A 144,179-nucleotide genomic window follows, 5' to 3' on the forward strand; every position below is an offset into this window, starting at 1 on the left:
GATTATCTGGAACACTTCAAGAAACTGAAACTTATTATTTTACTTAGTGTTTGTAATTACAGGATATCTATCATTATTGTCAACTACATGATAATTTAGCAATTTTTATTGGTCACATGATAGGCTATGTTTGAATTTCATATCTTATCATGACAGGAAATTTACTCATGTTCTTCAAAATATAACTTTGGTTTAGAGATTATTTTGATCATGTGATTCCCCACAGTGTATTTTGTGTACGTCAAATTGGCATACTCCCTAAAATGAAACCAAATGGCCAGTCCGGGTATTATTGCAGGTCGGCCTTCTGTAGCCCAATCAATGTTTCGAACCCGCAGTGGCAAGGGACAACGGGGTCAAAGTCGGCGACCTGAACCACCCGGCCAAGGAGTCCGCGTAGTGCGTATGTGATGTTTACATTCATCTGTAGATCAATATATAAGGCTACGACAAATGAAATAGCACCACTCGAAGTAAAACTTTCGGTCCCTTCGAATTCGAGATGCTCAGCTGAGTTCAACTAGATCTATTATTTTCGTAAAGGATTATTATTCAAAGCCCCCGCCTTTCAATACCTCACTCGTCATCCAGTATGTACAGCCATTGTTCGTATAAAATCAAGTGCACATCACGTTAATCTGTCGCGTTGACTCATACCAAGGGGTGCAATATCGGGGTAACTTGATAAAACTCCAAGCAACGATAAACTCCCTTGGCAGACTGTCGTTTATTTTTAGATATATTCTTGGAAAGCCCAGGGCTTATTTTCTAAACTTCGGCCTTGGCATACTTATTTTGTGGAATAATGGAGTTTAAGTGTGAAAATGTAAGGTCTTCTTTCATACTAATTATTTTATTTTTTGCCTACAATATGAAATTATTTTAATCGAGATGAGAACCTGTGCTCTGCGTAACTTCAGCTTCTAGAAGACGAATTAGATTAAACTAGATTTAGCAACCACCACCAATTTTTTTGTTTGTTTTGATCACAGGATGAAAATTATGTTTGTATATGAATGACAAATGAATTGTGTTTTTGCAGATGAAATTTACAGATGAAGTTTTTTAGGGTGTTATTTAAAGTTATGTCCTAGATTTTGACACATTTTGTGCAAAATTGTCCTGTATGTATGTACATATGCTTTAAATTCTTTAATATGACTTTTTTATCTATTAAAAAGGAAGATTTCCGTAATTTCTTTAGGGAGATTACGCAGTCATTCAATGGGGGGGGGGGGGGGGGGGGGGGGGGGGTGATGAAAAGAAATTTTGAGAGGCGGGAAGGGGGGCGGGGGGCAGTATATGCTTTTGAATCCCCCACCCTTAACTTTTGACCCCAAAAGACTGATTTATTTTTGTCAGAAATGACAGTAGGTAAAGGGGAAAAAGCCATTTTGAGAGAACATTAACATTTAGATGTACTGATAAGGATTTTGATGTATCAATAAGGGGAAGAATATTTTATTTGTTTGTTCTTGCTTTTGCTTTTTAAGGGAAAATAGGGATAGGTTAAGCTGGTCGGTTCCCCATTGCCCCCCACCCGTCCCTCCGCACCCTCCCAACATTGAGATCGTTCCTACGCCAATGACTAAGAGGTCCACCCGTGTGTTTGCTAAAGCGGACTATTTCGTAGTTGCTCTTGTTTATATTATTAACATCATCGTGTTATACTTATGTCAGACACTATACATGAATAATTCTACTGAAAATAATTTTAATATGGTGTTAAAGTTAACATGTAAAAACTGGTACATATTTACAATGTGCTGGGGATGAGTTTTTGTAACTGTTATACGTCCGTTTTCTGTCCACAGTTTACTTGTAACGACTTGTCCTCTGAAGCTATTGGTCGTGTTTGCATTTAGGAGTCTAAGTTTGTGCTAAAGCCTCAAAGAACTTCTCCTACTAAACCGCTAGTCATGCAATTTCAAAATGGTTTTATATATGTTCCTTATGTAACTATTTACCAGATTGTTCAAATTATTCTGATTTATCTAAAATATTGCGACAAGATAAGATAAAGAAATAAGTTCTTCGAATTTTGATGACATCATTAAATTGTATATAAAGACCCTAAGAGATCTGTAAATCGAAAATAGTCCATTTACACTGTGTCATCTATGTATTTCAGAAATAGATATGTCAGCATTGATTTCCAGCACAGAAGTGAACGATGCAATTAATGCGAAGCCAGCTGAAGTTGGTGCCAACGACGCACCAGAAGACGAAAGTCCAGAACCCGAAACTACAGCTTCGCCAGGACCTGCAACTCCTGAAGCTAACAGTGATTCATTACCTAATGATTATGTTGTCGTGGATGAAGTGCCTGATGTAGAGTCCGAGGAGATACAGAATTTGCAAAGACAAACATCGGGTTTTGCAGGTTATTTGGAATATATACCCAGTATGCCTACCATACAGTTGTCTAGCTACCTACCGGGATGGCTATATCCTGCTACTGAAACTGACAGTGGTACAAGTGCAAACACAGAGTTAAATGAGAGCAACAAGAATTTTGAGATATGGCTAAATGAAACAATAAGAGGCGATTATACTGGATCTATTGAAGGTAAAAATGAATTCAGATATTTTGATCCTGTTACACTACATACTTTTCCATGACAAGAAGTGCAGGTTCGCGTGTATATATGATAAAATATTTTTATGATAAGATATAACGCTACCATTATATCTCTCAAGCAATCAATTTAGCATGGACATACAATATCTAATTTAAACAATTGTCATATAACTATCGGCATGTAAATAGAGTGGGACAAAGTTAGTAAATCGAAACCGAACATGTTCAACAGTTGTGGTGACAAATACTTCACGCACGTACACATGCTTTTGTAAATTTTAAAATGGATTAAACATTTAAGCTTCTCCAGTGGCACTGAGCAGTTTAGTTATGCTGAACATTAGACTGACAAAAGTACATGACTCTTTTTGTGTTTTGAACCTAGAGTTTCCTTATCTTATTGCTACCCGAGTGCAATATATCACAAGGATATTTAGTTTATCACTACCAAAGATTTACAAAGAAAATTTTGTTCTTTGCATGATTCCAACTGAAAAGTCTTAACATTTTGTTTCTGTGAAGATAAATCATAACTCGTCACATGACTATCGAAGTACACTGTTAAACAAATTAGATAAATGTACAGCTTCTAAATATTTTCAAATATTTTTAAATTAAAAATAAAAACAAACAACACACTTTTCGTGTCAGTTATCTGTCGATTGGCTCAAGAGTATATGCAAAAATCAATATATAAAAAATCGGATAAAAAGTGTACGGTACAGTACATGTTCGAAGAGTAATTTGACATTTATGTTTACTTCCTATTGGTTCATTTTTCAGCAGTCATTTTAAATATGGAAAGTGACTATTTGTGTTAAAATCCCAACCTTAGATATTTTGATTTATCTTAATTTAACGTCTTAATTGTTTTTGGATCTGTCAGAATAAACTTGGTTAGTCCCTCACATATTGCTTGTTAAATGGTACGCATGATTGTATATTACGTGTTGTTTTTTACAGAAGAACAACGGTTCAGGGCCTGTTTGATTACAGCTATTTCCGAACACTTCATTAGGATGCAACACATCGATGATGGATTTCTTACAGAAAACTGTTCTGTCACTAACGAGGAAATGTGTTATGCACGTGCCAGTAAATCACAGTGCGCGAGGAGACTTCTTTTAATGTTGTTACACAGAGACACCAGGACAATACTGTTCTTTTTGTTCGAGTTGTCCAGTCTCGCTAAGGACACTGTGGAGAATATAGTACGCTCCCTCCACCAACATTTGGAATCAAGCTTCGCGAAACAAGCTCAATGCCTTCGTTGTATTCTTCAAGAAAGAGTAAGTATATGCCTGATCTCAGATCACCTTCCAAGGTGTGACAGTGGATTGTTGACATTTGTCAACACTGTGAGCGAGAAAGACCAACCTGCTATACCCAGTGTATCCGGGAGACTTTGGAATATTTTGTTCGACACAGTAACTAATGAAGTTCTGTATTGGAAAGTTATTAGAATGATCAAAGAAGCTATCGAGTCGTGCGGTTATCAAACAGATATTGTTAGAATGTTAAACGGAGATATTGATACGGGCAGAAATAGCTTTATTTGTAGATGTGATGATATGCGAAGAGGTCAGAATGGCGATATACATGAATCACAAGAGAAACGGGAACCATTATCAATGTCTCGTGGAGCAGAAGGAAATAGCAATCCAGTTGATGAATCAGATATTGCTGAAGCAGAGAATAATCAAATAGTTGCGAATACTAAAGTTGAAACAGACCCCGGCCACCAATCAGCCAGCGGGTTTAGATATGAAAATACTAATACTCGAGTGGTTGTATATCCACAAAACAACGGTGCCTCCGGATATGCTGAAGATATGAAGGGGCCGAAAGGAAATGTAGATAAAGGTAAAACTCCGATGCAACATCCTGCTAGTAAAAGAAAACAAGATCAGAGCAGAAGCAATGGGGATGAAATTTTGAAAAGGAAACCCCCTAATGGTTCAGATCAGAAATCGACAAGAAAACGAAAAGAAGAGTCGAGTGAAAATGAAACTAAGGAGAAAAGAAGACGGGGCGATGGTGGAGAAAACAGCGGGACTTCTAGGACCGTAAACTGCGACTTACAAATGGAGATGTTGAAGATAGTTGGACAAGAAAATCAGCCTGACAGTGGGTTATCTTTGCCAAGTACATCCAGTAACGGTGACAGTGGAGTGTACGAACAATCAACAATGTATTCAGAAGGCGAATGCGATGATGAAACCGTGCCAAAACAAATTGCAGTTGATCTCAGTTTATCTGCTTTCCATACTAGTAATGACCAAGACACTGAAGGACAAGCTGTAGAAGATACGTCCGGTAATGAATATGCAAGTGATATTTCAGCTCCAATGCATCAAGAGTCAGTTTCAAACCTGTGCAATATGGAGGACAGGTTCGAGGAGATGTCAGATGCGTCTCATGAACAAGATAACTAAGTCGAACCAAACACTACAGAAGAAATGTTAACGCTGACTACACCATGTAACGAGAAAAATAGAAGAGAAAAGAGATGATATGTTGTTTCATGAGGTTTACATTTCACTAAGTAATAATCTCTATTATCACCTTTAGCAGAGATAAAAAAAATCTGATTTTACCAGCCTTGTTCAATAGTTAAAAGTGGATTTGTGTTCAAACTCGTTCATTTTATACCTTGAACATTCGCTTCCATTTGTGTCACTGTAGAGACAAGGCCAGTTAATGCAGGGAAAACTATTTTTGATTGTCATTTGTGAATGGACCATGTTTTATTTTATACGACATATGTGTTTAATATAAATCGTTTCTGATAATACTCACGCTAATCATTTGTTAGAAGAAGTATACCCGGTATTATTTATTTGATTTATCGTTTTGATAGGATGTAATTAAATTTTTGTACATGTCGATGTTTGATCTCATTTTGTTAAAATCTTATATTGAATACATTTTGTATGTGTAATTAATTTATGTTTCTTTAAATGTGAAAATTAATTTGTACTTATGATGACTGTTAAGCAATAGGGCCGGCAGCAAAGTGTCATTGTTATTATTATCATACATTCTATTTCTGCACATGATAGTCTTTCTTTACATCATTTTAAATTTTCTTTGTATGTAAATTACTAATTGTATGCCTGATATAATTATATTTACTTTGAACAGATTACTAAGTCATATCAGATTATACTGATGTTTACACAGCAAATTTGTTTTAAACGAAGTTCACCTATTTGTGAACTTTAAATTTAGCGGTTTAGGTTATACAAATCCGATTAAAGTTATTTTTAACTTGGTCAGTCTGTTTATAACTCAGTCTTAAATCTATTCAACTAGAGGTTAAATATATACCTTTTCCTAAAATAATCAATCGTTTCAATGAATTAGATATATTACTTATATTATTTAAAATCTTGAATTATTTTGTAACAAGTTGCACCACATCTGCTTTTAATCATGTCGCATTTTTGCAGAGGGTTGATGCAAATAATACTAGTTTCAAAAATTTGCATGAACCATGCTAGAGTAGCCAGAGTAGCCAGGGTTAGGGTTAGGGTTGGTTTCTGGCTAGTCTGGCTGTTTGGTTGCTCTGGCTAAACTCCCACACATGTGTAAACTCTTGTCAGTCAAGTATATTGATCAGCTGGTAGCGGAGTTGGTCCCTGGGGTTATCGGTTCTCAATCATTGATTAAAGTGAGGAAATTAAAACAAGATATCATTATATCACTTGTTAGGTTTATACTTGATATACTGTTGAAAAAGGCATTTTCATCCAAGTACAAGCCAACAAAATATAGTCTGCGACTGAAACCTTCTGTTTAAATAGACCTAGGTATGTTCACCACGGAAATACTGCGGCGAATTACACTTCTTTTCTGTCGCCTATCTGTCATTTTGAGTCTAAAACAGAATGGTGGTTATTGTATCCTCTATTGAAAATTAATACACATCTTTATAAACCTGAAAGGAGCTGACTGGTTTCTCGTTGGAACGGGTTGTGGTTACAAGTGTAACTCCTGTCTGTTTATTTTCTATGGCTAAATGTGGCTTATCATCGTTTTTGAACATAATATAGAAACATGTTATTCTTTTTATTAGCCCACCTGAACCGGAGGATCAGGATGTTCTAACAGTATATAGGTGGATGGGCCGGCGTCCATCGTCAACAATGTTCTGAAACTACGGGCCAGACTTACTCCAAACGTAGCCTGTACCATCCTGAAAATGTCCTTTCTCAATTTCAATTAAATGGTTTTGCCTGACCTTTTCTAGGGCTGCTAGAGCAAAAGAAAGACAAATATTTATACGACTTCTTCTCATGAACCGCATGACAGAACGTCATCAAGCTAGGCCTGTCCTCTTCAAAATTTATTCAAATATGGGCACTCGGTCCATTTTAGGGGCCGCTAGAGCTAAAATCAGAAATATCTTTAAACGACTTCTTCTAATACTTTACTTCTCAAAGACGCATCACAACATAGTCACCTATTCCCCCGCTCACAATCACATAAACTTGAAGAAAATCATTCTCACAGTTGGAAAAAAAATCATATTATAACGCACTGCAGCTGCGGGCACCGTGAATCCAAATAATACTTGCTGTGTATAATACTATTGTAAAATCAGTTCAAGAATAAATGAATTCACTGCACTCTCACAGTTGAACAATCAGTACAAAACTCATATAATACCGTGCTGCGGCACCGAGAATCCAAAAATAACTTTCTGTGTATCGTAAAATTAATTCAAGGACAACAGGAGGCTTTTTTCAGTCGAGTCTTGTTGTTTAGGTCAGGTGAATGGGCATAAATGTATGTGAATTATACTGGATCTATACAAACAAAACCAAATTAAAAAATGATTAAAAAAAAAAGTAAAGTAAAAAAAATAAAAAAATAAAAAAATAAAACGAAACAGAGGGTCTGAAAGTGGTGGTTAGAACTGGTTTGAGATCAAACCGCAAACTGTTTAACATCCACATCGATAATTGCAATACATGATTAATATTATATTTTTAATCGGCGAGTCATTTGCAGGGGGCTTAAACTTAGTCAAGGCCAATACTGATTTTTTTTCGTGTGTCTGTACCCCCACAATTCTCGTTTTCATATCATGGGAATATTTGTAAAACAATATTGGATTTCTAATTTTCGAAGTGATGATTACATTTTTAGTAGGATTCAGATTTGTTGTTTGTTTTTACTCTAAAACACTCAAAATTCGCTCTCCATTGACCCCGAGAAACAAAAATTTTCCAGTGGAGGCCCCCTAACCCCCACCAGCAGGGAAAACCCCCTCACGCACCTACCCCATCTTGACCCCTCCACCCCCACCCCCACCCCCCGGAAAAAAATTCTTGATTCGCCCCTGCTGATGATACATTTATATAATACATAAAATTTCAGTATAGTACAATATTTGATGTAAAATCAAGACCAGATCAAACATTATTTCAACATTAAACAAATTGCTAAAAGTTGTTTAATATTATGTCACTGAAATTTGTAACTAGATAGTCTACTTGTATCTCTCTAAGAATACGCTTATAGCTACGGGCGGCGGTTACCGCCAAAATTAGTAAATATACAATCCATTCATAAACAAGTCAGTCAGTGCAGTGCATTTCAATGCCGTCTAGTCTAAAACTCCATCCCGTCCAATATATTTGCATTCAACGCATTGTATTTTGAAACCATTTAATACAAAACTTCATTCCATCCATTTAAACATGGAACGATGCATTGAAAACCTTGTTGCGATGCACCGTAATATGAAATCATGCAACAAAACATAATACCATGCAGCTCAATGTGAAGTCGTTTAACACAACGTGAGTACGTGCAGTTTAGGCATACAGACACTAAATAGAAAAATGGCGCGAAAAAAAATGGTAGTCGCATAATGGCGGATACAAATAGTCCTCAGTTTTTTCGCTGTGTAGAGCTATTTTCCTTATTTTCTTTGCAAATTTTTTTGGTAAAATCACATGACAGATCTATGCTTGACATGAAGATAGCATTTTGATCATGAAATAACACCATGACAAAATTTTTCATGGAAACTTAGATCATACACCACCAGTATAATTTGGGGTCTCATTTTTTAGCTGATTTTGCAGTTTGTGTGTTTGACTGAAATTATTTTTCTTGCATCAAACATGACCCCCACTTTTCTTTTGATTTTTAGTTAGCACTGACAATATTCTTCAAGAAAATGTAAGTTACAGAAATTTAAAATGGGTCCTGATGTGTGCTGCGGTCATTGGAAATAGGTCAATTTTATATAGAATAAAGAACAACAACTATTTAGTGTGTTATAACCTATAAGATGACATTGGTAAAAAATGAAATCTGGCCAGATAATGGTGGAAATGGGCTAGTTTGATTAGAATTTGATAGAAAATGACAAATTAATGGCAATTTTGTTGAAAATGAGGATAAAACCCAAAAATATCACATTTTCACTGTTTTGGGTGTATTTTTTTCATAAACTGCATATTTATAGGCTACTGATTGCTATTTTCTGTCCATCAGAGGTAAAAGTGAAGATATATAACAGTTTAAATGTGTAATTTGCATGCAGATCTGAGTAGAAGATGTCAAAACAGGGCAAAACAAGGCTGAATTTAAGGTAACTGCTTCAACATTATGTCGCGACAGCTATTTTTGACAAAATCTGACGCTTTGTCTTATGGTACTGAAAATGCCATAAAAACCTGGAAACTGTTGATATCAAGCTGAAACCTTGGATTTCTTCATGCATTTGGGTTTCTTGTACATTTCAAATGAAATTGGCACACTGTCAGAGAAAAAAGTTTTTCTTATAGGCATACAGACACTAAATAGAAAAATGGCGCGAAAAAAAATGGTAGTCGCATAATGGCGGATACAAATAGTCCTCAGTTTTTTCGCTGTGTAGAGCTATTTTCCTTATTTTCTTTGCAATTTTTTTGGTAAAATCACATGACAGATCTATGCTTGACATGAAGATAGCATTTTGATCATGAAATAACACCATGACAAAATTTTTCATGGAAACTTAGATCATACACCACCAGTATAATTTGGGGTCTCATTTTTTAGCTGATTTTGCAGTTTGTGTGTTTGACTGAAATTATTTTTCTTGCATCAAACATGACCCCCACTTTTCTTTTGATTTTTAGTTAGCACTGACAATATTCTTCAAGAAAATGTAAGTTACAGAAATTTAAAATGGGTCCTGATGTGTGCTGCGGTCATTGGAAATAGGTCAATTTTATATAGAATAAAGAACAACAACTATTTAGTGTGTTATAACCTTTAAGATGAAATGATTCATTACAACTTGACGCTGTCTAATGTATATTGACACCGCTTTGTGTAATTAAGAGCGGTGTATAAAAACTTGATGCCATGCAGTCCTATGTGAAGACGTTTAACGCATCATGAGTTCGTGCAGTGTAAAGTGAAACGATTCATTAAAGTTTGGCGCCGTCTAATGCATACTGAAACCATGTTGTGTGATTTGGAGCGGCGTATCAAAATTTGATGCCATGCAGCCAAGTGTGAAATCGTTTAACGAAACACCAGTACGTGCATTGTAAAAGGTTAATAGGACTATCAGTTCATAGGTTTGACCTTTCATAAATACTGACTCTGGAACACTTATACATTACGTGCCTTCTGCTGCCTTAACGTATGTTAGGGTTTCACCTGGCAGCTAGGTATAACTTTTATTTACACTGTCTTGTGACTTTGGAACATGGGGCTAAGAGTGAGGTTAGGTGCACCATAAACCGGTTTAAACTCCCCAGTGGTGGTTTTGCCACTGACCGTTCCAAGGCGGTGCCCCACTGTGTTTCTGTATTTGTTTGTTTTGTCCTTGTGTGTTTATTTTGTTTGTATGTGTGGTGTGTGAGTGTTGTTCGTGTGTGCCTTTGGGGAGGCTGTGTTTTTGGAATGTGGCTTTCCCTGTTGGATATTCTTCCTTGTTTTCACATAAAAATATATTGAAATTTATCCTAAAATCGACCTTGTGGTAAAAATCTAACATTTAATTTTAAACATTTCCTGCGATTTATCTGAATATTTAAAGGGACCTTATTTCGTGAAACATCTTTCTTCTCAGTTAAAGCTTTGTCAGAAGTATGCTTCGTGAAACAGAATCAGTAAAAGAAAAAAATGACAAAATTGAGTTAATTTTTTTAATCCTATGAAATTTAGGCTTACATGTTTATGCTTTTAGACAGTATATCAAACTTACATGTACTTCATAATTTTTGTTTGTTTGTTGTTTTTTTTCGGGGTGGGGGAGGGGGGAGTTGTTTGGTTGTTTTTGGTTTAACGCCGTTTTTCAGCAGTATTTCAGTTATGTAACGACAGGCAGTTAACCTAACCAGCGTTCTTGGATTCTGTACCAGTACACACCTGTTCTCAGCAGGTAACTGCCAACTTCCCTACATGTATCCATGTGAGACCCAATGTCTTTTATCAAACCGTAACGGAGAACATAGCCAAGCCCGGGCATCGGACTCGCGACCCCAAGATCCGTACATCTGCGCTCACCCTAACTGAGGATATCGAGCAGGTTAGAGGTGGAGAGAGGGAGGGGAGTTGCGGCGGAAAATCTTAAGCCGTTTTTAAACTGTTCTTCATTTAAGTTGGACAGTTAGTTTCCTTGATTTCATACTAGTATTAACTTTATATCCACAAGTATCTGCTACGTCCGCTCGGATCCCCTAACAGGTCGTATGAAATCCAGGAAAATGACTTTCCAGCTTAAATGAAATATTGTTTAAAAACGAAGAAAGACCATGTCCAACAAAAACAACAACAACAACAAAAAAGCTTTACATAAGAAGAAAGATGTTTCACGAAAGTAAGGTCCCTTTTAATTTTTAATATTCAGATAAATCGCAGAAACTGTTTAAAATTAAATGTTAGAATAGTACCACAAAGTTGGTTTTAGGACAAATTTCAAGATGTTTTTCTTTTTATGTAAACCTGATCGATAATTTATATTTATAACATGTCAAACTCATGTTTCGTTAAACGGTTTCACATTTTGCTGCATGGCATCAGATTTTGATACGCCGCTCCTAATCACACAACATGGTTTCAGTATGCATTAGACGGCGCCAAACTTTAATGAATCGTTTCACTTTACACTGCACGAACTCGTGATGCGTTAAACGTCTTCACATTGGACTGCATGGCATCAAGCTTTTATACACCGCTCTTAATTACACAAAGCGGTGTCAATATGCATTAGACAGCGTCAAGTTGTAATGAATCATTTCATCTTACACTGCACGTACTCACGTTGTGTTAAACGGCTTCACTTTGAGCTGCATGGTATCATGGATGGAGTTTTAGACTAGACGGCATTGAAATGCACTGCACTGACTGACCTGTTTATGAATGGATTGTATATTTACTAATTTTGGCGGTAACCGCCGCCCATATATAGCCTATCTATTTTAGGAAGACCTACATTTAAACCAGATGACTAAAAATAGAAATAATTTAATTTTCGACAAAAATCTCATCTTTTTTAAGAAGTGCTTACAGTACGTATAAATTTGCATCTTTTTTTAATGCAACGACAGCGAAGTTTAATTTTGCAATAAATGCTGCAACAAATACTATTAATACTCGTCATATTAATTAAAAAAAAACAAAAACAACAACAACAAAAAAAAACAAACAAAAAAACAAACGCCTTGACCTAATTATGTATGGGAAACCAGAAATAAGTAACAAGGAAGCCCTGGTTACAAAGAAAACAATTAGGTGAAAAGATGGATAATTTGGGAGAGGTATCTATTCTTTTAGTGATAATTTAATGTAAAATTTATTGTTAACATTACAGAAATTGAATCCAAGATACATTTAGACAAGATACCACTATAATATTATATCACGTAGCTCTACTCTGCTGCCATGTTGACTACCCACCGTGATTTGACCTTTATTTCTCTTATTTGAAATTCTTTACATATATAGTCACCAAGTAACCCAAAACATTTCATTTAAATGCTTTTTTAAAATATCCAGAATTTGCCGATGATATAACCCTTACCCTGCTAATTTTCTATAATGAACGTGTCCATCTTTCAATTTGGACAGTACCATTAACTGTTAAAGGGGTGTTTACTGCAGCAAAGAAGTTTGCAACATTTGAACCATTTTTCCCCCAATTAATTGAAGGAGAACATGGGTACTGTTAAGAGGAATCTTTTTAATACCATTGAGAGAGGAAGTGTAAGGACGCTACATGTCATGGTAAAAATGAATGGTAAAAAATTACCGTGTTTGTAGACACAGACAGCAAGTAATTCCAACTGAGAATATCAGCAAACATTCAAATAGAACAGACTTGTTCCAAGATCAAGGTACCCTTAAACCATTTCCACATTGTAACGATGTGCATACGGTAACCACACACACGAGGAAATGGCCAATGGCAGACTTACCATTAGCAAGTTTAAACCGGTTTATGGTGCGTACCTTACCTCCCTCTTAACCCCAACCCTGTTTGTAAAGCCAGGTTGTATCAAATGCTTTAATTAAAACAATTGAAATAAACTTGCATGCAAGTAAGTATTGCTACTAAAAAGAGATATAGAAGATATATTTGTTTGTTTCAGTGTAAGTTTGAAATATCTATCACGAGTGAATGCCAGATGCAATATTTTCACGAGTGGCATAGCCACTGGTGAAAATGTGAGATATGGTGTCCATGAGTGAGATATTTTGATATTACATGTAAGACAAACACATTTTCTCATGGTGAGGTATTGTGATCACGCTGTGTCCGTCTGTCCGTCAAGTCGTCCGTCCGTCGTCAACAATTGTGTTTAAACGACATCTCCTCTAAAACCACTGAATGGATTTTTAAGAAACTTGGCCACGATGTTCCTTGTGAGGTCCTTTGCCAAAGTTATTCAAACGGTTCCGCTTGGTTGCGCATAGAGGCTGCCAGAGCTAAAAATGGAAAGAAAACAACTTCGAACGACATCTCCATCTAAACCAATGGTCCTATTTTTGTTAATTTCACACAAATAGTCTTTATGTCACCCTCTACCAAGATTGTTCAAATTATTCTGATTTGTAAAAAAAATTGGCCGCCAGGAGGCGTGGTCACTTTTCCCTACATGTATATAGTGGAAACTTTAAAAATCTTCTTGTGTGAAACTGCCAGCCCGGTTTTAAAATAATTTAACAAAATGGTCCACGTCTCTCTCTCTCTCTCTCTCTCTCTCTCTCTCTCTATATATATATATATAGTCGAAATAAAAAATCTTCTTGTGTGAAACTGCTGGCCCGATTTTAAAATAATTTTGCACAAATGGTCCATGTGTGACCCTTACCAAGATTGTTGAAATTATACTGATTCGTCAAAAACATGGCTGCACGGGGGCGTGGTCACTTTTCCCTATATGTATATAGTAGAAAATTTAAAAATCTTCTTATGTGAAACTGCTGTCCCGATTTTAAAATAATTTTGCACAAATGGTCCTTGTGTGGCCCTTTCCCAAGATTGTTTAAATTATTTCGATTTGTCAAAAAACATGGCTGCCAGGGGGCGTGGTCACTTTTTCCTTTATGTATATAGTAGAAACGTCTTGTATAAAACTATTAGCTCAATTTTAAAATAATTTTATACAAATGGTCCTTGTGTGACCTTCTACAAATACTATTCAATTTTTTTATTCGTATATATACACTTATCGGAACTGACTGTTTAATGAACCTGGCCTATATTTTATTGACATATAATTATATCCATAAAATCTAGCCTGTGAATTAATTTAAATTGCAGCGTCCGCTCAGTCCGTGGAATTTATAGATGGCTAGTTTGCACATTTTTCAATTTCATATTTAAATATATGTACATTGAGGAAAGACAGAAAATGCAATGTGCTTTTCTATTATTGCTTTTTAGCTCACATGAACCAAAGGCTCATGGTGAGCTTTTGTGACCGCTCAATGCCTGTCGTCTGTCGTGTGTCGTGCGTACGTCGTGCGTCCGTCAACATTTTCTTAAAAAATCGTCTTCTTGAAAACCACTTGTTAAAATTACACCAAACTTCACAGGAATGATCCATGGGTGGTTACCTTTCAAAATTGTTCATGTAATTCCATGCAGAACTCTGGTTGCCATGGCAACCGAAAGGAAAAACTTTAAAAATCTTCTTGTCCCAAACCGCAAGGCACAGAGCCTTGTTATTTGACATGTGGCATCATCTAATGGTCCTCTATGAAGATTGTCCAAATTGTACCCCTGGGATGAAAAGAGACCCCGCCCCGGGGGTCCCAAGTTTTACATAGACTTCTATTGGAAAATAAACCTTTAAAAATCTTCTTTTCTGAATCTGCAAGGCGTAGTGTCTTGATATTTGGCCTGTAACATCATCTAATGGTCCTCTATGGAAATTGTTCCAATTATGCCCCTGGGATGAAAAAAGGCCCCTCCCTGGGGTAACTTGTTATATGAGTTATATAGAAATAAAAAATACTTCAAAAATTAGCAGATCATATTTCCTAGACTGTTTAATTATAATTACCTGATGACCCCAAGTGATTAGGTGTCACTTGACTGTGACCTTGACCTGCTGAACTACTTTCTTGTTTTTTTAAGATACAGCCTTAAAATTTGGACGACGTTTACAGTTTTGCATACCGATCTTAAAACTGTCTAAAAATCAGTGACCATGATTCATCATGACTCTCTCGCCTTAATTTGGACCCTCAAGCTTATAATTCATGAATACGAATGAATATACACGTATATAAAACATCACATAGCTCGAGACGTTGCGCTTATAAAATCTTTAAGATGATGTTTTGTTTGTAAAGAACTCAACCACGGACAAAAATATCAGTTGATTTGACTGAGTCTGTCCACAAAAAGTAATGACAAATGTTCCAACCCTTACGCCCCACTTTCATTCCTTTGCACCTCTGCTATACATACTATTAGTAAGTATACATGCTCTATGATTACAGAGAACCAGAAAATATAAGAACACAAAGTTCAAGTACGAGGAGAAAATTTACGGCTGCCACAAGTCATGGCACATACGGTCTTCTGTTTTGATAGTTTATAAAATCTGAAGAAGATCAAATGAAAGCATGGAACGCGACTAAGTAAAAATATGACAGACTTAGTACCTTCATAGAGCCTGTTCATGAGAGGTTTCGAAATGTGCAAACTTTCTAATGCGACCGACTGAATCGACTCTGTGATACATATATGAGCCGTGCCACGGGATAACCAACATAGTGGGTTTGCGACCAGCATGGATCCAGACCAGCCTGCGCATCCGCGCAGTCTGGTCAGGATCCATGCTGTTCGCTAACAGTTTCTCCAATTCCAATAGGCTTTAAAAGCGAACAGCATGGAGCCTGACCAGACTGCGCGGATGCGCAGGCTGGTCTGGCTCCATGCTGGTCGCAAACCCACTATGTTGGTTTTCTCATGGCACGGCTCATATATCTTGAATGGACTCTATGCTCCCTAAAAGACAAGATCAGTAACAATACTACATGAGTTCAAATTATTTTCTGAAATTTCTTAAATATTTTCAATCCGGGTGAACATGATTTAACAATACCTCATCCATATAATACCAAACACTGTTAAAACAATACTATTGATATTATGTTGCAGTGGCTCAACATGATGAAAAATTAAACCAGTTATAAAAATATGCTAACGCATTTTATATACGTTGTAATAATTTGTGCATTTTTCAGTTTAATTGCGAAAAGGATCGGGAGGGAGAATCCGTTTCAGCATTGAACGAAAACGACGCAGATACAGTGGAAAGCTTTGAAATGGTTTCTGTCAATTGTGTTCCTGGCTCAGAATCAGAGGAATTAATCCAGATGACTAATTCGTCTTCTGGTGTTGGTGCAGTTGTGGAATACATGCAACAGTTATCCGGAGAGTGCATAGAGAGACTATGCGAGGCGCCAAAGACAATTAACTTGCCTAACATTGGTGTATTAAGTTACTTCGGATCATTTCTGCCTGGCCAATTATTCCGCCCCTATGATGAAAACGTAGCAAATATTGAGCTGTTTGAAAATGAACTAGAAGACGAGGTCAATAAAAGCTTAAACGCCATAACATCACCAGAGAGTAAGTATTGATGTACATGTTATAATCGTGTTCATATAAATACATAAATAAATTGACAACAACGGAATGACATCAATGATTGTTATTCAACTTTACAATATTACACACTGTATAAGATCAATTGCGCACATCATATGAAACAAGTAGAGCTAATACAAAGTATAACTGAGTCAATATGAGAAAAACAGAGCCAATACGAGGAAGCAGGGCCAATACGGAATTCAAGCATTCTGATTGGTTCAAAGGAGAGGGCCAATACGGAGAAGTCACTTCCGTTAGATTTTTAAATGACGCCGTTTTGTTTTACTTAAAACTTATACATTATAATAGTTCACATTTTTGACAAAATATTATCTAACATGTTCATGTTATAACAACATGTTCATGTTATAACTAAGTAATGTTGAACGAACGTACGATGTTGATACTTACGTTATTGTAAAGCTGAATAATAAAATTATCATTAATCAAGCGATTTCATTTTAGCCTAGTTGTTTGTCCTCGGGCAGTTGTATTGGCCCTCGACCTACGGAACTGTGCCAATACGACAACCCTTGGACAAATAGGCTAATATGAAATCGCTTGATTAATAACATCATATTCTTTGTAACTTAAAATTTGGACATTGAGCATAGAACTGGTATTTATTTAATTTTACATGTATAATTTTCTACTGGACATAACCTCAAAATATTCTACTGTATTTTATGTAGTTGAGAGAAGACACAGGGACTGCTTAGTTAAAGCCATTGGAGACAATTGTAAAGAAGTAATCTACGAAAACATATCCGGGGATGTGGAAATAAATCTTCTGAAAAGAAGAGGTTGCATCAATAAGGAAGACAGTCAGTATCTGCAGGGTAAATCTGTAGAGCCTACGCAGTGCATGAGAGCGCTCTTTTCGATGATGTTGGATCGCGACCTTAAAACACTTATCACCTTCGTATGCATTTTTAAGTTTCGGAATGTCCAATTGTTTGGCAGAATTATTCATACGTTCTACCACCACATGCACACGGGATATAGTAGACCACCGCAGTGTTTACGCTGTTTGCTAACTGACAGGGTAAATATACGGTTAGTTGCAGATTATCTGGACATCAGCACATGGCGAAAATTTTATCAAAAAATAAGCGAGGCAAAACTTTCAGAATCGGGAGGGTTGTGGAAAGAATTTTTTGAAGATGTAAATTCCAGATGTTTGTACACGCAAGTAATGTCTTCCCTACTGAGGGCGATTGGAGACTGTGGATTTCATTCTGACATTTTATTGATGATAAAAAGCGACGTTCAATTAAAAAGGGGTAGTTTTGATTGCGGATGCTTTGACAAAGACTACTTAAGCTATTCAGGACAGTGTGAGCTGACACCTTGCTCAAATCAGATGTCAGGTTGTCCACATGCTGGGCCAGATTCCCTCGAGGATATGAATAGCAATCTGATACCAACTGTTGAAAATTACCCTGGCGCGTCTGGTAATACCGGGTCCATAACAAAATGTTTTTCGGAAAGATCTACGGAACGAACAAATTTGCTCATTTCTCGTGACGAAAAAGTAAATACAGAGAATGCACAGGGTCAATCTGTAACACTGAAAAGGAAAAACTCACAGATGGAAGATGCAAAAGTTGGTGAATGTTCAAAAAAGAAAGCAGTTGAGCATCCAGAAGAAAATTCAGAAACGTCAACTGAAAACACAGGAACAAAAATAATTTGTGGAACCAGACATCCCGAAATTAATATTGAAACGTGTAATCAAAACGTTGAAAGAAAACAGTGCGGCCAAAGCGCAAAAAAAAGACAGTTTAGATAACCTGAAAATGGACAAATTAAAGGTTGGAGTACCCGGATATGACAGTGAACATGACAGTGGATTTTCCCCAGACCCATCATTACGTAGTTTTGTGGCAGTAAGTGACAGTGACAGTGGTGTCTATGACCAAAACACAGGGGATAAACATGAAACCATTCCAAAACAGGTTGTCCATGATCCAGTTGCATCATCATCACAAGATGGAAATTCAGAACAAAGCCAGGATAAACAAGAACTGGACGATTCAGGGAGACAATTAGAATGTATTGATGCAGAACATCCAGAAGGCAGCGAGTTACATGTGAACCAAGAAGCGCTAATAGATGCATTGGATGAGCCTTCTGTAAATGGAGATATCGATATATCAGTATCGGATTTAGAAAAGAGACATAATGGCCAAATACAGTCTGATCCCGCAGACGAACCTTTTATTAATATTATGGTCAAAACAAAGAAGTAGCAATGAATGACAAAACAAAAGTCTGTTTCTGGAGGAGTATATCATACATGAATGTGTATATATTTGACTTATTATTATGTTAGTATCTTAGATTATTTTGGAAATGAATTTACACAGCCAGTACTCTTTACTGAGAACAAGTATTTTAAATTGTATAGTTACGAACAGAAATTACATTTTTATACTACAATGAAATAACTGAAATTTGCCTGACGTGCGGATGCTGACTACTAAAATAGTTTAGTCTCGAAGGAAGTGTCAGCCTTCAATTTGGTCTTCAGAGGTAAACAGAGATGATATCGATTTTATTTGTGCAATGATTATTGATGGCCATTGAAAACATTTCTTTTTCCAAATACTTATTACATATTGATAAATGTCAGTGTTAAAATATGTATCTACACTGAGTCATTTTCCTTAGGATATTCTTTATTTTGATTTCCTACCGTTTGTCTGTAGTTATTTTATTAAGATTTGGACCAACTCAGTTTCGCAGAAATTAGCAATTAGCAGTTCTGTGAATAAGTAATCCAATTTTCCATTTCTGATTTGTATATACTTTGTGTTTTGAGCATGATATATATTTATATTGACACTGAATTTATTTAGTAAATTGTGACAGAGCGTTGTTTATAACAAAAAAAAAAAAAAAAAAAAAAAAAAAAGAAAAGAACAAAGAAGCAAACGGGATCCCACTCTAGAACAAATTATTTCCATTAAACCGAAGTGGCTACACAATTCACATACACCAAACAGCTTTAGAATGTATCGATGCATAGGGTCGCTTTTAAAGTTTGTCGAACGAATCTGCTGTACGCAGTATAGACAATTTGTACATCAGATTCCGGAAGAAAAAGTGCAGAAAGTCTGAAAAAGCCTAAAATTTCCATGAATGTTGATTTTTACAGAGTACATGGTGATTATAACATAATCTAGTATAGTGACTAAATGGATTTCAGATGAAAAAGTACTTGATATATGTTCTTATCATATAGTAATATATGTTCTTATCATATAGAAATATATGTACTTATTATATAGAAATAGTAGTCTGAAAATGTATGAAGATGCAAATAGTGCAATAAGTTATCACTGTGAATATGATTTTTTGACTGAAAAGTTATTCTGTGTCATTTTGTATCTCGTAATCTTTTGTTGGCTTTGCTCTGCCTAATGTGAAACTGAGTTTTGATTTTTAAAAACGAAACGTATTGGGTTTAGGTCATTTGGCGACATTGCCAGCTTTTGATGATGGAGGAAGACACCATGTGCCCCTCCGGGCATACTTTTATCACAGGCGGGAACCTTGGTAGAACTTACGATTTTCTGTAAGCCAGCAGAATGACAAATGAAGAATTCTACAACCAAGGCTAGGTTTCAAAACCATATAAATAGGAGGTATGTGATTCGAAGCCAGTGTCATTAACCACTCGGCCTCGGAGGCCTCTTGTTTTTAAATGGATGCATTTTATCTTCTGTAATCCCCGTGTATTTTGTAGCAGCAATGAATTGTTCTTTACAAAAATAGCTGATGATGATAATATAAAAATGTTTTAAATGAACTCTCATTACTTACATTACATGAATAGCATGCATGATATTTTGCCTTTCATTATTTAATGATTACAATGAAGCATCTCTAAAACTGCTAAAGCAAGTAAGAGTATTTTAGTATCATTTTTATTGTCAATAGTTTGGTCTGCAGAAATGTTAACATTTTTTCACAATGTTCTAGTAAGAGGTCCTCGATCTGTCGTATTAGTCCCCGGACTTGACAGGGTTAGTGCCAGGATCTCTTTACAGGACTGGCATATCTTTTTTAAACATTAGCTCATATTATTTGTTTAGTTATCTATTGATTTCTCATAAATTTTCCATTGTGTTAACACTTACCAATTTATACAAGAATAACATGAATATACGTGAAGGAAAGCACTGTTTTTGCATTGTACATTTAGGTTAAGGACTGACGGCTTGACATGAAATGTTGAATTTTTTTGTGCAGTCATTTCATCAATATTGTTTTGTTGATGTTGATTTATCATGAATGTTTATTAAGGTCTGACATTTGGCATTTTTTACAGCTAAATGTTTTATAAAGTTATCATTTTAGCGTCATTAAATATGCTAGAAAGTTTGTATTTTTACACCGTCATGATTTGTACTGAACGCCGCAGCTGTTTCTTGTCGGGACATTTCATATTATCATGTCAAAGAGCTTGTCAAAACAGTGTCTATTGTGTTTAAACGCTACGGTGCGGTGTTAACTCAGTGTGAAAACCGTGTCAAGTATTATATCAGCTAGCCAGGTTATCCTGTCAATGTGTGGTGATAACTTGTCAAAACAGTGTCTTTAGTAATTAAAAGTATGTTAAAAAGCTATATTATCATGTGAAAGTGTACTGTAAAGATGCCCAATAGTGTCTCATTAGTTAATCAGCCATTGTATCATGTGAAAGTGTGATCTTGTCTGCAGAGTGTAATTATGTAAAAAAAGCTATTTTATCTTGTCAAAGTATTGTATGATCTTGTCTATAGAGTGTGATATTGTTCTAAAAACCTAAGTTATCTTGTCAAATGGTGTTAAGTTGTCAAAACAGGATTTTGTTATGTCAAAATGCTATGTTATCATGTCAAAGTACGATGTTAACTTGTCCAAATAGTGTCTTATTTTGTCAAGTAGGCATGTTATCATGTCAACGTGTTGTGTTAACTTGTCAAGACAGTGTCTTATTACGTTAAAGGTTGTGTTTTTATGTCAAAGTACCGTATGATCTCGTCTTCCGAGCGTGCAATTATGTTACAAAGCTACGTTATCTTGTCAATGTGTGGTGTTAGCTTGTGAAAACCCTTACCTTTTATCTTTAGTATGTTAATATGTCAAAATGTGATCCAAATAGTGTCTTATTATGTTAACTAGGCATGCTATAATGTCAAAGTGTGATGTTTTCTTGTCAAAACAGCGTGTTATTATGTAAAAAAGCTGTATTGTCTTGTTAAAGTATCATTTGATCTTGTCTAGTCTTTTAACACAATGACACGCTCTGTAGACAAGGTCACAAGGTACTTTGGCATAATAACATAGCTTTTGGACACTATTTGGACACGTTAACATCACACTTTGACTTGGTAGCATAGCTTTCTAACATTATAAAACACTGTTTTTACAAGTTAACACCAAACATGATAACATGAACACGAAATTATCAAAATATATTTTTTTACTATCTGATCCCATTTTTAAAAAGTTATAAATTTTAAAAAATACACATAAAAGTTTTTTATCTTTATGAAACAAGTGAATACCATTTATAAGGAAACAAGTCTGACAAATTTAGAATATGTTTAAATATCAAACACACATTAATGCTCTTATGGTCAGAAAAACTGAGATAGCTTCTTAAATTACTTGATCGAAATTCATTTGCTTTATTACTTGAAATTAAACTTACATAATACAAAGAAGTATAAGTTTATTTTTATAGATCTTTGCATAATACAAGACAGGCAAAGTTTAAATGAAATATTCATCTGTGTGTTTTAATTATTTTTACCTGGTCGATTTCACATTTTATTGTTAATTTGTATACATATCACAATTAAATGAGTCTATTTTTTCGCGTTTTCTTGTCAGATTAAGCATCAAGCTGATATTGAATTAAGAGTAAGCAGTGTTCCGGTTCTAGTCTTCAAATGATATTTCAAATAAAAGTACTTTAGGTAGTGAACCCGTAACGACAATCGGCAATTTCCGTTCATTTACGTATTCCTTGTATATCAGTTCGGAATTCTCCGATTGTTATGAAAAATAATTTCATGTTAAGGAAAACTGAGTCGAAATCGCATTCGGAAGATATGCTATCACGCGGAAATTGCCAGTTGCCATTACGGGTCCTCTATCTTAAGGCGACTGATCCACAAATAAGCAAGTTCTATATAACACTAAAATATATCAAATATTGATGCCTGGAAGCTTATATAATTTTGGTTTAACCTGAAAGTGTACTGTCTACTGAAAAAAGAAAATAATATATTATATGACAAAAATATGCTATAGAATTTTTTATGTTTTTACTTTATAGTCTTCAATGATACTTCGGTAGAAATCCGGTTATTACAGTGTAAGATTTGTCATTTCGCAGTCAAAAACATGACTGTAATCATTTTTGCATATTACTTATGGTCATCTTATTAACTAACTTTTGTTCAGCAGACATAACTCTTAAATGATACAAAAAGAAAACATTGGGTCACCAGGCATCGAAATGTTACCTATTTGTGGATCGGACACCTTAACTGGTACTGTACAAGGCATTGACAACATACGCATGTATATTTATAACCTATAGTCTGAGAACGGCATCAGAAACACACAGTATGAGTATTGCATGGTAAGAATGTCAATGTTCCTTATTTAAAGTATTTTGTAGCATGTTTGTAAGACTTGTCATTTTATATTTTGTTTCTATTAAAATACAACTACGGCTAAAACAGCTAGTATGTAGGAATATCTTTCATAATACTCTTAGTATACGTGCGTATTTTTCCCAGACATGTAGACAAAAGTGTTGCTAAGAATATACACTAATATCAACAAAGTCGATTAGTGCAAAGATATCATTTCATTTATTTTACCACTTCTAACCATTTAAAAAAGTGACACAAGTACAGATGTATATACGAGTAAATATGATTCATAAAAAAATATAAAATAGAATTTAGTTATTTTGTTTTTGGCATGATTTTCCTGCGTTATAACGAAACTCGCCTGTTTGTTAATTTTAGATATCTATGAAAGTTCTTGAGGCTTTTTATATCCCCGGGTACATAGCGATTGAACTGTCCGTCCATTTGTCCGTTGGCCCGTCCTTCCGTACGAACCAGATTGCCTGTAGCCCGCATTTACCGATTTAGTTCATACTCACACTCGACTAATCTTGTCACAAGACTTAAAAACTGACCTATATATAAATGATCTTGACCCTCATATGACCTTCAACTTTAATTAACAGCATATATTTCCTACAACCCTCATAAATAACCCAAGTTTGTTCATACTCACACTCAACAAATCTTATGGCAAGAGCTACAAACTGAACTATATAAAGATGACCTTGACCTCCATTCGCTTGTACGAACCAGATTGCTTACAGGCTACAGATATATATGACTTTGACCTTCATATAATCTTCAACTTAATACATCCAGGGGCATGATTTTGTGTTTTAAAACGCAGCTCCTTGTTAAAATGGGGTTGCTTTATGTTTGGTGTAACGTCTCACCAACACAGTTATAGGTCATATGGCGACTTAGCAGATGTAATCGTGGAGGAAGACCATGCATTATTTCATCACGAGTGGACACCTGGGTAGAACCACCGACTGGATGGCTTCCTCACATGTAGAATTCAATGTCCATAGTAAGGCTCGAACCCACATCGATGAGCGGCAAGTGATTTGAAGTCAGCGACCATAAGCAATTGGCCACGGCGGCCCCAAAATTGGGTTGATATCGTCGCAAAGAACATGAAACGATATAAGAGCATTACTAAATTTTAATGAAAACTTTAAACAATATTAACAACATATTCGTCTAAATGTATGAAAAAATTCTCTAAGTCTCTTAATAGCTATTGTTAAAACTACAGAGGGTGGGGATGAAGTTTCGACATGTACATTGTCTTACAATGAACTGTACAATGTACATGTGCATTTACAGGGAGCACGTAAGAGACACTACAGTATCCTTTCATTGACATATGGTAGCCTCTGCTTTTATGCATCGTAACTACAACATAAAAGCCGTATTGATGGACAAGGCTCGGGCATCAACTGGGTGCTATTAAAACGTTTATTTGAAAGATTGGCAAGCTAATAACGTGTTTTATTGCATAGTTATAACAGCAAAACGCTGACCTGATGTTATATGAACACAAATTCAGTATCAAGGCTTTAATTTTCTCTTCGATGTCAGCAATGGGTTGGATAAAGGGATTCTTTAACTTATTTACCATTGGATTAGGTAAGTTATCTTTATACATACATTTTTAAAATTCTTAAAGCTTAGAATCTATATCTTAAATTTATATAACATAAACTCCTTGTAGATTGTTTTTAAAAAACAGCTGGATTTTAAGCACTCAATATCATGTTAACACTTGGATGTTTTAGTCCTACGAACCTCCCTCTACTAGCGCCCGAATGTCACATACAAAAATTACACCTGTAAAAAGTATTTAACAGGCATTTATAGTTTGATATTATTGTCTCTTTTAGGAGTGCTTTCACCCATGTTCTGTCAGATAGACTTCGAGAGCAGCCAGTTCCATCTGGTCAGACCGGAAGCTCGGTCCCGGGTAAAGCACGGCGACAATCTAACATACATGTTTAGTATCGCTCTCAATTTATCTTCACCGGCTGATTTCATGTCCATCTTTGTTAACGGATTCAACCTTCAGGTAAAGGATTTTGAACCCTGAAGAAGGCTGATGTAGCCGAAACGTTGGTTAAAAATAAAGTGACTTGTTTTTAAAAAGTTTTTGTAGTTTTGACTACTTTTAATACTTGTATACTAAATAACAAATACAATTTTGTGCTATGATCCAGTTCTTAATACATTCTTTTTTTAAAAAAATTATTTTAGATGCTAATTCAGTAACAATTGCATTTTGATCTCTGGTTAAATGAGGACTGTCGGCTTCAATTTAGATGAAATAACGTTTTACTCTGATTCTTTGTCAACATTGACTGTATTTTAAATTTTGAATTCTTACAAAATTATATAATTTAATTTAGTTTATTTTTAAAGCAACATTGTATATTTATTAACTTATGCGTTATTCATTTGCACGCCTGTTATCTAATGACATTACCTTCTCGAGGTCTGTGTATTACCTTCTCGAGGTCTGTGTATTACCTTCTCGAGGCCTGTGTATTACCTTCTCGAGGTCTGTGTATTACCCTCTCGAGGCCTGTGTATTACCTTCTCGAGGTCTGTGTATTGCCTTCTCGAGGTCTGTGTATTACCTTCTCGAGGTCTGTGTATTGCCTTCTCGAGGTCTGTGTAAAAGAGTGTGAATGGTACTTCCAGATACAGTGGCAATGGGAAATAAGTTTAGGCTTCTTTTTATTATTATTTCAATTATAAGCTTTTAATTGAATACTGGGGAATGCTGTTTTGCGTTTAAAGACATTGACCTCCAGATCGTCCGAAAAAAAGCCAAAATCTGGAGGTCAGTGCCTTTAAATGCTTGAATTTTCCTGAAGAATTCAAGTGTAAATGAAAAATATGGATCGCTACGAACATTTCACCATCCAGTGTCTGTTGTATTTTTGTCTTGTTATTATATGATATTTCACGTTTCTTAGGACAAGACACTAAATGAATTGTTGAAATATACTCAATGACGGTTTCTATCTTTGCCAAGTTTTGAAAAATTGAATGAAGTTTGGACATACTGTTTAATCATCAGTTCAGTTTGAGGATACATAAAAACGATAACAATTTATATGCATTTATTGAGGCGTGATAAATGCAATAAGGTAACTCAAAAATAAAAAATTGCAGATCTTTATATGGCAAGAAGCTTTATTGCAAGAAGTGTCATATGCAGGATTAAACAATTTTATGAGCAATACTACACTCTTTCAGGGATGATAGATAATGCTCTTATCCGGACATCAAATTATATCAAATAATATTATGCAAATGTGCATTAGTTGTATTGAGATTTTGCACGACATTTAACGGCGCAACTATTAATCCGGAAAAAGAAATGAGTGAATATTCCTCGATGTAAAGCTTATAATCATTTTGATGCATTTTGATTTTTACTTATAAAATGATATACATTTTGCTAGTTTGGCTAAGTAAATTTGAAAATTACCAATGTTAACTTACTTCCGGATGCCACATCATACATTTGTGTGATGTCGCTAGTGGTGTCACAAACCTGATATGAAATTTACACGTTTTATTGAAGATATTGACGTATATCCACTTTTAGCTAAACGGAATTTAAATCATTAGATGATAATTTGAAATTCATCAATTCGATAGGTTCAAAGTGTACCGCTGTCATTTGGGATTAACTTGATTTAAGGGTAACTTTATTGTTTCCGATACGGCTAAATTAGTTACTGTTGTTATTTTTTGTTAAAATAAAATAATCATTAAACATTGTGTATTCGAGTATGTTAAAGTTTGGTAGAGATAACAAACTATGTCCATAGCCCACTGATGACCCGCCTCCCCCTTCTTGTCATCGTATATGGTTTCATGACTGTATGCGAAATATTCTAATGCTATATGCAGTAAAAACTTTTAAGCACTTCATGTGTATTTTTCATTAAGTCAAGGACCATAACTCTGGTTTGGCAGAGTGAAATCGCAAAAAAAAAAGAAAAATAAAAAAAAATCAGATGCACACCTTCATATGCTGTATAGCAATCTGCTTTTTTATTCCTAAAGGTCAAATACTTTTTGAGATACAGGAGATTAAAGATATATGCAACACAAACTTGTAAGCACTTAATGTGTATTTTCAAGTCAAGAACGATAACTCTGGTCTGAGATAAATCCTAATTGAAAACAACAGGTGCACAACTTCACATACTAAATGACAATCCTGTGGTGTTTGATGATTGATTCAATCCTGTGAGGTTTGATGACTGATTCAAATACTTTTTTTAGATATGCACGGCACAAAATCAGACGGACGGACGATTATAAATTTTTGGCCTTGTCAAGGGCCATAACTCTGGTATGACTGTGTGAAGTCCCAATAAAAATACCAGGTGCGCAATTACACATGCTAAATGACAAACCTGTGAGGTTTGATAACTCGGGTCGAATACTCTTCGAGATATGCACGACATAATTTCGAACGGACGGACAGACGTACGCACAAGGGCAAATGTAAGTGTCCCTCAAAAGAAGAAACAATTGGTTGAGGGGCACAAAAACAAGATGTGGAGTTGGCAAAGCCGTTGAGTATGTACTCGTTTGTTGCAGTTAATGACATTTAAAGCTGATATAGGGAAATTGTTCGAGAGAAATCTGTCACAGCTAAGGAGACATGTTAATTTATTATCAATTATAATCGAGTGAAAATGTGAATAATTTTGGTGCTATAGATCACTGAAGAAAAAACAAACATGTAAGTTTACGTTGTAAAATCCTCTACTAACCTGTCACGTCCCCCTAGTGATCGACATGATCTCCTTCAGAAAATTTGCCCAAAGTGGCATGAAACGATTAACTTCAACTTTTTGTTATTAAATACCATACATGAACAGCCAACGAGAATGTATCAACTTCAAAAAGGGTGAAATATCTTGTGAATGTTGTCATCCTATTTGATTGTAAAAAGCGTTATAGTTTACGATTTGGTCAAGAAAGTAGTGCGATCAGTCTGAAGTTATTTTGTTGTTGTTATTCTACAAACAGACTTATATAGAATTTATCCCTAACGCTTAACTCAGTAGGGAGAACGCTGACACACTCCGGAATGATTTTAACCGTTCTGCTAGTCCGGAAGTTCCGGTCGCACCCGTTTACATGGCTGTCCTCGAGGAGGAAGTGTTAATGATGAATGGGCAAATTTAATAACTTTTGTAATATTTTAAATGAGGTTTTCGACAACTCGGATCTGCTTGAGACAAACTTCACATGGCAAACTAAGGATGGACGCACAATAGAAAAGGACGGCGCTAGTGTGGTAGCGGAAGTTATCAAGGTACAAGTAGTCACAGAATAGAATACTTTTAAAATAGCGAAGTGTCTGCTATACAAATTATGTCGATAATGCAGTTGATTTAGCATTCTGGCATATTTTGGTAATCTAAGGTTATAAGTTCGTAAGTAAGACTCGTTACATTCCGGAAAGTAATACTTAAAACTCGCTTTTGCATGTCCTTGTATAGGTAGTGTGTTCTAGAAATGGCGCTTAAAATAAAATCAGTATTGAAGATTTCACTTGAGACCTTTTATGGTTACAAGTGGGACAGAAAAAAGCGACCAATCGGTAACGAATAGATCGAACGTTCTTTTACAGGAGTCAGAGCTGCACCCAGTGTCAGAAATAGACCTGCAGATTCCCTTAATTGCCGGTGAATTAGAGCTACGAAGAGTAACTGGGAAACTGGACCTTCACGTTACAGGTAAATTTTAAATTACGCACACGTGTACATTTTCGCAATTTACGAATATGTTTCATTCAGCTTTTTAGCGACTTTGGTACTTTCTTTGTTTTATAATTTAAACACATCATACAATGAGAAATTACCCTTTATTTCAGATTCAGCCTCGCTTGGTAGTATGCTACGCCCAATGATGTACATTTCATTGTTCTTGGAAGATCGTGCCTTCTACCAAAGTAACATATTCGGAGACTATGTTTTCATGGAATTACCGGATGTAAAAGTCTCGGTGCCGGAACCACGTGCTTTAGATATGAAAGAAAAGGCTTCCATCATGTTGGACGTGTTTCTACCAACAACTCCACTGAAACCTTCTTTGCTAAATGTTTACATGCCAAAGAATTTGTCACACCCTTATGATGCAGACAGCTTATGCTGTAAGTATATTATAAACATGGGTAGATTTTGCTCCTTAATTATATTAAAAGACAAAAGTCAGTGTGGAATATCTAATAATAAGATTTGTTCGGCGTGATTCTAACATACTAGTATCGCACGCAGTTTTATTATGAATTAGATACGGTTTTTTAAAATGTGCTTTAATTTGTGATTCAATGTTTGTATCAGTACAAATCCCAAATGCTTGTAATAAGAGATACTTTGAAGTGATTGAAACAGCATTGATATATTGAAACCAGGACATGCGATCCAGATGCCCTCGTTATAAAAGACCATTATTATACTGTTCATATTTCTTTCGTTGTTGTAACTACTTGTTTCATCTATTTCATAGTCGAGGAGCCATACCTTACGGTTACAGATTTTCAGTTTATCGGATACTCGGGCTTATCTATTGGTTCTTCTGGACTCAACAGCGAGACTAACCCTGTATATCTATCAACCTCTCGAAGTTCAGAAATTGATTTAACAGCTTATGCTGTTCCGGGTTTTGATAATAACGTCACGATTTTGAATTTATCAGCAGAATTGGACTTCCTACTGAAAGTGGAAAGTTCAGACTTTATTGGTTCACATGAAAACATGGAAATGAAGGTGGCACATATCCTCGAGTTTGGAGATCATTTCTTCATCATTAGAAACAGCACTCTGGTTGTAAACAGATCCTTGAACGTTGAACGTACACCTAAACTTAATTTTACTCTCGACCTAATTGAGACAGTAACTGAAAACAAGCAGTAAGTTTAGGTCAAATTTTATGAAATTTTATGACTGAAAAGTTAATACAAAAAAAAAAGGAACACAAAAGTGCAAATTAAGTAAAATATAAAACTTCACATCTACCGCCAATTACAAACATCAAATACATAATGTTAGTATTTAGTTAATCCTCCTAACACATATATCATTAAGAGAAGTTTCTATTTACTTGCATAACAATCTAGGAAAACAGTTTGGTGAAATATTGATATAAAAATAAAATACAATCTGTATAATTCTAAGGCTTAAATATTGCTCCAAACAACCTCAAAATGCAACTGTAACCTAAATTATTGTTATCTTTACAGAACCACAGCAGAGTTTCAGTTAAGGATTTGGCATACACAAAACGCATCCTGGTCCTCGGCTTACAATGTTTCAGTATTATTGTATCTACCTCCCTTCCTTCATGGCCTCGACATGCAGAGAACCAGGGACGTCATCAAGGCAAACACTGATGTAGAAAATATCGTAAATGAAAACTGCATAAAATTTACGGTATTTCTTAATAATTGCTTACAACAAGTTAAGTTTGTAACTGGTAGTTTGAATTTGCCCTGCTCAGACAAAGTACACTAAAATGCGTTATAAACACTAAAATTATATTAAAAAAATAGTCCTGTCGAAATGATTAAAAATTAAGGAGTTAAGTAACAAGGAGAATAAAGCATACAGATAAAGTTAATTCCCTTTCTGCCTATAACCGCCTCGGTAGCCTAGTGGTAGAGCGTCCGCTTCGAGTGCGGGAGATCGTGGGTTCGATCCATGGCCGCGTCATACCAAAGACGTAAAAATTGGTACTAGTAGCTTCCTCGCTTGGCGCTCAGCATTAAGAGGGTAGTGCTAGGACTGGTCAGCCGGGTGTCAGCATAATGTGTCTACGGCGTGATATTCCAGTGAGGCAGCACTATAAAGTTGGGCATAGTGCTCACTGCTACAAGTAGACACTGTCGTTTATATGACTGAAAAATTGTTGAAAAAGACGCTAAACCGAACACACACACTTTCTGCCTATATCCTGAAGTTATATTGTTTTAGTATAACTGTTTGCCACATTGAAACATAACATACGTAGTACTTAGTATCACTGTTTTTACAGATGCAAAGGGTTTCCTTTGTACACAACGTACGTCTTCAGTTCGGACTGATTTTAGACACCGCCCACAAACAATATGAGCAGAATAAGGAGTTCCTGGTTATTGCTGAAGCAATGTACACTGGCTGGAGAGCCCCAGATTATATTAGAGATATGGAAGGTTTTTCTTTCACTCTCAATGTAACAAAAGGTATGGGCTTAAAATGTGGATAATGAAAGGCTCGTTTTTTATGAAAATACTATATATAGAAAATAATATCACATTGTTTCATTAAAATTTGCAGTAAAGCAATTTAATTGAAGTGATGCAGTTAAGAAATATAGAAGTTTTAAGTCAAATTCTAGTACTGTTTTACTGCAATCAAACGAATTTAACCTTTACCCTGCTAAATTTCTATAATGGACTGGTCCATCATTCAGTTTCGGCAATACCATTTAATATTCGAAAGGGTGTTTACTGAAAATTTACTGGCTGAATAGCAAACAGTGCAGACCATGATCAGACTGCACGGATCTTGATCTGCACTGGTCGCAAAGGCAGGATCACATGCCGCCAACAGACTAAAGGTTAAACTTCATTTCAAACCTACGAGTATGCATACTAGCATGCGTATATATATAACAATTTATTCTAAACAGAACATGAAATTACACCAGTCTGCGAATGCATCGAAGGCAAGTTTGCACAATGTAAATGCAGCATAGTGACTAGCTGTGAAGAAAGGATTGACAATGTATCTTGTGTGGACTGTAATTACCCGTGGCACTGTATGAGAACTCTGAGCGGTACACCAAGATTTATTCATTTTATGTTCAGAAAAGCAAATATAATATCTATATGCTATTCATATAAAGAGATCTGGTTTTGAAAGTATCTGATTATAATGTTGTTTTTTTTTTATTCCTCACATCAAGAAATAAAAAGACGAAAAAAAAAACACATTTGAATTGCTACGAAACTAATTCGATCTCATTCTTTGTTTGAAAGCCAGTATAAACATTACAAGTTTGGCGTTGGTGTTTTAAAATCCTACCAAAGAATTTATTTTACACCTAAGAACACCAAACCTGCTTTTTAAATGACACAATATTTTATTCAGGTTATGGAAAGAAATCCGTGTTGAAAGACGACAATGGCCTTTCATATGTTTGTGCTGCGACAAAGCGATACAGGTACAAAACTGATTATTTTTCACTTTTTCTCAGTAATCGTTAGTGACATATAATTGAGCCGCACCATGAGAAAACCAACATAGTGCATTTACGACCAGCATGGATCCAGACCAGCCTGTGCATCCGCGCAGTTTGGTCAGGATCCATGCTGTTCGCTAACGGTTTCTCTAATGCAATAGGTTTTGAAAGCGAACAGCATGGATTCTGACCAGACTGTGCGGATGCGCAGGCTGGTCTGGATCCATGCTGGTCGCAAAGGCATTATGATGGTTTTCTAATGGCGCGGCTCATATGTGTATAATGTTATGTATGTACAATCGTCTGTCATAACACACGCGCTAGTGCCATTATAACATTTTTTTTATTTACTATAGGAGGTCCTTGGATACAGTGACATGTACAAAGCAGTATGCCAATGGTATCATAAAAAGTAAGGCGAAAAGTACTCGTATTTTTTCCAGATTTTTACATTTTGAGAAGTAATTTCCGTGCAACGTATCTCTTTCATTTAAAGTTTTCTATATTTATCTTGAATGGGTTATATTTTGAATGTTTCTTTGAAAATAATGGAATCAACAGTTATCTGATATCATAAGTATTTGTCCTTTTCAATTTCTTGACTGTTTGTTTTGGTTCTTTATTTGAAAAGATGTAAGAAAAAACCCACATTATTCCTGTGAATGTGTGACTGCATGTGTTTGCTTTTATCTAGGGCTCCCGCCCGTAGTGGGTACGATTTTAGGGAGAGAAAAAGACAGTGGTTACCTGTACGGAATTTCACAAAATGGACTTGCTTACATCATTAGTATGGATGGTGGAATCACGTGGTACAGCATTCACCCGAAATTTTATGGGCGCGCACAACATTCTCCCATGTTTGAAAAGGCCATTCTAAAGTAAAAGTTAGAAATTTCTTCATTCTGGGAGAAAAATACACTTTGTATTACAAACCTGATTATGTGGAAAGTATGGGAGTAATATCGGTTTAACTCGAAAGCCCAGTTGATTGACTGTCCCGTTTTCACACTTTTCCACTGTATTTGCAAAAAGCGATAATATATGAGCCGTACCATGGGAAAACCAACATAGTGGTTTTGCGACCAGCAGGGATCCAGACCAGCCTGATCCATGCTGTTCGATTTTTCAAGGCCTATTCCAATTAGAGAAACCGTTAGCGAACAGCATGGATTCTGACGCGAAGGCGCAGGCTGGTCTGGATCCATGCTGGTCGCAAAGCCACTATGTTGGTTTTCCCATGGCACGGCTCATATATTAAATAAATAGATGACATTCCTCGGTCTCGTTAACCTCTGCATACGATAATTGATACTCGTTTTCAGACGTACAATAAAGCAGAAGCACGGTTAAATGGTCAAGACTGCAAAAGTAGTATTTTATTGCACATCTGGATCAGAACACAAAAAAGTTAAAGTTTTGGCATTATAGTTTTGCCATGATTTTATTTCTATCAAGAGGTTACATTCTATATTTGACAAATAAATAAATTCCAGTTACGTTTGTATGTGTAAAAATAACAAAGAGGTAGATGTGAGAACAACATGTTGATAGTCTCGCTTCTGCTGGAATTCTGGAAATTACTCCACGTTCATACAACACTACATGCACCTGACCATAGTGTTATGACAAGTCAGTCAGCCAAACAGTTGTAAAATGTATAACATTGTTTTGCGAGTATGTCTTATTGACGCAATGGTATCCCTACAAAATGTTTTGTGATCCATATTTGATACTCTATGTGCTGACTTGTCCGATGCGGCCGCCTTATATTCTATATGAACTACTATTCCTACTCAACTGATTATGTTTTTAAATAGATTTAGATTTAATATTTATACATGAACTAGAAAAGTCCTGATTTAATAGTTAATTATTATTTTTCTCTTTTGATTTAGGCCTACAAGAAAGAAAGTCCATTACTGGTCTTAGACTCTTGTATTTTAAATTTATTTAACTTTCTTTGTTTTATTTCTCTTCTGTGGATTCGCTTTATCGGCCGTTTCCTGGGCACGGCATAGAGATATAAATGCGTCTAAAATGTTTATGCTAGGTATTATAATCCACAGAATATTTAAAAAGAAGAAATAAAACCAGAAATGTAGTGGATGCCACATTTCACTATGTTTAAACCCTTCGAGAATCTCCGTTGAGAAGTACAAGGTGTCCCCGTACAACTGGCATATAGATACGGCCAACTGCAGAACAAATCGGTATCTGGCACCTTGCTGGAACATAAATGCAGCGGCTGTTAGGAAACACAATGGTCCGTCGACGAAGGCCGTGATGGACTCCATAGCAACCATACATACGTCGCCCCTGCAACAATATTTGTATTTAAAATAGAAGTTAATAATCAATCTTTTGATCAATAGGAAACATGTATGCAAACACTTATCACTCACTTAACTGGAATTCTCAGTCTTTAAAGGATGTCATTTTATAAGTCTCCTCTATACACATTTTCCACATAAATATGAGCCGCGCCATGAGATGCTGTTCGCTAACGGTTTCTCTAGTTGCAATAGGCTTTGAAAGCGAATAGCATGGATCCTGACCTGACAGCGCGGATGCGCAGGCTTGTTTGGATCCATGCTGTTCGCAAACACACTATGTTGGTTTTCTCATGGTGCGGCTCATATATACTACAGTTTCTTAAAATAAATTCATATTTTAACTGAAAAATAAAACTACTTGTTTAAAGTCGTGAACTCAAATTAGTTAATACGATTATTAAATATCCAATATCTTGTTTCTGTAGAAGTACTTGATACTGAAAATGTTAAATGTAAACAGAAGGTGAACTACATTTATACTAACGAAATATATCTGCTATCTCCTTTACCATACTCTTTCCCTGAAACAGAGAAAAAATTCTGATTGTATATACCATTCTATATAAAGAGACAGAATTGCACAGGACATATCCTGTGACTCAAACCAACAACCGGAAGCGTATACATTTGCAAGTTACACTCCGGGATATATACTCATTTTATTCACTGGAACCGGAAACATCAATATTAGCGCATAGATTTCATTTCGGGTGCGTGACGTCATTTAAATGTGTGTCGTTGCGTTTTTATACGTCAGTTCTGTCAATTTTATTCAGGCTCTTTCATGATTTTATGTGATATTGATCTGTGCAGATACGTATATAATAAAATCGTTTTCAGCGGAATTACGCACAAAACTAGGGGATAACACTCTACGTAAAGATAAAAAAAACACCTGTAAATATAACACCCTCGCGCCAGTAAATGGTCAAAATGACGAAAATCACGTAAGTTATTCTATCCATCATCCTAACCCTTGGTTTCAAAAAACTGCAAAGTCGAGACAATACTTGATACTGGTGAAATGACTATTTCTTTTTCTTTTTTTAAAATATTAATCATCTATAAGCAGAATGAATGTTTATAGATCCCTTATAATGTAATCTGATCTGATAATAACAAATCAAAATTTTTCTTTCTTTTTTGTGTGTGTGATAAACACGCACGTTTCACGTTTTTCTTCCTTTTTTTATTTGTGGTGGTGGGGGGGGGGGGGGGGGGTTAACGCCATTTTTCAACAGTATTTGAGTCATGTAACGGCGGGCAATGTTCCTAGATTCTGTACCAGTTCAAACCTGTTCTCTGTAAGTAACTGCCAACTTCCCCACACGAATGATTTCAGACACAATGTCTTTTATCAAATCGTCACGAAGAACATACGCCTCGCCCGTAGATCGAACTCATGACCCTGCAATCCGTAGATCTGCGCTCCCTTAATGAAAGTTTCTCTTAAAATTATGATAGAAAGCATGTATAGGCTATCAGCAATCTGTTTAGGTACAATTATCAGACGTTTATCCTGTTCAAGTTTCAGATTTCAAGTCGTTTTTCACCAACTGGTTCTGTTTGACTTGTACATTATCATTATTTGTAAAAAAAAGAGTTATACACAATTCTTCTACAAACCAATCCAAATAATGTTTAAAAAGTAAACAAAAATCAGCATACAAGATTTGTGGATCTAGTTGGGTTTGAATCAAAGACCTGAAAACCTGTACAATTACTAACCCGAAATCTTAACTACTCAGTCACGGAGACTGATAATATACAATATATAGACTAATAATATTCATATACTATCAATAACAAATGAGCAGGAGGTTCTCTGTTATGGGTGGAAGTATGTGTACATGTACATTTTTCAATACTGTACAAATGTTTATTTTGTTATAAACTGATGTACATTGTCTCAGTATTTATCTAATATAGTTCATCTAGCTGTGCTATTTCTTCATCTCATGAAACACTTAAACTGATTATTAAGGATGAGATGCAATTTAAAGATGATAAATGGTCCTGGGTTCGAATTAAACCGATTGCGGTACCGTTTTCTACATATACGTAAACTCTGCATAAAAGCCGGTGTAATGAAGTATTTTGACTCCCATAGAATAACGACCCCCCGGTCATTATTCTATAGAAAATATTGACTCCCCTTATAAAAAACTGACTCCCTTTGAAAACTCTATAGAATAACGACCCCCGGTCATTATTCTATAGAAAAACTGACCCCTCCAAATAAAATACTGACTCCCTAAAGATGACTCCCTTCGAAACTCATAGAATAACGACCCCGGTTATTATTCAATAGAAAAAGTGACTCCTTCCATGTAAAATACTCACTGCCGAAATTACTACATTCGAACTCTCATACAATATCGATTCCCGGACATAATTCTATTTAAGAAAGTTACTCTTTCCGTGTAAAACACCGGCTCCTAAAAAGTCTTTCGACGATAATATCTATTAAAAAGTGATCCCCACAAAACCTAACGGACAATTTTACTAGATCTACAACTCTAATACCCTCCATTGCCAAAAGTTAACATTTTGATTATACTACTACTACTGGTGCCGCTACTTCTATTGCTATTACTACATGTTCTTCTTCTTCTTCTACTACTACTACTACTTCTACTACTACTACTACTACTACAACTGCTACTACTGATACTACTATACCTGCTTCCACTAATACGTCTTGTACATCTACCTCTTCTTCTCCTGCTGCTGTTGTTGCTGTCACTTATTCCTCTGCTGCTGCTGCTGCTGCTGCTGCTGCCACTGCCACTACCACTGCCACTACTACTACTACTACTACTACTACTACTACTATTACTACTTTCCCGTACTTTACTGCCACTGCTAAGTATTGCAACTTCTATTAATACTTCGTTCTATGTTAGCAGTTTCTTGTGCAGTTTTCTTCTGAAGAATTACTTCAAACCGAAGTTTGCAGGGATTATTGACACTGGTGTGTTTTGTGAACGTATGGTGAATTGTTATTTTCCTGAAAAAAATGTATACACCAAGATACAGCGTCTAGAAATAGAATCCCTTTTCAAACGGAAGGAAGGAAGGACGGACGGACGGACGGACGGACAAGGGCAAATCTATATGCCCCCCTCCCCCGAGTGGGGGCATAAAATGCAGCAATTAGGCCTTAGATACATGAGTTATCACTAAATTTGACCAAATGACCGGGGTCGTTTTTTTATGGGAGTCAATATTCTTTGTGAGGTTCAGTTTACTTCACGTGGGGGAGTCATAGTACTGTGATCTGGTGGTCATAATACTATGACCGGGGGGTCACTTTTTCTATAGAATAATGACCGGGGGGTCATTATTCTATGGGGGTCGAAATACTTCATTACACCGGCATAAATGTAGAAGTTGATTGGTTTGCAAATTGAGAAATCATATCGCATAGACTGTCCTACATGGTGAATGACTTTCCTATAGCTTTTTGTCGTCGTTTCCTTTAATAAGTACCACATATATAGTTATATTCAGTTACATGTCATTAGTGTAAATGTGATACTAAATATTTGCAACATATCATTTTTAACGTCGACGTTCGCAAGTACCAAATTTACTCTAATATATATTCTGTTGTTAACAACTTACACATTTGAGCTAAGAATGTCTGCTCCCCAGCGAGTGTTGCATGGTAGACGCCAAAGTAGCCTTCCAAAATAGTATGTATAAATCCGCATGAAACAAACCAGCAGATTTTTATCCTAACACCGGTTGATTTTCGTTTTGTCGATAACCACAAAATGACGATTAAGACAGCAACTAATCCAAAGAATAATCCCAGGAGTTCACTTATGGTGTTAATATTAGGTTTATAATGTGGAAGATAGGTGTCCCGCGGGAAATACGGGTGTTTAACAGCGTCCGTACTCATTATTTTCTGATATTAACCCGTCCGTTATAACACGATTATATACCGTGTACTACTTTTCAACCTAGCAACATGTATGTATACAGAGTATGATATTGTCCGCTTCGATAAGCGCCAACCAATAATGTTAACTATTCCCAGTGTTTGACTTGATATACTCGAAATTGCTTAATGAATTATAAAGTTTAATTTTTTTTTTTTATTGTATAACAATTTAAACGTTATTTTCTTATAAAATTGTATCGTATTGTATATGTATCAAAGTGAACTTATTCAAAGTGACCGTATATTAATAGCCTTATTAAGCTTACTATATAGACCATAGAATTCAAAAAAGCTATATATGAATTCTTTTTAGAAATAATAATATTCCAGCTGATAACAAATAAGTACAAATGCATATGAATGTACATGTATATGATTTTTTTCCATGTATATGAATATAAATATATTATATACATGTACCTGATAACATAACACGTGTTTTTGTTTGACCAAAGGTTATTAGTGCAAATTTTATCATCTGATACCTTTTGAGTAGAGCTATAGACTCATTTTAAATTGTTTAATGAAACTTATATGAACTTTTTAAGCGCAGTCCAGGAGGGCGTCTCCAAGAAACTAAGGAGCTTTAGCTGCCTTAATTGTAAGTAATAGTGTGACTTGCTGGAAAACGCAAAAGCTAAAATAGATGATTAACACCATTGTAGGAGACACAAAAGCAAATTTCTTGATAACATGTACACTGATTAAGAGAAGGCTATCTAATAGCATTCATCCGAAATTATGTATGACGTTTAAAGGTCGTGCTGCGCGTTTAAGGACAAAGATCAAATTAGTGCTGATTAAAATTTTTTTTTTGATGTTCCATGGAGAGAAGCCGTAACTTTTCTTTTTTTTAAATATATATTGCAATTCATTCTATACTGATTAATTATTGGTCTATGATTTGCCTATTTTGCTCATATTGTATGTCTAATCAACACGGGCTGTCAGAGCAGGTGGCTGGGTAGGGGTAGATTTTAATTTACTTTAGTATGTACAACGTGTTGCAAATATTATTCTTTTGTTTGCTACGACACTTTTGAAATATATAATACGTTACCCTATTTATGTGCAAACTTATGAGATCCAGTTGATTACGAAAAATAACGAGTATCGCCAAAAACATCTGACATAGGATTTGATACTTTTCTAAGTGGACGAATGATTTTAATAATATCCTATATCAAATGTTGTCGACAATATTCGTACGTAATACATGTAGTCCGATTTCATGATGTAGTTTGCTCATCGCAAAATCGGATATTAAAGCAATACAATGCGCCACGAATACCGTTAAAAGTATCGCATATGCAAATGAAATCACCGGTTTTAAATTTGAAATAAATTCACATACATTTGCAGGTATTTACTATACAGATAAAAGTATCGCATACTAGTATACAGCTACAAATTCCGCACACGAAATTACTAACGCCAAAATATACGTTAAAGCAATCGCATCGCATATAAAGTTAAAAGCACTACAAGTCAAGTTCAAACCACCGTAAACACAATTGAAAACACCGCGCATGCGCAGTTATTCCGACACAAAGGTAAAATTACAGCAAATGCAGTGAAAAGCGCCACTTATACCGTTGAATGCATCACATAAAAATTGAAGTTGAAATCACCGCAAATGAAGATGCAAAAAACCCATATACACTGTTAAGCTTTATATTTTTAAGCATAATCATTGGGTATATTTTTATAAACTATTTGTAAAAAGTCATCACGTGATAATTTACATCAAGTGTCGTATACAGTCATATTACCTAGAGAGGAAATTTTGTCTATTTTTCATTTGAAATATAAAGTATTTTACCAAATAAACGATGCAGTTTAATACACTACATCTCACATTGCTTTGCCAAAAAAAAAACACTTGTACTTTCTTGTCAAACTTTACCTCAATTTCCCTTTGTTTAAGAAATTAGGTTAGCTTCTACAACAAAACTTGTTATATTTCGATGGGTTCAAATCGTTCAGCACAACATTTATTCTGTGTTAGTGGTACTGTTTAGTTTTTCAGCTTGACAATTTTGGCTTGGAGGGTTCCAATATCCCTGCATTCATACCTTTGGGTATTTATCAGCCACCCCTTGAATATGATGCCTGCTTTTAAATTTTGTCTTTTGGCAGTTTCTGCGATATGTAGGCCCCATAGCCTCAGATCTACGCTCTAAATTCTAGTTTGTTTAGTTCTGCCCATTGTTTTTCGTTTACGGCAAGTCCATTATTATGCCGCTTTTCATGGAATTGCATTCAGTTTATCATTGAAGGTTCGATGTACACCGCCGTATGAACACATCTACGGATGCCTCTGAGTAGAGAAGGGATAATCCTTGTCGCAAACCGCGTTGTATGGGGATTTTTTCTCCAGATACATGTCTGTTATCAACTGATGCACTACTTCACTACTTATATCATTATAAAAAGCCGTACTCGATATTAATGAGTCTCCAAAATTTAAAAGTTTAAGACACCGAAAGACAAAAATAAGCTTGATTTAAACTATCAAATGCTTTTTCGTAAATAATACGATACCAATTCATCATGGACATCTAAATAATCTATCGTTTCAAATAATAATCTAACAATTTCTCAAATATATCGGTTCATCAAAAACAGTTTGTGATTGACTAATTTTAGAATTGCTGACTTTTTTTTAAGGCGGTTCGATATAACTTTTGTTTCTATTTAATAGTCAACATTAAGGAAACTAATGCGACGTCAGTTTGATGATATTAGTAGAAAATACACTTTATTCTAGCATGTATGGAATTTTAATCCAGGGCGTAAATGTTAAGTTATTGGACCCATAGCTATGCCATGAAGAAGTTTAATGGAAGCAACGTGAACATGCCAAACTGTAATCAAAGCGCTGAAAGCACAGAAAGGTTGAAACATTTCAATATGCTATCTGATGAAATACATGTTGTTCTGGTAAGAAGTGTGTATGTAGCCTTCAATGTCACAGGAGCTGGTATTAAAGGCATGAAGGTAGTTATTCGCCGGATATGCCTCCGTGGTCTACTCGAATGTAGTCCATATCAATATATAGTGCAATTTTCCCGCCTAGTAAAGGCCATTTTCCTGCAAAATATAAGCTTTATTGATGCTTGATTGTAAAGAGGAATGTCTGCTGATGATTTTAAGCTACGTTATATGCTTCAAGTGAGTCGAAGCTGTTTGGTAAAATGAAAGTGAAAGTGTGTATTTCCTGATGTCTACCTATGCAATATTAGCGTTTTCATAACGTGTATCAGTCATGTGACCATGGTTCCACTGCATTATGGTCAATCCCATAAGTAGTCATGTGCATCTCTTTAGATCTTTTTCTACACAACTCCAATATTATTTATGTTTGCTATGTGTCAAGTTTTTTTTTCTACAATTGTAAATTGAAGCATATTGCCAAGAATTGCTTAATTGTGGTGATAAATCAGCAAATCAAAGTGATTATCAAGCGTAAATTAGAAGGATTTGAAAATAATATCGTAGAATCAGACAACTACAGGCAATGTACATCGTACAGAATGCACTTACCGCAGCCACAACACCCAGAAAGTTCAACTCCAAGTTCATTCTCCAAGTAATCAGATCTCAAAAAGTTCATCTCCAAGATTATAAAGGGCTTGGTACGGTTTTCTGTACAAAATGGCCTAAATATGGTACGGTTTTCTGTACAAAATGGCCTAAAATAATGAGTTCAAAATTCTAAAACATTAGATTAAAATTTATATTTTGATAGATAAATAATGCTAATACATCTACAAACAAGTATTTGAACGTCATGGTGAAAATAACGTTATTAGCGTTTCTAGTTGTGGTGTCACTGATAACGTCATTTATATGTGAAATACTGTATAACGCTAGAAAAACCGTGGTTTTTGCTATAAAATCAAGAAATTAACAATATCCGCAATTGATAAACTTTCCATTACTTACTTGGTCATGTGGAAGGAAGAGTTACCTCTATCACATAAGAAAATTTGTAAAGTTTACCGCTTGCGAATGCTGAGTATTTTTCGAAGATCTGACATCTTGTCAGCGTTGCCTTTTTTAAAAGAAGCTAAATATCTTACTGAGTTTCTATGCATTTTAAATGTGTTCTTTTAACAACAGCACTTTAAAGTATGGAGATATCAAAACTATATTGACAGTTTCTTTATTGAATATTAATAAGAGACAAGTGTTTTATCCGATAGACATAGACCCTATACAGATTCTTAAAATGATTAGATCTACACGGTTCAGCGGTAAGAAGTAAAATGGCGGAGTAAAATTTAATTCAACATTTTGAACGTAACTTAGTCAACATTGAAATATGTTTAAAGTAATGATGTACTGTACTTATCATGTGTCGCTTTCAGATCAACATTAATTAGAAAATATATGCGTGGGTCCCCGTAGTTTGCTAGCTACAGCGATGTTTCATGCATTACCAACTTAAATAAAACACATACTCTAGAAGTTTTATAAACTACACTGCTTAAAATCACAAACTTTTAAGACTTCATCGAAGCAATCAACTTTTCACTCGATTTATCATTGATTTCAATGAAACGGTGGAAATTTCAAATTCTATATATTCTTTCAACATAATACAGAATTACTTAATTTTGATAAATATTCCTTTGAGTGAATTATCTAAAAGGAAAATGTCCACAATTTTAATACTTGAATTTTACGGATGTTGGTGGAATACATAAAGGATCTTACTTGAGTGAATTTTCTTACTGAATTTATTCAATTAGTTAATTAACATAATAAAACACGAGGCTCGTGACGAGCATTTTATCAGTATATAAATAAGGTAAGTGTTTCTTTCTCGTTCTTATAAGTGAATCTTTGCTATAGAATTTCCAGCATGTCATTTGTGTATTGAATAAAATTTACAAAACGACTATTTGGAGAAACAGAACACAACCAAGAAAATAACAGCAGACTTGTTTTGATTGAGTCTGTTCAATGTACAACACCCCCCCCCCCCCCCCCCCCAGCAACGGCATTAAATGAACTTGTATGGCTAAAATGTGTATAAAGTGTAATGTTCTAAACTTTAGCACATAGACGCTTATTGAAATAAAGAATGAAATCCTACATGAACGCGTACTCGTACAAGTACCACCTCTCAAATCACCTCTCAAATCTAAGAATACTTACACAAGAAATACTATTATCACATACACGTGCACCTTGTGGACTCCATGGAATCGATATTGCACGGCTATATTTGCATGGACGTGATCGAATAATATGTCAATGAATCAAACAACTTAAATATATAGGACATTTTATAAAAATATTTTTACAATATTTATTACTCATTACGTTGATAATGGACCTATTTTTAATAAGCAAAATTATTTTTACCGTCTTCCTCGTTATGAATATATGGAACTCATTCATTAAAGGAATATTTAAGTATATTTGAAATGAAACTACGTTAATTACATATCGAGGGCTTGGCGCAAAACTATTGTATCTTGTTCTTTATTTATATACACTTACAGTAGTTTTGCACCAAGCCCTCGATATATACCCGTGTATGCCTTTCAGTAACGTTTGACGTAACGTCAAATTAGCACGTAAGTGGATCTTTTTCATACAGATAGTCAGGTTGAAAATCGACGTGTAGAAGGGACAATTTTCATGATTTTTTAACATTTTTTTAAGTTTTGTAATTTAAAAGGGTGATACTATTTGTCATTGATTTTTTAGCAATTTGCACGAAAGGCCATTTTTCAATGTAAACCGTACCAAGCCCTTTGCTCAACTCCCAAACTATCAATGTTTGCCAGATTTCAAGATTTTTGTACAATTGCTAAATTGGGAGGCTTAATCGGTAAATTAAACGAGGATTATCAACTGTTCTAGCAGGATTGGCATATAAGTGGGAAATATTCATATTTCCCAGGACTGTTCTAGAAGGGTTCAGTATTCAAAAGCTATACATGTATACCATCTGGGATGTACCTCTGCATGTCGGTCTTTGGATTACAGTATGTTATAGCGTTTCGCAAACTAACGAACAAATCTACAGTTGGCCGCAGGCTACATCAAGCAAAAATTGTTCACAACAAATAATATATATTCTTGACGTAATCAATACTACCAAATATTTAATATTTTACATGCTCACCAGCCTATTGTACACATTTGAGTGTATGTTTTCTTGACAAATCGTTATGTATTAAATAAATAAGGCTACTTATTAAGAATAGCCCTTGTGTCGACTTCAACAAAACAAAAACACAATTTTCAGATAAAAAAATGTTTTGACAAATAAGGATCATGGGTCCCTTCTCTTATTCTTAACTAGAAGCTAGAAGATATAATTTTACAAGTAGCTCTATCTAGCTAGGTGGAAAGTATCGAGTAGAATAGAAAAATCTAATTGTTTTTCAAAATTCAACACGATATCACATATACACCAACTTTCACAATTCTTGGAGCACGGGTTGTATAATTTTACACACTTCTGCGAAATCAACTTCTAGTTTAGCCGACCCTAGAAATACAATGCATTGATGTCACGACTTACATTGGTGCTGCAACCCCACTTCTTTAAGTCATGGGCTGTTGCCTTTAAACTCCGCTACCTTGTTAAAACAGATTTTACAAACGACCGACCCTGCTAAAACAACAGTAAAAGTCAGTGGGGTCCACTAAACTAGAAACTAGATCTATCTACCCCAAAATCCTGCTGTTTGGACTTCCGCACAGTTTTCAGATAAAAAAGAACTGTGCACATGAAAATCTTGTTACTGTAGAGCTAAATATATGATGTTTTGACAATTAAGGAACACGGATCTCTTCTCTGTTTTTTTCCCAGAAGATATATATTGTACTTATATAGCTGCAAGTCACTAAGCAAAGCGTTAGCGGGGCACATGAATGTGGGCTTACATCGAGAAACAGCACATCATGCAAATGCCCCCTTGTGATATTCTACGTAACTGCTTCGATTCTATTTTTCTTAAATGAAATCAAACAGTTTTATTAATCTGGGACACATATATGTAGGACTACATCGAGAAACTTCACATCGTGCAAACGCCCCCACTTGATATTCTACATAACTAATCACTCTTTATGTACTGCTTTGATTCTATATTGTTTAATATTCTATTTTTAAAGACTCTGCAGTTTTCACTCTGTTTTATTAACGTTTCGGCCTTATCAGTAAATTTCTACAACATGGCGTTCTTTCAATTCAACAACAATTATAATACAAATCCGGAACTGACGTAACTTTGTTAAACGTCGCTAAAATCGAGACATACTTACGATTCACAGGGAATGTCAATATTTATCTTGTAAATATTAAAAAATATTTGTCTTTATATACTGGTCATCATACATATCACAACGAATATTAATTTTCGCCAAAACGACATGTTGCCATGAAACGCACGTTTCTAAAATGGCATAAAAACGAGAATCTTTCTGCAGAAACATTTTCATCACTAACAGGCCCTTCATTTACTCTTTCGAGAAAAGAAATGCACTGCCGACATACCGACCCGCACCTTGGATTGGCAAACAAGCGTATTTCAATAATCAAAAGGGCGTGTACACTTTGCAACAGCAAGTTTTAAAAAGTTACCATTAAAGTATTCACTGAAATTTCTAACGATGGGAAGCAATGTCTAAGACAAGTTTTCAGAAAATAGCCAGGTGTCCTAGATAAACAGTCGAGTCCTCCCTGGCACCACTGTATATTAAAAAAGTACGACCAAATATGCTTTCTTTTTATCTGCTGAACATGAAACTCCATTTGTCGACCAAGTGCAGGCCCGGGTCCAGACATATTTAACTATGGGGTTGGGGAGTGGGGGGGGGGGGGGGGGGGGGGGGGGGCACCAGTCTAGAACGAAGACGTCACCTTCGAGGCGCATAGCGCTGAGAGCCGGTAGGTATTGGAGGGGACCTCTGCCCATAGAAGGGGGTAGGGGTTAGAGAGTCTCTCCCTGGATACGTTTTAAATACAGGTATGAAATGGTGGTCTCGGTACTGGTGGGGTACCCCCCTCATCATTATAATATAATGAGTATACGTCATTTCTCAGCCAACGGAGGTGGAGGGGGGCACGAGCCCCCTTTGGCCCAGCCCTGGATCCGGGCCTGAAGTCCGTATCTGACTGTCATTAAGACAAGTAAATGGTGAAGCAAATTTTATGTATTTGATATAAATGGGTAGGGGTGACCTATGTCAATTTCTATATTTACTTTATAAATAATTGATATAATATTTATAACTTTAGACATCGATCTGGAAGGGTCGATGGTTAGCAAGTTTGAGCGCACAGCGCGTGCTCCTCCCCTTATCATGTTACTCAAAATACTCAAAATCCTGATGGAAAACAACTCGATGTCAACACCTTTGTAAGGGGAGCGCTGGTCTAGTTGTTAAGGTGTCGGTCGCTCAACATGGAGTTCGTAGGTTCAAGCTCCACTGAGGTCACGACCACATCTTCTAATATGACACTAGTAGACTTGCTTTTTCAGGAAGCGGACTCGAGAGTGGATCAAATAAACTTGAAGCGTTTATCACAATCGAGCTCAAATAAATTTGTTTTAACTAACAACTTAGTATGTTATGAAAAATATCCATTACATGCTTCCCTCAGTATAATAAACTCGTTTAGTGCCTCATTTTCTTTACGCGCATATGACCTTGGCATTTTGATTGATGGTTTACCATACCCGGATAGTAAGACAACAGATTAGAAAAGCACATTCATCACTATTTTCTGATTATCTTTAGAAATATAGTTAAGTTTTTATGTTCTGGAACATTTCCCCCCCCCCATAATTTCAAAGAAACCCGTGGGAAACCGCACGTTTGACCCCAGTGATTTGCATGTTTATGACGTCATTACAATGTGGAGAAATTCGTAAAATGGCGGCCGCTGTTTGAAAACATGACAGAATCACAGCGGTGAGGAAAACGTTTTTCTTGCAAATTAGAAGCATCTACACTGATTGAAATGGTATTCATTATAAAAAAGGATAATTTATGTTTATTTCTTTCTATACAAAATGTTCCGAAATTTTTGCATGGAGTTCCATAACACATTCTAAATTCTCCTTATATTGACAATTTTGACAGGAGTGGCCTACGACGTCAAACGGCAGCATGTCAATACATGCGATCACATAGAAGCTATGACTAATTATCACGCGCTTCAGTCACATCCGGGGTTTTCTGAAATAATTTAAAGTAACACACCTTCACTTTTCAAATTAGCCATGATGGGTCAACAGACATAAAACATATTTTCTCATGCGAATGACGCATTATTTAACCTTATTGTATTTACATGTATATGAAAATACCAACAGACTGTAGTACAATGTTCAGAGAACAGTTTATATCAATAACAAATATCTGTCGATTAGCCTGAAAAACGGGTAAAAGCCTTTATGTTTCTCGGACGGCGGATTAATCTGCCTTCAGTGAAAACTGTCCGTATGATATTCTTGCAAGCTCCAAAATACGGTAGTTATAGGTCTCAACCGCTTCGCGGTTTCAACCTAAAAACTTCAGTTTAGTTGCGATTATGCTTTTAATTCTGTACTAGAATATAGACAATTCCCGAGCGTTCATTAATCTCTTCTATAGATAAGCATTTCTCGGTCTCTTCGATATTATCCAATCAGGGAAAACACGTTCGTGATTGACAACCTTTTTTCCGATTTTCCAATCTATAAATAAGTAAAGTACGTTTACAAGTGATGTGACGAGACCTAGTTACTTTTGATCTGGTTCATGATTAAAACTGGAAGCCTGAAAGAAGAGGAACCCATTCAGTATTCTATACTAGTTAGTATGTGTACAGAAGCATGTCCAAATTGTTTATAACATCTATAATGGTGTTTTATTACTGATTAGGCCGTCTTTCACGATTAAAGCTATCTGCCGGTTTCCTATGAAAGAAATCTCTAAATAAGTGCTTGAGCTTTTTCTTTTCCATAAACCAAAAGCTATATTTAGAAAAGAACAAAAAGAACAGATGGTATGAGTAGCTTTTGTGTGCATTGTTTTAGCATGAACAGGGCTTTACGCTTAAATCTATATACTTTACAAGTTTATATATGTATAGTCACTGTTGAGCGACTTCTCCAAAGAATGATAGTGATTTATGTCCGAGAATTGTGTGTAACATACAGATGATGCTCCAATTCTATCCTGAACTAGCGTGCAAGCTGTATGATACGCATTCATACACGGGACTCTTCTCCAAAAGAATATCAGTCATTTTAGTTCGAGGAGCCTGGAATCAAACCTGAGACTTCTGACTTCGTAGTCCGGCTTGCAAAACAGTATCAACGCCTTTGGGACCTACTGACAAATGTTTTCTCTACTAGTTACAAATGCATCTCTCATTTGTGTGCCAGTCGCTAATTTTCTATTGTATTTTCTATATACAGTGTGTCTTTGCCATAATTTTATGGATGTAAATGAACGGTGGCAAATTATTTTGTCGATATGCCAATAGATTTGAAACCTTGAAACCTTGCTATATGTCAATCGCTAATCACTACCTTTTAGTTGCTTTTAGGTAAGTGCACATTGTTTTTTGTCAATTGCCAATTTCTGTGTTTATATTGCACGTTGCCTCGTTCCCACGTGGGCCTTCATTTTCTAATTAATCTTGAACACCCTACTTTTCAGGACCATTGTATATGTTGCAAAAACACATTGTAAACAACTGACATGAAAAAATAATGTCTGCTGTGTTGGCCTTGGAACAACACACTGGATCAAATGTTCAAATCATTACAATCGGATCTGGTTATTGAATTCTTGGGTTTTCTGTAAGAATATAAATATTTTTAATCTTTTTTGCTTAATTAAATCGTTGTTTTTAAGTATTTCATACTGATTTATTTTAAAAAGTGATGACCGAAGAATTATCTCCTCTTACCAGCAATTAGATTTGGCTTCTTTTGATTCGGAATTTATTTGATATCATAGTCACGCACTTTGCATATGCAGCAACAAAGTTTTACGAGAATTGTTGAATCTGAGGATAACTGACGATGGATCAAGTACATCGATGACTCAAGTGAACCTGACAATACCTCCAAGTTAATGCATTTAAAGTTTTAGATATCCCTTAAGAAAATGTGTTCAACTGACCAACATGTCTCTTATTTCTCATATTCACTGCAATATTAAATTATGGTCCTCAAACGAGCTGTTGCTGTCGGGTGGAAAAGGTACAATAAAAGGTCGTTTGTAGAGGAGAAACAATTCACAACATATTGATAATATTTAATTGAATAATGAATAAAAGGATAATGCTTTTTCATAAGGTGCTACTGAAAACACTTTCATAAGTTTTAAAAATACAAGTTTGTCTTAAACAGTGACAAAGATAAAAAATCTTCAACTGACAATCATTGTGTAGTTTAGATGCATCCCACTGAACTGGAATTATTCTCACATATTATAAGAATAAGTTGGAAGAAATTCGCTACAATCACTAATTCAAAGAATTGAAATAATACGAAACAAATCAAATACTCTCTGCAGTTTAAATTATCACTTTAATATAAAACAGTGGAAAACGATAATGTCAGAGAAACTTCTTTGTACAGTAAAATCTTGAGATTCTTTTATCCTTGAATTCTAACCATACAAATCCGGACATCGCCTCTGATAACAAGCGTGTCGACTTCGTCCAGAGATAACCGATGGTTGAACTCCAACAAATGCTGGTCGTTTACTGCTACCTACAAATATACAAATTAATAAAACTATACAGAAATATAAAAAGTAAAATTAGCGAACGGCAGAGTCTCGTTACTAAATAGTCAGATATTTATACCCCTACCCCTCCAACACCATCGAAGAAGGAGGCGTATATTGTTTTGCAGATGTCGGTCGGTCTGTCGGTCGGTTGGTCGGTATGTAGACCAATCCGTTTCCGGATGATAACTCAAGAACACTTGGGCCTAGGATCATGAAAATTGATAGGAAGGTTGGTCATCACCAGCAAATGATACCTATTGATTTTGAGATCAGTATGTCAAAGGTCAAGGTCACAGTGACCCTGAACAGTTAAACGGTTCCCGGATGAAAACCCAAGAACGCTTGGGCCTAGGATCATGAGAGTTGATAGAAAGGTTGGTCATGACCAGAAAATGACTCCTATTGATTTTGAGGTCAGTATGTCAAAGGTCAAGGTCACCTTGACCTGGAACATTTGAACGGTTTCTGGATGATAAAACAAGATTGCTTAGGCCTAGGATAATGAAAGTTAATAGAGATGTTGTTCATCACCAGCAGATGACCCCTGTTGATTTTGAGATCAGTAGGACAAATGTCAAGGTCACAGTGACCAGGAACAGTAAAACGGTTTCCGGGCAATAACCCAAGAACACTTGGGCCTGTGATCAAGAAAATTGATAGAGAGATTGGTCATGACCAGCAAATGACCCCTGTTGATTTTGAGGTCATTAAGTCAAAGTTCAAGGTCACATTGGCCAGGAACAGTTAAACGGTTTCTGAATGATAACTTGAGAAGGCTTAGGCCAAGGGTCATGAAAGATGATACAGAGGTTTATCATAACCAGCAGATGACCCCTGTTGATTTTGAGATCAGAAGATGAAAGGTCAAGGTTACAGTGACTCGGAACATTAAAACCGTTATCAGACAATTTCTTCAGAACGCTTGGGCCTAGGATCATGAAACTTGATAGGGAGGTTGATGATGTCCAGTAGATGTCCCTAATATTTTGAGATCAGTAGGCCAAAGGTCAAGGTCACATTGACCCGGAACAGTTACACCCTTTTCGGACGATACCTTTAGAACGCTTAGGCCTAGGATCACGAGACAAAATAGGGAGGTTGATCATGACCAGAATATGACTCCTGTTGATTTTGAGATCAGTAGGTCAAAGGTCAAGGTCACATTGAACCAGAACAGTAGAACTTTTGTTTACAGTGACCAAATAACTTCTGTTCCTTGTGCAATTACTGAATGCATCAAGGGGGTCATTTCGTGTTCGACGAGCTCTTGTTCAATTTTGCTTGATGCAGTATTGCAAACATAAAAATAAATAGAAAACGAGCGATACCTTATAACATGACTCCTCGATAAGAACGACCATTTCGAAGAACTCATTACGTTTGAAAGGGAAGGGTTTACTCAGAGAACGTTCTTCGCTACCCCACTGGCCTTTCTTCCGGGCATTCCTCACAATTGTATCGTTGCTCCCACCGTAATCAAAGCGGACGTCAAAGTGGAAAGCGTTTCCCCTTACTTCACCCTTATGACTCTTGAAGTTGACAGAGAACCTGCGTACAAAGACAGAGAACCTGCGTATAAAGCTATACATTACGCAATGCTGAGCTGATTGATACAGATTCTATATACTAAATAAAGACGTCTTATCTTTATCCTTAATGACCGTGTAACTCGTTAAACTTGTTTCCACTCTAACACTAATATGGGGTCAATTCGTTTCTGGCAACCGGCTAGGCGTTCGTTTGGCTGCCCGGCACTGCCCAGGTCAATCCGGCGTACGCCGATGTGCGCCAGTCTCACGAGATAGGCAAATTATATATTTTTTTGCGATAAACATTCGGGTAAACATTTTGAAATTTGGGGTTAATACCAGTTTAGGTAGATTTTATTTGGAACAGGCCGCAATAGAAAATCTTTACAAGTTTTTAAAGTATTTTTTTATTAGCAGTTCCCGTGAGCGGCGTACTCCGAAGCATTCGTCTATTATTTAAATCGACGAGAATTTTTCTTGCCGCTCACGTGACCGGCGTATCCCGGGTTGAGTGAAATGAATTTGCCCAATGTTATTGGTAGCAGGGTACACTAAGATTCGAAAAGCTTGGGCACGGACAGTCTTACATGTACCGAGTCGCAACATTGCACTTCCCTTATGAGCAGAATCAGGGTGGCCATTTTATAAATTGCGTGCATGTTTTGTGCTTTTAATTAATGGCAAGATCAGGACTCTTATACAAGAATAAAGAAAGTTATCAAACGAAAGTTTTACACCATCCATTAAAAATTGCATGCCAAAATCATCAATTTTGCACTTTTTGAACAGCCTGCAATGATCCCGTTGCAGGAACAATGCCCAATTTTATTGCATTTCTCAATTTAATAGTCCTTACTGAACTTCAGGATATAAACGGAATGGGCTCGATATCAGTGAACACAATCTTGTTTTACAATTCATAGGAAGTTTGAGTATGTTTTTATATAATTTAAATGAGATACACATTTACCAATCATGTGCCATTTATGGCATTGACACGGCACGCACATTATAATACGGAGCTGACAATGTTTTTGATGCGATATAAACAATTTCATACTATTTTAACTTCTGTGCTGCTCAGTAGTTATTTATGGTTCTTTTTGGCTAAAGCGGCACACCAACCACCAGTCGGCATGGCGATGCTTGTTAGTTATCACTAGTTATGTTAACTACAAAGCTATCAAAACAGGCGAGTAAGAATACGAATATTATCCGCAATGTTGTGTTTTACCTCGGCGAGTCCTTATCTGGTATTCCGCTGATGAAAATCATCTTGCCCGGATAAATACACCCAAGCCCATGTCTGACAGGAACACTCTGTAAAATGATGAATAACATCCTACTTTTTGTATTGTACAGGATTTTTTTTGTAAAAATAATTTAGTTTTATGACCTGTTCATATTTTAATCTAATGCATATATGCGGGCATACGATTAATGTGAACACATGTATCAAACAGCTTCGACACTGTAAAAAGTGCAAAAAACTCAATAACTTGGACGAGATATCTTATTCCATTGAGTAACATACATTATTTAGAGTAATAAGAGAGCTGCAGTGGCCTAATGGTTAAGGCATCTGCTCCGCAATCGGGAGGTGGAAGGTTCGAGCCCTGTCAAAGACGGGTCTTGATACTGACCGGTTAGTTGGCCGCAAGCTAGGTAAATAATGGTTACCGATTGCCTACCCGCCTGGTGCCTGGCATTGAAAAAATAGGAATCGGGAAGTTATGCTGTTCAATGTATATAAGACATAAGACAACTTGGCTGGCCCTTTCAGTAGGGGTGACACTATAATAAACAAACACTTTACTTTCTTTACAAAAGCACTATATTTAGTTTTGTTGTAAGATTTAAAATACTTTTCCAAAACTATATTTGTTTATTTACTAAATATAATATTAAAAGGAGATATTTATCTTTGAAAAATTTAGCGAATAAAAGTTCATAAAGCGTTATACACTTTCATCTGTAAAAAATTTTATTCTTAGTTTCATTATATTTATAAATTGTTTAATCACATGTTTGACGTCGCGGGAGTGTAATAAAGCTATTAAATAGAAATGATAATACAGTAGTGTAATAAAGCTTTGACTTCGACGTCGTTTACATATAGGAGACGTTGGTCAAATTTACTTGTATATAGTATATAGTAAAAGAAAGTAGAATTTTTGATGTTTCGACAGGAAAGGCTAACATGTGATAAAAGTAATATTACATTTGTGACTTTCCACATTGAATTTATTAAACTCGTTGAATAAAATTGATAAAATGCTCGACAGACCGACCCTCGCATTTTATTATTTTATTCAACTCATTTAATAAATTTAATATGAAAAGACACTCATGTTATATCCTCTATTTAAAACTGAATTAATAGTTGCAGAAAACATTATCATATTGTTAACAGCAATTCATACAGACATTCACATTAAAAAGGATTGCAATCCTGCTTTTTATAAAGTAAGACTAATGTTGTAAAAAGGATTGCTTTTCATTATAGTTTTTGTTTGTTTATTTCGTAACACGCAATATTTACATATTTACAACGCAAAGGTATAATTACGTCCTTGAAATTTAATACTAACACTAAACATCGAGGTTTGAATGCAAAAACGGTCGTAAATCATTTTAAATAAAGTCTCAGTGCGAATAAAACTGTTTCTTATGTGTTTTCTTTTCTGAGGGTAAAATTTGATTATAAAGATGTCCTTTAATTTTCAGTTGGTAAGCTTTTTAAACCTGATCATGTATTTAAACAAATCGAATTATCATTATTGCTCGTTCCCTGTCTTATCTTCAGAAATGCAAGACCCAACCAGATACAACATTGTACTAAGTTATAATTATATACCTGATGACACTAGTTTAGAGACAAAACCAACCCATAACACAAGTATAAAGAAATAACACTAGTGTAAAAACATAAAGCACAGGCTTTTTTCTTCCATGTATATTTCACATTTGTAAAATGATATGTTGCATGTTCATCGGTACTTGGGATGGTAAAACAGAAAATACTTATGCAACCAGAAAAATTAAACTTCGATTTTCAAGCATATAAAAACAATCTGTATAATATGTTTTCAGAAGCAATGTACTGCAGAAGATCAAACCTTAAGATTAATATAAAAAAAGCATTGTAAAAAGTAGTTGTTTTTGGCAATTTAAGCTAAAGTCTGACCAAAAGTCGTTATTTCTTCCAAATGAGCACCGTGGCCTACCATTACTTTGAAACATTTAAAAAAATTGCAATGTATTGGATGTAGGAATTTATTTTGAATAAAATTTGTCTAAATAGTTTTTATATGTACTCGTAAGCTGGGCATTGTTTTACTTCAAAATGGAATTAAATCATTTTTAGGTGAATGTTTTGACCTCTTAATGTTTCTAACTTCTGCCAAAACTGATTTAAATAAGTATTCATATAAATTCTATTAGTAACTTATTGTTCCTTCTCCTGAGAAGGAACGCTTATGGTGAACATGTCACACTTGACTGAGTAGGTAATGGATACAAGGGTATCATCAAAAGCATCCGAATTCCAGTCGGGCGCCGCCATTTTGTACTCATGCATATTCATTACAAATAGCCTCTTTGCCAATGTGTTTTTGCGCATCTTTAAGTCAATCTTTAGTGAAATACAACTACGTTATAAACAGACCTACAAAAACCCCAATAATTTAGTTTAAACTAGAGCTGTTTAACTCCTAAATCTTACATGTCATATTGTAGAATAGAGATTAACTAAATGAATATTCATCATCTAGAATTAGTCTCCCGTCCAAATATATCGTCTACTATTATTCTTCTCGGTTGCATTCTTTGCTGCTTCCAGAGGTTCTTTTTACGATTTATTTCATACCAACTGTATTATTTTTACATTTTAAGTATTACCATCAAAACATACTGTACTAATAGTTATTCGAGATTCGAACTATGAATTTAAATGATTATCTTTGTAATCTGTAGATCTAGTACAAATGTAACAAACAACATATATTAAAGCTGGAATATAGCAAGAGAACGCATTTCTTGCCGAAACTTTTTCAACGTTTTCAAGGGGATGTCCCAAAACCCAATCCGCCAGGAGATGGAGACCCCCTCCCTCAATAACCCCACACTCGCAGCATCTCTGCTTGGTTCGTAGCTATATAGGCGGCTCATATCTGGCGTATAGTTCAAAATCATCCAGGTACGCCACTGGTTCCCGAAATTTTGACAGAGTGATGGTATTTATTATTCATTGTCTGCTGCTCATATTTAGGTAGAATCGCTCATCTAAAGGTGTTTTCTTTATTATTCTAATTTAAATAAATGTTTGTGTGAAATAATTTTAAGTATTCTTATAATAAATTCTAGATAAGAATGCACGTAAAAAAAGAATATTTAATATGCGCTAGAAGGAACCTTTTGGTAAGCTAAATCTTGTAGAAAGCTAAGATTGAATTTTAAAATTGTATTAAAAATATTATTTTGCATATCTTGGTGGTATTGCTTTTGTAAAAAATAGAGCATGCAACAAATATATAACAAATATTGTGACTTGTATTTTGTTGGCTATTTTAATGCATTTGTTAGAGTCAACAAATAAGCAACATTCCACAAATTCTGTCTATTTAAAGGAAATTGTCAGATGTACCATTGATTGATACTAATCATGTTAATGTATCCAAGTGCTATATGAAGCTTCAGATAAATCAGTCAATGATTTCCATCTAAGTACCAGCTTGAATTCTATTATACTTACAGGATTGTATATCTTCTGTCCACATAACCCTTGACACTTGCTTTCGCCCGGATACTGAAATAAGTAAAAAAAAAACGTATTCGTCAGGTCCATGGCAAAAAATAAAAGACAAAAGAGACGAATCTTTAGTACAGTGTAATAGAAAAAGAGTAATGCATCAACTTGTAAACTAAATTAAATATTGACAAATTTCATTTCTGCACTTTAATATGTACTCTAAGGCACAGGCAATCCTTTGCAAAGTTATTCAAACACATCTGCTTTTCAAGAATTACCCAAGAAATCAAGGCATGAATTGCCATGTTTAATAGAGTAAAAAATAAGTTGAGCGTATTAAAGTATGTATTATTTCATGTACCCGTGAAAACAACTCAAACTGAAGTTCTTATATATAAAGTTAACTCGAAACATTGTAAGATGTAGGGTCTTGCATACGTGCGGTATTGCACCTATTATCGGCAAAAAAAAAAACCACACACACAAAAAACAACAACAACAAACAACAAAAAGACAGGTCATATGGTGGCTGTCCAAGTTTTTGTTGTTAGTAATGTCCAAGTGCATATCAGAACATTATTCAAGATCTAATTAGGCAGGTGGGTAGGCTCATAAAACCACCAGAATCTCTCAAAAACTTAACAAATAAATACAAGGACACGTAACTTACTGTGTTACATTGCAGATATCATTAGCGCTCATATCAATTTAAACAAAACAACAGGAAGTTTAGTGACATCTTCACAAAGGACTCGTTTTATTCATAGTAAAACGATATATCATAAATCAAATAATTACTTATACTGAATATTTACAACCTTTACAGTTAGACATCACAAGTTTACTCGGATCCCAGCTAAAAATATTTACACATTTACATATGACAAATTTATTATTTGAAACTTCATTATAGTTTAAACTCGCACGTCTTTTAATCCAAAAAATAATACTTACCCCGCTTACAACATTTTTCCGCCGTTTACACTTTTATTTTATCAAATTTTCATTGCTTGCTCTATAACATAGAGCTAAAAATTTACGATTGTTATTAACATGTACTTTCTTCTGTTCCCAGAAGACTCACTAGAATGCATCATTTTTTAGGTATGCAATGAACGCAGTGGGTCAGCTTTTGAAAAAGTACCCGGGTATTTGAGTTGAATTAAATAAAGAAATATACAACCGTTTTCCAAAAGTTATAATGATTATGAAAATACTCCAATGAATATTCCTCACTACGTCGTCTTACTGTGGTACACATTCATGCCAAGTTATTTGAAAATCCATCCATCGATGACAAAGATATGTACCGGACACGCCCATCAATGCACTATCCTTTAACGTCTAAGTGTGACTTTGACCTTTGAGCTACGGACCTGGGTCTTGCGTGCGACACGTCGTCTTACTGTGGTACACATTCATGCCAAGTTATTTGAAAATCCATCCATCGATGACAAAGATATGGTCCGGACACGTCCATCAATGCACTATCCTTTAACGTCTAAGTGTGACCTTGACCTTTGAGCTACGGACCTGGGTCTTGCGCGCGACACGTCGTCTTACTGTGGTACACATTCATGCCAAGTTATTTGAAAATCCATCCATCGATAACAAAGATATGGATCGGACACGCCCATCAATGCACTATCCTTTAATGTCTAAGTGTGACCTTGACCTTTGAGCTACGGACCTGGGTCTTGCGCGCGACACGTCGTCTTACTGTGGTACACATTCATGCCAAGTTATTTGAAAATCAATCCATCGATGACAAAGATATGGACCGGACACAAAAATTGCGGACAGACTGACAGACCGACAGACGGACAGACGGTTCAAAAACTATATGCCTCCCTTCGGGGGCATAAAAAATACCATGTATATATAAAATGACTTACCGGAATATGAACTAAAGCCATTTTTGTCTTGCACGTTCCTCTTGCAAATCCTATATAATTTGACTTAAAGTAGTGCGGGTAGCCAAGGTTTATATTTAGATTCACAACTGGTCCGCCCACAAGGCGTTATTTTCAATGATGGTAAACGATATCAAGTCTAGACATTTAGCGATTTGTTTTCGATGACTCTTCATTGAAATGTCAGTGCACAATTTCAATTATATATTCATGCACAAGCTAAAAAGAAGGCAGGAATAATGAAAGCACATGATAATTGCAATAGTTGATTTATTCTAATTGTAGACAAAAACCTTAGCCGACTGTTTTGTATATTCAATACAATGAAGTCAGATCTTGAACATTGATAAAACATTTCGATATTTTTAATTTGAACTGAATAAAGCTTTCTAGTGTATTATTAACCTAATGGCATGCTTGTTTGCGTGCTTATATATGTTATAACCTGTCTGAAACATACAAAAACACCCTTATTATGGTGTTTATGTAATAAAACTACTCCAAGGCAGGTTTTTCTCTGGCCTCAAACTTTTCCTAAGAATGTTTTACCGCTGGCCCCAAACTTCTGTTAAGTAAATTTTACCTGTGGCATTTAACCTCTGCTACCTAGGTAGTACCTCTTGTCTCAAACTTCTCCTCAGTTAGTTTTACATCAGGCATCAAATTTCCCTAAGTAACTTCTGCTAAGTTAATTTTACATCAGACAAAACTTCTCCCTAATAGCTTTTCCTCTGGCCTCAAACGTATCCTTAGTAGGTCTTTCCGCTGTTCTCAAACGTCTCCTTAGTAGGCCCTCCCTCTGGTCTAAAACGTTTCTGAGGTCGACTTTACCTCTGTCCACAAACTTCTTGTATGTAGTTTTAACCTCTTGCCTCAAACTTCTCCTATTTAAATTCTATCTCCTCAAACTACTACCAATTATGTTTAACCTTTGGTTTCAAACATTTCCTAAGTAAGCTTTTCCTCTGGCTCAAAACGTTTCCTAAGTAGGCTTTTCCTTTGGCCTATAACTTCTACAAAGTAAAATTTACCTATGGCCTCCAACTTCTACCAAGTAAGTTTTACTCGGCCTTGAACCGCCCGCTTAGCTCAATAGAGAGAGCGTAAATCTACGGACCTCAGGGTTGTGAGTTCGATCCCCGGGCGAGGCGTTTGTCCTCAGTGACGATTTGATAAAAGATATTGTGTCTGAAATCATTCGTCCTCTATCTCTGATTCATGATTGGAAGTTGGCAGTTGCCTGTGGAGAACAGGTTTGTACAGAATCCAGGAACAAAGACGCTGCTACTTATCTGAAATGTTGTTAAAAAACGGCGTTAAACCCAAAACAAATAAACAAACAAATTTAACTCTGACAAACTTTTTCTTTAGTCTTAAACTTCTCCTAAATAGCCTAAGTAGGGTTTTAGCTCTAGTCTCAAACGTTTTGTTTTTAAAAATTTCCATTGGTCTCAAACTTTTCCTGAGTAGGCTTTTCGTCCTGTCTCAGACTTCTTCTAAGCAGACCTTTCTTCAGGCTTCAAACTTTTACCGTTTGCCTAAATCTTTTCCTAAGTTTTACCTCGGGTGTGTAATTTCTCCTGAGTTGGTAAACTTCTAGTAAGTAGGTTTTTCCTCTGGTCTTAAACGAGGTCCCCAAAGCCAGTAAGTAGGCTTTTCATCTGGCCTTAAAGTTTTTTCTCTGGCCTCAGTCTTTCCTGAAATATGCTTTTCCTATACGCTGAAACGTCTAAGTAGACTTTTCCTTCTGCTTTATTTGTTTCCTAAGTAGACTTTTGGGCCACAGGTGCAATGTACGTAATAGTTTGCCCTATATTTTGCAAACTCTAAAAGTTTGCCATATACTTTGCAACCTGTAAATGATCTATAAAACACACACAAAGACAAAAAATATGAAACTCTATTCAATGAAAATCAAGCAGACAGCACTCTTTCAAACACAAAGAAAAATATGAACCACTATTCAGTAGATATCATCTTGATAGCACTTCAGTTACATTGAATACAAATACTGAATCGACAAAAGATTGCTATACAAATGTTGAAAAGCCAACCTTATTATAGATATTTATTAGGAGTTACTATAATTATATCTAATTTCTTTTATTTTCAAGGTATAAGTGTTTGGATATACCGCTTACATGTTCAACCCAATTTAGAGGAAATACGTTTACGGTACCCATTGGCGATATCATGTATATTTTATCTGAGTTTGGCGGATAGAGCCGAGAACTGAGGGTTTGGCAATTCACATAAAATGTAATCATTTTTTCATGCACCATGTAGAAATTATGAATAATCTTTAATAAGTACCCGTACGTATTTGAGATGAATATGTAATTATATGCACTTTAAAACATCTGAAAAATTTTGAAAAAATGTGTATTTTTCGAAATTACGTTACTAAGGTTTTCAAAATAATGTTACTAGTAAAGAACTAAACGACTTTAGAAAAAAGACATTAGATGAGACAATAAAAAATACAGACTTGAAAAAGAATTCTAAAAAATAAACCAAATGAACCGTAAACAAAAAGTACCCCCGCCCCCACCCCAAAGTCCGCCCCCTCCTCTCTCTCTCTCTCTCTCTCTGGATATGCATATCTGTCGAGATCAGAAATTTTAGCCCCGAATTAAAAATATTTTGACAAGAATGGACAGAATGGCAAATATTCCGGAAAGAATGCACCAATATCCTGCACGACTAATCATTAACTCTAACGACAAAAACCTGGGATATGTCCGCGAAATCGGAAAGGTTCCTTCCTATCCGGTATTACTCATTATATCTGGATAAATGCCATTTTGACGAGCCAAAAACTAAACAAGTCTGTAGTATTTTAATATCTTTATACCTTGAAACAGCTATCTAACATTAAAAACAGTATTCTCACTATAGGATACACTTTAAAAATATTTACGTTATTAAAACGAGGAGCATAATTTTTAACAAACTTCGTCTTCTTTTCTTTGCCCTATATTTGCTACCCTTTAAAATATTTGAAACACAAAGAAAAAGTAATATGAACCTTTTTGTACTGAAACCGCTATTGTTATACAATATTACAGATACTAGTTCTTTTTCAAGGTTGTACATAAAATTCAAAACGCGGCCTTACTTTAATCTCAACCTTATTTTGCTTTCGTGGATTGGGACCAGGGTATTGTGCACTGGAGCAAAAATTGTCAATGTGCAAATATATAATCCACAGTCATATATAGATTGTTTGTCTAAGGAGTATCACCCTTATGTACTTCGATACCACATCAGATCAACAATTATGTAAGGTTTTCGGTAATGTGTTTTGAAACAGAAGTTCATTTGATAAAGAAACAAACAGTACTGTTTAAACGACTTTTGAATTCAAGTCTGAAATAGTTTATTCGATGTATAAAAAAAAAGTATAAACAGTTGTATTTCAACCAGTGGATAAGTTTTTGTAATATAACTAAGCTAAGGCTTACGTGAAGCAATACGTGTACATGATATTTGACACGTATTATTTCATTATTATTATCTTGAAAATTATACGCTGCAAACGAGACATGAGAGGTACCGCACATGAAAAAATATCTCGATGAAATCAAAGCTGCTATTTTTTGTTTGGTTGCTGTCTATGCTTCGAAAGGGTCTTCTTAAAGAAAAAAAAAGAACAAACGCAATAGCAGTTTTTACGTGAAATGTGGTGGCCGTCAATACGTCAATACGTCTCGACAGCATTGTTATGTTTACTCGGTCTTCGGGATGTTTTTTGTACCAAAGGATTCCGCTTAAGCCAAACTGTTTGAATGTTTTTTTCCATAATATTTCATCCTCACCCTGGCATTTTTTTAATTATCATTTGTAAAAATCATCTCGATAACGTTTTCGCTCCGTCTGTTGAGTTTATTTAATCACCCTGACCAATAATTTTATACACGTAAAATCGCATTGCTGTTACTCGGTATGTAGATGATCATAATTGCTACAGTTTACATAATGTAGCGGCGGATAAAATATAGGACGTATACATATTTTACTTTAAGACTAGTCAATTATCACAATAATGACGGCACAAATAGATAAGATTTTCGTATATAATAATTATATATTACTTTAAGACAATAAAATCTGTAAAAAGATCATTTGGAAGCATATAATGCATCAAGCAGAATGATAGCAGGCTCGGTTTGACTGAGTCTGTTCATGAGAGGTAATCGGAAATGTGCAACACCCCTCACGTCCCTAGCACCGGTTTAAGCGGAACTCTAATACACAGGTACTGAATGGACTTCATTATCCCAAAGGAGCAGAAAATATAACAACAGTGAATAGGATGTATTTTACTTTATCGCAATAATGACGGCACAAATGGATCAAATTTTCTCAACATTTCATAATATTACAGGCTATCTTATGTACTTACCCGAACTTTATACGTGTGTGTGTGTGCGTGTGCGCGCGCGTACGTGCGTGCGTGTGTGCGTGCGTTTGTGTGTGTGTGTGTATGTGCGTGCGTGTGTGTGTGTGTGCGTGTGTGTGTGTGCAGGGTGGGGGGGTCGTTATACTCAAAAGTTCAAAACGTTACTACATAATGAATTTAAAAGCATTTTGACACATTGACACATTACTAAAGTGTTAATTCATTAAATCTTTTTATGAATTTCAGGCAGTGCCCTTTATGACTCAAGTTAGTTCCAAATACTGGAGTTATGTTGCCATTTAACTGTTACTGCGGCCAGTATACAAGCTAACTTACTTCGGTGTTTGAGACTAGAAGTTGCTTATCCTTCTCCATACTTTTTAAGTAGATTTTTGTCATACTTAATACCGTTTGCCTTGTAAATCAAACGAATATAAATTTTTGTTAACAAGCGTATGTTCTTGTTTGGTTGTACGGGTGGAGCAATTTTCATCATGGTATTGTGTTAGTTTGTGTAAATTTGCACTTCTAAGATAAAAATGCATCTGTTTCAATAGAGTCCACTGTAAAGTTCCCGGGTATCTTTCAGGACTTCTACAGCTTTTCTTGGTGTAGATGGTTCCCTAAACATTTGCCCGGTTAGTTTTCGGTTTGGAAGGTTACTGTATCAATGATTTGATTGGTTACTCAATTTTCTGGGATTGAAAATTATTTCAAATGCTATACTACACGTTATGAACAAAGGTTTTACTCTATTTAAATATATCATACTAAAAATAATACAAAACACTAAAATGTGTCCATACTAATTTTGTTGTTGTGCTTTACTGAGTCTGTATGTTATAGTAAGTATGGCTTTCTTTGATTAGATCCTCTCAACACTTCCTCTGTATTTATCCCTATATATGTTCCTTCATCACATACTGTATAGCATGGCTTGCTATGGATGTTTGTTGTGTGGACATTATTAACCACATATTTTTCAATCATGTTTCATATTTTGTTATTAAAAATAAAGTCACAAAGAAAGAAAGCTGTGTGAATGTGTAAATAATTTATTAGTTTCCCATTCATAAACAAGTAGTACACCATAAAACAGCACAACATATGTCCTATAAACGTTATAAACAATATGAAACAATGCACATGGTCACTTAATTTGGAACCATAAGACACATACTAAAAGTTACAATTACATGTCTTAAAAATTGAAGGCATGTTTCAAGAAAATTAGTAAGATTTCATATATATATATATAGCTTCAAACCAGATATACCATACATAAATGTATATGCCACCACATTGTTCTAAAATACCCACAAGTGCAGAAATAGAAATGTACAACGACCTGTTTACAAGTTTTATTTTATGGACCTTTGAGATCATGGAACATTCAATTTTACTGTAATCAAATTCCGCCTTCCTCTCATGAACAGACTGAATAAACCGAATCTGCTATTATGTTGCTTGGTTGATTGGTTGATTTTAACGATTTCAAATGATCTATTCACAGATTTTTAAAAGTCTTTGTATAAATTCTGGCTAAAATAGTACCCAAGATGTCACACAGACTATTCAAACATTAAATTAGATCTTCGTGGCAACACACAACAATAGCGTTTGGATTGACCCATCTTACAGCTAAAAGCTAACATCTATGTGTCTTATTCAAGATGGGGAATCACTCTTCTATTATAAAATTGATCTTCTTTCGTTTTACATTGAACAGAATCTCATTTTCAACAGTATCTATAGTGACAAAAGGGGTAGACTCTAAAGATTTCAAATTAATGTTTGTACCAGTTAGTTCAAACCTTACTGGCACCGTTCAGCAACGGAAAGCCACCCTGTGTTATAATGCCATGATGTTGTAATTATACATTTCCACATAAAATAAGTTCTTAAAAAGTATGTATATTCTTTATTTGTTTTCACATCTACCATTTCTTTTAAAGTTTTGAACTCCCATTCATTTTAATATACATGTCCCTAAAGTATGCTTTATAAAGTATTGCCTCCATGAAGCAATAAGCAAAAAAAAAAAGAGGTTAATATGGTAAAACAGGAAACCAATGTCAATAATAAATATTCTTCCGGTAAGCTGGACATGACTTTGTCCTTTTATAATATTCAACCTTGAATTCTGACCATGGAAATTTTTACATCGCCTCGAATACGGAGTAGGTCGACTTTTTCCAGTGGAAAACGATGGTTGAACTCAACCAAGTGTTCGTTGTTTACTGCGACCTAAAATAACAGCGAAAATATTCTAAGAAATAAAATCTGTTTTATCCTTTCAGCTGGGTAGATATTCGAGCAAAATGTATAGAGCAGATATTTTTCTTTTCTTTGTAAGTAGAAGTAATTATCAGACTTAAAATTTCACCAATGATACAGTGAAAATGTAAAACTGAGCAGTCACGTAAGAAAGATAGTTTTAAAAAACAAACTTAATTTATTTTTATCAAAGATTTACCTGTATATCCGCGCAAAGGCATATCATATCCATATGTCTATGAACTTTATAGATGTTTCTGTTTTTATATTTTAATAAGACTGTAATAAGTATTTCTAAACTCTTGAAAGAAATCATAAACAACCAAAGAATAACTGACGCTTTGTTAATATTGTGTTAATAGACTGAAAAATAGGAAGTCAAAATTAAAATTCTTATCACTAATTCAAAGAAACACTATACGCACCTTGTAACATGATGACTCAACAAGGATAATAATTTCAAAGGAATTTCCACGACAGAACGGGAAGGAAGAACTCAGCGTCTTCTCGGGTGTGCCCCATTTCGTATCTTGCTTAGCGTTCCTTACGATCACATTTGTGTCGTTTCCAAAACTAAAGCGAACGTCAAAGTGGAAAGCATTTTCCTTTCCGCTCTTGAGGTTGATTGAAAATCTGCGAGCAAGAAAGTATGTTTTATATCAGTATCTAAAAATGTTAATTTAGTTATTATTTATTTTATGTCATTCGACCAAAATGGGAAACAAGAGGACACAGTTTCTTCTTAATTTATAATGGATAGAAAGACATTAAATAAAGTCTAGAATTGATATATAAGTCCTTCAAATAACCAAATATGATTGTACAAATGGGCCGTGCCATGTGAAAACCAACATAGTGCGTTTGCGACCAGCATGGATCCAGACCAGCCTGCGCATCCATACTGTTCGCTTTCAAAGCCTATTGCAATTAGAGAAACCGTTAACAAACAGCATGGATCCTGACCAGACTGCACGGATGCGCAGGCTGGTCTGGATCCATTCTGGTCGCAAACGCACTATGTTGGGTTTCTCATGGCACGGCTCAAATATGAAATTCATGAAAGTTTGGTTTATATCAGTGACTAAAATTTTACTATTTATTTTGAATATATGACCACTAAGAATGACAACTCTTGTATTAGGAATGTTATTACAGAGATATCTATTAGTTTATGTCCCTTACAATTACACAATTGAGTGGAAAATAAAAAAGGGATCATAGGATATATTAATATGTGGAAAAGCTGCCCAGCTTATTTATGGTAAAAATTAACTTTTAACAAGTCGATGGTAAAATAAAATATCACTTAGTATTTTATGTTGAATATAATATCAAAATGTCACAGTTATTAACACTGAACAGGTATTATTAAGGGAGGATTAGTAAAGGTGTCATTATATTGATCTCAATTGCCTATAGTGGTATTTCTCAGTTACTTTTCATAAGCATTAATAATGATACGACTGTACCTGGGACAATCTGGATTTGGGGTTCCGCTGATGAAGATCATCTTGCCTGGATAGAGTGTCCCTATGTTCTGGGTTACTGGCACAGGCTGAATTTGATAAGAAATGAATATATACATAATCAGTTGTTTACCTTATGGCAACAACCGTTGATATTTATTCTGTCAAAATATAGTACCTGACGTTAGTTAAAAACTTCTAATGAACTCACATTGCTATCACTCAAGAATGTATATACATAATGTAGTCTTATAAGATACATGCAGAGAGAGAGAGAGAGAGAGAGAGAGAGAGAGAGAGAGAGAGAGAGAGAGTTAATATCATATAATTTTAAGTGAAGAAGTAAAGCGGAGGCATCGGCATACTAAACCAAGAAGTATTTCTTTGATATATACATACAGGATTAAATATCTTTAGTCCACACAATCCCTGACAGCTGGTCGCACCTGGGTACTGAAAACAGTAAATACATTTTCCTAAAGAAATAATTTCTCAATAGAAAACATCGTTATGTATCAAACTGAACAATACATATAAACAAACTGAAGACGTCTTAAACACCACGTCTTTTAAACCTAATGTCACCAAAACAGCAAACTGGGGGAGCAAATTGAAAGTTGATTTCTGATCAAAATATGTACTGTGTTAAGAATAGATATCGTTGGCAATTACCAACGATACTATAGGCAGCCAGTACTTCAAATCTGAAAATAAACTATATCCTCTCAGATCCTGACAGTATACAATACGTCAACTTAAAACTTAAAACGCAGTTTATTTTTCTATAAAGCAAAATCTTTCCAATTCCTGTTTTCCATTTCATATGCATCAGGATTCGGAAACACAAACTGTAAATACCTACCATCCCGCGGGTACGGGGACGTTATGAAAACCAGTTGTACATAAAGAGCTGCTACCGATAATTCAAAGCAACACATATAAGAACATTTCAAAGATACTAAGTAACAGTGATTCATAATTCTCGTGTTTCATCCCATTTGAAACACAATTTAATTTATAAGTAAATGTCAGAGTAAGCTATGCCTAAGATTTCTTTATCTACTCGAAGGATAACGTAATGCATTAGAGTAAGTACATTTAAGGACTAAAACCCAAATACTGTATTTTCTTGTTTTGAAAAAATAGGCAAATCAAATCCTAACCTTTATGTTTACATAATTATATTTCTTGCTATTTCTGCTGGTGTAATATTTTCCGTAAATAAAAAAAACAAAGTTTTAATTGATAACTGCAAGAATCAAAGCACGTCTTTTTTCAAATAAGTTCATTCTCAATTGGAAAGGAGTTACGAGCAAATAAGAATCGATGCTACGTAATTAGACTTTATGCATCTGCTGACACTCAGTCAATAACTATACAGTATAATTTATTGTTGGAGAACAATGGAAGTAATGTGATAGAAATGCTGTTTGATATACAATCTGATAAGAGGTATATAATCACTTACAATCTGTTACAGCCGATTGTGAGGACATTGGTGGAAACCTTCAATATTGATTAAATGATCTTAAAAACATAGTTTGCTTTTAATCATCGTCTACTCATATTCAAACTTGTTCGATGTGCTGTAGTGTCAAAATGAACGCATGTCTACTGACTCATTATCCGAATCCGTAAACACTCTTCGTGAATATACATGTTATACACGTATAAACAATGTCTTAAGTGTTGGAAGTTTGCACTTTTAGAATTTTAAAGCTATATTCAATTATATCATTTCTATGGAAACAAATGTAATTATACTTTGTGATAACTTTCTAATAACTTTTTGCTGTCCAAAATGTCTAACAAATACCCCTAACAAAACCGTTTCTTGACGATACATTGAAAAGCAGTCAAGAAAGTTTGACTTTTTTTTATTACCACAAATAGAGGTCTTTAAAATGGTACTTAATATCAATTACAATGTCTTGTAGTTAATGAGAACTTGTGGAGAAGTGAAATCTTGTTTCGGGAAAGGTGGATGTAAATGTAGATCAGCTATTTCGGTAAGATGAAAAGACACAGTCACTTAATTTGGGACGGAGAAACTTACTGTCAATTTCAGCCTACTTGCACGTCACATTTTTTTCTAACAGTCTGTTGCTAAAATAAAGATATTTTCTAACAACAGATGTTTCAATGACAATTAACAAACGCGATTATGCCATTGATTAATAAAGCATGCTTTGCGATGCATTCTCCGACACTGTAAATGACTCATGATTTTTATAAATGAAAATGGAATATTTTTCAGCTTTATCGGTTTATTTGGACATTTTGTCTTTTCACTTTCGTCAGTAGAAGAAACTGTAGGAAAAGTCTTCACATATTAGAAGACTGAAACACACACACTTAAAGACTGAACCACTTTTTGCCAAACACACAAATGAAAAGACCTTTTGCCTTTATCATTTCATACTCTCATTTGTGAAACTATAAAAGTCTGCACATATAATGATTACATTTTACTATGTATATATAAGCTAAAACAATAAGATTTGGTGGGAATTAAACTATAATTAATCATATAAATTTTCGTGTGGTTTCTAAAATATGAAGAAAATACACAAAAGTAATCAGTGGCAGCTAAAATACGAAACAGAAGTAGAATTTAGCTTAACTAAACCCTTTATAACAAACTTAACAATTTTGAGGCAGCCCTACAAAATCACAATAAAATGAACATGACCACATCTAATAGTAATAATCATTATACTATTACGGCCTTTTTCGTATTAGCAAAATAACACTCAAAATGTTATTAATTAATATGCAAATATTAATATATTTAACTGGTATTTTAAAATGTTATATATGTTACTACATATTTTCACCAAACTATTGCGATCATTTATTTTGGTATAAAATGCAAGAGAACCCAAAATATATATGTGTGTTAATATCTTACCGGAGCATGGACAATATTCGCCATCTGTATCCTTCAGAGTTTGTTCTTAAGTCGGTTTTGCTTATCGGCAACTATCTGAAAATCGGTGTGTAGATGATATACATATAACATGGATGACCCGCCCAGAAGGCGTTAACATAATCCATGTCCAAAAATAGCAATGAGCTATTAAAAAGATTCTTACTAAGCATATACCGTCAGAAGTATTATGTCTATGAGTCATAAAATAAAACGGAGCAGATGTTACTAGTATATTTCACCATTGCGCTGACCTTGAACGTTTGTATACTGGTCAATATCGGAGTCTGTATTTTGGCATCAGTGCATGTATAGCGTACTTCAGTGTTTAGATAAGAACAATTTGAAGTTTTTCAACTAGCATGGGGTATTTTCTGTAGAATTTTAACAGGAGTAAAATCGTAGATAATTTTATCAAAAAAAAAAGCCGTTACAAGTGGTCATTGCGTCCCAAGTTTACTTCCAGTACTCGCGCTTAGGGTAGGCATTGTTGAAACAGCGCTGAGATTGGACCTGAACATGCCTTCTGTTGCCTTTGCGTAGGTTAGGGTTTCACCTGGCAGGGATAACTTCTGTTTACACTGTCCTGTGAGTTTGGAACATGGTGGAGGTAAGAGTAAGGTTAAATGCACCATAAACCGGTTTAAGCTCCCCAGTGGTGGTTTTGCCACTGACCGTTCCAAGTCGTTGCCCCACTCTGTTCCTTTATTTGTTTTGTCTTTGTGCGTGTACGTTTGCGCGCGTGTGTGTGTGTGTGTGTGTGTGTGTGTGTGTGTGTGTGTGTGTGTGTGTGTGTGCACGTCCGCGTGCTCGATTTACGTTGAGGGAGGCTGTTTGTTTAGAACGTGGCTTTCCCTGTTGGATATTCATCCTTGTTTCTTAGAAATAATATGCTAAGCCCCTGTTCTTCTGTTCTGTTGACACACATGCTAGCTTTGTGTTCAAAGGAAATGGTTCAATATGTCAAATTCAAAAGCAATCTAAATAACTAGTTTCAAACAAGTGACTGCATTTTGTGAGAAGATGAAGATGATTATGTTGCCACTCAACGGGCCAACAGACTCAATATTCCTGAGTTTGCAAGATGTTTTGAATAGTTTCAGAAAAGAATCACCATTTGAGATTTTGATCAACTTTCACTGACTAAAGGACAAATTATATGTGCTCATTTTAACAAAATAGTTTGAAGATATGAAATGTTCATTAAATTCTGTTCATTACTTAAAACATACAAACATATTAAATTAAATACAAGCAGGTGGATCAATTAATGATTATTCAAAAAATTGTATGTTTCAAGGACGTTTCACTTCCTTCCATTATCTTGGATCAGTTCCGATCAAAGAAGTGGTTGTAGAGTAACTGTCTTAATAAAAATGTAAAATATAACTGCAAAAGGTAAATCAATATTTAACCAAATTTGTGTTATAGCTTTTGCATTTGCACCTTTTACATGGCATTTCTTTCTTTCATAAAGTATGAAAAGGGAGATGACTGGTTATGTGATATTTAGACGTGGGGTTTACTGTGTTATCTTTGTATAGCACATGTAAAGGCAGGTCCTAGCAATATGCCCAAGGTCACATCATATTGCGATGCATTGCATTTTTGCTGGTTCACGGCAGATTTTCTAAGATTTCTCCCTGTTATCAATAACAATTGACCTCGTACATTAAGACTATGGACACCATGGATAAGAGTGCATTGATAGAAATTTATTCCTCTTTAGGCATAACAATTATGGTAACTTATACTAAAATAATTTTGCATAAATATTGGTTGTGACCCCTAAATCAATGTAAAAGAGGGTTTAACTGGAGTCAACATGTTGGTGCATCAGCCCATGCGTCAGTGAACCGAATGTAATTCCAGAACGGATTGGTGGATTAACTATTCTGGGAACATGGGTGTATAATCACAAGATCCAGGTCGAGGGTGAATTTGTTACAGTCTACTGATATTTAATGCTAGAGTTATGGCCCCCTTTTCTTACTTAAAGTTCAGTGAAAGTCGGTGTCTGATAATTATTAAAAGGATGAATGGAACGGATTGAATATATTAATGGTAGACACATGATTATAAAATACAGGCCCAGTTCGATTTCGGTTACAATCCAATATTTGAGTTATGGACCCTTTACAACTTTAAATGTGGTTGTCTGTTCGATAACACTTTAAAGGCTGAATGGATTGAAGAATTTTTTGATATACAGGTATATGATTATGAAAAGCAGGTTAAGTTCAGTTTTGGTGAGAATCTACCAGTTTTAGCCAAATGCTTCAAACTTTAAACACATGTTGTCAGCACAACAAAGTAACTCCACAGGCCAAGTAACATAACCATAGCCCTTTATCATTATTCACTTCCACATTCCATTCCTACTCGCCCTCACATGACCCTCTTGATTATGTGTCTTCATATCCCATCACCCCTGCCCACTCCCCCACATCCAAATATTCATAGTATAGGCGCATTGGCCAAGATCCATCGTCCACAATTTTCAAAAATATCTCTGAAACTACTGGTCAGAATTATGTCAAATTTGACCAGTAACATCCTGGCAAGCTCCTTTCAAGGTTATTGAATTGTTTCTTCTTGACCCCTTTCAGGAGCCGCTAGAGCTTAAAATAGAAAATCTTTAAACTTCTCATCAATACTTGATGACTTTCATCAAACTTGGTCTGTAGCATCATAATATGTCCTCTTCTAAATTGTTTCAAATCGGGGAGCTAAATATAGAAATACCTTTAAAAAACTTCTCGTGAACCAGTCAGTTGATGGATCTTCATCAAAGTTGGTCTGTAGCATCATTATAAGGCCATTTTCGAAATTTGTTCATATGGGAGTGTTTGACCTGAAATGGCGACTAGAGTAAAAAAGAAGAAAAAAAAAAGAGTTCTTCTCATGAACCGCATTATACATTATCATCAAACATTTTTAATGGCCACCAGGGCTGAAAATAGAAACAACTTTATATAACTTCTTCCCATGAAGTGCTGGATGGATCTTCATCAAACTTGGTGTGTAGCAATTAAAATTTCAAATAGGGACTCTTTGCCCCTTTTTTTGGACAATAGGGCTACAAATAGATTTCTTTTTTATCAGTTACTTTTTTCCAATGAACTGCTTAATTGTCTTCAATAAATTAGATTTGTAGCTTCCATGTAAGATTCTCTCTCAAAAGTGTTTAAAATGTTGGGGTAGGGCACTCACTTTTGCTGTTTTATGTTTTTATCTAAAGCAGTTGTTAGCATTCATGATTCAGTTTGTCAAACATATGCTTACGGTCATATAGTCATGGTCAGGTGATCAACATAGGGCCACAATGGTCCCCCTTGGCTCAGTTTGTTTCTCCCACCTTATCAATCCCCTCCCTTTAAAAGAAATAAAAGAAGAAAACCTCATCCTAAACGCACAACCCCTCTAATCCCCATGCTTAGATATAGTTTTCATTTTTCCTTGATTGCAGTTCCTAATTTTGTTTTTTACTCAGCCGAACCCCAATCAACAAATAATCCTCTCAAGTATATCTTTCCCTTTCAGAATGTACTATTGTTAAACTCTTCATCTTCTGCTACCAGCTTTTGTCTGCTGACATGTCTTGTTTTCAAGCCCGCTTGAGGAAGCGTAGAATAGTTGTCCAAATGGCTGTTCAGTGTATGTGTGTGCTTCCGTGCGTGCGTCCGTCCGTTTGTTTTTCCGGGTCATAACTTAGACATACATGGAGCAATCTTGTTTATATTTGGCATGAATGTTAACCTCTGTAGGCGAAGTTTTATGCGCAATCCCCAAGTTCCTATCTTAAAGGTCAAGATCACAGTTGGAGGTTAACGGTCATATCAGATCTTGTCCGGCCCATAACTTTGACATGCATTGAGGAATGCATTAACTCAATGAGACGGAGTGTCATGTGCAAACCCCAAGTTCCTATATCAAAGGTCAAGGACACAAGGGTCAAAAGTCTGTTTAGAGATTGTCCAGGCCATAACCTTGATCAGTATAGTGCAATGTTTTTTTTCTTTGGCGTAAATGCTCACCTCTATGAGACGGAGTGTCGTGCACAAACCCTGGGTCTCTTTCTGAAAGGTCAAGGTTACACTTGTGGGTCAAAGGTCATTTTATAGCTTGTCCGTGCTGTAATTTTGTCATGCATAAAACAATCGTTTGTATTTGGCATAAATGTTTGCCTCAATGAGACAGAGTGTCGCGTACAACTCCCAGACCCCTACCGCAAAGGTCAAGTTCATACTTAGCGGTCAAATGTCAAAACTTGGTGCAATTTTCCTTGTCCGGGCTGTAACTCTGCCATGGATTGAGGGTCTCTTAAATAACTTGGCAGAAATGTTTGCCACAATCAGTACTTTTGAGAGGTCTCGGGCTCGGCATGTTGCCCTTGGGCATTTAGTTAAAATATAAGTTTTGTGAAAGTATTGCATGTAAGGAGGCTTTTCAAAAACTACATTGTGTATTTGATTAAATGCTTTCAAACTCATCACAAGTCTTTGGCATCATGAGATAATCAAACAGACCAGGTTTGATGACTCGGGCTTAAATATTGTCAACGATCAGTGTAGATGTACATTAAATCTAAAGAACCTACCACTGTGTCTTTTAATGTTAAAATGACCAGGGCTGGTATTCATAAAGCTCTTAAGGGAAAATCTTTCCTAAGGTACTAACTAAAAGAAAAGTTCCAAAGCATTTAGTTGACAATCGTCGAGATAATTGGAATGTCTAACAATATTTTTACATAGGGTCTGGCATAGTAATGAAGATATCAATAAATCTTATAAAGTCTACACATTTATTTTGTGCTATGTTGTGTTGTGATGTTCAGGTATTTTACAAAATTAAGGATTTTCCTAAGTTTTCTCCTTAGGAGCTTTATGAATACGGGTCCATGTGTTTAGGTTAAAGTTATGTTAAAGAGCCAGTGGCAATGTCTTTAAGTTAACTTAATGTCTAAGACACAGTGGAATGGCCTGTAAGTTTTGATTTGATATATTGTCAAGGTCTTAAGTAAAATAAATGCCTTTAAATAGATACACAGATGCAGACAAAATGGTAACAATAAAAGTACTATTTGAAACAAAACTCGAAAACGGCAAACCATTGAGCTAAAAAAGTGGCACAAATATGACAATATATAAGCCCGATTTATCAAACCTGCTGTTTGATCATCTTTTGACGCCAAAGAGTTTGAAAGAATTTAGTAAAATAGTTTCTGAAAAAAAAAGACCTGCTTACATGCAATACTTTGGGCAACATGTCGAGCCCGTCAGCTGTCAAAAGGACTGATTGTGTCAAACATTTCTGCCAAGTTATTAAAGAACATCTCCACCCATGACTAAGTTACAGCCCTGACAAGAGAAACTGCATCAAATTTAGACCTTTGACCCATAAGTGTGATCCTGACCTTGCAAGTTCTTACGCCGGACAGACTCTCCTATTCAGGCAAACAACTGGGCCAGGTTATTTAAGAAATCCTCAATCCATGGCTAAGTAACAACCCGGACCAGGAAAACTGCACCAAGATTTGACATTTGACCGCTAAGTATGAACTTGACCTTTGCGGTAGGGGTCTGGGAGTTGTACGCGACACTCTGTCTCATTGAGGCAAACATTTATGCCAAATACAAACGATTGTTTTATGCATGACAAAATTACAGCACGGACAAGCTATAAAATGACCTTTGAACTTTGAAATTTAATATGCTTCACACGAAGTTTGATCAAGATCCATCCAGCACTTCATCGGAAGAAGTTATTCAAAGTTGTTTCTATTTTTAGCCCTAGTGGCCCCTAAAAATGCTTGATGACAGTCCATAATGCGGTTCATGAGAAGAATTAAAGGTTTTCATATTTTACTCTAGCCGCCTATTTAGGCCAAGCACTCCCATATGAATAAATTTTGAAAATGACCGTATAATGATGCTACAGACCAACTTTGATAAAGATACGTCAACTGGTTCACGAGAAGTTGATTAAAAGTATTTCTATTTTTAGCTCTAGTGCCCCTTCAAGGGGCCTAGCTCTCCGATTTGAAACAATTTAGAAGAGGAAATTTTATGATGCTACAGACCAAGTTTGATGAAAAGTCATCAAGCGTTCCTTAGAAGTTAAAAAGTTTTTCTATTTTAAGCTCTAGCGGCCCCTGAAATTCAACAAATTTGAGAGGAGCTTGCCAGGATACTTCTGGTCAAGTTTAGCATAATTCTGACCAGTAGTTTCAGAGATATTTATGAAACTTGTGTACGATTAATCTTGGCCAATCCACCTCTACTATAAAAGTTTGGATGTGTGTGTGTTGGGGTGGGGGAGGGGGGAGGCAGGGGTGAAGGGATATGAAGACACATAAAATCAAAAGGGTCATGTGAGGGCGAGTGAGGATGGGATGAGGGAGTGAGTAAAGAGGGCTAGGATTATGTTACCTGGTCTTTGTGGTTACTTTATTATCTTGACGACATCTGGTAATGTTAAAAAGCGTCTGGCGCAGTAGTTTCTGAGACATCTGCTTATATGCAGAAGTTTTGCGATGCAGAGATGCCGAAGAAAGGGCAACAATAAAAGGTCTCATTCTTTGAAAAAATTCAAATACTCAAGCTAAAACTGTTGATGCAGAACAGACCAAAAGCCAATACAAATAGCTCACTGAACAAAGTTTAGGTAAGCTGAAAAGGATGCATACCAAATGAAATTAGATAACCAAGGGAGTGTTTTTTAAACAAGATCTGTTAGCCTTTTGGCAAACTTGAAGAAAATAAAGGAGCTTTTATTTACAAATTTGATGTTGAAAAGTCTATCAAACATTGAAGGATTGTTACCAAAATCCAGTTTGGCCAGTAATTTATGATCGTATACCTGTATACCCAAAATGAATTAAATCCATTTATCCTTTCAAATGTGATAGAATGGTAAATATACATTTTGAGGAATTTCAAGTCAGAAATGGCCATAATATAATTTTGCAGAAAATATGTAGATTGTAACTAGAAGTGAACCTGGCGTGTATTTTATGATCACAACGAAGTCAATCCATTCATCTGTTCAAGTGTAACTGAACGGACAACCAAATTTTACATCAAAGCGAGGTCACTACTCCCCGCAAAACTGGTGGATTCTCACTGAAACTGAACTTGGCCTGCTTTTCATAATCATAAACCTGTATATAAACAGATTCTTCAATCCATTCAGCCTTTAAAGAGTAATCGAACAGACAACCACATTTAAAGTCGAAAAGGTCCATAACTCAAATATTGGATTGTAACAAGAAATCGAACTGGGCCTGTATTTGATAACCATTCATGTGTCAACCATTAATATATTCAATATTCGTTAATATATTCCATTCCGTTCATCCTTTCAATAATTATCAGACATCGACTTTTACTGGACTTTAAGTAAGAAAAGGGGGCCATAACTCTAGCATTAAATAATAGTGGACTGTAACAAAATTCACCATCGACCTGGATCTTGTGGCGAACCTATGTACCAAAATTAGTCAATCCGCCATACCGTTCTGGAATTATCTCCGGTGCACTGAGCATGGACTGATGCACCAACATGTTGACTCCAGTTAACCCTTCCTTAAATTTGATTAAGGGGTCATAACCAATATTTATGCAAGATTATTTTAGTATAGGTTACCTTAGTAAAGACGGGATAAATTTCTGTCAATGCACTAATATTCAATGGTGTCCATAGTCGTAATGTACGAAGTCAATTGTTACTGATAACAAGGAGAAATCTTAGAAAATATTTGCCATGAACTAGCAAAAATGCAATCACTCTCAATATGAGGTGACCTTGGGCATATTGCAGGGCCTGCCTGAAAATGTGCTGTACAAATTTAACACAGTAAGCCCCACATCTTAATATCAGATAACCAGTCATCTCCCTTTCCATACTTTATGAAAGATGCCGTGAATAAAGGTGCAAATGCAAAAGCTATAACACTACTTTGGTGAATATTGAATTACCTTTTGTCATTATATTTTACATATTTATCAAGATAGTTACTCTACAACTACTTCATGGAATCAGAACTGGTCCAAGGTAATGAAAGGAAGTGAAACGTCTTGAAACATAACAATTTTTGTACGTTTTTAAGTAATGAACAGAGTTTAATGAGCATTTTATATCTCCAAACTATTTTGTTAAGATGATCACATATAATTTGTTGGAATATTGTTTCCTTTAGTGAGTGGAAGTTGATCAAAATTTGATTCAAATGTGGTTCTTTTCTGAAAGTATTCAAAACATCTTCCAAGTCAGGAATTATGAGTCTGTTGGCTCGTTGGGTGGCAACATACTCATCTTCCTCACAAAATGCAGTCACGTGCACTGTTACTGTTGTAGAATAATCCCGCAATGTATGAAATTAAAGTTATTTAGCTTGATTTTGGATACAATGCTGACGCGTATGACAACAGAACAAAAGGACAGGGGCTTAGCATATTACTTCTAACTCGGATATCATAGGTCCAATCTCAGCACTCTGTCTCAACAATGAATGCCTAACCTGTGTGCGAGTACTGGAAGTACCCACTTGTAATGACATTTTCCATATTACTCCTGTTAAAATTCTACAGCAAATACCCTATGCTAGTTGAAACTTTAAATTGTTTTTGTTTAAACACTGAATTATGCTCTTCATGCAGTGATACCAAAATACAGACTCCGATATTGCCCAGTATACAAACGTTCAAGGTCAGCAAAAAGCTGAAAACAACTGCTACATTTTGTTGTAAGACTCATAGACATAATACTTCTGACGGTATATACTTAGTAGGAATTATAATAGATATTTAACAAAGTGGTAGATGCAGTGAAAAAAATGTGTAAATGCAAAAGCTGTAACACTACTTGGTTGAATATTGATTTATCTAATGTAATTATATTTTACATTTTTATTAAGACAGTTTCTCTACAACTATTTAATGGAATCGAAACTGACCCATCTGTATCCTTCCTTTTCTGACAGTTTTTTCTACTGACGAACGATAAAGCTGAAAAATATTCAATTTCATTTTATAAAAATCATGAGTCATTTAGTGTGTCGGCGAATGCATCTCAGAGCATGCGTTATAAATCATTGGCATAATCGTGTTTATCAGTTGTCATTTAAACATCTGTTGTTAGAAAATACCTTAATATTTGCAACAGGCTGTTAGAACAAAAATAAATGAGACTCCCCATGAGAAAACCAACATAGTGCGTTTGCGACCGGCATGGATCCAGACCAGCCTGCGCATCCGCGCAGTCTGGTCAGGATCGATGCTGTTCGCTTTCAAAGCCTATTGCATTTAGAGAAACCGTTAGAGAACAGCATGGATCCTGACCAGACTGCGCGGATGCGCTGGCTGGTCTGGATCCATGCTGGTCGCAAACGATTTATGTTGGTTTTCTCATGGTGCGGCTCAAATATAACATGCAAGTAGGCTGATATTGACAGATAATTTCTCCGTGCCAAATGAAGTGAATGTGTCTTTTTAGCTTACTGAAATAGCTTGTCTACATTTTCATCCACCTTTCCGTAACAACATTTCACTTTTCCACAAGTTCTCATTAACTACAAGGCAGTGTAATTGATATTATGTACCATTCTAAAGACCTCTATTTGTGAAAACAGAAAAAGATAAAACTTTTTTGATTACATTTCAATGCATCGCCAACAAATAATTTTGTTAGGGGTATATTTTAGACATTTTGGACAACACAAAGTTAATAGAAAGTTATCACAAAGCAAAATTACATTTGTTTCTATAGAAATGATATGATTGAATATAGCTTTAAATTTGAAAAGTTCAAAGTTCCATCTCTCAAGACACTGTTTATACATGTATAAAATGTATAGTAACGAAGAGTGTTTACGGATAAGGATGATGAGTCGATAGAGGTGCGTTCTTTTGACACTACAACCCATCGAACAATTTTGAATATATGAGTAGACAATGGTTAAAAACTAAACCATGTTTTAATACTATTTAATCAATATTGAAGATTTCCACCAATGTCCGCGCAATCGGCTGTAACATCTTGTAAGGGTTATATACCTCTTATCTGATTGTATATCAAACAACATTTCTATCACATTACTTGCATTGTTCTCCAACTATAAACTATGTTGTATAGTTATTGACTGAGTGCCAGCCAGCAGATGCATACAGTCTAATTACGTAACATCGATTCTAATTTGCTCGTAACTCCTTTCCGACGGCTTCTTCCAGTTGAGAATGAACTTACTTGAAAAAAGACCTGTTCTGATTCTTGCAGTAATCAATTAAAACTTTTTTGTATTTACGGCAATCACTACACTAGCAGAAGTAGAAAGAAAGAAAAAAATTATGTAAACATAAAGGTTAGGCATTGATTTGTTTTTAGCTCACCTGAGCACAAAGTGCTCAGGGTGAGGTATTGTGATCGCTCACCGTCCGGCGTCCGTCCGTCCGTCCGTCCGTCCGTCCACACTTTCCTTTAAACAACATCTCCTCCTAAACCAACAGGCCAATTTTGATGAAACTTCATAGGAATGTTCCTTGGATGGTCCTCTTTCAAAATTGTTCAAAGAATTGAATTCCATGCAGAACACTGGTTGCCATGGCAACCGAAAGGAAAAACTTTAAAAATCTTCTTCTCAAAAACCAGAAGCCCTAGAGCTTAGATATTTGGTGTGAAGCATTGCCTAGTGGACCTCTACCAAATTTATTCAAACCATGACCCCGGGGTCAAAATTGACCCCGCCCCAGGGGTCACTTGATTTTACATAAGAAATTTTAAAAAATCTTCTTCTCAAAAACCAGAAGCCTTAGAGCTTAGATATTTGACATGTAGCATTGCCTAGTGAACCTCTACTAAAATTGTTCAAATCATGACCCCTGGGTCAAAATTGATCCCGCCCCAGGGGTCACTTGATTTTACATAAGAAAATCTTCAAAAAATTTCTAAAAATAAACCAGAAGGCCTAGAGCTTAGATATTTCACATATAGCATTGCCTAGTGGACCTCTACAAAATTTGTTCAAATTATGGTCCCCGGGGTCAAAATTGACCCCGCCCCAGGGATCACTTCATTTTACATAGGAAAATATTTAAAAAATCTTCTTCTCAAAAACCAGAAGCCCTAGAACTTAGATATTTGACATGTAGCATTGCCTAGTGGACCTCTACAAAAGTTGTTCAAATTATGACCCGGGGGTCAAAATTGATCCCGCCCTAGGGGTCACTTGATTTTACATAGGAAAATCTTCAAAAGTTTTCTAAAAATAAACCAGAAGGCATTGAGCTTAGATATTTCACATGTAGCATTACCTAGTGGACCTCTACAAAATTTGTTCATATCATGACCCCCTGGGTCAAAATTGATCCGGCACCAGAGGTCACTTGATTTTATATAGGAAAATCTTCAAAAATTTTCTAAAAATAAACTAGAAGGTCTAGAGACTAGATATTTGACATGTAGCATTGCCTAGTGGACCTCTACAAAATTTGTTCAAACCTTGTCCCCCGGGGTCAAAATTGACTCCGCCCTAGGGGTCACTTGATTTTACATAGGAAAATCTTTAAAAAAAAAATCCTGAAAATAAACCAGAAGGCCTGGATCTTAGATATTTGACATGTAGCATTGCCTATTAGACTTTTACAAAGTTTATTCAAATCATGACCCCTGGGGTCAAATTGACCCTGCCCCATGGGGTTACTTGATTGTACATAGAAAAATCTTCAAAGTTTTCTAAAAATAAACCAGAAGATTTTAGATATTTGACATGTAGCATTGCCTATTGGACCTCTACAAAAGTTTTCAAATCTTGTTTTTAAAGTTACTTAAAGAAAATTTCAACTATATTTTCTCATAATTCTTTTGATTGATTTCTATTATGATCTTTTGACCTCGAAGACTTGTCCTTAAGTTCAATGATAACAGGTGAGTGAAATAGGGCCATCATGGCCCTCTTGTTAGCTCACCTGAGCCAAAGGCTCATGGTGAGCTTTTGTGACCGCTCGATGTCCGTCGTGTGTCGTGTGTCTGTGAACATTTTCTAAAGAAATCTTCTTCTTGAAAACCACTGGGCAGAATTACACCAAACTTCACAGGAATGATCCTTGGGTGGTCCACTTTCAAAATTATTCAAAGAATTTAATTCCATGCAGAACTCTGGTTGCCATGGCAACCGAAAGGAAAAACTTTAAAAATCTTCTTGTCCAAAACCGCAAGACTTAGAGCCTTGATATTTGGCATGTGACATTATCTTATGGTCCTCTATCAAGATTGTTCAAATTGTGCCCCTAGGGTGAAAAGAGGCCCTGCCCCGGGGGTCACAAGTTTGACATAGACTTATATAGGAAAAAGCTTTAAAAATCTTCTTGTCTAAAACCACAAGACCTAGACCTTTGATATTTGGTATGTAGCATTGCCTTGTGGTCCTCTACCAAAATTTTTCAAATTATTACTCTGGGGTGAAGAGAGGCCCCGCCCCGGGGGGTCAACTACAATACCTAGGCCTTTGATATTTTGTATGTAGCATTGCCTTGTGGTCCTCTATGAAGATTGTTCAGATTGTGCCCCAGGGGTGAAAAGATGGCCCGCATCGGGGGTCCCAAATTTTACATAGACTTATATAGGAGAAAACTTTAAAAATCTTCTTGTCTGAAACTGCAAGGCCTAGGCTTTTGATATTTGGTGTGTTGCATTGCCTTGTGGTCCTCTACTAAAATTGTTCAAATTATAACCCTTGAGTGAAAAGAGGCCCTGCCCTGGGGGTCCCAAGTTTAACATAGACTTATATAGGGAAAAAAATAAAAATCTTCTTGTCTGAAAGTTCAAGGCCTAGGCCTTTGATATTTGGTATGTATCATTGCCTAGTGGACCTCTAACAGGATTGTTCAAATTATGCCCCTGGTGGTCACTTGTTATATGAGTTATATAGGAAAAAATACTTCAAAAATTATCAGATCATATTTCCGAGACTGTTTAATTATATTTACCTGATGTACCCAAGTGATTACGTGTCACCTTACTGTGACCTTGACCTACTGACCTACTTTCTTGTTTTTTGAGATACAGCCTTGAAATTTGGATGACATGTAGTTTTTCATACCGATCTTAAAACTGACTTTCAGTTACCATGAATGTGACCTACTGACCTACTTTCTAATATTTTAGCTTCAGTTTGCCATTTGAAACATGTGGCTCATATTACTCAGGTGAGCGATTTAGGGTCATTATGACCCTCTTGTTTTTTTTGTTTGTTTTTTTTTTTCAAATAAGAAAACTCAGTATTTGGGTTTTAGTCCATAAATGTACTTACTCTAATGCACTACGTTTTACTTCGAGTAGATAAAGAAATCTTAAGCATGGCTTACTCTGACATTTACTTATAACTTAAATTGTGTTTCAAATGGGATGAAAGACGAGAATTATGAATCACGTGCTATTTTTATATCATAACTTAGTATCTTCGAAGTGTTCTTATGTCTTGCCTTGAATTATCGGTAGTAGCTCTTTATGTCATAAAGAGCTGCTACCGATAATTCAAGGCAAGAGTTTATGCACAATTGGTTTTCATAACGCTCCAGTACCCGCGGGATGGTAGGTATTTAAAATTTGTGTTTCCGAATCCTTAGGCATATGAAATGAAAAACAGAATTGGAAAGATTTTGCATTTTAGAAAAATAAACTTCGCTTTAATCTAAGTTGACGTATTGTATACTGTCAGGATCTGAAGGGACAGAGTATATTTTCAGATTTGAAGTACTGGCTGCCTATAGTACCGTAGATAGTTGCCGGCACAGTATATATTTTGATCAGAAATAAACTTTCAATTTGCTCCCCCAGTTTGCATTTTGGTGACATTAGGTTTAAAAGTGGTGGTTTTTAAGACGTCTTCAGTTTGATTTATATGTATTGTTCAGTTTGATATATAACGATATTTTCTATTGAAAAAATATTTCTTTAGCAAAATGTATTTAACGTTTTCAGTACCCAGGTGCGACCAGCTGTCAGGGCTTGTGTGGACTGAAGATATTTAATCCTGTATGTATATAGCAAAGAAATACTTCTAGGTTTAGTAATTTAAATAAGCCGATTCCTCCGCTTTACTTCTTCACTTAAAATTATATGATATTAACACATTGTTTCTCTCTATTTCTTTCTCTCTCTGTATGTATCTTTGATATGAGATTTTGTTATGTATATAAATTCTTGAGTGATAGCAATGTGAGATCATAAGAAGACGTTTTTAACTAACGTCAGGTATTATATCTTTTGACGGAATAAATATCAACGGTTGTTGCCATTAGGTAAACAATTGATTATGTATATATTCATTTCACGTTCTTATCAAATTCAGCCTGTGCCAGTAACCCAGAACATAGGGACACTCCATCCGGGCAAGATGATCTTCATCAGTGGAACCCCAAATCCAGATTGTCCCGGGTATATGCTTGTCGTATCATTATTAATGCTTATGAAAAGTAACTGAGAAATACCAATATAGACATAGGCAATAGAGATCAATATAATAACACCTTTACTAATCCTTCTCTGTCAGGTATTAACAATACCTGTTCATAACTGTGACATTTGGATACAAGCAAAACTGTATTATCATCACTATAGAATACGAAGTGATATTTTATTTTACCATCGGCTTGTTAAAAGTTATTTTTACCATAAAAAAGCTGGGCAACTTTTGCACATATAAATATATCCTTATTGTCATCGAGGTAAAAAATATGATATTGTGTTTAAACCCTTTTTTATTATCCACTCAATCGTGTAATTGCAAGGGACATAAACTAATAGATATCTCTGTCATAAAATATACAAGAGTTGTCATTCTTAGTGAACATAAATAAATAGTAAAATTTAATTGACTGATATAAACCAAACTTTCATAAATTCCATATTTGTACAAAACATATATGGCTATTTGAAAGACATATATATATATCAAGTCTAGACTTTATTTAATGTCTTTCTATTTTTGAAAATTTTATGTTCTATCTCTAACCATTATAAATTGAGAAGAAACTGTGCCCTCTTGTTTCCCATTTTGGTCGAATGACATAAAATAAATAAAAACTAAATTAACATTTTAAGATACTGATATTAAAACATACTTTCTTGCTCACAGATTTTCAAACAACGCCAAGAGCGGAAATGAAAATGCTTTCCACTTTGACGTTCGCTTTAGTTTTGGAAACGACACAAATGTGATCGTAAGGAATGCTAAGCAAGATACGAAATGGGGCACACCCGAGGAGACGCTGAGTTCTTCCTTCCCGTTCTGTCGTGGAAATTCCTTTGAAATTATTATCCTTGTTGAGTTATCATGTTACAAGGTGCGTATAGTGTTTCTTTGAATTAGTGATAAGATTTTTAAATTTGACTTCCTAATTTTCAGTCTATTAACACAATATTAAAAAAGCGTCAGTTATGCTTTGGTTGTTTATGATTTCTTTCAAGAGTTTATAAATACTTATTACTGTCTTATTAAAATATAAAAACAGAAACATCTATAAAGTTCATAGACATATTGATATGATATGCTTTTGCGTGGATATACAGGTAAATTTTTGATAAAAATAAATTTTGTTTGTTTGTTTTTTAAAACTATCTTTCTTACGTGACTGCTCAGTTTTACATTTTCACTGTATCATGGGTAAAATTTTAAATCTGATATTTATTTCTACTTTACAAAGAGAAGAAAAATATCTGCTCTATACATTTTTCTCGAGTATCTAACCAGCTGAAAGGATATAACAGTTTTTTTCTTAGAATATTTTCGCTGTTATTTTAGGTCGCAGTAAACAACCAACACTTGGTCGAGTTCAACCATCGTTTTCCGCTGAATAAAGTTGACCTACTCCGTAATCGAGGTGATGTAAAAATTTCCATGGTCAGAATTCAAGGTTGAATATTATAAAAGGACAAAGTCAAGTCCAGTTTACCGAAAGAATATTTATTATTGACATTGGTTTTCTGTTTTACCATATTAACCAATTTTGTTTTGCTTATTGCTTCATGGACGCTATGCTTTTTAAAGCTTACTTTGGGGACATGTATATTAAAATGAATGGAAGTCCAAAACTTGAAAAGAAATGGTAGAGGTGAAAACAAATAAAGCACATAGATACTTTTTTAAAACTTATTATATGTGGAAACGTATAATTATAACGTCATGGCATTAAAACACAGGGTAGCTTTCCGTTGCAGAACGGTGCCAGTACATTTATTTGAAAACTTTAGAGTCTGCCCCTTTTGTCACGATAGATACTGTTGAAAATGAAATTCTGTCCAATGTAAAATGAAAGGAGATCAATTTTATAATAGAAGAGTGATACTTCATCTTGAAAGAGACACATAAATGGTAGTTTTTTTTTGCTGTAAAATGGGTCAGTCCAAACGCTATTATTGTGTGTTGCCAAGAAGAATTAATTTAATGTTTGAATAGTCTGTGTGTATAGGGCTTTCAATCGAGTTTATAAAAAGATCTACATAACAATGCAAGGTCGGTTATATTGTGCTTTTTGAAAAGTTAAGTCATGTGCAACACCCCTCGTGTACCCAACTGCGGCTTTACATGTGTAACGCTTTTATAAAGATATATGAACCCTAAATAGACGAGAAATAATACAAACACAGAGTCAAAGACTGCAAACAGGTCTACACTAACTTAACCTAAAATCTTTAACAGTCAAAATAGGACTGTTCATAACCAAAAAATGCATTTTTTTACAACAAACTGAAATTGTTACAAAATTCATTTTATGATCGTCACCTATGCTCAATACATATGAAAATTCTACAAAAATATTCGCTAAACTTAACCAGAGGCAGAGGAGAGTTGGGCGTGTGGGTGGGGGTCTGTGTTCATAACATGTACATGTAGTATCGCATTTGAATCGATTTTCAATCCTAGAAAATTGAATAACCAATCAAATCATTGATACAGTAACCTACTAAGCCGAAAACCATCCGGCTAAATGTTAAGACGTAGGCTAGAGGGAACCATCTACACCAAGAAAGGCTGCAGAAGTCCTGAAAGATACCCGTGAAATTTACATTGGACCCTATAAAAACAGATGCATTTTTATCTTAGAAGTGCAAATTTACACAAACTTACACAATACCACGACGAAAATTACTCCACCCGTACAACCAAACAAGAGCATATGTTTGATAACACAAAAGTATATTTGTTTGATTCATAAGGCAAACAATATTAAGTATGATAAAAAGTCTTCTTAAAAAGTATGAACAAGCAACCTCTCGTCTCAAACACCGAAGTAAGCTAGCTTATAGACTGGCCTTAGCAACAACTAAATAACAAAAGAACTCAAGTATTTGGAACTAACTTGAGTCTTAAAGGTGTAAAGGGCACCGCCCGAGATTCATAAACAAACTTAATGAATAAAACACTTTAGTAATGTGCCAAAATGCGTTTAAATTCATTATGTAGTAAAGTTATGAACTTTTGAGTACAAAACACACATACACGCACACACACGCACACACGTTTATAAAGCTCGGGTAAGTAATAAGATAGCCAACTGTTGAGAAAATTTTATCCATTTGTGCCGTCATTATTGTAATAAAGTAAAATATATATACGTCCTATTCAGTGTTTTATATCTCTGCTCCGTTGGGATCATGAAGTCTATTCAATACATGTATAATACAGTTCCGCTTAAGCCGGCGCTAGGGGATAAGGGGTATTGCACTTTTTATTACCTTTCATGAAGTGACTTAGTCAAACCGAGTCTGAAAGTATTCTACTTGGTTGCATTCTAAAGGATCTTTTTACAAATTTCATTTACTATAGCAACAGCAATCTTTATGTGTGTGGCGGCTGTCAAAAGTCTACGCGTTCTTGGAATCAGCGTTGTTATATTTTCTGGTCCTTTGGGATCATGGAGTCAATTCAATACCTGTGTAGAAGAGTTCTGGTTAAGTCGGTGCTAGGGACGTGAAGGGTGTTGCACTTTCAATTAACTCTCTTGAACATACTCAATAAAAACGAATCTGATTTTATCTGCTTGGTTGCATTCTATGCGCCCAAAGGGCCTTCTTATAGATTTTAATGACTTAAAGTGAAATATATATACGAAAATTTGATCTGTTTGTGCCGTCATTTTTGTTGAAATTGTCTAGTCTTATTGTAAAACAAAATCTATCCTTACCTATTTTTTTCATGTGAAAATACAAAAATAAAAATGTTAGAAAATAGTTGACCGGGTTAAAGGAAAATTCCTATGATTCATCCGCCGCTACAGTATGTTAACTATAGCAATTATGAGCATCTACATATATGTATAAGATAGTTGATCAGGATGACACTCGTTCATGATGAAATAAACCCAACAGACGGAGCGGAAACAGGCTTTGGAGAACTCGTTTTGAGACAGATATTTACAAATGATAATTACAAATGCCAGGGTGAGGATAAAACATTATGAAAATAAGTATTGAAACTGTTTGGTTTAAGCGGTGTCCTTTGATACGAACTTCAACATCCCAAAGAACGAGTTAACGTAACAATACTGTCCCCAAATGCGGGGAGACGTTTGACGGCCGCCACGATTCACGTAAATCTGCTATTGTGTTAGCTCTCTATTTTTTAAAAGAAAATCCTTTCGAAGCATAGACAGCAACCAATCAAAATGATAGCAACTTCGGTTTCATCGAGAGATTTTTCATGTACGACACCCTTCTTGTCTAGTTTGCGGCATGTAATTTTTAATATAATAATGATATTTTCTAAATACACAAATCCTATCATCAAGTGGATGGTTCCTTCATCGGATGTTTCGGTGCAATCCACGACATCCTCCAGAGATGCGCCGACCAAGCGTTCAGTCTTAGCCAATGACTGGTTGAGCTGTCCATCTCTGTTCCCTCTTCTGTCATAACCATTGTTAGGCTGCCTCTGCTTGTCGACAGATGCCTGTGATTGCCCGTCTTCTTGCCTTCTTGTCATCCCTGTGTTGCCAGGTATGCTGTAGGCTCTCCACAATGACTGCCCAGCAAAGCCCCGACTGTCAACCTCAACAGGGAGGTTCCAGGTCTTCCATCCTCCCTGTCGGCATTCATCCATCAACGGCTGGTACTTAGTCTTCTTTCTCTCATAAGCTTCTTCCATCTCTCTTCCCATGGTATTGTCAGTTCCAGCAGAGCAATCTGTTTTGTCATTCTGGACAGCAGCAGAATATTTGGACGTAGAGGTGTTCTGGCGATATATGGCGGAAATCTCAGCTGTCTCTTCAAACTCACAAGAAGTTCCCAATCTCTTGTTGACCAGGAGTCCTGTTGAACTGTAGTTGCTTGAAACCGATCGTCCCTCCTTCATAAAGTTGATGAGTCCTGGCCTTGTCTGTGCTGAAAATTTCTTCATTCGTGCTGCTTCCAGGCTGGCCGCAATCTCACTTAAGATCTTGTCATGTGGCCGTCTGTATCTTCCGTCCGTCAACGCTGCCCTGCAAGAAAACAGAATGTGCTCGAGGTTCGCATTCCATGGCTCATTCCTTGCCTGAACCCCTTCCCATTTCAGCCTATTGTCCAACTTCTTTATAGATACTGCAGTCTCCTGTCTTGTTTCCTACTCTGCTGACCGGACTTCCTTCTGTACCAGCTTTCTCCTCTCTGGAAGCGTTGCGTGCTTCCAACTGGCTCTTGTGACACATCCCAACCCTAGGCTGCCCGAGGTAGTCATTTCCACGACATCGCCGTGTCTAAGTCAGGCCTCTGCGTCGCTGACAGCCTTATCTGTTCTCGTTGACTTCAACCCGAGCTCCACTAACCTTCTCATCTTAGCAGTCTCTTAGCCTCATGACTTACCTAGCCGTAATGACCTTGAATTCCTCTGTGACAGAAGGTAGTGGCAGTTATACTTGATACCTGAGCTGTAAAGACCAATGCTTTAAATAATACGTGTCAACAGTATGTTCACATATTGCATTATATAAGCCTTAGCTACATTATAAAAATAGCCACTGGTTGAAATCTGACTGTTTATACTTTTGAATGGTTTCAAACGAAATGATAAATTAAAATTTGACAACATGAACGTAAAGGAGCAAAACTAGGAGAATTAATGTATCATATGCTATTTTTTGATACATCGGATATATACAATTTCAGACTTGCATTAAAAACTCTTTAAACAGTACATTTTGTTTCCTTATCAAATGAACATTAAAATCTGGCTTCTCTTACAAAATAACATTGCCGAAAACTTAATATAAATTTTGTCTTGATCACGAATGCTAACTGTGGTATCTAGGTACATAAGGTGGATACTCCTTAGACTAGACAAACAATCTATATGACTGTGCATTATATATTTGCACAGTCACATTTTTTGCTCTAGTGCACAATATCCTGGTCTCAATTCACAAAAGCAAAATAATGTTGAATTATGGTTAGTCAAACAGGATACTGGTGCATTATTTCCGGAGTGTTTTGCAATTCTGTCCATTTTTGCAAAACATTTATTTAACTCGGGGTTAAAATTTCTGATCTCGAACAGAGATAGAGAGAGAGAGAGAGAGAGAGAGAGAGAGAGAGAGGAGGGGGGATTTTATTGTTTACAGTTAATTAGGTTTATATTTTTTAAGGTCTGTATTTTTGATATTGTCTCACCTAACGGCCTTTTTTTCTATAATCGTTTAATTCTATTGGCATTATTTTGAAAACTTTAGAAATGTAATTTCGAACAATTCACATTGTTTCAAATTTTTAGATGTTTTAAAGTCCATATAATTACATATTCATCTGAAATACGTACGGGTATTTATCAAAGATTATTCATGATTTCTACATGGTGCATGAAAAATGATTTATAAAATTATCACATTTTATGTGAATTGCCAAACCCGCAGTTCTCGGCTCCGTCAAACTCCGATAAAATATACATGTTATCTCCAATGGATACTGAAAGTGTGTTGCCGTACTAAACTTTCGTCTACGTTGTGTTGGACATGTAAGCAAAGTAATCTAAACGGTCTATCCAAACACTTATACCGTGAAAATAAAAGAAATTAGATATTATTATAAATATTGACTCAGCATTTATATTCAGTATAGTTGAAGCGCTATCAAGATGATATAGTGGTTCATATTTTTTTGTGTGTGTGTTTGAAAGAGTGCTGTCTGTTTGATTTTCATTTAACAGGGTTTCATATTTTTTGTCTTTGTGTCTGTTTTATAGATCATTTACAGTTTGCAAAATACAAGGCAAACTGTTACATACATTGCATCTGTGGCCCAAAAGTCTACTTAGGGAAAAATTAAAGCCGAAGGAAAAGTCTAGACATTTCAACGTATAGGAAGAAGACTGAGGCCAGAGAAAAACGTTAAGGCCAGATGAAAAGCCTACTGATGGGAAGTTTGTATGCAGGGGAAAATCTGGCTTTGGGGATCTCGTTTCAATTTTAGAAAAAAACCAACATTGGGCAAGTTTAATACCAGATGGAAAGTCTACTTACCAGAAGTTTAAGACCAATACCAACTGTGGAGAAGTTAGATACCCGAGGTAAATCTTTAGGTAAAAGGTAAAAGTTTGAAAATTAAAGAAAAGACCAAAATGCCCAAAACAAAACGAAACGCTTACTCAGAAAAAGTTTGAGACCAATGGAAAATCTTACTTAGAAAAAAGTTGAGGCGAAAGCTAAAACCCTACTTAGGAAACGTTTAAGGCAAGATGAGAAGTCTAATACCAAAGGTTAATTTGTTTGTTTGTTTTTGGTTTAACGCCGTTTTTTAACAGTAGTTCAAGTAAGTAACAGCGAGCAGTTAATCTAATCTGTTTAGTTTAATCATATTTTATTGCTTATTATTATTTACAATTTATAATAACATACATCAATAAGTGTACATGTACAGCCAAAAATTAAGCAAATGAGCCGGGCCACAAGTTCTTGCAACATCAGTAAAAGGCCCTTCCCAAGACTGGGAATCTAATCTGTGTATTGGGTTCTGTACCAGTACAAACCTGTTCACCGTAAGTAACGGCAAACTTCCAATCATGAATCAGAGGTGATGGCCAAATGATTTGACACAATATATTTTATCAAATCCTCACGGAGAACAAATGCCTCGCAAGCTCACAACCCCGCGATCCGTAAATTTTTGCGCTCTCTCTATTGAACTAAGCGGGCAGGTTAACCTTACTTGATAGAAGTTGGAGGCCAGAGGTAAAACTTACTTTGTAGAAGTCTTAAGCAAGCCTGCTTATGAAACATTTCGGGCCGGAGGAAAATCTTTCTTAGGAAAAGTTTCAAACCAGGGGTTAAACATACTTGGTAGAAGTTTGAGAAGTTCAGAGGTAAAACTTACACAACAGAATTTTGATGCAAGAGGTTAATCTACATACATCTACATACATGAAGTTTGAGGTAAGCTATCTTACAAGAAATTAAAGGCCACAGGTAAAACTTACTTAACAGAAGTTTGGAGCCAACGGTAAATATTCATAGGAAAAGTTTGAGGCCAGAGAACAACCCGTTTGGGGAAAGACCATAATAAGAATGTTCTTTTGTATGTTTCAGACAGGCCATAACATATGAACACACACACACACGCACGCGCGCGCACACACACACACACACACACACACACACACACACACACACAAGCATGATATTAGGTTAATAATACACTGGGAAAGCTTTACACAGTTCAAATTAAAAATATTGAAATGTCTTATCAATGTTCAAGGTCTGACTTGTAGCAAAGGCTTGGAAGAGGGTTAATATAATGCGTAAATTGAAATTCTCACTTGACCGTCGCTCTCTTGAAACTATTTATATTTTTTTCATAAGGCCAATACTCGAATATGCAGACGTCGTGTGGGGTAACTGTACAAAGTATGAAATGGATCAACTCGACAAAATTCAAAAAGAATGTGCGCGAATAGTCTCCGGAGCTACCAAACTTGTTTCCTTGGAAAACCTAAGGAGAGAAGTACCCTGGGAGCCACTTTCCGATAGACGTTACAAACATCGACTTCTTATGTTCTTTAAAATGAAATCTAATCTGACTCCAGCATATCTGTCCTCTCTAGTTCCTGACTCAGGTGATACTCGCTACAACCTAAGAAACTCTGAAAATATCCATGGTGTACCTGCAAGAACATCTTTATATTTCAATTCTTTTTTGCCTTCCGTTGTACCTGATTGGAATTTATTGAGACCAGATATCCGTAATTCTGAAACACTTTCATCATTCAAAAGTATTCTAAATAAAAACAAGCAGCGTACTCCAGCCTATTACTACACCGGAATCAGAAAACTCCAGGTGCTCCATACACGGCTAAGAACTAAGTGCAGTGCATTGAATCAACATCTTTACCCAAATAGTATTTCTCCCACACCATTATGCCAGTGTGGACAGATGGAAACTAATTTCCATTTCTTTTTTGAATGCAGAAATTCTGATCTTTGTCGCAACGACCTTCTTAGTAACCTGCGGAATTTCGAAATTAACTAGGATACTATTCTGTTTGGAAACCTAGCCCTATCTGATCAGGATAACATGACTATATTTACTCATGTACAGGCATATATTTCCGAAAGTAAGAGATTTGGTTAGCAACCCTGAGACATTCTCATTTCTTCCCACTTCCTATCATCTATTCTACCTTTTACTTGCTCTAATCTCTACATTTATGTGAATACTTTCCTTCTACCATATACATTGTCCCCTTTCCATTTTTTACATTCACAGCGATTTATTATTTCTTTTTTTTTCTTATATATATTTTTTTCATATACATTGTTTTTTCATATCTTTAGGCCATATTTCTAGCCCCATTACAGATTAAAGCTCGATATGCCCATACAGTTATATTTTGTCCGCAAAGGAGAAGAATTCTATAAGACATGTCTTTCATTCTTATCCTTTCCTGTTTTGTCTTCACTACAGTACGTCATATGTATAAATACATGTACTTTATTTTGGGAATAAATATGTTTAAACTAAGGTCTGACTTCATTTTATTGAATATAGAAAGCAGTCGGCTCGGTTTTTTGACTATAATTAGAATAAATCAACTAATACAATTATCATGTGTTTGCATTATTCCTGCCTTCTTTTTTAGTTTGTGCATGGATATATAATAGAAATTGGGCACTGACATATCAATGTCTAGACTTGGTAGCGGTTACCACCATTGAAAATAACGCCTTGTGGGCGGACCAATTGTGAATCTAAATATAAACCTTGGCTACCAGCACTACTTTAAGCTAAATTGATATAGGATTTGCAAGAGGAACGTGCAAGACAAAAATGGCTTTAGTTCATGTTCCGGTAAGTCATTTTGTATATACATGTTGTTTTTTTTTTCATTTTGAAATGTCATACCGTTGAATAGTTAAAGTCCTTAAGAAAACTAGTAAAAATCAGTTCACTAACACTTGTGTTTAACAGATGTTTAATCAGGCAAACATTGATTTGCACTTATCTGAAACTCCTTTATTCAAATAGCAAATTCAAGAAATATGCACGTAACTGCATGTAGTAGTCTATATGCGATATTTTGTTTTTGTTGCCTACTCATTCGCGTTAGCTACCTCGATTTCATTTGAAAAATACTACACAGCAGAAGTTTTGCCTTTCTTTGTGCTTAAATATATTTTAACCTGATAACTATCATACCAAATGTATCCTGTTAATTGTTATACTGTTTATTGCTGTATATACTTTCTGGCTTAATGTTCAGCATCTATTCAGATCAAGCATACAGTATACATTTTGTACCAGGGAGAACGTTTTACAATGTTTCAGTTCAGTAAACAAAATGTTATTTAATTATTACTCCATAAAGATTTTGATTTACAATAACAGCACACTGTTAAATTTATGAAACAATATATAGAGGATAATTGTTGGTTTCGGTGTAATATCACGTTATAATTTCACCGAGTGGGCACCAGAAGTGATATTTTCACGAGTGGCGCAGCCACGAGTGAAAATAACAACTTTTGGTGTTCACGAGTGAAATTACCGTTATATTACATCGATACCAACAATTTTTCTGTTTATTTTATGTCTAAAACTCTACTTTTGTTGTGTTTATTTCAATAAAATGTCGAAATTTGCGGGAAATTTTATCAGGAAGCATCGCAAAGATGACGTCATTTTAACGACGTCATCGTCATATTGTTTCCGGCTTTCAGTACGCTCGGTAAACTTTTTGACATTAATCCGGGTATCAGATTTGATAATTTTCACTGAGTGGCCAGTGAGTTTATCTGGATATAATTCACCCTTATATTTTGATAAACCACCGAAAAACATAAAATAAATGATTATAATGTTTGATTTTCGTGCAAAACCGGCAAGTTAAATTCAAATCTGGATGCATACTGAAGGCATTTTGCGGTAATTTATATCTTCACACTGCCAATCATAAAGATTTATTGACCAGATTTTCAACAACAAACTGATTTCAAATCTAGGCCATCATTACCGGATATTTCATCAACAAGTCCATTATATTGCAAAGAGCAAGATCTTTTTTTGCTATATATATTGCATTAAACATTAAACAGGTAAAAAAAAGAAATGGTAACTAATATAGAATTTGATCTGATGCGGTTCGCACCAATGGCAGAAAAATAAATAAAAATTGCAAGTACCAGAAAATGAAAAACTGTGGTCTGAATATATTTCTTTCTTTATAATGGCAAGTGAGGAATAGTCATTAGTGTATATTTTATAATCATTATAACTTTTGGAAAACGGTTGTATATTTCTTTATCTAATTCAGCTCAAATATTTGGGTACTTTTTCAAAATCTGACCAACTGCGTTCATTGCATACCTAAAAAAATGATGCATTCTAGGTAGCCTTCTGGGAACAGAAGAAAGTATATGTTAATAACCATCGTAAATATTTAACTCTATGTTATAGAGCAAGCAATGAAAATTTGAGAAAATAAAAGTGTAAACGGTGCAAAAAATGTAAGCGGTGTAAGTATTATTTTTTGTTCAAAAACGTGCCAGTTTAAAATATAATGGAGTTTCAAATAACAAATTTGCCATATGTATATGTGTAAATATTTTTACTTGGGTAAACTTCGGTTGCAAATATGTAGTATCCGTGATTATTTGATTTATGATATATCGTTTTACTATGCCAACTTTGAAGAGAATAAAACGAGTCCTTTGTGAAGATGTCACTAAACATCTTGTTGTTTTGTTCAAATACACTGATATAAAATTTATATCAGTGTATTTGAAAAAAACAACAACAAGATGTTCTAAATTGAAATAAGCATTAATGGTATTTGCATTGCAACCCACTAGGCTACGTGTCCTTGTATTTATTTGGTTAGATTCACAAAGATATCTGGTGGCATCTGGTGGATTTATGAGTCTACCAACCTGCCTAAGTATAGCTTGAATAACGTTCTGATAGACACTTGGACATTGCTCACAACAAAATCTTGGACAGGCGACATATGATCTGTTTCTTTTTGTCGACAACCCTACATCTTACAGTGATTTGAGTGAACTTTATATATAAGAACTACAGTTTGAGTTGTTTTCACATGTACACGAAATACATTGTTTAATACTTACTCCAAAAAATGGCAATTCATGGCTTGAAATAAACAGAATATTTCTTGGGTTATATTCTTGAAAAGCAGATATATTTGAATATATTTGTAAGGGCGTGTACATATTGAAGTGCAGAAATGAAATTTGTCAATATTTAGTTTAATAGTTGATGCATAACTTTTTTGCTCCTACATTGTACTAAAACTTCTTTTTGCACTTATTCATCTCATCTACTTTTGCCATGTATCTAAGACGATTACATTTTTTTTAAATTTGTTTCAGTATCCGAGAGAAAGCAAGTGTATGTATTTGTTTAGGTTGGCGTGGCCCTTATAGACAGGGACCCTCGCCCTGTATTCATGAATCTTGCAACATCAAGCCGTAATAATGAAATGAATGAACTAGCACGCAGAAAAGTGCTATTCAAATATTCCAAATTTAAATGTAAACACAATGTCGCCGTATCCGGATGTTCAAACGAAGTAAGGATAATTAAATTTAAGTTAAGCACCACCACACTAATGCATCAAGCACCACCACAATTCGATAATATAATAATACAAAATTAATTCAGAATTAACAGTTTTATCAATTCTGTATTCAATATATCATTCAAGAATTTTAAAGGTGAACTTATGTTTTTAAAGGTGTAGCACTGTTGATACAAAACTATATGTCTTTTTACTAAAGGAATTATCCTTAATTCATCTTAAGATAGCTGTATTACTTTTAAGGTAGCAGTTTACAGACAGCGATATGCATATATTTTAAGGTATTGATATTAATACTTTAAGTAGCAGTACTAAGGTAGAGAGTTTTACATATTCTAAGGTATTAAATTAATAGGAACGAAAATAAAGTAAAATAAGGTGTCATGCATCCTCAGCCAGCACTACAGACACTATCTTTCGGTTTTGCTTGTGCTGGAAAACCCCAAGAATATATGACATTATACATTCCTTGTGAAAATGTACTGGTGCCTTTAACATGTTTTACTCAGCTGAAACACTCGGCACTCTAATGTCAAACATTCAAAATGCAAATAGCACACCAGACATCACTGACTAAGGAGAAGACACAAACAAAGGATAATGGAATATTTTAATAAAGTAAAGATTTTATCTATACTGTTTAGTTTCTTTTAGTGTAGACTGTGCTATTCTATTTCCCAGTTGTATTGATAATAACAGTTGAAAATACTATCCATATTTTTTAGTTTCTCTTGAAAAAAAAAAACCTTGGGGGGGGGGGGGGGGGGGGGGGGGGGGGGGGCAAGTGTTGGTCTATAAAATTTAGTTTCTTTTAGTGTAGACTGTGCTATTCTTCTTTAAATTTAATTGAAATTACTATCTATAGTTTTAGTTTCTCTTGAAAATAAAACAGGGAGTGGGGGGTGGGGGTGAGGGTGTTGTATCGTATAAACACAATAAACAAATGATAGTCCATCCATCTGTCGGCTACCAGTTTCTCTATTTCAGGTGCAAGGTTTGCTAATACTACCTTACAAAATTATTTTAGTTTTGTGCCTTAGAGTACATATTAAAGTGCAGAAATGAAATTTGTCAATATTTAATTTAGTTTACAAGTTGATGCATTACTCTTTTGCTACTACATTGTACTAAAGATTCGCCTTTTTTGTTCTTTTTTTTGCCATGGATCTGAGACGAATACGATTTGATTTTATTTATTCCAGTACCCGGGCGAAAATAAGTGTCAAGGGTTATGTGGGCAAAAGATATACAATCCTGTAAGTATAAGATAATTTCAGCGCGTACTTAGATAGAATTCATTCACTGATTTATCTGAACCTTCATATGAGCCGTGCCATGAGAAAACCAACATAGTGGCTTTGCGACCAGCATGGATCCAGACCAGCCTGCGCATCCGCAACATCTCGTTTTACAAATGTGAAATATACATGGACAGAAAAAGTCTTGTGCTTTATGTTTTTACACTAGTGTTGTTTCTTTATACTTGTATTATGGGTTTTGTCTCTATACTGGCATCATCAGGTATGTAATTATAACTTAGAACAATGTTTTATCTAGTTTGGTCTTGCATTTTTAAAGATAATACGGAGAACGAGCAATTATGATAATTCGATTTGTTTAAATACAAGATCAGGTTTAAACAGGTTTCATTTTGATCTATCAGCTACTAAATAAAGTTATTTAATATTTCTAAATGCTAATATAGAAATGTACAATATAAAAAGTAGCATGTTATTCATCATGTTACAGAGTGTTCCTGTCAGACATGGCCTCGGGTGTATTTATCCGGGCAAGATGATTTTCATCAGCGGAATCCCAGATTCGAAATCGCCAAGGTAAAACACAACATTGCGGATAATATTGATATGGGTCAGTTTTGATAGTTTTGTAATTGACATAACTAGTGATAACTGACGATTGAGATATGAAACCAAAATTTTGTAGTCCTGTTTGGCGCCATATAACCTATACTGTGTTGGTGCGCCGTAAAACCCAAATAAATAAATAAATAACTGACGAGCATCGCTATGCCGACTGGTGGATTGTATGTCGCTTTAGCCAAAATCAACGGAAAAAAGAACCATAAATAACTATTTAGTCTGCACAGAAGTTAAAATAGTATTAAATTGTTTACGTCGCATTTGCATCAAAAACATTGTCAGTCCCGCATTATAATGTATATGCCGTGTCAATGCCATAGAAGGCACATGACTGGTAAACGTGCATCTCGCTGAAAATTATACAAAGACATACACAAAATTCATATGGGTTGTAAAACGAGAATGTCTTCTCTGACCTTGAGCCAGACAGGATGTGATATGAGCAGCTTCATTAATTGGGTGGCATCTATATAAGTAGAAACCAGACATTGTTGTAGCTTACATAACCAATGGTAACTGACAAACACATAAAACGTTTGATTCTTCTAATATCGCAGTCAAGTTTGAGCTTTAAGAGATAGATCTATAGACATTTGAATGAATAAATGATACACATTCTATGTTAAATGGAATGTACGGAATATTGAATGCGTTTTTGGAAAACATTATGCACCTGTCAATATTTTGCCCGCCCGGGGGAGCGGCGGGCATACACGGGACTTTAGACAGAAGACCATTCCTGACAGGCGGGAATTTGACAAACATTTGATTTACCAACCAGGCTCTAGGGTGGGATTTAGACAAAAAAGGTTGTCCCTAGGGTGGGGATTTAGACAACAAAATTTTTGAAATGTCAAATTCCCCTGGGTCGGCCCGCCGCCCCCCTGGGCGGGCAAAATATTGACAGGTGCATTACGGACACTGATGGTAAACATTGGGCCAGTGCGTTTCATTCAACCCGGGATACGCCGGTCACGTGAGCGGCAAGAACAAACTCTCGCCGGTTTATTAACAAACGAATGCTTTGGCTTACGCCGGTCACGTGGATTGCAAATAAAAATATAAAATGATTTTCTGTTGTGGCCGGCTCCAAATAAGTTAACAAAAAATTTTTGCGGTATGTTTCTACCTTAACTGGTATTAACCCCAAATTTCCAAATGTTTATCCGAATGTTTATCGCGAAAACATTTAATTTGCCGTTTTGCCTATCTCGCGAGACCGGCACACATCGCTGTACGCCGGACTGAGCCGGGTAGTGCCAGAAAGCCAAACGAACGCCTAGCCGGCTGCCAGAAACGAATTGGCCCTATATTAGTGTTAGAGTGGAAACAAGTTTAACGAATTACACGGTCATTAACGATAAAAAAATAAGACGTCTTTATTTAGTATATAGGATCTGTATCAATCAGCTGAGCATTGTTGGCGGAAAGACAATTGATTTAATGAGTAATATATACCTTTTTACGCAGGTTTTCTATCAACTTCAAGAGTCATAAGGGTGAAGTTAGGGGAAACGCTTTCCATTTTGATGTCCGCTTTGAATACAAGGGGAGTAAAGATACTATCGTGAGGAATGCCCGGAATAAAGGCCAATGGGGTAGCGAAGAACGTTCTCCAAGTAAACCCTTCCCTTTCAAACGTAATGAGTTCTTCGAAATGGTAGTTCTTGTCGAGGAGTCTTGTTATAAGGTATCGATCGCTCTTTTTATGTTATTGAAATACTAATACTGATTGAAATTTCTGACTATGCGGTAGCGATCGAGACTCTGTTGTTGTCTAATTTTACTACTTTTTTATATTTCTGCATGGTCTTTTTTGTATGTTTGTAGGTAGCAGTAAACGACCGGCATTTGTTAGAGTTCAACCATCGGTTATCTTTGGAGGAAGTCGACACGCTTGTTATCAGAGGCGATGTCCGGATTTGTATGGTTAGAATTCAAGGATAAAGAAATCACAAGATTTTACCGTACAAAGAAGTTTCTCTGACATTATCGTTTTTCACTGTTTTATAATTAAGTGACAATTTAACCTGCAGCTAGTATTTGATTTATTCGTATCATTTCAATTCTTTGATTTAGTTTTCGTAATTGTTGCGAATTTCTTCCAACTTATATAATATGTGAGAATAACTCCAGTTCAGTGGATGCATCAAAACTACACAATAATTGTCAATATTGTGGATATGATTGAAGAATTATCATCTTTGTGATTGTTTATCTTTACGATTCCAGAAGAAAGACAAACTTGTATTTTTAAAACTTATGAAAGTGTTTTCAGTAGTACTTTATGAAAAAGCATTATCCTTTTATTCAATTAAATATTATCAATGTGTTGTTAATTGTTTCTCCTGTACAAACGACCTTTTATTTTACCTTTTCCATCCGACAGCAACAGCTCGTTTGAGGACCATAATTTGATATTGCAGTGAACAAGAGAAATAACAGACATGCTGGTCAGTTGACACATTTCCTTAAGAGAGATCTAAAACTTTAAATGCATTAACTTGTAAGTATTGTCAGGTTCACTTGAGTCATTCGTGTACTTGATCCATCGACAGTTATCCTCAGATTCAACAATTCTCGCAAAACTTTGTTGCTGCATATGCAAAGTTCATGACTATGATATCAAATAAATTCCGAATCAAAAGAAGTCAAATACATAATTGATGATAAGAGGTGATAATTCTTCGGTCATCACTTTTTAAAATGAATTAGTGTAAAATACTTAAAAACAACGACTTTGATAAAGCAGAAAGATTACAAATATTTATATGTTTACAGAAAACCTAGGAATTTAATAACCAAGTCCGATTGTAATGATTTGAACATGTGATCCAGTGTGTTGTTCAAAGGGCGTTTGAACACAGCATACATTATTTTTTCATGTCAAATGTTTGCAATATGTTTTTGCTTCTTCAACTCTGTCATTGAAATAGTTACAATTCTCCTGAAAAGTAGGGTTTAAAAGATTAATTAGAAAGTCAAGGCCCACGTAGGTATGAAGAAACTTACAATATAAACACAGAAATTAGCAATTAACAAAACACAATGCGCACTTATCTAAAAACAACTGAAAAGCAGTAATTAGCGATTGACATATAGCAACGTTTCAAGGTTTCATCGACAAAATAAATTGCCTCTGGCCATTTACATCTCCATAAAAATATGGCAAAGACACACCATAACATAGACAATACAATAGACAATTAGCAACTGGCACACAACTGAGTACTTGTCACTAGTAGAGAATACTGTCAGTAGGTCCCAAAGGCGTTGATACTGTTTTGCAAGTCGGACTACGAAGTCAGAAGTCTCAGGTTTGATTCCAGGCTCCTCTGACTAAATTTACTGATATTCTTTTGGACAAGAGTCCCGTGTATGAATGCTTATCATACAGCTTGACACTAGTTTAGAACAGATTTGGAGCATCATCTGTATCTAAATTACGCACAATTCTCGAACATAAATCCCCGACATTCGCTCAATAACGACTTTATAACCTTGTAAAGTGTATAGAGCGTAAAGTTCTGTTCATGTTTAAACAATGCACAAAAACTTACACATTCCATCTGTTCTTCTTGAAAAAGCTCAAGCACTTATTTAGAGATTTCTTTCATATGAAACCATCGTGAATGACAGCCTAAACAGTAATAAAACACCATCATAGATATAATAAATAATTTGGACAAGCTTCTGTACACATACTAAATAGTATAGAATACTGGATGGGTTCCTCTTCTTTCAGGCTTCCCAGGTTTAATTATGAACTTGATCAAAAGTAATTAGGTCTCACCACATCACTTGTAAACGTACTTTACTTATTTATAGATTGTATGCATGTAAAAAAGTTGTCAATTACGAACGTGTTTTCCCTGATTGGATAATATCGAAGAGACCGAGAAATGCTTTATATCTATAGAAGAGATTAATGTAAGGTCGGGAATTGTCTATAGTCTCGTAAAGAAATAAACCAAAATCACAACTAACCTGAAGTTTTTTACAGTTTGGCATGTCCACGTTGCTTCAATAAACTTCTTCATGGCATAGCGAGGGGTCCAATAACTGAACATTTACACCCTGGATTGGAATTCTTCCATACATGCTAGAATAAAGTGTATTTTCTACTAAAATCATCAAACTGGGTCGCATTAGTTTGCTTAATGTTTACTATTAATAGAAACAAATGTCATATCGAACCGCCTTAAAAAAGTCAGTAATTCTAAAATGACTGTTCAGTGTATGTCTGTGCGTCCGTATGTTTGTCCGGACCATAACTCTGACATGCATGGAGCAAATGATCTTTGACCCCCATGTGTGACTTTGACCTTTCAGATAGAGACCCGAGGTTTGTGCACGACACTCCGTCTTATAGAGGTGAACATTTACGCCAAAGAAAAAAAGACTGCACCATACTGATCAAAGTTATGGCCTGGACAAGCTCTAAAATTGACCTTTGACCCTTGTGTCCTTGACCTTTGAGATAGGAACCTTGGGTTTGCACATGACACTCCGTCTCATTGAGTTAAACATTCATGCCAAATATAAACCAGATTCTTCAATGCATGTCAAAGTTATGGGCCGGACAAGATCTGACATGACTATTGACCTCCAACTTGACCTTGACCTTTAAGATAGGAACTTAGGGATTAAGCATGACACTCCCTCTCACTGAGGTTAACATTCATGCCAAATATAAACAAGATTGCTCCATGCATGTCAAAGTTATGGTCCGGACAAACAAATCCAGACGGACGCACGCACGGACGCACACACATACACCGAACAGCCATTTGGACAACTATGTCTTCGCTTCCGCAAGCGGGCTCGACAGCAACAGATATCAGCAGACAAAAGCTGGTAGCAGAAGATGAAGAGTTTAACAAGAGCACATTCTGAAAGGGAAAGATATTTTTGAGAGAGGAATATTTGTTGGCTGGGGTTCGGCTGAGTATGAAACAAAATTAGGAAGCGCAATCAAGGGAAAATGAAAAATATATCTAAGCATGGGGATTAGCGGGGTTGTGTTTAGGTGGAGGTTTTTTCTCTTTTAAATACTTTTTAGGGGAGGGGATTGATAAGGTGGGAGAAACAAACTAAAATAAGAGGGCCAATGTGGCCCTAAGTTGCTCACCTGACCATGACTATTTGACCTTTAGCATATGTTTGACAAACTGAATCATGAATGCTAACAACTGTTTTATATAATACACACAATAGCAAAACTGCCCTACCCCACCTTTTTAAACACTTTTGACTGAGGATCTTACAAGGATGCTGCAAATCTAGTTTATTGAAGACAATCAAGCAGTTCATGGGGGAAAAGTAACTATTTGTAGCCCTATTGTCCCAATAAAGGGGCCAAGAGCCCCTATTTGAAATTTAAAATGCTACACACGAAGTTTGATCAAGATCCATCCAGCACTTCATTGGGAGAATTTATATAAAAGTTATTTCTATTTTTAGTCCTAGTGGCCCTTACAATCTATAATGCAGTTCATCAGTACTCTAGCCGCCATTTTAGGTCAAGCACTCCCGTATGAACAAATTTGGAAAATGGCCTTATAATGATGCTACAGGCCAACTTTGATGAAAATCCATCAACTAGATGGTTCACGAGAAGTTGTTTAAAGGTATTTCTATTTTTAGCTCTAGTGGCCCTTCAAGGGGCCTAGCTTCCCGGTTTGAAACAATTTAAAAGAGGACTTTTTATGATGCTACTGACCAAGTTTGATGAAAGTCATCAAGTATTCATGTGAAGTTTAAAGATTTTTCGATTTTAAACTCTAGCGGCTCCTGAAAGGGGTCAAGAGAACCAATTCAACAAACTTGAGTGGAGCTTACCAGGATGCTACTGGTCAAGTTTGGCATAATTCTGACCAGTAGTTTCAGATATATTTATGAAAATTGTTGACGATGGATCTTGGCCAATCTGCCTATACTACAAAAATTTGGATGTAGGGGAGTGGGCAGAGGGGATGGGATATGAAGACACAGAATCAAGAGGGTTATGTGAGGGCGAGTGAGGATGGGATGAGGGAGTGAGTAAAGAGGGCTAGGGTTATGTTACTTGGACTGTGGGGTTACTTTATTGTGCTGACGACACATGTTAAAAGTTGAAAGTATTTGGCGGAGTAGTTTCTGAGACATCTGCTTATATGCAGAAGTTTTGAGATGCAGAAGAAAGGGCAAAAATAAAAGGTCTCATTCTCGAAAAAATTTCAAATACTCAAGCTAAAAAATGTTGATGCAAAACAACAACCTATACAAATAGCTAAAAGAGTTTATATCAAATGAACTTAGATAACCAGGGAAGTGTATTTTAAAATAGATATCTCCTCAATAATTTCCCTGTAACACAACCATCTTGTAAAAAATAAAAAAAAGCTTTTTTTTTTACAAATTTCAAGTTAAAAAGTCAAACATTGGTTCATTAAGGGTAACATTCTGACCAAGTTTCATTAAGATAACAGCAAAATTGTGACCTCTAGAATGTTAACAAGTTTTTCCTTTGATTTGATCTGGTGACCTTGTTTTTGACCCAATATCGAAATCGTCCAAGATTTTATTGAGGGTAACATTCTGACAAAGTTTCATTAAGATTGGGCCAAAACTGTGACCTCTAGAGTGTTAACAAGCTTTTCCTTTGATTTTACCTGGTGACCTAGTTTTTTACCTCAGATGACCCAATATCGAACTCGTCCAAGATTTTATTAAGGGTAACGTTCTGACCAAGTTTCATTAAGATTAGGTCAAAATTGTGACCTCTAGCGTGTTAACAAATTGTTGTTGATGATGGACGGATGACGAACGACGGACACAGGGCGATCATAAAGCTCACCTTGAGCACTTCGTGCTCAGGTGAGCTTAAAATGCAAAGTAGAGTTATGGGACCTTCATAGTGCATGTCAGATCATGACAGTGAACAAGTGTGTGAAGTTTCAATCCATTCCCATTAGTGGATACTGAGATATCAGCTTATATACAAAAACTTAACCAAAAACTGCTAAGTTGAAAAAGGGGCATAATTTTGAAGAAAAAAACAAAGTAGAGTTATGGGACCTGCTTAGTGCATGTCAGATCACGACAGTGAACAAGTGTGTGAAGTTTCAATCCATTCCCATTAGTGGATACTGAGATACCAGCTTATATACAAAAACTTAACCAAAAACTGCTAAGTGGAAAAAGGGGCGTAATTTTGAAGAAAAAAAACAAAGTAGAGTTATGGGACCTGCTTAGAGCATGTCAGGTCATGACAGTGAACAAGTGTGTGAAGTTTCAATCCATTCCCATTAGTGAGTACTGAGATACCAGCTTACACACAAAGCCTTAACCAAAAATGTCTAAGTTGTAAAAAAGCAAAATAGAGTTATGGAACCTGTGCAGTGTAAATCAGTTTATCACAGTGAATAAGTGTGTGAAGTTTCAATCCATTCCCACAAGTGGTTACTGAGATACCAACTTACATACAAAACCTAAACCAAATTGGGATGCTGACACCGACGCACGGCAAGTCTGTTCTATGAATAGTCGAGGAAAGTCTTCAATCCATTCAGCCTTTAAATAATTATCGAACAGACAACCAAATTTAAAGCTGAAAAGGGTCCATAACTCAAATATTGGATTGTAACCGAAATCAAACTGGGCCTGTATTTTATAATCATAGATGTGTCTACCATTAATATATTCAATCCATTCCATTCATCCTTTCAAAAATTATCAGACATCCACTTTTACTGAACTTTAAGTAAAACAAGAGGGCCATGATGGCCCTATATCGCTCACCTGGTTAAATGGTTGCTATGAAGATTTGCATTTAAGCTTGACCTGGAGTCATGATTTGAACAAACTTGGCAGAGATCTACTAGGCAATGCTACAAACCAAATATCTAAGCTCTAGGCCTTCTAGTTTATTTCTAGACATTTTTGGAAGATTTTCCTATGTACAATCAAGTAACCCCTGGGGCAAGGCAAATTTGAAGCCAGGGGTCATGATTTAAAAAAAAAATTGTGGAGGTCCTCTTGGCAATGCTACATGTCAAATATCTAAGCTCTAGGCCTTCTGGTTTATTTTTAGAAATTTTTGGAAGATCTATGGATGTACAATTAAGTTACCGCTGGGGCGGGGTCAATTTTAACCCGGGGGTCATGATTTGAATAAAGTTTGTAGGAGTCTACTAGGCAATGTAACATATCAAATATCTAAGATCTAGGTCTTCTTGTTTATCTTTAGCAATTTTATGAAGATTTCCCTATGTACAATCAAGTAACCCCTGGGATGGGGTCATGATTTGAACAAATTTTGTAGAGGTCCACTAGGCAATGCTACATGTCAAATATTTAAGCTCTAGGCCTTCTGGTTTATTTTTAGAAAGTTTTGAAGAATTTTCTATGTACAATCAAGTAACCCCATGGGGCGGGGTCAATTTGACCCCGGGGGTCATGATTTGAACAAATTTTGTAGAAGTCTACTAGGCAATGCTACATGTCAAATATCTAAGATCTAGGCCTTCTGGTTTATTTTTAAAAAAATTTTGAAGATTTTCCTATGTAAAATCAAGTGACCCCTAGGGCGGGGTCAATTTTGACCCCGGAGGTCATGACTTGAACACATTTTGTAGAGGTCCACTAGGCAATGCTACATGTCAAATATCTAAGCTCTAGGCCTTCTGGTTTATTTTTAGAAATTTTTTGAAGATTTTCCTATGTAAAATCAAATGACCCCTGGGGCGGGGTAAATTTTGAACCTTCTGGTTTATTTTTTTAAATTTTTTGAAGATTTTCCTATAGAAGTCTATGTAAAATCAAGTGACCCCTGGGGCAGGGTCAATTTTGACCCCTTGGTCATGATTTGAACAACTTTAGTAGAGGTCCACTAGGCAATGCTACATGTCAAATGTCTAAACTCTAAGGCTTCTGGGTTTTGAGAAGAATTTCCTATGTAAAATCATATGACCCCTCGGGTGGGGTCATGATTTGAACAAATTTGGTAGAGGTCCACTAGGTAATGCTTCACACCAAATATCTAAGCTCTAGGGCTTCTGGTTTTTGAGAAGATTTTTCAAGTTTTTCCTTTCGATTGCCATGGCAACCAGAGTTCTTTGTGGAATTAAATTCTTTGAAAAATTTTGAAAGGGGGCCACCCAAGGATCATTCATGTGATGTTTGGTGTAAATCTGCCCAGTGGTTTTAGAGAAGATTTTTTTAGAAACTGTTGATGGACACATGACACACGACAGACATAAAGCGGTCACAAAAGCTCACCATGAGCCTTTGGCTCAGGTGAGCTATAAAGAAGCCATAACTCTAGCATTAAATATTAGGGACTGTAACAAAAATCACCCTCGACCCTGATCCCGTGATTATTTACCCATGTTCCCAAAATAGTCAATCCACCAATCCGTTCTGGAATTATCTCCGGTGCACTGACGCATGGACTGATGCTACTATGGGATAAAATCAGCAAAATTGTAAGACCATCTCAATGTGACAGGAATAACAAAGGCAATATGAATCGCTAATATATATATTTCCAATATCATTTAAATGTAAGATCATATCAAACTTTTTTCAATATAACTAAAATATCTGAACAAAACCAATTCTCACAAAAAAGAAAATTTATGTACAGGAGTTGTAAACCAATTAAAAATCCATTCAGTCTAAACAAAAACATTCAAAACTAAAATGCACGATATGGCAGTAAAAAAATTTGTTATAGTGTTTTAGCACCATCTCAATTTAAAATAAATCAAGTTGTAATATTATATAGTTAATAAATAAAATTAAAAACTTGCAATAGCAAATTAATGCTCTGAATGAACCCGTATTAACATACAGTAATCAATGCACATTTATCTCTAAAACTACTAAAACTAACATTTTCAAGGCTCAAACTATAATATTTCATTTCTTTGTTTGATATTTTAAGTGTTACACAACATAGGTCAGTTAACCTATTAGTAATAATTATAGAGTCTGAACTAGTACTTACTTGTACACAAGACTTAGAAATGTAAGGCTTACCACTCCATAAACACTTTCTTCTGTCAAATTTTAATGGAGAACGTACCCCATACCCTAGGATCGCAGTTGCTACCTCTTAATTCAGACTTCTGCCCTATTTACTTAACTAACCGTGCAGGCTGTAAACTGTTATTTGAGCCAATTGTTATCAATCATTTTTGTTCAAACTTCAACCCGTAGGCACTTACTTTGACAGATACTCAAAAGCATTAGCTTGTTGATGGAGTGTCCAACACTACTGACAATCTTTTGAAATTCTAAGCCCATCATTGAAAACTGAGTGCCAAACTATCACCAAATACACCAATCATTGCAAATGAGTTTCGAGTTTACTCATCTTTCGCAATTGTGACTAATCTAGGGCCATAACTCTGTGAATATTTTATAGAGCAACACAGTCTGTAGAAGAATGGTTGAGATCAAAGAAAAAATTATTATGCAGACAGCCGGACACTACCAATATCAATATTTTGATATCAAGGATCATATTCAAATCCTGAATATACTAATGCAATCTGGCTGGTTATTGAACGTGACCTTGATTTAACAGAGACACAAATTCTGAAAATATTCATATATATCAGTGTACGACTTTCAGAAATTTGAGGCCTTAAAGGGCTATAACTCACTATCCAGGAGGTTATCGAACACCCAGTAACATTCTGACCAAGTTTGGTCAATACTGGATGAGAAATGTTCAAGATGTTAAGCAGACACTTTCAATATTAACAATTTTGACTATAACTCCAAAGCGACTTGAAGGAACTAGCTGGCTATTGAACTTGGCCATGATACTATGCCCATAAAAGCTGCGACCATAGGATAAGAACTGCAGAAGTAAGAGAGTGGACAACTTCTGTGGACACCACACGCTTGCCGATGATCCCATAATTCATCCAAATTCATGGCCATTTAAAGAGTGCTAAGCCATTTAACATCAAAGAACCTTTAACAACTGATCCACTAACAACTTCTACAAAATCAAAGCTATAGATAATATAAAATGTATAGACTAACTAAATGAAATCTAAAAACATGTATATAAAACAATTACCTAAAAATCATACAAAAGCCATATTACAACACTGATCATTTTAATCTTTAAATTAAATTAAACTATAACTTCAAAATAATTTTACTCAATGTATGTAGTTCCCAGCTTGATATAAAAATACTTTCCGCCGTTTTAAGTATGCGTGAAGGCCTTTGACCTCCATACACATTTTAACAGCCGAAAATATTTCATCTCCAGGTGGTAACTTTATGACAACAATCAATTCTTAAACACTGACCAAGACACAAGGAATGACTACTGTCTATAAATAACATTTTCATTATCCTTTGCATTCTAACAATGCCAAACAACTACCAGTAAAAAATTTGAAAATCATCATTATACCAAACAAAGCATTTGAAAATTGTCACAACCTTGATATGTTGTAATGAATACAGAAAGCAGAACTCCCATTAACAGACTTTCTCTCTCATTTACACCTATATACAAATGCTTATCAATAACAGAGGGTCAACCTTATTGGAAAATATGCTTGTAGTTTTAATGCTTTGGTATGAACTCCCTAGGACAAAATAACCACAGATGTGTCCACTGTACCCCTATTCAAGCCATGGCACTTTAAATCTACTCACCCCAAGTTTAGGTGAAATTTTCCAACATTTCACTTTCTACCAAGTTTAACATAGAATGTATATATGATACTGAAAAATGATAAAGTGGGTAAAAATAAAAGTTAAATATTGCTTAAAATACAAGAATTTAAATTTTCTGCATCATTTCAAAAGTATTGCAACGGTTTACTGCCTTCTGCACAATATTTTTGGATATTAATAAAAATATCTTGCAACCATCTTATGTCAATACAATATGTTTGTACCACTAGTCACTTTTAGAGTACTCACTTTATATGGACTTTTTTTTGAGAAATATTATTTTTCGCCTAAAATGTCCCTTTAAAAGTGCAACATGACAAAAGTCATAAATCAACTGATTATAGTCCCTTCAAAATACACTGTGACTTTCAAGACAAAATTAGTTAAGATTAGAATTGCATGAAAACATCATTAACACATTTGAACTGAATGCAGTTTAGTACAGCTCAGACAAGTTCCTAAAGAAATATGTTACAATCTATCAATGATAAATCTTTAATCAGAATACTGTTAACCCTTAGTCTGCTAAATTTCTATAATGGACTGAACCATCTTTCAATTTGGGCAATACCATTTGTTACCAAGGCGTGCTTACCAAAAAAGATACTGTCGGAATGGCGCACAATGCAGACCATGATCAGACTGCAGGCTAAACGTTAAATAATTTTATTTTGTTGGCATAACATTTTGTGGTTTCAGCTCTAACAAATTCAATGAAAAATAGTTCCACATGAATGATGTGAAATCATTATTATTAGTGGGGGACTACTTTTTGTGGATTTCTTGGCTGCATCAATCTGCAAAATTAATCTCAATGAACATAAAAAAATCATGTTCCTTTTACTTTCACAAGTTGAAATCCACATATGTAAATCCATTACAAATAGAAATTCAAAAAATTCAATGCTTATAAAATGAACCTTTAGTCTGCTGGTGGCGGGTGATTTTGCCTTTACCAGCACTGCAGACCAAGATCATGGTCTGCATTGTTTGCTATTCTGTCAGTATATTTTCAGTGAACATCCCTCCAAAAATTAAATGGAACTGCCCAAATTGAATGACAGACCAGTCCATTTTAGAAATTTAGCACAGTAAAGGTTAAATGATTTCACAGTATAAATGATTAAGCTTTGATCTTCAGATTCAACGTAAAACCCTTCGAAGCTGTAGCTGGCAATTAACTGCATATATTCAAACAAGACAGCCCTCAGAATTGTACATGTCCTCACAACTACCAAGTTCAATAAGTTACTACATAAAATGATATCTACACAATAATTTGCATCAACAAAACTTGTCTAATAATAGCTAAAATTTATCGAAAATGGAATGTCGCCTGCGACTATATATTAATAGCTGGAGACAAATATTCATGGCAAGTCCACATACATGCATCTTGAACGGTGACTGTACTCCAAGGCTACTTAATATAAAAGGATGGCTTAGATCTGAACTGACTTACCTTGTATAAAAAGTTTCTTCGTACTTATGACATACACTAAGTCGAAAAAACAAAATTATGTTTCTAGTTTGATTAATAATGCTTATGTATATGCTATTTTTAATGTCTTATAATATGATAAAAAGTAATATCATCAAAATGAAACTTTATAAACAGATATCAAAACTACTGAATTGTTCCAACTAAAAAACTAAGACAGAAGAAAAAGAGTATGCTAACAAAACTTTACCGACAAAACACAAACGACAAAATTCAATTGTCTGTTTTTTCTTGCTTAATAGGCATGTTAGGATTAAACCCGTTGGGCTGCTGCCCCTCAATGTTTGGATACTGGCCTTGAAATCCATTGCTGATATGTTGCTGTGGAAAATTTTGTGTATTTCCATGGGAAGGCATTCCCATAAAGTGTTCTCCACTATTCATCATCTGTGTAAAGCTGTGCTGAGATTGCATGTAGTTGTATGCCATGTGTGGATTATACTGCCCTTGCATTTGAGACATGTAGGCATTGCTGTATCCCGGTCCAGGCATGTTTGGATGAGGCATGTGACTTGTGAATGGGGGAACCGGATGAAATGACTGGAATGAATTCTGCTGATTTCCTGGAGGCGATGAAGAGTGATGATTATAATGCTGTTCATGGGGCGGGACAAAAGTGGCCGGTGGAGACATGGCAGGAGATTCCTCAATAGATTTTGATTTTCTTTTTCTTGGTTTGCTGGATTTTGCTGTCTTTCCCTGAGATTGCTGACTAGTAGAAGGTTTCTCTAAAACTTCTAAACTTGTAGAAGGTTCAATATCATCTGTGGTACTTTCTCGAACAATGTCACGTAATGCATCATTGAATTGGACTGGTCCATTTGTAGTTATACCTGGCAGTGCATGATTTACAACACCATATCTGGAATCAGCCTGGCTGCTACCTGCAACCTGGTTAACCATACCATACAAACCATTCAAAAAGTTATTTAAATGACTGTCACTTTGTGAAGTACTTTGTGATTGGTTGTAAACTTCCAACTGGCCAATGGAAATAGTTTCTGACTGACTGGTTGTTGCCTGGCAACTTGTTGATGGACAGTCAGAATCAACTGGTTCCTGTTTCACTTGTACAGTTTGTAATGTAGAAGATACCCCAGGACTGGTACCAGCATTAGAAATGCACACTGGACTAGACTGGTTTATCATTCCCTGAGAACTAGAGCTTTGAACACTATGTGGTATAACTTGGTAGGAACCAGACATAAACTGAGCTAGCTGCTGGTCCCCTGTGAGTGACATATCTCCCATACTACCTGGGATCTGGGTTCCTGGAAGCATGGTTCCCATCTCCCCTGGATACTGATCCTCACCCTCCTGTTTCACTTCTTTCTTAACAGCAGTCTTTAGGACCACATCTTCAAATGTTATTTCAGATTCTTTAAGATCTGGTAGATTCCCTTTCAAATGGTCCCTAAATTTTTTCAAAGCCTCATAGAATGGTACTTTATCAACTGCTCTTGGTAACTGACTGCATCTTGCACTAGATGATGGCATCACATACACAGCCTAGAAATAGAAATAAATAATAGTCTTGTACATGTAAGTTCGAATAAAATGTCCATGCTTTTGTGTTTCAATATATTTTTATCATGGTAAAAAAGACCTTGCAGACTGCTGTTGCAAAAAAAATATCTGAAGATTCACTTAGTACATGCAAAATGCTGAGTTCTTAGGAAACTAAATATCTTACAATTAAAAAAAGATATTCCTGAAACATGTGCAACTAGAGCTATCACTAAAGGTGATGAATGTACCCCCCCCCCCCCCCCCCACCCCCGCATGCACTGACATAGTACATTGCAATTTGACACACACAAGATTGCATAATTGTGGAAGATAAGGCGCACACAAGGATAAGGCGCACACAAGATTGCATATGCAGACTGTATGTACATAGTATGTTAACAAGAAACAAAGTCCCATAACTCTGCAATTTTTGTCGTTGAAAGAACCTAACATGCCCCATGCACAACTACTGTTGTTACTGATCACCTGTGTGAAGTTTCATTAAATTGTGTCAAGGGGATGAGGGGAGATGGTGCGCACAAGATTGTGTCTATGTATATAGTATATTAACAAAAAACAAAGTCCCGTAACTCTGCAAATTTCTTTTCTGAAAGAACCTAACATGCCCCATGCACAACTACTGTTGTTACTGATCACCTGTGTGAAGTTTCATTAAATTGTGTCAAGGGGATGAGGAGAGATGGTGCGCACAAGATTGTGTCTATGTATATAGTATAGTAACAAAAAACAGTCCCGTAACTCTGCAAATTTTTTTTCTGAAAGAACCTAACATGCCCCATGCACAACTACTGTTGTTACTGATCACTTGTGTGAAGTTTCATTAAATTGTGTCAAGGGGATGAGGAGAGATGGTGCGCACAAGATTGTGTCTGTGTATATAGTATAGTAACAAAAAACAAAGTCGCTCGAGCACCGATGACTCAAGCCCTGTTCGCTTTAGCAATTCATGTGGTCCTGGTCAATTTCCTTCTATTTTCTACTTGAAATTACCATTGCTGGGTCGAGCATCAATAACTCGATCGCTCGAGCATGACACCTGGTCCCTGTGCATTAACTTACTCTTTGTTGCTTCTGGCAAACTCGAGCAATGGTGTCAAAATTTTTCACACCTTCGGTGGTCAGAATGTATTGGTTAATTCAAAATTTTATTACCCGACTAACTTAAATGTTTCTTTGTTGGTATATTTGATCTGATAATGAGATTAATTATCGATGAAAGTTGAAGAAAATATTGATCAAATACTGTTTGTTTGAGATTAAAGCAAGTTTGTTATTACTTATAACATCTTTTCTACGTGATTGAGAAGATAATTATGAGATCTTAATATTCTAATCAGCAGTTGTTTGCATGCAAATAAAGTAAATAATATAGCCTTTCATAAAACTGAGATGATAATTACGAGAACTTAATTTGGAGAGGAAAATTGCAAATTCAAGTAAACAAGAGCTGTACTTACAGTTTCTGTGCCTGGCAAGAGATCTGGCTGTTTCCCAAAGTGGAAGTTCTTATGACCAACAAACACTTCGTATATACCTGTAATAGATCCATTTTTGTCAGTTACGATAATTATTATAAAATCTTTAGAAAACAAAAGGGCCAATATGGCCCTAGATCGCTCACCAGAGTAACACACCATAACTGTGTAAACATGTTTGTCCTAGTGACCCAGTTTTTAACACATGACCAAGTTTCAAACTTGCCTGAGTTTTCAAGGAGATAAACATTCTGACCAAGTTTCATGAAGACTGGAGCAAAAATGTGGCCTCTAGAGAGCAAACAAGATTTTTCTTCTATCTGGCCTAGTGACCTAGATTTTTAACAAACCGGACCCAATTTTTAACCCATCTGAAATTTCATGGAGAAATATTCTGACCAATTTTCATTAAGATTGGACCAAAAATATGGCCTGAGTGTAAACATGCATTTTCTTTGATTTGACCAACTAGGCTAGTGACCTAGTTTTTGACCTAACATGACCCAGATTAGAACCCATCCATATCATTAAAACAAACATTCTGGCAAAGTTTCTTGAAGACTGGAGCAAAAAAGTGGCCTCTAGTGTTCACAAGCTTTTCCTTTGATTTTTCCAAGTGACCTAGTTTTTGAACCTACATGACCCAGATTCGAAATCATAAAATATTCATGATACCAAACATTCTGACCAAGTTTTATGAAGACTGAATCCAAAATGTGGCCAATACAGTGTAAACAAGCTTTTACTTTGATTTGACCTGCTGACCTAGTTTTTTGACCCCATGTAAGCTAGATAAAAACTCATCCCAGTTCCCTATGGACCTAAATACTGTGTTCTGTCAAAATGCCAGCCTTAAGTCTAAGACCAAGTTCAGAGACACATTCATTCTCTAACATTCAAAACAAGACAAATGTCACTCTTAAGGTATTAGATCACTAACAGAGGACCTCCTTTTTGAAGAGTATTCAATTCCTACCATAAGCCTACTTTAACTGCAATTCTTGGGGCGCGTAGGTTCAAGCCCTACTGGGACCAAATTTTCTCTCTCCTTATTTTTCTTTTTTTCTAGTAAGTTTTTACTTCTTTCAAGACTTATTATTGATTTATTGTACAAAAATGGAAAAAGATGAATCTTTTAAGCAATTTCTTGGTGTTCAAAGTGAATTTACTACTTAAACAGAAGGGGTAGTTACACATCTTTAAAAATATTGAGTTACACGTGGTGAAAGTTCTCTATTTTGCTTCCACCTCTAGATTATATATTGTGGAAGAAATTTAGGTAGGTTTTACATCTGCCCTAAAGTTATTTTTAAATGGAGTAAGCAAAATTCAAAACAGAAACACAGCATTCGACCTTATTTTTTCAATGTTGAAGTATGAATTCTATCTAATTAAATCCGTTTACTTGAGGCACCATAGAAAAAATGATACTGACATTTTTATTTTGTGTTTTATAATTGTTTACCAATAGTTTGATGTTTCTTTTATTAAAATTAATGGTAAAATGAGTTCTCTGCAGACGTTTTGGATAGTGGCTATCACTTTGAAATTTGTCTCTACTTGAGCTTGTGGACATACCATAAGTTATACAAAATTTATAACAAGAGCACCGCCTTGCGGGTGCTGACGCTCATCTGATTTTTTTTGTGTAATAGAAATATTGTCCTACCCATGATTTTCTAAGTCTAAAAAGGGCCATCATTCTTGCAAAAAGCAGGATATAGTTATGTTTCTTGATGTACAGTGTCCACTTATGATGGTGAAAAACTGTTGCAAGTTTTAAAGCAATAGCTTTGATAGTTTATGAGAAAAGTTGACTTAAACATAATACTCAACCAAGAAAATGATTTTCTAAGTCCAAAAGGGGCAATAATTATTGCAAAAATCAGGATGGAGTTACGCTGCTTGCTGTACAGGGTCAGCTTATGATGGTGAACAAGTGTTGCAAGTTTCAAAGCAATAGCTTTGATAGTTTAAGAGAAAAAGTTGACCTAAACATAAAACTTAACCAAGAAATCTGATATTTTCTAAGTCCAAAAGGGCCATAAATCTTGCAAAAAGCAGGATGGAGTTATGTTTCTTGCTGTACAGGGTCAACTTATGATGGTGAACAAGTGTTGCAAGTTTTAAAGCAATAGCTTTGATAGTTTAGGATAAAAGCTGACCTAAACATAAAACTTAACCAAGAAAACTGATTTTCTAAGTCCAAAAGGGGCAATAAATCTTGCAAAAAGCAAGATGGAGTTATGTTTCTTGCTGTACAGGGTCAGCTTATGATGGTGAACAAGTATTCCAAGTTTCAAAGCAATAGCTTTGACAGTTTGGGAGATAAGTTGACCTAAACATAAAACTTAACCAAGAAATCTGATATTTTCTAAGTACAAAAGGGGCCATAAATCTTGCAAAAAGCAAGATGGAGTTATGTTTCTTGCTATACAGGGTCAGCTTATGATGGTGAACAAGTATTCCAAGTTTCAAAGCAATAGCTTTGATAGTTTAGGAGAAAAGCTGACCTAAACATAAAACTTAACCAGGCAACGCCGACGCAGACGCCGACGCCGACACCGACGCCGACGCCGACAACCGCTCAAGTGATGACAATAACTCATCATTTTTTTTCAAAAAATCAGATGAGCTAAAAAACAGCACGGTAAAAGTTGTTTAAAAATTGCACAATAGTGCAAAACATGGTTACCTTTCAGAATATACCAAACAAAGGCCATTTTGTAAAAAATACTATTAGTGATCTAATATCTTAGATACAACTTACATTCTTTTGTCTCAGTATTCAAGCAACCAAAAACAAACTATGGGATTACATAGCCATAACTGAATGTTCAAAATATGTCAATGCAGCAATTGTTACAATTACACAGCTTATACTTTCTTATATAAATCTTTTCACTAATAAATACAAGATAAAACAAGGAAGTACCTTTCCCATTGAAGACAGCTATTTTAGGCTTGTACTTGAGTAATTTCTCTGTCAAAATCTGGGCTCCTTCTTTGATCTCTTTTCTGTAAATTTTAAAATATACATCCTTTATAATTATAATATATATAATGAGGTGTTTTTACACAATTTTCAGAACAGACAGCAACCACTATAAAACAATCTAAAATTATGCATACTGTATAATTAACACTGTACATAACTTTTCTACCTAGTTTACTTACTACACAAGTACTTTCTATAACATATGAGCCGTGCCATGAGAAAACCAACATAGTGGGTGTGCAACCAAGTGTCAGGATCCATGCTGTTCGCTAAAAGTTTCTTCAATTCCAATAGGCTTTAAAAGCGAACAGCATGGAGCCTGACCAGACTGCGTGGATGCGCAGGCTGGTCTGGATCCATGCTGGTCGCAAACCCACTATGTTGATTTTCTCATGGCACGGCTATATTATATACCTATTACTTACACCTCATCATTTATTTACATTTTTTACAAACTAAAAGGTTCTTCCTAAATTTAAAAGACGTATGACTTAAATTAGAAAGCATGCACCTTTAAAACCTGTTGTAACATATGTTTGCCTATCAAGATCAAAAACAAAACACTGGTTATATTCCTTTCACTAGTCAAAACACTGTTCTATGTCAGAGTAATCTTCCGAACTGTTGTTAAAAGAATGAAATACAGCACACTTCTGTTCTAGTACCCACACCTGTTGATCTTCCATTGTAGACAGGGAAAATGACCCGTTTTCCTTTGTTACAAATATTTATCACGTGACTGTTCTGTCTGCACCAGATTTTATCTAGAAAGGTCGGAACATGTTCTAAACATTCAAGAACAATACTCTTTTTTTCACTCAATTGACTTAGTGTGTGCAGAATGTTTGGAATGAATATACAGACTGTCTCAGCTTCTTTTTTTTTATCCTGTTTAGCATGAAGTTAGATGAAGTCATTATATTGTGAAATCGTTTCATTTTTTGGGCAAAAACAGCCATTCTGTTGTGTAAGGATTTGTGGACAAAACTAGATGCCCACATGCAATATGTCGAGTCTGCCAAAATATTGCCACAAACATTGCTCCATACCTATCAAAGTTATGGCCTGGACAAGCTTTAAAATGACCTTTGACCCTAACTGTGACCTTGACCTTTGAGACAGGAACCTGGGGTTTGCATATGACACTTCATCTCATTGAGTTAAACATTCATGCCAAATATAAACAAGATTCCTCAATGCATGTCGAAGTTATGGGCCGGACAAGATCTGACGTGACCTTTGACATCCAACTGTGACCTTGACCTTTGAGATAGGAACCTGTGGTTTGCGTACAACACTCCGTATCACTGAGGTTTACATTCAGGCCAAATATAAACAAGATTGCACCATGCATGTCAAAGTTATGGTCTGCACAAACAAATCCAGACGGACGCACACATGCATGGACGTACATACACGGAACAGCCATTTGGACAACTATGTCTTCGCTTCCGCAAGCAGGCTCGACTAAAAAATGAATGGAAATTTAAATTCTTTACTAAGATTTAATTTCATGGATTACTAGAATTAGCTCCAAAACAATATTAACAATTTCTGCAGGAGATAAATAATACCTTGTGAGATCTGCACTACCTCTAGTTGTTCTCGCTACAATGTTTGTAAAGCCTATACCATAGTCTAGTAGTTTGAAATCTTGCATGGCTGTCATAGGCTCTGGTATCAGACCTGACAGGTACATACATTTCCCTGAAAAACAAAACATGACCATGCAAACATTTTTAACATGTTGTCAAAACATTGCATTAAGTGATATGTGCCAGAAAGCACACATGTTTCCTTAGAAAAGCTCAAAACTTATTTATTGATCGAATAAGATCTATCCCTGATGCTGACTATAAACTTTAACGTGATTAACTACCTGAATAAAGACGGTCTGATTGGATGTATATCCTTAATAATGACGTAATTAAGGAGAAACACAGGACACATACTGGATTCAAACCTCAAACTTCTTAATTAAAAATTGTGTGCTGTACCTATTCTGGTTACTTGGCAGGGCATGTGAAATTAAAACAGAACATCTAATGCAAGCAGATTAAGTGTACTAAGCCACTTACCACACACATTCTTTTACTAAGACCTTCAAATGGAAATTTATATCCTCAGTAGCACTACCCTGTATCCGTTTTCAAGTAACATCACAAATATTCAACACATAGTGGATATTTGTTTCAGTGTATGATCCAAATAGTTTGCCTCAAGTGAACACTGGATGTAATATTTTCGCAAGTGACAAAATGGCAACTGTTTGAATCGACTATATAAGAGTGTGATAGACAGACAAACAGAAGGACTGAGAGTTCAAACACAACATGCCTAAAAGGTCTTCAACACTGGGACTTAAAAATACAGACTTACAGAAATGATTTCCAGGTCCTGCATAGTGATGTCCAACAAAAGCTGCATAAAGTCCTGGGTTTATACCAACCTAAAATGTAAATGCTAATATTATTGTATGTAGAATTTTTCCCTTGCACATAATTATACACATTCAATGGTCTTTACAGAATACATTTTAAAAGCACATGATGGATTTTTTTTGACTAACCAAACATGAATATCAAAATTTAGATATATACATACCCAAGCAAGGCAAATATATATATGTATACATAGATATAAAACATTAAATGACTTTTAGGCTACTGTTCTACTCTTTTATATGAAGAGATTAGTTAGTTAGTTAGTTTGAAAAATGTTGTACATAGAAATGGGTTTTTAGTATACTGTACATAGCAGTTCTTATTACTTTAAAAGTTGGTAAAAAGCTTTTTAACCATAAAATTTAAAATGTGTAAAATTACATAAATATTGCATAAACTTTTTATTGTTGACAGTTGCAAACTAGTGACATGAACCACTTGAACCAAGCAGAATTTCTCTGCAATAAGTAATTTTATGAAAGAGTGACAGCTACATGACTGAAGATAAATAAGAAACTTTTCAATGTGTGTAGTACCAATAGTCAAACTTTCTGGTGAGAAATGATTGAAATGGATGTGTGTTTTTTCAGTTTATAATCATGTCCTTGTTATATACTACTTTAAATGAACTTTCACTTCTTACATACTTGTTTTTGCTCTCTGATAAATTACAATGGAAACAGAAACATCAATACCTTTCCATACTGACATTCAAGTTCATTATAGAAAGTTAGAAGGCTAAGTGTTAATTGAATACTCACAATGACAATGTCAAGGTTAGGAGCAAGATGATCTGGCAACAGTCTTGTGATCACTTCTTCTTCCGGCATGCCTTTAAACCTGTCCACTTTTCTCTTCTTTTTTACAGTCACATGATCAGTTATCTTCTCCTGTTTCAACTTCTTCGGCCGTCCAGCTTTCTTCTTGGGAGAGTTCCCTGTTGTGCTGCAGCACATGGTCAACAATGCTTATAAATCATAGTTACCATTCCTGATCTAGGTGATCATTTTTAAGTTTCATTTCAAAGTAGTTCAAAAATATGATCTAATTTCATATAATATGTGTACTGTACTTTATGTATTACACAATATAACATGGGAGGAAACCTGTCGGAATACTGAATTTAGGAGTTTATACATGTCTAGTGAGTTATCCTGTGTGTCTAATAATCAATTCAAAGTGTTTAGATTATGTGTTACTCTTGTTATGTTACACAATTTCAATTTTGCAATGTAGTTAGATCAAATGTGGTAGCACTCTTTCTCAGCATCTATAAGGCACTAAATACTGTGAAATCATTTAAATTCGCTGGCATGAAATTTCGCGCAAACGTGAAAAAGGACTGTTACGCGCGGGCTTTAATTCGCGCATTTTCAATGTTAGAAATGAAAGAAATATAATAAAAAAATATAATAGCACGGTCTTAAATTCGGGTACCGGTCCTAGCGCAAAATACGCAAAAATTCACCGTACGCGAATAAAAATGATTTCACAGTAGTATGTTGACATGACATTACTTTCTTCAGATAATGTTGTTTTCATCACTATTTTGCCAATACTGAAGTGCTTCAATTAAATGAAATTGTTCTTAACTTTTTCATATTAGAATTGAGAAAAAGAGATAATTTATAGCACAACCATGTTTTAATATATCTGAATACAGTTCAACTGAGTTTATATGCCTCTGGAATAATTTCACAATGACGTAGCCCAAGGGCATTATTCTATGTGGAGTATAAACAATTTGGATTGTTTATGTACATAGATATTAAAACATGGTTCCGCTGTATATTATTCCCATTTTAGTATGTTTTTTATGTAAAACAGTGGATGAAATAAAGCACCGTTTTTTTACCTTGTATGGTGCAAAATAGTAGGTTGACATGACATCAACATGATCATGTTTATTTATAAATTATAAACACAGCAAAGAGAGTACACATTCTACTGAATAATTTAGGCCTAGGGAGTGCCTAGACATCTAACGAATGGCTCTATATTCCTAATAATTAATTCAGAGTGTGTTACACTATTCTGCTATATCACCTCATTGACCTGATTTTGAAATATCTTTTATATTAACAGTAGATCAAATATGAAAGCACTCTGTCTGTGTCTGTATAGTGCCAAACAATATGCCAATGTGACATCAACATTGCTGTGCTTAAAGTATGAATTTTCATATTAGAATTTAAAATACTTCATACTAATGAATGTATAAGTGATCACAGCAGAAACAGGTTACACCACTGAAGCGGCTGGAAGGCTTTTTAAACAAACAGTTGTTACAGAATTTGACATCTGAGACAGATTGCATAATTTATCAATAAGTTTATAGATTTAGCCAAGTTCAGAATTTCTAGATCAAGTTTGATAAAATATTTCTGTGAATGATGAGCATAGCACATATTCAGTGTTGTTGTTTTTTCTGGCCAATTTGGGGCCAAAATTGGGCCCCAATCCCAAAGGCAAATAGTATGTTTTTTTCCCCAATTTCAAAGCTAGAATTCCTAAAGTTATGTTTTTTTTTTTTTTTACTTTTTAAGTTTTTCAAACAAGACTCAGTCTGTACCTATGAAACCTTAAACATTTGAAACACAAGAAAATTTGCTAACTTAATGGATGATGATAAATTAAATTTTATGACCTTTTTTCCTTAAATGTGACATCTAAATTTAAAAATAATATGACTTAACTATTCTCAATTTAGGCATTTACGGTGCATTTTTCCCCAATTGTAAAGGCCCAAGCCCCATACCCAAACTCAGTTGGGAAAAAATCACTGCATAAAACAATAACGCATTCATCAAACTAGGAGTAACATGCCGTTCATGTGTTCAGAAGATAGTCAGTAGAACAAAATGTTTTAACATTTTGCAGGGACCTGATGACCACTTCAATTTATTTATTCATTTGGGTTTTACAGCGCACCAACACAGTATAGGTTATATGGTGCCAAACAGGACTACAAGTTTTGGTTCCACATCTCAAAGAAGCAATTTTAATTAAAGAAAACAAAGTTGAAATGTATAAATTAACATCAACGCTAATTTGGCAAAGAAAGAAGTGAATACCAACCTATCTGGAAATGGTTCCTGTTTTATATCAGCTGGTTCCAGTTTTATCTGGGCTGGTTCCAACATCTTGTCACAGAAGTTATCAGTCAAGCCCCCCTTAAAAATGTGCCCACCAGACTGGTGGTTTCTGAAAATAGTAATGCATGAAAAAATAAAATAATGTATATATTAAACATAATTAAACAAAAGCAGCGTCTCATCTGACACCTGAAATATGGCTATCCAACTCTAATCATATTCATCTATCTAAACACATGTATAACAGCAAAATCATGGTTCAGAACAATGAAATGTATTATGCAAAATAATAAACATTTATAAGAAAAATATCCAATTACTTTCATATCCACATTGAACAGCACGGCCCAAGTCAAACCTGGTCATTAACATTATACTAAACCAGCCGTTATGCAAAGGTAACAAAAATATTTTAAAATTATTCAAGAGGGAGCTGAATGAAATGATACTATGGGTGACCCTAAAAGCATAATTACTTTGAAGCACTCTAAATTTTTAACTATAGTTTTGATTTAAAAACACAAATATCTTACTATGCTGTTTTAAACATCCAACAAAACAAGCATTATCCATTTTAACAAATGCTTAAATCCTACAAATTATCAGTGGTTAACCAAACACAGCATAACCTTTTTACCAGTACACAATTTTCCATTTACTTTTTAAGTTTTATTCCTTTAACTACATAAAAAGAAAAAGAAAAACGTTAACAAGAAATAACTGATTACATGAATGTATTTGTAATATCCCTCATTTCCACAATTAGATGATATTTCACTGAAAAACATACAAAAAATGACTGACGACAATAATTCATGGAAAGATATATCACTTCCCTCAGGCAAACTGTCATTCATCTTTGCTTTAAGCAATTTTTTAAGATGTTTTAAAATATATCTTTACAAAAACTTTCCATGTAACAAATTACATAATTAAGCAATTATTTTTCAATACGTTTTGTTTATGTTCAAAATGCATAAAAGTCTTTGAATTTTTGATGAAATGATAACAAATTATCTTGACAGAATTCAAAATGCATCTCAAATATTAGACCAATAAATATGCCTGACATTTTTAATACAATAACAACATACATATATACAGGGGGTGGGGGAAGGGTGTTACAAACCCCTTCATGATTTTGAAAGGATTGTCATAATCTTCTTTGTGGATTCAACAGGGCTACATACAATGAACCATAATCCCTCCTTAGGCTAGCAAACTTTCAAAGTTCCCCTCTTTAGAAAATTAAATTGATTGATGTCTTTTTCATCAAGGATGAAAAAGCGAATCTCACTTTGTGGCTAGACAAATGAAACGGACCATCAGACATAGTAATGATGCTCCTGCTTACTGTTAAAACAAACACATCTACTGACATGATATTTTTTAATTCTCTTCCCTTTTTGAGAAGGATGAATAACAAACGCTGTCACAGGAGACAGCGCGCTCAACTATTTCGTTGCTGGATAGTGAAACTGGGCACATCTGAGGAAGCTGGAGCTGTCACTGGAGTGTTTGAAGATATTGCACAATAGCTTGAGTCTGTGTAAACAAGAAGCTGCGTTCAATAAACACTTGATGCCCCCGGTGGCATCCTTGTCGATACAAAGCAACCTAAGTCCAAAACGAGGTCAAGTTCAAGGTCAAACTGAGGTCAGGTGATGTCTGAAGATGAGGAATGGTCACAGGTTACATCTGCATTAGTATCAAGTCATTCTAGTAAGGAGTATTGAGGCTAGACGAAAACGGTTCCATTTGGTTAACCAAGAGATGGCCCATATACAATGTAAAGCAACCTAAGTCCAAAATGAGGTCAAGGTCAAACTGAGGTCAGGTGATGTCTGAAGATGAGGAATGGTCACAGGTTACATCTGCATTAGTATCAAGTCATTCTAGTAAGGGGTATTGATGCTAGACGAAACGGTCCCATTTGGTTAGATAGATAGATAGATTTATTTTAGGGATGGGAACGAATACTGAAATCAATAATTGAATATTTGGTTTGTTTTAATGGAAGCTTTAAATTCTTATTAAGTGATTGGCAATTACCCAACGTATGCATTTGTTTTAAGCGTGGATAATCGTATGTAATAAGGCCAAAAAATGTTTGTTTCGGGTAACCCGATCCTACCTAGCAAAACCTGCCGATCCTAGCGTTTTATTTCACGATTCTGTCAGTATAATCATGAACATATTTAACTAATTCAGTGTTTTAGCTTCAAAATGACAAAAAATCAAAACGATTATAATTTAGACCGTCGCAATTTTATCCAAAGATAGCAGGTCGTCCCATTTAAACACGTGACGCGCTGTTGTATTACCGCCGCAATTTTGAAAATTTTCAATCGGCGTGTAAAAATCGTCGTGTAAAAAGCATGTAAGGCAGACTTAAACCTTCTTCAACATGAACTTAAACATCAATCATATGTTATTTCTTGATTTTATTATAAACTACTTCAAAATTTAATTCGAATACGGCCGATTACGGATGAAAACCGATTCTGCGGATGGTCTGAAACGTCGTACAAAATATTGTGAAAAGATCGACAGTATCTACAAGTTTGGTATTGTTTTCGAAAAAAAAAAATCTACAATTTCTTACATAAAACAGGCGCCAATAAATATGAACAAAAGATAAAAAGATACCACATTTACGCCTAATACAAACTGTTAATCCGTAGCGATGACCCCAGGTAATTATGCATTGCAGTTTTCTTGTTAACTGGACATCTTTTGACATGCATCTGACATATTGACGCCTGTTACAAACTGTTAATCCGTAACGATGGCCCCTGCCAATTATGGATTGTTATTTTCTTGTTAATTGGACATCTTTTGATACGCGATAAACAAACATGACATGGTTTTATTCTGTAGAATTAGCATGCTCATATTGCCAAAAATCAATGATTTTGAAAAAAAAAAAACAACAAAAAAAACAATATATATACAATAATTTACGAATATTCGAATTTGATTTTCATATTCGAATATTCGACCGATTTTCGAATATTTGAATATTCGTTCCCGATCCTAATTTATTTCGATAATTGAGCAAACATAACATAGTTACAATACATGCATATAATAAAATTTATAATCACATATAAAAGTTGTCATATGAAGTAATGTGTTATGAACTATGTCAGTCACATCAATGTACCAATGGTCTGACATAGAGAGGCATGAAACATTAACATGAATATATATAAAAAAAATTACTGAGTTCATTTATTATAATATAACGTATATGTTATGCATATGTAATTATAATTGCTCAAACTAATCAATTTATGATTCTTAATTAAACGAAAGACAGATGAATAAATAGACACCAATATCACATCAATATCACAGTACATTGTGAAAATATAATTTCTTAAAAAAATGCATTACAACCAGGGACTAGATAACAGAAAGAACACATAAGTTCAGCAACGAAGCTTATCGTTAAGAAAGTGGTCCTTTACCGCCCTTTTAAAACTAGATATGTTGGGCAATTGTCTTATGTGGGGAGGCAGCATGTTCCATAACTTGCAGCCCAAGTAGGAAAAAGACTTTAGACCAAAACCTTTAACTTTCGGTGGCACAAATGACCCATTTTGGCTAGATCTAGTTTGGTATGCGTGAACAGAATCCTGTTTAACAATATGATGACCCATGTAATCAGGGGATTGATCATTTTTTATTTTAAAAACATGACAAAGAGTAATTTGTTCAACTCTTCTGGAAACGGGTAACCAGTCTAGGGAAATAAAATGATGTTGTTCAATATGACATCTGTGTTCCAAGTTCAATACAAATCGGATCAATTTATTTTGTGTAACCTGTAGTTTGTCCTTCCAAAATTTTGTTAAACCAGGATACCAAAATGAACAAGCATAGTCAAGATGGCATTGAATAAGGGATAAAACCAAAAGTCTTTTAGTATGTTCATTAAGATAGGCCTTCTTTCAATAAAGAAATTTTAACCTGGCATTAGCTTTCTTAATAATGGAACTAGCCATAGATTCACCAGTTAAACTCTGATCTAAGGTTGCACCCAAGTATTTGACAGCTGAGGTAGGATTAATATTTTGGACATTACACTTTATATTAAGGTCCCTATTAGTCCTAAGTTTAGGCTTGGAACCAAATATAATAGACTCATAACCAAGAGATGGCCCATATAAAGCAACCTAAGTCCAAAATGAGGTCAAGGTCAAACTGAGGTCAGGTGATGTATGAAGATGAGGAATGGTCTCAGGTTACATCTGCAATAGTATCAAGTCCTTCTAGTAAGGGGTATTGATGCTAGACGAAACGGTCCCATTTGGTTAACCTCGTATGGACGGACGAATGGACGGACAATCACTATATGCCTCCCGCATCAGTAAATGCCGGGGGCATAAAAATATTAAGTTATAAGGGAGATAAAGTGTATCAAAACACTAAATAAGTATAATTTTAAGCAAAAAGGGGGCATAATTCATAAAATATTGACCAGTGCAAGAGTTATACACCTTGTGTCATATGATATGGGTGATGATGTGGAACAACTGCTTCAAGTTTGAATTAAATCCATTTAGTAATAACTAAGATAGAGTGAAAATGCATCAAAATTAACCTTAAATTCTAAGTAAAAGGGGGCATAATTCATGAAAAATTGGTGCCAGAGTTAAGCATCTTGTGTCATATGATGTGGGTGATAAGGTGGAACAACTATTTTAAGTTTGAATCAAATCCATTCAGTAATAACTTAGAGTGAAAGTGCACCAAAACTTTAACCTGAAATTCTAAGTAAAATGGGGAGATAATTCATCAAATATTGGTGCAAGAGTTATGGCTCTTGTGTCATATGATGTAAGTGATGATATTGAACAACTATTTTAAGTTTGAATCAAATCCATTTAGTAATAACTGAGATAGAGTGAAAGTGCATCAAAACTTTAACCTGAAATTCTAAGTAAAAGTGGGGGATAATTCATTAAATATTGGTACCAGAGTTATAGACCTTGTTTCATATGATGTGGGAGATGATGTGGAACAACTACTTTCAGTTTGAATCAAATCCCTTTAGTAATAATTTAGATAGAGTGAAAGTGCGTCAAAACTTTAACCTGAAATTCTAAGTAAAAAGGGGGGATAATTAATGAAATATTGGCGTAAGAGTTATGGCCCTTGTGCCATATGATGTGGGTGATGATGAGGAATAACTATTTCAAGTTTGAAACAAATCCATCAAGTAATTACAGAGAAAAAGAGAAAAAAGAGAAAGTGTAAAAAAAGTTTAACCAAGGTGGGGACGCGGAAGGATGCCGACGCCGGGTTGAGTAGGATAGCTCTCCATATACTTCGTACAGTCGAGCTAAAAATCGTAACTGTCTAAATGTCAAGACATTACAGTGAAAAGAGCCAAATTTCTAACATCATTCTGACATTGGTGCCAATTAGCATCATTTATTTTTAAGCAGTACTTAGTATATTGCCATTATCGCTGAATGTTATATAATATAACAGCTTACAAATTATTCAATGTCATCATACTGTATGGAGACCTCAAAATGGCTCTGATTTATATAATAAGTAATTCTGAGATTTGGACAAAATATTATCTGAAACATCTTAATCAGGTCAGGGCTTTTTTGCTAATTTGGGAAAATAACTGTGGCCAAACTGAGTCGTTTTCTGAGGACAATTCGGAAAAAATAAAGACAGTATTGTTATACTACTAAATACCAGTAGATGGAAAATCAGTTTAATCAAAATACCAGAAGATGGAAAAACAGTTTAATCAAAAACATAACTGCTGTTAGCTGATCAACCCAGAGGTTGTGGGTTTGCGCCCCACTGCCAGGTGACTACATGTACATGATACATCTCATATCACTGATGGTTATTAAAGAGGCAGAAATGAGTCTGGTTCAAAAAAGCTTCTAGCTTTCATCACAATCGAGCTAAAATAAACTAATGTGAACAAAATTGATGAGCAAAGACACAGGACCCTCAATGGAGGCAACTAAGATTTGTGACATTACTGAATAGCCAAGCTCTGATTATTTGGACTGAAAGTGGAAAAGTACAGAATCAGTACTGCTTAATAAATATGGTTGTTTGTGAAGTTGATGAACAAACCACAGGTGCTAGACATGTGACATCATTTTTATTTTGTAACTAAATAATTATGACTGTACACAAATACTATATATATAACAAAGATAAGGTAACACTGTAGAAATAGTGATGCTGAACAAACATGAACACTGCTGTAAGAAACAACCAGATTACTTTTACCTCTTTGTGGTCACCATTCAGAGTTATCCATTGAAGCATTAACACTTTTTATCTTACTAAAATCCCTCAATGCTACAACAGCAGGGCTCCAGATAAGATACGTATTAGCGTAAATTATGCTTTGAAATAATGCATATACGCATGTTTGATAATTTTTAAGCATATAAAAACGTATATGAAATTACAGAAACGCACGCAATGACTTTTTACTAGTGTAAAGAAGTATAAAATACTTTTATAGCTCTTTGACTAGTGTAAACAAAATCTGAATCATCTGGATGCTTTACGAAACAGAGCACGGTCGGCATTAATTCTCCCACACTGAACATACACACGCATTGAATGGTACTCTATAAACCTATGTAAAACTGTATCATACACTCGATGCGTGTGTAAATCAAATAGTTGGGAATTAACATTGATGGTACGGTAGTGTATTTAAAAGCGGTGTCAATATAAAATATCAACATCCGGTGCGGGGTAAACAATAGGGTAGCAGGGTACACTTAGATTCGAAATTTTTTGGCACGGACAGTCTTACATGTAGCGAGTCGCAATATTGCACTTCCCTTATGAGCAGAATCAGGGTGGCAATTTTATAAATTGCGTGCATGTTTTGTGCTTTTAATTAATGGCAAGATCAGGATTCTCATACAAGAATAAAGAAAGTTATCAAAACGAAAGTTTTACACCATCCATGAAACAAGAGCTGTCGGATGACAGCGTGCTCGACTATTCGAAGAATTGATTGAAGAATGGGGTCAAAATATTTCCATAGATTTTCAGACAAAAGAAAAAAATGGATTAAACAAAAAATGTTCCTGTATTTGTGGATTTCGATTAGTCTTGCACTAAATGGCAATGTGTGACCATGATGGCAAATATGTTAAGTTATATGTTAGGCAAAATATGGACTTGTATGAAAAATTTAACTAATTTCCAAGTCCAAAAAGGGTCATAATTCAGTCAAAATAGTTGACAGAGTTATGTACACTTGCCTACAGATGGAAATCATGTTGATATACTAGTGTTAAAAAGTTTCAAAGCCACAGTTCAAATAGTTTTGACAAAAATTTCAAAGTCCAAAAAGGGCCATAATTCAGCCAAAATAGTTGTCAGAGTTATGTGCTCTTGGAAAACATAATGATAAACAAGTGTTTAAAGCTTAAAAGCCATATGTCAAATAGTCCTGACAAAACATGGACATATATGAAAACAGAACCAATTTCCAAGTTCAAAAAGGGCCATAATTCAGCCAAAAAGATGACAAAGTTATGTACTCTTGCCTATTGATAGAGACTATAATACTGAACAAGATATAAAAGTTTCAAAGCCATATGTCAAACAATTTACATAAAATATAAACTGGTTTGAAAAACTTAACCAAGATTTCTAAGTCAGAAGGGGCCATAATTCAGCCAAAATGCTTGATGGAGTTATGTACTCTTGCCTACAACTTGACATGGTGATGGTAAACAAGTGTTGAAAGTTTCAAAGCTTTATCTCAAAAGACTTTGTCAAAATGTAGACTGGTACGAAAAACTTAACCAAGATTTCTAAGTCAAAAAGGGGCCATAATTCAACCAAAATGCTTGATGGAGTTATGTACTTTTGCGTACAACTGGACATGGTGATGGTAAACAAGTGTTGAAAGTTTCAAAGCTTTATCTCAAAAGACTTTGTCAAAATATGAACTGGTACGAAAAACTTAACCAAGATTTCTAAGACAAAAGGGGCCATAATTCAGTCAAAATGCTTGACAGAGTTATGTACTCTTGCCTATAACTGGACATGGTGATGGTAAACAAGTGTTGAAAGTTTCAAAGCTTTATCTCAAAAGACTTTGTCAAAATGTGGACTGGTACGAAAAACTTAACCAGGGTGTGACACCGACGCCGTGGTGAGTAGAATAGCTCTACTTATTCTTCGAATAGTCGAGCTAAAAAGGCATGCCAAAATCATCAATTTTGCACTTTTTGAACAGCCAGCAATGATCCCGCTGCAAGAACAATGCCCAATTTTATTGCATTTCTCAATTTAATAGTCCTTACGGAACTTCAGGATATAAACGGAGTGGGGGCCCATCCAGCTCGTTTTTTCACAAAATAGCGAAAATGTTCCCGAGTATCAATCAACAAGCGCAGAACCCTTCCGTGATTTGAATTTTCCGCGAAAAGGTGCCTCATTAATTCATACAAAGCTACCAGCAGTTAGTTTTACAACTGATATCAGAATTTTACATGTGTTGGCTGTATAAATTTTCTAAAGAATTAAAAATCATTATCTCTCACCTTAATTTACAGACATCCAAAATCACAAAGTTCTAATTATAACAAATACTGACGGAGGCCAAAATTCGAAGTGTACCCTGCTACCTAAAGGACGGATGATGTCGCGACAGCTTTTTTCAAGGAAATTTGGCACTGAAAAAGCCATAAAACCTTGAAAATTGATTGTATGAAACTGGTATTTTTTCCATGCATTAGGTTGCTGGTACAATTTAAATGAAAATAACACTTTTTGAGTATAAAAATTTTTCCTATAAGTTGAGCAGGGGTAAAAATGGAAACTTGTTTAGATGTGGCTGTAAATAGGCTAATTTGGCCAGATTATGATAGAAAATGACAATTTCAGTGCAATTTAGCAGAGAAAAAGTAGAAAAACTGAAAATATTTCAATTTCACTGTTTTGGGTGTATTTTTTCCCAAAAATGCATATTTACTAAATATTTCTAAATTTTAGGTGTCAGGGGTGAGTTTGGGTATATTTTACAGTAACAGTGTCTGATCTGAGTGCAGTTTATGGTAAAACTTGATAAAATATGGCAAAAATAAGCCCCAGCAAGGAAAAGTGGTCATAAATGATGTAGCGACAGCTGTTTTCAAGGAAATTTGGCATGCTAGCATACGTTACTGAAAAAGCCATAAAACTTTGAAAATTGATTGTATCAAACTGAAACTGGTATTTTTCCATGCATTTAGGTTACTGGTACAATTTAAGTGAAAATAACACTTTTTGAGTATAAAAAATTTTCCTTTAAGGACGGATTACACCAAACCAGAAGTGACTACTCAGTGTTACATGTGAAGTAGTCCAAAATGTAGTTCCATGCTTAGTATGGATGAAATCTGGCATAATAAGTAACATGAGGAGGTGACAGTTATATTTTTGGCTTAGTTTCATTGCTTTTTGTATTGAGAAAGATCTAGACCTTTTCATTGTGAATTTCCTGGAATAAGTTTTGTTCTTTGCGAAAAATGTCTACCTACGCGTAATTGCTAAACGGCCGTTTTCATGAGGGCATTTTTAGAGGGTGATGTTTCTCAGAACAGATTATGTTTCTTATATACAACATAACATGTCAATATTTTTCTATTTTTGATAAGAAGACATGTCATACTAAATGACCATATATGGTTTTCATATCATTGAAATGCTCTAAAATGCTGAAAATGAGGTCTGAATATTTTATTGTAAATATGAAATAAAGAAGAAATTGAATCGGTAGAATGTAACCTATAAGTTGAGCAGGGGTAAAAATGGAAACTTGTTTAGATGTGGCTGTAAATAGGCCAATCTGGCCAGATTATGATAGAAAATGACAATTTCAGTGCAATTTAGCAGAGAAAAAGTAGAAAAACTGAAAATATTTCAATTTCACTGTTTTGGGTGTATTTTCCCCCAAAAATGCATATTTACTGACTAAATATTTCTAAATTTTAGGTGTCAGGGGTGAGTCTGGGTATATTTTACAGTAACAGTTTCTGATCTGAGTGCAGTTTATGGTAAAACTTGATAAAATATGGCAAAAATAAGCCCCAGCAAGGAAAAGTGGTCATAAATGATGTCACGACAGCTTTTTTCAAGGAAATTTTGCGTGTTAGCATACGTTACTGAAAAAGCCATAAACCCTTGAAAATTGATTGTATCAAACTGAAACTGGTATTTTTTCAATGCATTTAGGTTACTGGTACAATTTAAGTGAAAATAACACTTTTTGAGTATAAATTTTTTTCCTAAAAATGTCTCTTTCTAAGAATGTAAAAAGTGGACAAAAGCTCTAGCCATTCTTTAAACCAACAAAAATGTTCCCCAAAACATAGTTAAAGGTATATTGAATATTCTATTTGATCAATAGCGAGTGTGAAGCCAAAGCAAACCAAGGGAGAAAAAGAAGCAAATTGAAACTGGACTCCAAACAAATACATGGGTGTTACACCCAATAAATATGTTATAAAACTGATTTCTGTTTTTTTTTCACATTTACAAATTTTCAAGAGTAAAATTAATCCTAGTCAATTTCAAATTTTACCATTTTATTCCTTCACAAAAATTATGATGAGTAAATACTCCTAGGCCAAAAAAATTTATCTGGAGCCCAAAATTTGGCCCGATTCCATTCAGCTTACAGTCTGTTTTTCCCTAGATTTCTGTCAAAAATTCCCCTAAAAAAAACTTCATTTACACAGAGCTTGACAAATTTACTCGTAAATACAAGTAGAAATTGGCTCCCGGCGAGTGGAACTTGCTGTAGAACTTGCCCTGCAAGACGAGTGCAATTTTCACCAAAAATATAATAACTCCAATTAAATAACAGCCGTGCAGAAGTTCAATAGCTAGAAGATGTAATTTATATCTGAAACCCTCCCACCCTGATACCACATTATGATGGCTAGACGCTCAATATCTGTTAGTCTAGAACAAAATTCATGTATACATGTACCATTTTTAACTGACTTTACTTCAAACATTTTTTCTTAGTTTGATAGCATGTAAATATTGCCAAAAATTGGAAATCTTTGTCAGCTGTCTGGTGTTTACGTTATTTGCACCTCCTATTGAAGAGCGCTTTTGGCTGGGTCTAAAAGCAGGTAGAGTACCGTAACTGTGGTTATTTTCGATAAAGCTGGTTTTAATTGCATATTTTCTTTTTTAACTTTTGAAATCTAATTAATCATTTAGCGGCCATACATTCACGATATCGGTCAGTCAAATTGTCAACAATCCGAGTAGTGGTAATTAGCGAGTGCGGATCCAAGTAAACCGGGCGATTTGAATTTCGCTTTGAGGTTAGATCTGAGCGAAGTTTGAAGCTTCAAAGCGACTATTTCACCCAAGTCGCTCCCTTGCGAGACCCCTGTAGTGTTAAATAAACATGCAAATTAACTTCTCCTTTGATGTGTCCGTAATTATGAAATGTTTGTTTGCATGTATAATGCTTGATGAGGCGTTGACAGTTTGAGAAAGTGTCATTTTCTCGGAGTTCCTGTAAATATTGATGCCATTTTTTAAATGTCCGTAACCAGTTAAGCAGTGAGTACGATTTTCATGTCAAACTGTTGTTACTATTGTTTATTGCTCCCAAGAAACAACCAATTAACAACTTTTGCCCTATAAAATTCCATTCATATAAAAAGATGAAGGAATAACATTTCAAAACAAAGTCTATTTTATTCAACTGAAAAAAAAAAAACTCATCATATTCATCGATGACCTCAATTAGGCTTGATAATTTTTTATGCATGTTTGCAACTTACTTTTAAAACTTCATACCAAAGAGCTATAAATAAATAAATGTATAATTTTATACATCTTAGATCATACGAATTGCTTATTTTAACTGGTGTGAAAGCATTACCAGGGCCACTTTCAATTTCACTTTCAATATGTAGATTCAGCACCCGTGCTTTTCTAATGTTTAATAACTGCGAAATAATCACATTAGAATGTCCAAACTTTGTTCATGTTGTTCTGATTTGAATAATATCATTCCCAAATATTCATACTTAAACTGACCTAACGATGTCGGCGTTTGAAATGTTTTTTGTATCGCATCCATTCAATGTCATGAATGTGGAAATAGCGAGATTAATTCGGGACGGCTGCAAATAACATCACAATTACTTTTGTTACACTGACCTTCTCAGTAATCATTTAATCCAATTATCTAAATTTGCTGCGAATGCAAAAAGCATAAGTAAGCCACGTGTTGTGTAAATTAATTGACAACACACTAAATCAAAGGCATGTTTGTCGCGTGTTGATTAAATCTATTACGTAATAAACAGTACTACCTTAATCGACAATGCGGTTATTGGAAAACAATGATCTCTGATTGGTCGAGAGCGCAAAGCAGCCACCGCAAACTCCGCCTTCAATTGTCAAGCAGTTATTTTGTGCTCGGTAAGCTATGCGTTCGACAATTTTTACGCGTCCTCTGGACTCGCGGTTGGAATAATTTGGCGTCATTTTCCAAAAACTATGCGTTCAAATACGCAGAATTAAGCGTTCCCGAGAACCCTGAATGTATGTGTTTTCCAATGATTTTGATAAAGGAAGTGTCTAGCCGTCCAGTAACCGGACGCCTAGCCTGCGTTCTAGCCGTCCAGTAATTGATTTCTTAATGAATAAGTAATGATTTTATATAGTTTTAACTGTTATTTACTTAAGATATCAATACTTATCTGTAAACAAAATATTGTGTGAAAACATACCAAAGAATATTTTTCATCGTCTCGAATAGATTACTGATTTTTCAGCCGATAAAACGAATGAGATCGTGTTTGTATACAAATCCGCTGATATACTATTTTAGAAATGACAAAAACATTGATCGCCGAACGCCCACTTTAGTTAATAACAGGTATCATTACTTATTCATTAGGAAATCTATTACCAGACGGCTAGAATATCTTCTGAAGATTTGCTAGCTGTCCAGTAACCAGAAGGCTAGAATGCAGGCTAGGCGCAGGGTTTTCCCGGACGCAGGTTTTCTGCGTCCCTGACGCGCTTTTACTGCTTTGAACTCGCATTTTTTAGTGCCTCTGCATCCCACTGGACCCGCAAAATCGGTCACGAAACTCCTTTGCACTGAAGCCTCCTTTGCGCAGATACCCATGTAAAATGCGCAGTTTTTTACCACCGGGACCATCACGGAATCGTGGGTGCTCATTATACACAGGTATAGACCATTTTCCAACTTCAAAACAAGTTTTGTTATCGATGTTCGCCATTTTGGAAAAAAGGGAAACTACTCTCCGCGCTAACTGTCACCGCTAAAATCTAAGATTACCGTTACGTTCCGTAAAAGATCGAATGGTTTATTTTTTTATTAAACAACATCAATTTAATATAAATTTAAAGTATTTTGATGAAAAAATATTAATAAATCACAGAAATTATGATACTAATTAAGGATCGAGTATTATCTTTAACCGAGATAAAACTGTGAACAACATAATTGACACGAGGTGACACGTTAATTGCTGGTAATTACTGGCTATTTAATCATAACAAAAAGACTATCACACCTTTTGTAATCAGTCTGAATTGAGAAGCTCATGCCATTTTGAAAGATACCATTCCGAAATATTGAATCAACTGCTATCTAAATTAAAAAGATACAATTAAGTTCATTCGGTTTTAGGGTAAATTTTTTTAGTAATAATGTCAATTTTCAAGATCAATAATTTGTGGACCACCAAAAATTATTAGGGACCCTTAAATTAGCAGCCATGGGAGTCCATGGACTCCCAAATAAAAAACCTGAGGGAAAACCCTGTAGGCGTCCGGTTACCGGACGGCTAGACACTTCCTTTGATAAAAGATCACGGGTGCGTAATATACATGCTAGCGTAATAAATTCGAGGTTTTTATGCTATCAAATGTAATTGCAAAATGAAAAATAAATAAATCACTGGCAAATGGTTGCAGGCCTAAACAAAATTATTTATATCACTTCTAGTCACCTAGCAAAAAAACTCCCAATTAATTTGTCTGAAAATCTGGGCACAATGATCGTGAAGGTATCTGCAAACAAAAAATTCATATTTACCACTAAGGTTATTTCTCATAAAAGAAAGAATATATTTTATTTAGGACCAGACAATGTATAAAGCAATATCGTATGTCTTTTTTGGTCTTTCGATATGGTAATCAGTAAATTTCACGAGTTTCGAAACGTTTCAAGCACGAATCTTTGTTTCTCATATCCGTCTTTGTTTTAACCTCTTTCATAAATGATTTACAATATATATAAAATTATGTATAAGAAATTTTATTAGGTTTTATTTTTACTGTCATCTAAGGTCGTTTACCAAGTTTTTTTGTTGTTTTTATCGGTTTTTATCTGCAAGTCGTCTCTGGCTTTATCTGTTACAATCCTCTGACTTGATTGGTTAATTTTTACAAATTTTAACCAATCGCTTGTCGTTTTACACAAAAATGAGAAAATTGTATTGTACGACAGAATCGAGTAAATTGCGGCTATAACAGTCGTGGACATTTTGGTTATAGCACACTAAATAGTTGTTGTTCTTTATTCTATATAAAATTGACCTATCTCCAATGACCGCAGCACACATCAGGACCCATTTTAAATTTCTGTAACTTACATTTTCTTGAAGAATATTGTCAGTGCTAACTAAAAATCAAAAGAAAAGTGGGGGTCATTTTTGATGCAAGAAAAATAATTTCAGTCAAACACACAAACTGCAAAATCAGCTAAAAAATGAGACCCCAAATTATACTGGTGGTGTATGATCTAAGTTTCCATGAAAATTTTTGTCATGTTGTTATTTCATTACGAAAATGTTACCTACGTGTCAAGCATAGATCTGTCATGTGATTTTAGCAAAAAATTTGCAAAGAAAATAAGGAAAATAGCTCTACAGAGCAAAAAAAAAACTGAGGACTATTTGTATCCGCCATTATGCGACTACCATTTTCTTTTGCGCCATTTTTCTATTTAGTGTCTGTATGCCTTTTAATTATGCAGTATTTTCTTTAAAAACTGCCGAAGGCTTACCAGTAATTTTTAAATGTTTTAAACCCTGTGTATATTTCCTAGAAAAGCTACTATTAAATCTCAACCCTAATAAGGCATGTGGGCCAGACAAGATTAAGCCCATCGTTCTTGAAACACTTTCAAAGGAACTGTCACCAATCCTTGAAATTATCTTTCAGAAATCCATTGATGAGGGATCTATACCTTCCCAGTGGAAAAATGCATATGCAACCCCCATCTACAAGAATGGCGACAGGTCAAACCCAGCCAACAACAGGCCCATATCCCTTACATGCGTACATTTCAAATCCCTGGAGCATCAATTACAAAACACTTAACAAACCTTGGCATTCTGTACCATCTCCAACATGGTTTCTGAGAAAAAAGATCCTGTGTGACACAACTAATTACTCTTGTAAATGACCTTGTCAAATCAGTGTACAACAAATAAAAGGTTGACCTGATACTGTTAGATTTTAGCCAAGCATTCAATAAAGTGAGCCATGAGAAAGTCTTTAAAATGCATAACTATGGTATGTGTGGTGAAACCCTAAAATGGATTAAGAGCTTTCTCGACAACCGGCTTCAATCCGTAACCCTAAACGGTACAAGCTCAGTGCCCATACCTGTCTCTTCTGGAGTTCCGCAGGGGTCCGTGCTTGGTCCCCTGCTCTTTCTTGCATATACAACTGACCTCCCACAAAATGATGAAACATGTACACCTTGGCAAAAACTTAGAAAAATCTTTCAGGTGCACAATGATAAATTTATTTAATGATACCATGATGTTTTTACAACGGACCTTTACAATGAAACAAGTACAATGTAAAACGTCGATTCCAGTGCTGTCACAACAATTATGGCGTGTCAAAGGTTGCTAAATTATACATCTATGCTATAATTATTGTAATTTGTTACAGTTGTTCGATGTTTTGTTATTCATATTGTATGCGTGCTATCCCTTGTTTCGTTATTCTTATTGTAAAAAGCGAGATTGCGTCATTCTATATTTCGTTTTCCCTATTGTATCTTTGTTACTGTTATTCAATATTTTGTTATTCTTATTGTATGTCTGTTATTGTTATTCAGTATTTCGGTATTCTTAATGCATGTTTTTCATTGTTATTCAATGCTTCGTTATTCCATTATATGTTTGTTATTGTTATTCAATATTTCGTTATTCTTATTGTATGTCTGTTACTGTTATTCAATATTTCGTTATACTTAGTGCATGTTTCTTATTGTTATTCTATATTTCGTTATTTCCATTGTATGTTTGTTACTGTTATTCAATTTTTTGTTATTCTCACTGTAAAACTTCTCTTCCATGTCCCATCACTTGTAACTGATTTGTATTGTGTATCTGGTTATTCTTATTGGATGTTGTTCTACTTTTATCCTACGGAATATCCGCTATGTACAAGACTTTATTGGTTGATTGAAAACCAAGGTAGACAGGATTTTTAAGTGCACAAGCTCTCGCGGTACTTTAATTCACTCTTATTGCATGGTCAGAAAGACGTTGCACGTTTCACCATCTCTCATTTACAGTCTCGCAGACCGAGACCGTTATTGTTTAGTTTGGATGCATTCTCTTATGCATTTTATCAATTATGATAACAGGCTCTCACAATACGACATAAACGGAAAATGGTGCAGGCTCGGTTTTATTGAGCCTGTTCATGGACGGTAGTGGAAATGCTTGCCAGCACCCACGCCCTCTAACTCCGAGTTGAGAAGAACTCAACATTAATACATGTTACAAGTAAAAAAGACAATGTAGAGACATCTGCAGATCACGGTATTCATACGGCGGCGTACATATGGATCTTTCAATATAAACAGAGAGCAATTCCAAATTAAAATAATGGATTTGACCTAAACGAGAAAACAATGGACAGAATTAATAGTAGGGATCTAAGGTTATAGAGCCTGTATATCACAGAAATTTCCAAAAGACAAAATTAAAAAGGAGGCAACATATCCAAAGGGTGATTAAACAATACCCAAATCTATAAAGGCGGGAGTTTTTGATACGCCCAAGCCGAAATGTCCAAGCTGAAAAATTAAACAGTACTCTAACAGGACATAAATATCGTTATGAACGAATCTGCTGCTGTTTAGCTTTGATGTGTTCTTTGCTTCCAAACGACACCTTAAGATTTTATTATTCGTTCGAATTTGATAGAATTATATTTTTTTTAACTAATTGATATGACAGAAAACAGTCTGACAGCTTTATTATTTCTACCGTTTTACCTTAACGATTTTCGATGTGGTCAGTAACCACCTTTATTGAACTACTATAGATTATGTATGTGAACTCTATGTAAATGTACACCAACCATGTTCCAAAGTCACATGGCACTGTAAATAAAAGTTATCCCTGCCAGGTTAATCCCAAACACACGCAATGGCGACAAGAGGCATTGTATGTAAAACACAAAAAACTCTTAAAAGTTTGTATAAAAAGCAATCCTTAAGAAACAGAAATGCATGTACTCAATGTAATATAGAAAATAGAACGTCAAGAGAAACACCGCGAAGGGCCAGCTGAAATAGGCCAGAAGAAATATATAAAAAAGTTCAGTCCCTGTGGGATTTAAGAACTACATTTTAAAGAGTGCTCCGTCTGTTCCGTCAGACACAATCAAAGAGGAAACCGTAGCGTCCAACTATGAAATGGTTGAACACTAAACATGCGGTGCGTCTCAAAATAGTTTGATCGTGACGTCTTTTAGCAAAACGTTGTACGTCTTTACCAACTACAACTGGAATATTGTTATGACCTAAAACAAAAAACTATAGTAACACATCAGGTATAACAAATAAAATCTAAAAAGTAGATCCCTCGGAAGCACCGAGAACAAGGCAAACAGTGAAAATTGCAGACTCGGTTTGATTGAGTCTGTTCATGAGCCTTATCCGTCTAGAGCTCTCATACTCCTACAAAATAAATCCAAATACTTCAAATGGAGAACACTCCTTTGTATAAAACACAACTACATATATTCTCAAAACAATATTTTCACATCTATGCAATATGAATAAGGTTGATAGAGCCTTCAAGACCGACAAAAATAGTTTGTTTCATTCGGACTATAAATCCAGTGTTACATCATGGAGATTTAATTCTCAAGAAGGCAGTAGGTATTGTTTACAAACTTCCAATTTCGCTAAATCTCTTAGTCATAAAAAAGACTCGTATCAAAAATAGTTTCTGAATATCCTCACATGGTTTGTCCATTCTAAAATGCTGATCACATTGCCTATCAAAATTATATATAGAGTGAATTTCAATTTCGGCAATTTTAATACTTTTTGATCACATAGGAAGAATTAAGTTATCTTACCTTCCCAGTCCATGAATCCATTATGTGCATACCTTACCTTGAAACCCAAAATGGGTAAAACATGTGATAAAAATTGAACAAGTCTGTTGTCTAGTCTGTTTGTGCATTTTTAGGACAAATATAATAAGAGCAATGGAACTACATACATGTGTTTGTGTAATACAATCTGACATTTGTAAAATACATGCTCTTTTGAGTTTATTTAGGGTTCAAGCCTTTGATATCCTCACATTTACCTTTTCCAAAAGTCATATAGAGCCAGAGGCATAAAATAGTTTATGCTTGTCCTGCTGTGTACCCTCATAACTTGTAAGAAATAAAGTATTGTTAACATATCTTTGATTTTAAGGAATGGTATATTGCTTCTAACAGCTATGTAAAATGGACACAATTTTCCGGCGGAGAATAGGTACGCACATGGAACTTAATTAGGGCAAAATATTCCTTAAGAGCTTACAAACTTTCAATCCAAAAAAAAAAACATGCATTATAGGCTAACTTTTTTATTATTTTCAAGTAGAGTTGAAATACAAGAATATTAGGTTACTGTTTATAGATCAATTTTTCTGATTTGTTTAATGGGTATCATCAGATCTATTTATCAAAAAGAAACTGAACACGGTAATGCATTTATTGCTATGACTTGCAGCATCAAAAGTATGTCTTTCCTTATCTGCCAAAGTTAAATGTTAAAACAAAGAACAACAGAAACTGCAAAATTAGTCAATGAATTTACAAGTGAATTCGGTAATCAGTGGATGATGGATTTCCTGGCATCTGGCGAAATTGCATTGAAAGTTGACAGACACTACAATATATAGATCATGGGTACCTAATGTACTGGTGAGGTGATTGCAGTGTTTTCCATATAATTTACATAATGATTTCTGTTATACACTACATGAGAGTTATAGCTTTCTTATGTAGTGAGATAAAATCCAAGGAGAAACCCTTTGCTTATGTGGCTAGGGCACTGATTTGCCTAGGATACAAACTTAGCCAACACATTAGTTCTATACACTAGGCATAATAAAGAACCCGGAACTCTATTCTTCTTGTATGCGCAGCTTGTTTAGATCTCTCAACGCTTGTAAATATTACAATGTACTACTCCCGCACGATAATTTAAACGACAGCATGTTTATATTATCGTTTGATTGTTATGGTTCTCATGTATCGTTGAACTCGAAAAGGTTGTCAATGATAGAAGTTAAGTATATACTGTAATATTATACAAAAATAGTTTCTGTATTGAAACGTTTTAATGAAGAAAAATCATAATTATCAAACATGTTATCGTTTGAGTTATCGTGCGGGATTTATAGCGCGTCCCGGTAAACATAATTTATTTTTTATTCTGTTGTGTTTAACGCCGCACCGACACAGTTATAGGTCATATGACGACTTTCCAGCTTTGATGATGGAGGAAGACCCTAGGTGCCCCTCCGTGCATTTTTTCATCACGAACGGGCACCTGGGTAGAACCACCGACCAGGATGGCTTCCTCACATGAAGAATTCAACGCCCCGAGTGAGGCTTGAACCCACAACCGGAAACATAAAGATAAGTCAGGTGTTGAGTGGTTGCCATGTATTTTTTGGGCAATTTGTCATTAAACCTTCAATATTTAAGGACCTTTGGTTCTTTTATGTATTTTCAAGCATTTTTAATATGTTTTGGCAGTGCTTGTTGATTCTTGTGACAAGGTTTTTATATATATATTTTTTCTCTTCAAATCGCTCATCGCCCGCTCCAAAAATAGGTGAAATCCAAAAAAAATAATTATTTAGCTCGCTCGCTCCTATTTTTTTGGAAAAAATCCGATGACCAAGAAATCAATTTGGTGTGGCCCGATGGGAAAATTTGGATATTTATAATTTTAATTTGTTATTTATATTCTTGGTCCGTTCATTATATAGACACATTATTTCTTGTATGCAGTCCCTGTTTTGGCAGTTGCTCCGCCTCCCTGAATGTGGAATATCCATAGTAGGCGGAACAATGAATACTCATTAATTTTGTACTACTTCATGATTAACACTGGACCATTTTTCATTTATGAAATAATATGAAAATAAGTTGGTTACTTTTTTGAAAATCCTTCGCTTGTCATTGGGTAAAAAAGATGTTTGAACTTTAACTATAAATTACCCCTTACAGAAGAAAAAGGCCTGCTG

At 35.3% G+C, this 144,179-nt stretch overlaps 8 protein-coding genes across 10 annotated transcripts; 4 read left to right on the forward strand and 4 right to left on the reverse strand.

Moving 5' to 3' along the window:
- The first annotated feature begins 555 nt into the window (after positions 1–555).
- On the forward strand, positions 556–7,475 carry LOC123529538 (uncharacterized). The gene is made up of 3 exons (XM_045309906.2): positions 556–826; positions 2,132–2,569; positions 3,545–7,475. Exons 2-3 carry the CDS (start codon positions 2,140–2,142, stop codon positions 5,014–5,016), a joined length of 1,902 nt encoding a protein of 633 aa, XP_045165841.2. The 5' UTR covers positions 556–826; positions 2,132–2,139; the 3' UTR covers positions 5,017–7,475.
- A 4,823-nt stretch (positions 7,476–12,298) lies between these two features.
- Positions 12,299–34,101, forward strand: LOC123528646 (uncharacterized). 2 transcript variants are annotated; one of them, XM_053521920.1, is made up of 13 exons: positions 12,299–12,357; positions 24,680–24,982; positions 25,237–25,418; positions 28,593–28,697; positions 29,016–29,121; positions 29,259–29,537; positions 29,894–30,296; positions 30,627–30,816; positions 31,418–31,604; positions 32,054–32,200; positions 32,515–32,587; positions 32,962–33,017; positions 33,300–34,101. In XM_053521920.1, the coding sequence occupies exons 2-13, from the start codon at positions 24,880–24,882 to the stop codon at positions 33,485–33,487; spliced, it is 2,019 nt and encodes a 672-aa protein (XP_053377895.1). In that variant the 5' UTR covers positions 12,299–12,357; positions 24,680–24,879; the 3' UTR covers positions 33,488–34,101. The 2 variants fall into 2 exon arrangements, with proteins under 2 accessions (XP_053377895.1, XP_053377896.1); XM_053521921.1 differs by lacking the exon at positions 12,299–12,357 and having other exon boundaries at positions 24,172–24,982.
- On the reverse strand, positions 34,014–38,931 carry LOC123528647 (3-beta-hydroxysteroid-Delta(8),Delta(7)-isomerase-like). Its single transcript, XM_045308527.2, has 3 exons — positions 38,566–38,931; positions 35,423–35,459; positions 34,014–34,921 (listed from the first exon to the last, which is right to left on the reverse strand). Exons 1-3 carry the CDS (start codon positions 38,846–38,848, stop codon positions 34,552–34,554), a joined length of 690 nt encoding a protein of 229 aa, XP_045164462.1. The 5' UTR covers positions 38,849–38,931; the 3' UTR covers positions 34,014–34,551.
- Positions 38,932–50,164: 11,233 nt separating this feature from the next.
- Positions 50,165–58,968, reverse strand: LOC123529190 (galectin-4-like). Its single transcript, XM_045309416.2, has 5 exons — positions 58,831–58,968; positions 56,939–56,992; positions 53,420–53,505; positions 51,985–52,204; positions 50,165–50,637 (listed from the first exon to the last, which is right to left on the reverse strand). The coding sequence occupies exons 1-5, from the start codon at positions 58,849–58,851 to the stop codon at positions 50,521–50,523; spliced, it is 498 nt and encodes a 165-aa protein (XP_045165351.2). The 5' UTR covers positions 58,852–58,968; the 3' UTR covers positions 50,165–50,520.
- Positions 58,969–64,289: 5,321 nt separating this feature from the next.
- Positions 64,290–70,043, reverse strand: LOC123528785 (galectin-5-like). Its single transcript, XM_045308782.2, has 5 exons — positions 69,905–70,043; positions 67,393–67,446; positions 66,997–67,082; positions 65,953–66,160; positions 64,290–65,497 (listed from the first exon to the last, which is right to left on the reverse strand). Exons 1-5 carry the CDS (start codon positions 69,926–69,928, stop codon positions 65,381–65,383), a joined length of 489 nt encoding a protein of 162 aa, XP_045164717.1. The 5' UTR covers positions 69,929–70,043; the 3' UTR covers positions 64,290–65,380.
- Positions 70,044–70,523: 480 nt separating this feature from the next.
- Positions 70,524–85,922, forward strand: LOC128547762 (galectin-5-like). The gene is made up of 5 exons (XM_053520916.1): positions 70,524–70,532; positions 83,900–83,953; positions 84,270–84,355; positions 85,056–85,263; positions 85,722–85,922. The coding sequence occupies exons 1-5, from the start codon at positions 70,524–70,526 to the stop codon at positions 85,836–85,838; spliced, it is 474 nt and encodes a 157-aa protein (XP_053376891.1). The 3' UTR covers positions 85,839–85,922.
- Positions 85,923–94,064: 8,142 nt separating this feature from the next.
- On the forward strand, positions 94,065–101,513 carry LOC123529991 (galectin-5-like). The gene is made up of 5 exons (XM_045310660.2): positions 94,065–94,228; positions 98,177–98,230; positions 98,724–98,809; positions 100,325–100,544; positions 100,685–101,513. The coding sequence occupies exons 1-5, from the start codon at positions 94,208–94,210 to the stop codon at positions 100,799–100,801; spliced, it is 498 nt and encodes a 165-aa protein (XP_045166595.2). The 5' UTR covers positions 94,065–94,207; the 3' UTR covers positions 100,802–101,513.
- A 6,850-nt stretch (positions 101,514–108,363) lies between these two features.
- Positions 108,364–138,039, reverse strand: LOC123530305 (uncharacterized). Of its 2 annotated transcripts, none has more exons than XM_053521923.1 (8): positions 137,961–138,039; positions 123,572–123,697; positions 121,255–121,438; positions 120,429–120,498; positions 119,624–119,756; positions 117,987–118,069; positions 115,034–115,110; positions 108,364–113,555 (listed from the first exon to the last, which is right to left on the reverse strand). In XM_053521923.1, the coding sequence occupies exons 2-8, from the start codon at positions 123,634–123,636 to the stop codon at positions 112,260–112,262; spliced, it is 1,908 nt and encodes a 635-aa protein (XP_053377898.1). In that variant the 5' UTR covers positions 123,637–123,697; positions 137,961–138,039; the 3' UTR covers positions 108,364–112,259. The 2 variants fall into 2 exon arrangements, with proteins under 2 accessions (XP_053377898.1, XP_053377897.1); XM_053521922.1 differs by lacking the exon at positions 137,961–138,039 and adding an exon at positions 124,122–124,241.
- Positions 138,040–144,179: the final 6,140 nt, after the last annotated feature.

This window comes from Mercenaria mercenaria, chromosome 13 (assembly GCF_021730395.1).
Source record: "Mercenaria mercenaria strain notata chromosome 13, MADL_Memer_1, whole genome shotgun sequence".
Taxonomy (NCBI): Eukaryota; Metazoa; Mollusca; class Bivalvia; order Venerida; family Veneridae; genus Mercenaria; species Mercenaria mercenaria.

What these genes read in the sequence shown, in the direction of transcription:
- LOC123528646 (XM_053521920.1), top strand. Translation starts at nt 24,880, where the DNA reads ATGTTATATGAACACAAATTCAGTATCAAGGCTTTAATTTTCTCTTCG. An exon ending in GCTGCGACAAAGCGATACAG is followed by an intron (nt 32,588 to 32,961) that starts GTACAAAACTGA and finishes TATTTACTATAG; the next exon opens with GAGGTCCTTGGATACAGTGA. An exon ending in TGCCAATGGTATCATAAAAA is followed by an intron (nt 33,018 to 33,299) that starts GTAAGGCGAAAA and finishes GCTTTTATCTAG; the next exon opens with GGCTCCCGCCCGTAGTGGGT.
- LOC123528785 (XM_045308782.2), bottom strand. Translation starts at nt 69,928, where the DNA reads ATGGCGAATATTGTCCATGCTCCG. An exon ending in CGAATATTGTCCATGCTCCG is followed by an intron (nt 67,447 to 69,904) that starts GTAAGATATTAA and finishes TACTGTTTTCAG; the next exon opens with TACCCAGGTGCGACCAGCTG. An exon ending in GACTAAAGATATTTAATCCT is followed by an intron (nt 67,083 to 67,392) that starts GTATGTATATAT and finishes TATCAAATTCAG; the next exon opens with CCTGTGCCAGTAACCCAGAA.
- LOC123529538 (XM_045309906.2), top strand. Translation starts at nt 2,140, where the DNA reads ATGTCAGCATTGATTTCCAGCACAGAAGTGAACGATGCAATTAATGCG. An exon ending in TTATACTGGATCTATTGAAG is followed by an intron (nt 2,570 to 3,544) that starts GTAAAAATGAAT and finishes TGTTTTTTACAG; the next exon opens with AAGAACAACGGTTCAGGGCC.
- LOC123529190 (XM_045309416.2), bottom strand. Translation starts at nt 58,851, where the DNA reads ATGGCTTTAGTTCATATTCCG. An exon ending in TGGCTTTAGTTCATATTCCG is followed by an intron (nt 56,993 to 58,830) that starts GTAAGTCATTTT and finishes TACTTATTTCAG; the next exon opens with TATCCGGGCGAAAGCAAGTG. An exon ending in CCAGATAAGGACTCGCCGAG is followed by an intron (nt 52,205 to 53,419) that starts GTAAAACACAAC and finishes CTTTGTACGCAG; the next exon opens with GTTCTCTGTCAACTTCAAGA.
- LOC123530305 (XM_053521923.1), bottom strand. Translation starts at nt 123,636, where the DNA reads ATGTTGGAACCAGCCCAGATAAAACTGGAACCAGCTGATATAAAACAG. An exon ending in CTAACCTTGACATTGTCATT is followed by an intron (nt 120,499 to 121,254) that starts GTGAGTATTCAA and finishes TTTACATTTTAG; the next exon opens with GTTGGTATAAACCCAGGACT. An exon ending in TCTTGCCAGGCACAGAAACT is followed by an intron (nt 113,556 to 115,033) that starts GTAAGTACAGCT and finishes TTCTATTTCTAG; the next exon opens with GCTGTGTATGTGATGCCATC.
- LOC128547762 (XM_053520916.1), top strand. An exon ending in CCAAATCCAGATTGTCCCGG is followed by an intron (nt 84,356 to 85,055) that starts GTATATGCTTGT and finishes TCTTGCTCACAG; the next exon opens with ATTTTCAAACAACGCCAAGA. An exon ending in TTGAGTTATCATGTTACAAG is followed by an intron (nt 85,264 to 85,721) that starts GTGCGTATAGTG and finishes CTGTTATTTTAG; the next exon opens with GTCGCAGTAAACAACCAACA.
- LOC123529991 (XM_045310660.2), top strand. Translation starts at nt 94,208, where the DNA reads ATGGCTTTAGTTCATGTTCCG. An exon ending in TGGCTTTAGTTCATGTTCCG is followed by an intron (nt 94,229 to 98,176) that starts GTAAGTCATTTT and finishes TATTTATTCCAG; the next exon opens with TACCCGGGCGAAAATAAGTG. An exon ending in GGCAAAAGATATACAATCCT is followed by an intron (nt 98,231 to 98,723) that starts GTAAGTATAAGA and finishes ATCATGTTACAG; the next exon opens with AGTGTTCCTGTCAGACATGG.
- LOC123528647 (XM_045308527.2), bottom strand. Translation starts at nt 38,848, where the DNA reads ATGAGTACGGACGCTGTTAAACACCCGTATTTCCCGCGGGACACCTAT. An exon ending in GACATTCTTAGCTCAAATGT is followed by an intron (nt 35,460 to 38,565) that starts GTAAGTTGTTAA and finishes TCTCTGTTTCAG; the next exon opens with GGAAAGAGTATGGTAAAGGA. An exon ending in GGAGATAGCAGATATATTTC is followed by an intron (nt 34,922 to 35,422) that starts GTTAGTATAAAT and finishes ATATTGTTGCAG; the next exon opens with GGGCGACGTATGTATGGTTG.